The 121,896-nt window shown below is 53.8% G+C and overlaps 6 protein-coding genes and 1 non-coding gene across 23 annotated transcripts; 2 read left to right on the forward strand and 5 right to left on the reverse strand.

Annotated features, from left to right (window-relative positions):
* The first annotated feature begins 2,187 nt into the window (after positions 1–2,187).
* CCDC188 (coiled-coil domain containing 188) lies at positions 2,188–6,937 on the forward strand. 7 transcript variants are annotated; one of them, XM_059139763.1, is made up of 10 exons: positions 2,188–2,287; positions 2,742–2,845; positions 2,976–3,083; positions 3,228–3,332; positions 3,450–3,506; positions 3,597–3,656; positions 3,803–3,867; positions 4,056–4,113; positions 4,367–4,419; positions 4,509–4,817. In XM_059139763.1, the coding sequence occupies exons 2-10, from the start codon at positions 2,786–2,788 to the stop codon at positions 4,693–4,695; spliced, it is 753 nt and encodes a 250-aa protein (XP_058995746.1). In that variant the 5' UTR covers positions 2,188–2,287; positions 2,742–2,785; the 3' UTR covers positions 4,696–4,817. The 7 variants fall into 7 exon arrangements, 6 of the variants coding, with proteins under 6 accessions (XP_058995746.1, XP_058995747.1, XP_058995743.1 ...); XM_059139764.1 differs by having other exon boundaries at positions 2,190–2,287; positions 2,783–2,845; XR_009345888.1 differs by adding an exon at positions 6,830–6,901 and having other exon boundaries at positions 2,208–2,845; positions 4,696–5,413.
* Positions 5,409–21,009, reverse strand: ZDHHC8 (zinc finger DHHC-type palmitoyltransferase 8). 5 transcript variants are annotated; one of them, XM_059139756.1, is made up of 11 exons: positions 20,750–21,008; positions 13,951–14,072; positions 13,619–13,776; positions 13,360–13,532; positions 13,105–13,207; positions 12,555–12,646; positions 12,236–12,377; positions 11,938–12,025; positions 11,723–11,832; positions 9,384–10,384; positions 5,409–6,404 (listed from the first exon to the last, which is right to left on the reverse strand). In XM_059139756.1, exons 1-11 carry the CDS (start codon positions 20,851–20,853, stop codon positions 6,179–6,181), a joined length of 2,319 nt encoding a protein of 772 aa, XP_058995739.1. In that variant the 5' UTR covers positions 20,854–21,008; the 3' UTR covers positions 5,409–6,178. The 5 variants fall into 5 exon arrangements, with proteins under 5 accessions (XP_058995739.1, XP_058995738.1, XP_058995741.1 ...); XM_059139755.1 differs by having other exon boundaries at positions 11,905–12,025; positions 20,750–21,007; XM_059139757.1 differs by lacking the exon at positions 5,409–6,404 and adding an exon at positions 7,057–8,294 and having other exon boundaries at positions 11,905–12,025; positions 20,750–21,005.
* Positions 21,010–24,793: 3,784 nt separating this feature from the next.
* On the reverse strand, positions 24,794–32,604 carry RANBP1 (RAN binding protein 1). 2 transcript variants are annotated; one of them, XM_059138676.1, is made up of 6 exons: positions 32,309–32,604; positions 30,820–30,956; positions 28,518–28,675; positions 26,306–26,434; positions 25,596–25,661; positions 24,794–25,060 (listed from the first exon to the last, which is right to left on the reverse strand). In XM_059138676.1, the coding sequence occupies exons 1-6, from the start codon at positions 32,321–32,323 to the stop codon at positions 24,936–24,938; spliced, it is 630 nt and encodes a 209-aa protein (XP_058994659.1). In that variant the 5' UTR covers positions 32,324–32,604; the 3' UTR covers positions 24,794–24,935. The 2 variants fall into 2 exon arrangements, with proteins under 2 accessions (XP_058994659.1, XP_058994660.1); XM_059138677.1 differs by having other exon boundaries at positions 24,794–25,057; positions 32,309–32,601.
* LOC131811999 (small nucleolar RNA SNORA77) lies at positions 25,438–25,563 on the reverse strand. The gene has a single exon (XR_009346232.1). It is a non-coding gene; the product is annotated as a small nucleolar RNA SNORA77 (small nucleolar RNA).
* Positions 32,605–32,721: 117 nt separating the features above from the next.
* TRMT2A (tRNA methyltransferase 2 homolog A) lies at positions 32,722–37,439 on the forward strand. Of its 2 annotated transcripts, XM_059138674.1 has the most exons (12): positions 32,723–33,035; positions 33,297–33,859; positions 34,119–34,227; positions 34,416–34,597; positions 34,802–34,916; positions 35,009–35,124; positions 35,203–35,314; positions 35,885–36,007; positions 36,202–36,277; positions 36,589–36,705; positions 36,828–36,924; positions 37,016–37,438. In XM_059138674.1, the coding sequence occupies exons 1-12, from the start codon at positions 33,012–33,014 to the stop codon at positions 37,230–37,232; spliced, it is 1,851 nt and encodes a 616-aa protein (XP_058994657.1). In that variant the 5' UTR covers positions 32,723–33,011; the 3' UTR covers positions 37,233–37,438. The 2 variants fall into 2 exon arrangements, with proteins under 2 accessions (XP_058994658.1, XP_058994657.1); XM_059138675.1 differs by lacking the exons at positions 34,802–34,916; positions 35,009–35,124 and having other exon boundaries at positions 32,722–33,035; positions 37,016–37,439.
* Positions 37,440–37,916: 477 nt separating this feature from the next.
* Positions 37,917–74,940, reverse strand: DGCR8 (DGCR8 microprocessor complex subunit). Of its 2 annotated transcripts, XM_059138673.1 has the most exons (15): positions 74,781–74,940; positions 69,811–70,039; positions 69,039–69,712; positions 68,407–68,566; positions 65,478–65,620; positions 65,033–65,315; positions 62,775–62,972; positions 62,410–62,511; positions 61,555–61,653; positions 59,877–59,959; positions 44,129–44,229; positions 43,693–43,799; positions 42,367–42,494; positions 40,883–40,996; positions 37,917–39,864 (listed from the first exon to the last, which is right to left on the reverse strand). In XM_059138673.1, the coding sequence occupies exons 3-15, from the start codon at positions 69,699–69,701 to the stop codon at positions 39,781–39,783; spliced, it is 2,265 nt and encodes a 754-aa protein (XP_058994656.1). In that variant the 5' UTR covers positions 69,702–69,712; positions 69,811–70,039; positions 74,781–74,940; the 3' UTR covers positions 37,917–39,780. The 2 variants fall into 2 exon arrangements, with proteins under 2 accessions (XP_058994656.1, XP_058994655.1); XM_059138672.1 differs by having other exon boundaries at positions 69,039–70,039.
* A 5,154-nt stretch (positions 74,941–80,094) lies between these two features.
* Positions 80,095–121,361, reverse strand: TANGO2 (transport and golgi organization 2 homolog). Of its 4 annotated transcripts, XM_059139333.1 has the most exons (10): positions 121,022–121,284; positions 109,488–109,583; positions 99,764–99,852; positions 94,259–94,378; positions 93,579–93,693; positions 89,189–89,259; positions 84,297–84,450; positions 82,630–82,734; positions 81,007–81,136; positions 80,095–80,490 (listed from the first exon to the last, which is right to left on the reverse strand). In XM_059139333.1, exons 1-9 carry the CDS (start codon positions 121,186–121,188, stop codon positions 81,016–81,018), a joined length of 1,038 nt encoding a protein of 345 aa, XP_058995316.1. In that variant the 5' UTR covers positions 121,189–121,284; the 3' UTR covers positions 80,095–80,490; positions 81,007–81,015. The 4 variants fall into 4 exon arrangements, with proteins under 4 accessions (XP_058995316.1, XP_058995317.1, XP_058995315.1 ...); XM_059139334.1 differs by lacking the exon at positions 121,022–121,284 and adding an exon at positions 121,299–121,361 and having other exon boundaries at positions 80,095–81,136; XM_059139332.1 differs by having other exon boundaries at positions 80,095–81,136.
* Between the last annotated feature and the right edge of the window lie 535 nt (positions 121,362–121,896).

The following is a 121,896-nucleotide window of genomic DNA, read 5'->3' on the forward strand; positions in this document are numbered from 1 at the left end:
CCCACGGTGATATGGTCAATTGATCTTGGACAAAGCAGGCAAGAATATTCAATGGGCGGTCTCTTCAACAAACCATGTTGGGAAAACTGGACAGCCACAGGCAAAAGAATGAAACTAGACCACTTTCTTACTCAGATTCAACAATCTCAAAAAATAAACTCAAAATGGATTAAGGATTTAAATGTGAGACATGAAACCATAAAAATCCTAGAAGAGAGTACAGACAGTAATTTCTCTGACACTGGCCACAACAACGTTTTTCTAGATAGGTCTCCTGAGGCAAGGGAAACAAAAGCAAAAATAAAATATTGGGACTACTTCAAAGTAAAAATTTTCTCCACAGCAAAGGATATAGCCAACAAAGCTAAAAGATGACCCGCTGAATGGGAGAAGATATTTGCAGATGACATCTCCAATAAAGGCTTAGCATCCAAAATATGTAAAGAACTTCTAAAACTCAACACCTCAAAACAAAATAATCCAATTTAAAAACAGGTAGAAGACATGAGCAGACATTTCTCCAAAGAAGACAAGCAGGCGGCCAATGGACACGTGAAAAGATGCTCAACATCCCTCACCAGGGAAATACAAATCAAAACTACAAGATACCACCTCACACCTGTCAGAATGGCTAACCAACAACACAAGGAAAATCAGATGTTGGCAAGGTGTGGAGAAAAAGGAATCCTTCTGGGACGCCTGGGGGGCTTGGTCGGTTAAGCGTCTGCCTTCAGCTCGGGTCACGATCCTTGGGTTCTGGGATCGAGCCCCGCATCAGGCTCCCTGCTCAGCTGGGAGTCTGCTTCTCCCTCTGCCCTTGCTCCTGCTCCTTCTCTCTCTCTAATAAATAAATAAAATCTGGAAGGAAGAGAGGGAGGAAAGAAGGAAGGAAGGAAAAGGAACCCTCATGCACTGTTGGTGGGATTGCAAACTGGTACAGCCACTGTGGGAAACGGTATGCAGTTTCCTCAAAAACTTAAAAATAGATCTACGTTATGATCCAGTAATTCCACTCCTGTGTATTTACCCAAAGAATACAAAAACACCAATTCAAAGAGATACATGCCCCTTATGTTTATCCCGGCCTGATTTACAACAGCCAAGATATGGAAGCAGCCCAGTCGTCCATCGACAGATGAATGGATAGAGAAGACGAGGTATGTATAGTCCACGGAATATTACTCCAGCCATAAAAAAGAGTGAGATCTTGCCATTCGCTACAACACGGATGGAGCTAACGGGTACAATGCTAAGTGAAATAAGCCAGCCGGAGAAAGGCAAATACCATTGGATTTCAGCCATACATGGAATTTAAGAAACAAAACAAATGAACAAAGAAAACAAGAGAGAAACCAAACCAAACCAAAACAAAACAAAACAAAAAGCCACTCTTAACTACAGAAAACAAAGGGCTGGTCAGCAGAGAAGAGGTGGGTGGGGGGTGGGGGTGGGGGTACTAGGTGGAGGGGATTCAGAGTACACTTGTCATGATGAGCACAGAGTAACAGGTAGAATTGTTGAATCACCGTATTGTACACCTGAAACTAATAGAACATCATATGTGAACCACGCTGGAATTAAAAAAAAAAAAAAAAAAAACTTCTTAAACACTGAAGAACAATCTTACATCTGGTTCCATCACTTAACAGTGGAGTGACCTTGGGCAAGGGACCCAGTGTCTTCATGCCTCAGTGTCCCCACCTATAAAGAGGATGATAATCGTCCTTCTAGAACCATTAAAGTAAATGTTCAATAAATTATTATTTTTTTAAATCCCAAAGATCGGTTAGGTGCAAAAGCCAGGCTGTGGGATAAGCTCTTCTGTGTGAAGCGGGGGGGAGGGGGGCATGCCTCCCAGCTGGGCAGAATGTACAGCCGAACCCCAGAAGGATCTTAATGATCAGGCTTTTGGGGGTGGTGGGTGGTGGGAACTGGGGTGGGAGGACCACACTGGATAACACGTCTGGCGTTTGATTTTGTTTTAACTCTGCACCTGCATTATCTGTTACATTTTCAGAAAATGACTAATGCAGGTCGGGGAGCTGGGGTGGGGAAGATGCATGGCGGTGAGGGGAAGGAGCGGAGAAGGACACTTCAGGAACAGGCACCTGGGGGGAGGGGCCCCACTAGCCCTGACTCTGGCCACCACCCCAGCCCATTATGACCTCCCTGGCTGTGCCCAGGCCTTTGTGACAGGCACTCTTGAGGCGGACCTGTGAGCCATGACACCTAGAGGGCCCTCAATAAGAGGGTGGCAGGTCGGGCCAGGCTAGAGCCTGGACCTGGGGTAAGGAAGGGGTTACAGGGAGGTATGGAGGGGCCCAAAACCCTGGGCCCCTGTGGCCACTCCCACCCCCAGTGCCCCCAGCCGTCAGCTTCAAGCAGCCACGGAGGATGCCTGGATTCACCCTGCCAGGGCTTTGTAAGGTGGCCCTGCCTGGTGCCTCTCAGCTCCACTCACTCCATAGAGTCTGCCAGGCCTTTCCCACCTCCGGGGGCAGGGGGTGGGGGGCCCAGGGTCGGGGGTGAGGTACCTGGGAACTTTATGGCAAGCGAAGAGGGCGAGATGCAGCGACAGAGACCGAGAGACCCAGCGGGGGCAAGACAAGCACAAGTGGAGGCAAGGCTGGGGTGGGGATGGCCCCTGCACTCGGGGCGAGAGCAAGGGGCACCTAGGCAGGGGGGGTCCCCCAGCTCAGGGCCCAGACCTTGCCCTTGCCCACCCCTGCCAACGGGGTCAGGAACCCCGGCCTCGCCCAGGGCAGCCCCCTCCCCTCTCCAGAGCATGCCCCTGGATCCTGCAGAGCAGTCCTTCCTCCAGCTGGAGCAGGAAAACCAGAATCTGGTGAGTGAGGAGCCCCTGTGGAATCAGCCCAGGCTCAGAGCCCATCTGTGCAATGGGCTCGCAGCTGTTACAGCTACGACAAGCAGTCCCGTCTCTCTCTCTGCCCCGCCCACCCCCCCCAACCCCGCAGAAAAGACAGAACCAGGACCTGCGGGAGCAGCTGGGGGCCCTCCTGGGGCCAGGGCAGCAGTTCCTACCCCTGTGCACAGAGCACACGAGCTGCACAGCCCTGGCCTGGGTAAGTGCACGGCGGATGCCCAGCCATGGCAGGACGGAGGGCAGCTGTGACTCCATGCGCCACAGCCCCACCCCGGCTCTCAAGAAGTCCATGACCACAGGTGCTGCCCACGGCCTCGGGGCTGACCCCAGGGCTCTTCCACAGCCCCCCGAGCAGGCCAGTACCCGGCCCCTGGAGGACAGGGCACCCTTGCAGCTGCTTCGGCGCGAGCTGTGCCGGGGGGAGGAGTCCTTCGTGCAGCAGTCGCAGGTAGGTCCCTGGGAGCCAGGCCAGGGGAGGGCGCTCTCTGTGCAGCAGTCCTCAGTGGCCGGAGGAAGGAGCTGACACTGTTGGCCCTGCCTGTGCCCACACTGTGCCCCTCCCCAGAATGAGCTGCAGCAGATCCGACTATCCTTTGAGAGAAAGAAGATGGCCATTACCGAGGTGCCTGCCCGGTTGGGGTGGAAGGGCCTCTGGGGAACCCAGCTGGTGGGACACATCTTGGAAGTGACTCTGCCCCTCTTCTCCCTCCAGGTGTGGGACGGCGTGGCCGAGGTGCACATGGCTCTGAACAACCAGGCTACAGGGCTCCTGGTAGGTCCCCAGAGGGTGACCCCTGAGGCTGAGGGGAACAGGGAGTAGGAAGAGGGTGCTGGGGCGTGGGGGAGCATTAAGAAGCAGGGGAATACAGCAGAGGAGTTGGGGTGAGAGGACCTGTTCTACCTCCTCTGCCCCCCCAGAACCTCAAGAAGGACATCCGGGGAGTACTAGACCAGATGGAGGACATTCAGCTGGAGATTCTGGGGTGATGTGCAGGGTCAAGGGCCTGGGGGGCCTAGCTGAACTGGGCAAGGGGCAGCAGGTGTCCTGACCGGGATGGGATGGCTCAACCCCGGACCCTTCCCCAGTTCCACCGAACCAGACCCAGGGGGTGGGGCAGGCTGGGGTTGGGGGTACACGTGGCCCTGACGGTGCACCCCTCCCCCCATCCAGGGAGCGGGCCCAGTGCCGCACCCAGGCCAGGAAGGAGCAGCAGATGGCGTGCGTAGAGGTAAGCCCCACTGCCCACACTCCGGTCTCACCCTGGAGGCCCCTCTTATGGGAGGGGTTGTGGGCTTCAGTGAAGGCGGCCCCAGGGCGGGAGCCCCAGCAGAAGCCAGGTGACCAATTATCCCTGAGAGGTGGCTACAGGTCCCTGTCCTGAGTAAGAACTCCCAGCACAGGGAAACCGCCCTCCCCCGCCCCCAGCTCAGCCCCTGCTCCCCATCATGGGGTCAGGCTCTGACCCAGCCCCCCCTCTGCAGAAGGCAAGGCCGCAACAGCTGGGATGTTCGGAGGGCCTCAAAGGCCAGCTCTGGTAGGTGGCTTCGTGAGTGCACGGCCGAGCCCAGTCCCTGGGGACCATCCCCGAGGGCACCCCCGCCCCCTGACCGCCGCCGCCCGCAGGCTGCTGGCCCTGAGGCTGCTGCTGGGCGCCCTACTGGCCTGCACCGCTGCCTACGTGTACGTGGTGGACCCCGCGCCTTTCGAGGGGCTGGTGCCTCCCCTGCTGAGCCGCGCCGCTGTCTGGAAGCTCCGGGCCCTGCTGGGCCCATTCCTGCGCCTGGAGGTGGACGACTTCCTGCCCTTCTAGGCCGGAGGCCCGGCGGCCCCAGCGAGGAGGAGGCCAAGCGGCCGGCGTGGCCCCAGGTGCCCAGCGGCCGCGCTGGCCCCTGCCCACGGCACTGCCGCGCACCGTCCCCGCCAGGAGCTGCGGAGAAGGGTAGAGGCGGGGTCTGTCCTGAGGGCTGGGCCTGCTGCTGGACATATAGTCGTGACACACACGGTGCGTGTGAGCTTGTTTCCATGGAAACGGGGGGGTGGCGCAGGCAGGAGGTTTTGCCGCCTTCTGAGGCCAGTCTCACACCAAGGTTTCCTCAGGGAGGGGCCTCTCCCTTAGGGACCGTATGCCCCATCCGCCTGCTGGCCAGGCAGCCCCTCCGCGGGAAGCCCCCAGCCCACCCCAGGCCACCAGGGAGGCCTCTGAGCAGAGGGTGTCATAGGGCAGTCTCCACTGAAATTGAGGACCAGGGGTCCTCGGGCCTCATCCCTGGGGCCAGGCCCGATCAGCAGACCAGATCAGGTTCTCGGCCCTGAATCTGCTGACCCACCAACTTGGCAGCCCTTGCATAACCCTCCATCCCCATCTGGCCGACCACACCACCCCCTCCACACTCGACCGGCCACCAGTACCCCCCACCTCCCACTCCTGTCCCCTCCCCCAACCTAGGATCCCTGTCCAGTCCAGCCTCCTGGCATTGCCCCAAGGCTCGGAGGACAGGGGGACCACGTTGGTGGACAGAGCTGTGGAGGTAAACACCAAAAATTTTATTTAGGGCATTAAATTGGGGCGGGGGAAATACCTTTGAGAACAATAGAGAATAGCTCTGTGGCTCACTCATCCCCAAGTGGGAGAATTAGAGGCATCGCCCAGGCAGGAAAAGGGCCAGCCCAGAGTCCCGCCCTGCCCCCGGGGGCGTCCAGGCCTGGGCTGGCTGGCAGGGACTGCAGGGCATGGGGTAGCAGGGCCCTCTGAGCTCCCCCAGGTGCCGCATCTCGGAGTAAAAGAGTGAAGACAGCCGGGCAGGGCTGGGCAGAGCGGTCACCAGGAACACACTGGACTGGCAGGGTCTCCTCCCCGCCCTGACAGGGTCTCCTCCCCGCCCTGGCAGGACCCGGATGGCTCACCAGGCCGGCGGCTCCAAGAGGTTAAGGCATCTGTTCATGTGCTGGGTGTGGGGAGGAGGGAGTGCAGCGACCTGCAGGGGCAACCTGAGACCCCCACCCCAGCCCAACCCGCAGAGGCCTGGGCTCCCTGGGGAGGAAGTGGCGTCTAAAGTGCTCGGTCAGGCAGGGGAGGGCGGTGTGCTGGTCCCAGCAGCTCCGGGGCCCCTGCCTGGGGAGTGGAACCCCATGCAGCAGGTGGGGACTTCCTGAGGTGGGTGGGCACAGGGTCACAAGCCCCAGCAGACTGGGAGTCAGTCAAGGTGCGGCTGGTGGAGAGAGGACCCCCAGCCCCCGGCCCAGGGTCTGTGGCTGCCTGGCTTCCTGGGCTGTCCTCTCCGCCCCAGAACTGCCTACTTGGTGTCCCGCTCAGGCCCCGAGAGACTGGGGAAAAGGCTGGAGGCAGCTGAGTGCAGGCGGCACATAGTCCCTCGGGGGGGTACCCCAGCGGCCGGGCTCCAGGGGGCCCGCAGCGGTGGACGGTCCTCGGGGAGGCCAAGGTGGCATAGGTGCAGGCCGGGGGGCACCCTGGGCTGGCCACGCCGGCCCCATCCACGGCTGCAGGTGCCAATCCGCCCCCTGGGGGCCGCAGCGTCCCATGAGAGAGAAGCAGAAAGGTGGAGGTCAGCATGGGGCAGAACTGCCCAGGGCAGGGTCCGAGGCCCAGCTAGCCTCCTGCATTGGGCCAGTCCCCGCCCCAGATCCTCCCAGTCTTTGCCCTGGCTGTCTCAGCCCTAAAGAGCCATGGATTCCCAGTGCCCCCACCCCCAACATCTGGCAGCAGGGCATTGGGGGCGGGGGGTAGGGGAGGCTCAGGTGGCCAAGAGCGTGAGTTCCAGTGAGTGCAGCTGCAGGAGGTGGCAATGGCCCCCACAGGGCCCTCCGCCGATGGGTGGCCCCCTAGGCACCCCCTACTCCATCTCCCCCAAAAGCTCTTGGGTTCCCAGGGGGTCTTGAGGCGGCTGCAACCCCAACCTTTCTTCAAATGCGCTGTTAACCACCAGGGATGCCGCAGACCCACGGGAGCCTCATGCTTGTCAGCCAAAGACCCATCGGCCAGCCCCCACCTCCCAAGCTTCCAACTCCGCTTAAGTCAGTGAAAAAAAACCCACGAAGAATGCCCGTATGCCTGGCCAACGCCTCTCCCAGAGCCTGACCCACTCTGCTCCCCACCCCCGGAGCCCCTGCATTGCAGCAACAGCCCTGGCCTTGCTCAAGGAAAGGAGCGAAATGACTCTTTTTCTTTTTTTAATAAAATTATAGATATATAGATGTAGATATAAAAACATAAAACAGACACAACGCAAGCGGACGCTGCCGTGTGCTTACTCTCGGGTCCCTGGCGCCAGGCGGAACTCTGACCCACGCCCCCGTGGGCTTCCCACGAGGGCGCCGAGGCTCCCGCGGGGCCTGGACTTGGCATGTCTTGGGGTAGGGAATCTCCAGTTTGGCAGGGGAGAGGACTCCTGGTCTCATGGGCCCCCTGTGGCAGCGTCCAGCCTGTGCCTGCTCCCACCTGCCCCCCCAGTCGCCTCCCACAAGAGCATAAAGCAGAGGTTAAGGCTTCAATGAAAGCGAGTTTCCCGGCAGTGGGGGCAGCGGGGGCCCGAGCATTAACACATGGGACGTGGCATGGCAGCTCAGCGCACAGACAATGGGGACGCACCCACCAGCTGGGTGAGACAGGACACACGGAGCCAGGACCCCACCCACAGCTGGCTGTCTGTCTGTGCCTCATCCACCTGTCTCTCAGAACCCAGAGCCATCCCCGAGCTGGATGCCTGTAGGCTGGGGCTGGACTCCCCAAAGAGGAACTGGCCTGGCCAAGCTACAAGCTTCCAGTGGGTCCCTGAAAGGCAACGAGTTAGGAGCAGACGGGTGGTGGGGCCCCGGTCCAGGGCGGCCAGGGACCCAGGACTCTCTGTCCATCTCTGGGCCACGGTGACCCTTCTGTGAGGGGAGTAGGTGGGGACCAGCCTGGGGATAGCCTCAGGGGCACGAGGGCAGCAGGTGTAGATATAACCCACACCCCCTGGCCATCCCCGCCTGTGGGAGCCAGGGCACTGGCACACAGATCCCACGGCCTGGCGGCCCCCACTGAGCCCTGTCAAGCAGATGGGCAGATGGACAGGCGGAGGAAGAGGGGTAGGCTTGTTGGAGGCGTGTTCTCTTCCGCTGACGTGTCCACACCAGGCCTGGGCCTCCTGGTCTCCCGGAGCAGAGCAGTCGGGAGGGGAGGGCAGCCGCTGGGGGTCCTGGTCCCCGGGGCTCCACGGCGGATGGATGGCAGTCAGTCCTCACACTGAGATCTCGTACGTGGTCCCACCCACGCCGGACACCTTCTTAACGAGCGTGTGCCGGGCAGGGCTGGCGGAGGGCCCCGGGGGGCCAGCGGCAGGCCCCAGGCGGGCCAGGCCAGGGGACTGCCCGTTAAGCTTACTTGGGGGGGTCTTCAGCTGAGGGTGGTCCCTGCATCAAAACAAGCACATACACGCGCACACACAGTGAACACGGGACCACGGCATGACAGAGGCCAGCAGAGGCAACGGGACAGATGATGCAGACACAGACAAAGCCCGGGGTGGCCCCTGCCTCTGAGCTCAGGAGGGCCCACCCAGAGGGTGGGTGGGGGTATACAGCCTGCAGAGAGGGGACTATGTTGCCACAGGACAGACAGATGTCAGAATGGCCATCAGCCCCCTCCCAGGTCTCTCAATCCCTCCCATTGGCACCAATCCCAGAGCCCTGCACTGTCCCAGTGCCCCAAGCTGAGGAGCCCAGGGGTGACTCTGGCTCCTTCCCTGCTCCCTCTTAGGAAAACAAGAGGCTGTCTTCCTGCCCTCCAGCCTGCCCAGTACTGGCCAACAGCATTTCTGACATCGCTGCCCAAACACTCACGAGGATGGGCTGCCCTCCTGTGGCTGCCATCCCACCTCACTGTCCAGCTGCCACCCACTGGGCCGGTTCCAGCCGCAGCAGGGGCCTCCTCACTGAGTCCATGCTCAAGGTGGCAGAGGAGACGCCCTGATGACAGCCACACACCCCAGGTGCTCAGCTCATATACTTGGACCTGACCCTGTGAAGCAGCCATCCCTGCTTCCTATTACCCACCTGCCAGGAGCCTGGAACCAGCCTGCCCCTCTGTGCCTATTTCCCCATCTCTGAGCAAGGAAGCCCTTACTTCCTGCTCCCAGGCCATCATGTCCTGCTGCCGGATGATGTCCCCCAGACTCAGCCTCCTCGACCCACACTGTCTCCAGGGGAAGAAACCCCGGGGTCCCCCTGCCACTTGGTTGCACCAGCTGCAGGAGAATGTGCAGCCTTGGGGCTCAAGGTGCAAATCCTCCTCACCTGCTATCCTTGGATGTGTCAGGGCATCCTTGGAGCTGGGCAACCCTCACACAGTCTGGGCGGGAGCCTCTAAAGAGGATGAGCACCCCACTGCCCCCAGAGGCAACCACTGGCTTCCCAGATAGCCCCCGCATGCTCAGCTAAGATGTCCTACAGGCAGCCAGATACCTGGCCTGTGCCGGGAAGCCCCCCGCCCCCAGCACCCACCTCTGCACGGCCAGCGAGGGTGGTGACTCCGGGAGGTCCGTGTGGATGAAGGCGACAGCTTTGGGGCCTGCATAGGAGGGTGAGCGGGGAGTGCTGGGTGGGGAGGGCGGGCCCTGGCGCACCGGAGACCTGTGTGAGCCACTGCCAGGCCGAGGCCCGGGGGCATTGTTGTTGGCCAGGTCAGCCTGTAGGGAGGAGGAGGAGGTCCGCGGGGCCCGGCTCACGGCGCTGGACAGCGAGGACAGTGAAGTCTGCAGCGCAGGGTTGCGGGCACCACCGAAGCCGGGCCCCGCAACTAGGTCATCTCTGGAGCCGTAGCGCAGGGCCGGGCCACGGGGGCCCTCGGACAGCACGCTGGCCTGCTGCAGGCTGTAGGAGCTGGGCGCGTCATAGACGCCCGAGTCGCCGAAGAGCGAGTCTGCCTGGGAGCGCAGCAGCCGTTCCCGCTCTTCCCTGTCCTTGCGCTCCTGGATGGAGGCCATGATGGTCCGGGACAGGTTATCGTAGCGCACAGGTGAGGGCTCCCGCGGCCGGGGGCCCAGCACCGGGCTGAAGCTACGGGGCGGGGGCCGCGGTGGGTCACCCACCGCCCCTGGGTGCAAGTAGGGCGAGCGATAGCTGGCCACGCCGGCCGAGGGGTGGGCTGGGCATGTGTGGCCGCTGGGCGAGCCGGGGTTGAGCAGACTGTCGTAGGACAGGCTGCCGTTGCGGTTGGGCAGTGCGTGGGGGGCGAAGATGCTGCGGTGGGGTGTTGGGGGCCCGCCCTCAGAGCGCAGAGGCTGCAGGGCCACGTGGTCCCCAGCCCTCCGGCTGGCCGCCTTGAGGCTCAGGGAGCGCAGGGCACCCGAAAACGTGTCAGCAGCGCTGAGTGGCGGGGATGGGGGGTAGGTGGCGTGCAGGCCTCCGGACGTGTAGTCAGGAAGGTCCAGGCTGGGCTCTGACACAAAGTCCAGGCTGTGGATGCTGTCCTCTCCCAGCGTCAGGGAGTCGGGGCCAGTGACCTGTGGGGAGAGAGGGCACACATCTACTACGGCCCAGCCACCAGGTGCTCTGTGCCCCACCCCTAGAGGCTACAATCTCAGTGACCCGTGTAACCGACAAGCTGTTCCCGGAAGGTCTCCATCCCCTAACCACCTCTTCCTTGCCCACCACAGAAGGAAGTGGGGACAGGGGAGAAAAGAGCACCCAAACGCTGCCTCCCCAGGGAAGGCTAGGCACCCTTCTCCTGCTCCTACTTCTCCACAGAAGAGGAGGGGGCTGTGGGGACAGCCTCGGGAGCTGGGCCTTGAGGAGATAAAATAACCACACAGAGGCCCAGAGCCCTCTCCCAGGCACGTCACAGCTGAGAACTGCAGTCATGGCCACGTAAGACCAGAGCTGGGTACTGCATCTACCCAGGGCAGGCCCCTCAGAGCCCACATGGGGCAGGGCCTCCTGGGGGACAGCCATAGCAACAGCGAGGAGGGGCCTCTCTGAGTCTCTGTGAAGCAAAGCAAGTAGGCACAGGCTTGGGCTGGGGATGAGAGCCTGCAGAACTCAAAACCCAGAGGGGATTTTGACAAATGTGTCCTCAGGGTCCTCAGGCCAGAATCCTTGTGGGACCCAGGACAATCCCATCAAGATGAGGCAGGCAAGGGCACCTAAAGCCCCCCATTCCCAAGAAGGGCTGATGGACACCCCTCCTGGGACAGGACCATGGCATGCTGGCCGAGGAGGCCCAAATTCCCTGCCTAGCCCAGAGATGCTGATGCTGGCTTGAGCAGGGCATCAGTCCTGGGGGGAGGCGACCAACCAGTCCAGGCATACTGGCCCAGTCACAGGCTCGCCTCTTAGATGGCCACGAAAGAGGGTGGGCAGCCTGGGAATGTTTGGGGTTCTGGATCATTCCTCAGGCTGTCCAGGGTTGCCAACTGCTCTGCAGTGATCTCAGAGTACTTATACAACTCAGAAAAAATAAATGTGCTTTCTTAAACAATCTCAAATTCTTCTGAAGCCTTCCCGTGGGCCTTACAGAGTGACTAATAGTGGAATTCCAGGCATCCTGGCACACACTGTCCCTGGGGGCAGCCACCTACCAGGCCAGCGGGCAATGCCACCAGCCAAGGAGAAGGGGCCAGCCAGGACAGCCTGTGCCAGCCCTTCCTTCATGCCTAGCTGGAATTCCCACAGAGTGAGGTCCTGCTGGCGCCCACAAGGCTCTCTATGACCCTATGGCCCCAGGGACAGGGCCTCCTGGAGCAAGTCCTCCAGGAGTGGGACCTAGGGGCTAAGGCCTCTGGGGACAGGGTCTCTAGGAGGGGGAGAGTAGGACTTCCTGGGGTGGGGCCAGGCCTCCTCACCTGATCACCAGGCCCGCAGAAGGGCGCCTTGGGACCCGAGGGAAAGGCAGGCCGGAACTTGTACATGGCAGGTGTCGGGGGGCTGGTCCTCTGCGCTGACAGGGCGCTCTCTGGGGAGATGGACCACTGTCAGGCTGGGGTCAGTCCATGTCCCTCCCTCTGTCTGGCCACCACCACCTCACCAGCACTGCTTGGGCGTGGGGTCTGCAGGTCACCTCCGAACGTGCCGGCCTCCGCCTTGGGGGGCAGTGGCGGCCCCAGGTCCAGCGGCTTCTCATCCAGCCGGTCCAGACTGCCCTTGGACTGGGAGGGGGCGTGGTCAGTGTTGGGTAGGGTGTGGGCCAAGGGTGGGGCATAATTGGGGATTCCTCCCTGAGCCCTGGGCCCTAGTCCCTTCTCCAGAATCTACCCAATTCCTCCCCCTTCCACTCCAGGCCCCTTCCAACAAAGCTGCTTCCTGCCTCCAAGGGTCTGCCCTTTACCCCACCCCCTACCTGACCCCAGGGCCCCCACCTTGCTGCGGCCCAGGCCAGACTTCAGCCCGTTGTCACTAAGCTTGACCTTGAGTGGGGCAGCTCGCTCCAGGAGCTCAGGCCGAAGGAAGGGCGGTTTCAGGCGAGCAGCCAGCGGCAGCCGGGGGGGCTCCACCACGTACCTGCGCCGGGGGTGGGGGCAGAGGGGTCAATGGCCAGACCAGGGTGACCGGGCCTGAACGCTCACCAAAGGCAAGGCTGGCCGCACCTGCCAGAGGCAGAGGTCAACCGGGCTGAGGGTCCACACCTGCCCACCCCAAACCCGGCAGAGGCCCCTTGACACCCCATCCAGGCCTCACCGGGGTGCCAGAGGGCTGCACAGCACGTGCTCCACATTCCCATAGCAGCCTCGGGTGAAGGGGTTCACGCCCCCGCGGAACTTGCCCGTCACCTGTGGATGTGGGACCCCTCAGCCAGCCTGGCCACCCAAGGTCCAGGACAAGGCTGACAGGGACAGGCAGGGATGGCTGGGGTTCCTCAGCCAACTAGCAATGGTGACCCACCCTCTGGGGATTCCCTGTCCCTCAGAGGGCAGGTTGGGCAGGGTCGGCAGGGTGCCCCCCACCCATTGCCCCCCGATGTTTCCTGCAGGAAAGCTGTCAAATTTCTGGGCCCTGAGTTACTGAGGGCTGCAACGTCCAGAGGTGGGAGTGAGTGGGGGAGGGGCAGCACAGGTGCAGCCCCATACTCCATGCACCACCCTGGGTCTCCTCCCCCTATGGAAGCTGAGGGAGCCAGCAGCCCTTCCCTGACACCCCCCAACATGGGCCTGGTGCAGCCCTGGCCCTCTTGGCTTGTAGGGGATGCCCCCTATGCCCATCGCTGCAGGGGCCCTGCTCGGGTCAGCACCTGCTCATTGGTGGTACGCCCCCGAGTGACCAGCACCACATGGAAGCCAGTGAGGCCGATGACAGGGATGAAGAAGAGGCCAGCCACACACATGACGGCCATGCTGGCCCGTTAAGGCCAATGGCCATAGGCGAAAACACGGAGCCGGTGCCCATGAACAAACCACTCCCACTGCCACCCAACTAGCAATGGTGACCCACCCTCTGGGGATTCCCCGGCAGTCACCCCATCCCCCCGAGGGCCAGCCAAGGATACGTGATGGTGGTGTGGGCAGCTCCCAGCCCCTCAGCGTGGTTCAGCACATAGACCAGGCCAAAGGCGACGACACCCACCATGTGTGCGCTGAGTGACAGCAGGAACAGGAAGAAGTATCGGTAATTGCGGCGCCCAATGCAGTTGTTGACCCAGGGGCAGTGGTGGTCAAAATCCTGAGCAGGAGCAGTGAGTCAGGGCACAGGGTGGGTGGGAGGGGAGGGACATGGCAGGGGGGCAGACAGGGTGGCGGGACGGTCACCTCTACGCAGTTGTCGCAGACGCTGCAGTGGGAGCAGCGAGGTGGGCGGTAGAAGTGGCAGGTTGCGCACCACTTCATTCGGACCTGGATGCCCCGCACGTCCACATTCTTGTACAGCGGGGCCCGGAAGTCGTCCTCCTTATCCTCGTCCTCATCCGCTGTGAGCCAGGGCCAGAGGAGGGTGGCAGGAAAGTGACTTCCCTGCCAGGAGAGTCCTTCCCGCATCTCTGCCAGCCCACCCACCAGGACCCACCCCTGAAAGGCTCTCACATGTCAGCCACTCACATTGTAGTGAAAGTGAGCAAATCACATGCCCTGGCACAGGGCCCTACCTCGGGGGAAGACGCCAGGGTCCATGAAGGTGGCCATGCTGAAGTTGGCCAGGACAAAGAGGAAGATGATGCCATTGTAGACAGGAACAGCTGGGGACACAGCTCGAGTCAACCACGGGCACCTGCGTTGGACAGCAGGGCAGAGTTCGGTCTGGGGGTGCAGCAGATGGGCGGGGATGGGGCGTGGGGACAGATGAACTAGGTAGGCATGGCTACACATAGGCAGGCTGGGCCATCAAAGGCCACCATCAGTTCTCAACGTGGCAGTCGGGGAGGCCACTGCCACCAAATCACCGCTAGGAGACCTCTGCCCATCAGCCTGCTGCTTCTCTCCTCAACGATCGGGGCGGGGCCCCTTGTGGCCTGTACATGGGCTGCCCACATGTGGACAATGACTCCAGCAACCGTCCAGGTGCGTATTAAGAATTCAACTCGCAGTTGAAGACACTGAGGCTCAGAGAGGCCTGTGGGCCCGGGCTCCCACATTTAGGAGGGGTGGCAGACTGGAGGCAGGAGTCCAGGATGAAAAATGAGCCCAGTCCACCTGGCTGCTAGGACAGACAGAAGCAGCCCCGGTCCTCAGGCAGACCTGTCCCCAGCCCAGCAGGGCCTCCTTGCCAGGGAAAATCTGGGACGAGCGGAGCTCCAATTCTCAGTCAGGAAATGCATGGTGGGTGGCACCCCTGTTTTTTCCCTGAGGCGTGAAGTCTCAGGGTCTGGGCCACTGGGCATATCCGCATCAAGCCAGCCCCTTCTTTCTAGTTTGTCATCTTACTATCCATATGACAATGGGGAACACCCAGAGACTCTAGAAAAGCATGATACCCCCCCGCCATCTTTTACTACCCCCGCACCCATGGCTCAAGGCTGCGCCTTCTTCTAAGAAGCCTTCCCAGATTCCTGGCACCCTACAAGGATCTCACACACCTCCCCGATGGGTGCTCTGCCAGACGCTGTCCTCTTCTGCCCTCTAGGGACCAGACCAGAGCCCTCTCTGGAGATCTACCAGTCCTTGGGCACATAACCTGTGGCCCCATGTCCCAACCCTGCAGCGGGTCCCTGAGTCCAACCACTTGGCTCTCACAAAGTTCCTCTGGCCTCAGGCTCCTGATGGCTCCTGGCTGCTTTGACAAATGGGAGGCTCCTGGCGGGCTGTTTCCCTCCCCATACCTAGCCCCTCTGTGGAACTGGATGGCCAGGGAGATCCCCCGCAGTAGCCCTGACTGAGAGAACAGGGCATCGTGGCCTCCAGCAGGGTGAGTAGAACCCATGGCCCTGCCCACCGCCCCAGCGCACGCTGGCCACGCTGGTGTGCCCACGCCTGCCTTGGCCAGGAGCCAGCCCCGCCACCCCAGCAACCACCTCCATGGCAGCAGAACTTCGCTATTTTTAGTGGAAAGCAAGAGGCTATTTAAAGATTCCACTTCCCACGGCAGCAGGCGCAGCGGGCCGGGAGCCGCAAGTTACCCCTTCCTTTTCTCCAGGACCTGCTGTGGAGGTGGACGTGCTCCCTGAGGACATGGGTTCCCTCTGCAGGGAGGGCCTTCCTCCACTACCCCCTGCCCGGGCAGTCCTGAGTGCCCACTAGTCAATGCCCTCTACATTCCCCAGCCCCGCGAGCTAAAGCATGGCACACAGACGGCGCTCAATGTATGTCCTGGTCTCTGACCCAATCCCATTCAGCAAGGTGACAGCAGACCCTGGAGGCCTGGTCTGCCTGGCAAGGTGGGGTGGGGGACAGAAGCCAAAATGCCAGTGGGGACAGGCTCTCCAGGCAAGCAGGAGCTGTCAGCTCCGGAGAACCAGGAGGCCGGGAGAAGCGGGGGCCCCACTCAGGTGGGGCAAGCCAGCTCCCCATGGTGCCTTCTGGGAGGGGCTAGCTGTGCGATCTGCACAAAACGAAAATGCAGGCCTGGTGTTTAAAAAGTGTCAAGAATGCCAAGGCCAGGACAGCAGAGCACTAAAGGCAAGGGTCAGCTATCATGCACGTGCAGGGCCCGTGCCAGTGGGGCCAGCCCGCCTCTGAGGAGGAAGGGACAGGGAGGTCCTGAGGTGCTCTGGGGCTAGCAGACGTGCACACATGAGCTGCAGCAGGTGGGTGCTGCATGGCTGGCACAAGGACACGGTGCAGGCTTGGTGGGGGGCTGAGGGGGAGACATGGGGACAGTCAAAGGCTCCATCCCCACCATCCGGGTTTTGCCGGTGGATACCAGGAGCCTGTTGCCCAGCTGCCCAGTGCAGTGAACCACAGAATCCTCCCTTCCAGCTGTAGGGAATGGGTGCTTCCGCTTTCCTATTTTAGAGACAAGGAGTGGGTATGGGACAGTTTGTCACATACCTAGACCTCGGTGTGAGAATACGTCAGGGCTGGGATTCAAACTTTCATACAGGCAGGCGGGGGACTTGAACCCCACGGGCAGCCCCCACACCCGCACTGGCCAGAGTCTCCCCTGGCCCAGGTGGCCCATACTGCTTTGTCCTCCCTGAGCCTCAATGAACACCTACTCCCACCCTGGCTGGACAGGCTGGACAGCTGCCCCGAACAAGATGCCTAGGGTGACACCTGGAGAGCAACAGGGCCACATTTAGGAATCTGATACATGACAGGACAACATCTGCACTGAAGTGTAGGTGGCCTCTGTCCACTATGGGCGCCACCCCTCTGTGTGCCTGGGCCACACACAGGAGGGAGAGGGGGCTGGGGCCTTAGCTGATGCTAGGCAGGCTTGTGGCTGGGGGGGTGCAGGCCTCTGTCAGGGATCTGAGCCACTGCCCCATCCACCCCCATCACCAGGCCCCAGGCTCGACTCTGACCCAGGATCGGGACCTCCCGGGCATTCCTGACCCCTCATCCTCCCTCAGGAGGCCTCTACACCCAGGCCACGCCAGGAGGGTCCAGGTCTGGGTCAGGCCAAATGAGAACTGGCTCCCCGGCCAGAGCCAACAGGCACATGCACAGACATGTGTCCCCACAAGCAGGGAGGGACACATGCACATGCACATGTGCGATGCACACAAAGACACACAAATACACTCCCGGACACACATGTGTGAACACATGCCAGTGGATATACACATATACAGACACATGTGCACACACGACCACATCCAAAAGGCACGTGGACATGAGCTTACACCATGTGTTGACAAGCGAGACACATGTGCATAAATGTTTGTGAGAACAGACCTGCCCGACACACAAACACACGGCCGCAGAGACACACCTGTGCCCTCGTTCATGTACACACACACTCATATGCACATGCGAACACACACAGATGCAGAAATGCCATGCCCTTCCTCAAACCGACCCCCTGTCTACACGCTCTGTCTCCCTGCGGACCAGGCAAGCGGGAGGACGCGTGAGGACGTGCAAGCTCCGTGGGCAAGGCCTGGCAGGCAGAAGTGCTCAGGCCACCTTGAGTCTGTCCTAGGCTCCAAGAGGGGCCCCTCCGCCCACAGGGACAACATTCCACTCCCACCCAGGGGCTGGTGTGCTCCAGGCCAGGGCTGGCCACCCCTTGCTGGCTGCAGCCACCCTGTGGGGCCCTGGGGCGGGCCTGGTGGGGGGGGGGCTGGCCCAGCTCTGGGGCTAGAAGCCCTCCTCCCAATCCAGCCCCCGCCTTCTGAGTGTTAGGGCCACACACCACTGCCATGGGCCCCACCCAGATAGAGGCCCCAAGTCCGCCTAGCCCGGCGGGGAGACACCACCCAGTGGGGGTGGGGGGTTCCACAGGGCCAGTATGCGCGCCACAGCTAAATGTGGAATGGAAAATTTTAACTCAGACGTTTTCATTTAAATCGGGTTCTTCATTAATACTGTTTGTGTTTAAGAGTGATGCACATGCGCAGGGGCACCTGGGCCCAGAGGGTCTGTGGCCACTCTACCCTGGCCAGGCTAGGCAGGGGCCTCTGTCCTCCTGCACCCATCCAATTCCTGCAGGCACCTAAGAGATGAGGCAACTGAGGCTCAGGTGGCCAAAGATATGGTAGGCCACAGGCAGTGAGGCCTGGCAGGGGGCCCACGCCGAGTTTCCTTCCTTCCCGTGTGGCCCCTGCCAGGGGCTCTGTCCACCTGGGCCTGTCCCTCCACCATCCCATGCTGGGTGTTCCAGCCTGCCTGGGCCTCTGGGCATGGGGAGGGCTCAGGCCCATCCTGGGGAGAGACAGTGACATCCCAGAAGTCAGCCCCCTGGTCCTACACAGAGACAAGATGGCCCAGCCTGGCCCCCGGGATTGGTAACCCAAAAGCAGCCCTAGCTTTCTGATGTTTCCAGACTCCCTGTCATTCTCCAAAGTGGCTCTGGGAGGAGGAAGGGTCTAAGGCAGAGACCTGGCCTGGGGGCTCTTGGAAACCCACACAGCACCTGACCCAGCCTGGCACTGAGACACAGTATGAAGGGCTTCTGGGGCCCCAAAAGGAGCAACTCAGGTTTACTGAGCAGAGAAGGGACCTGGGGCCACGCAGCATCCAATCAAGTTCAAGGGGTAAAAGCAGAGAAGAGAGAAGCCAGTGGAAACCCCAAGGGCAAGGTGGAGAAAACACAGGAGTGGCCTGCTCTCTCCTCCCTACGTGTCTAAGTCTGCAGCAGGCCTGGACCCAGAGAAAGGGTAAAAGTGTGACTGCTAGGGTGACCAGAGACCTATCCCAAGGAGGCAACCACTGGGACCCCTGCTTGCCTGGAATTCGGCACACTGTGAGTGGTGTCAGTAGTCCTGGTTCGCCCCGCAGAACCCCTTTTCAGGAACCCAGTTGCTTTGGAGGACCCCGGTGGAGCTAGGGTTAGGGTAGGCCAGGGAACCCAGTGGCCTTTTGGCCCAGGGATTGTGGCCTCCGTGGCTGAGGGGAGCCCTGTCCTAATGATGACCAAGGCTCCATTGACTAGAGGATGCCTGCACCTGGCCCCCAGCTGGTGCCCCTGCACCCTCAGCTTGCTGCAGAGGCACATGCCACCATCTCTCAGGTACAGTGGGTCACACATAAGGCAGGACACAGGGAAAGGCCTGCAGCGCCCTGAGCCAACCCTGCCCCTCTCTTGGCTGGTGTCCCTGAACCCAGAACCCCCCAGCTCTGAGGAGGAAGAAAGAACTTGGCAGGGTGCAGGAGCATCAGTGCCCACATCTTGAGATGTTTCAAGTTCATAGGACAGCCATGTAAGGGCCTTGTGCAATCACAGCCAAGGGCTTATAACAAGCACACTACCTCGGGACTCAGGTGAGCCTAAGAGGAGAGGAGAGGAAACAGGCAGGCTCTCTGGAGCAGGGTTGGTTTCAGTTTCTTGAAAGATTTATTTCCCTGCATTTCACAAGTTTTTGAAAGAGAACACATATTACTTTTAATGTCAGGGAGGGAAACACTGAATTACACTTTGGAAGTGAGAAACAGGACCAGCAAGTGGAGGCCAGGCTACCAAGAAGCACACCTGAGGCCAGGTGTCGGGGACCCCAGGGCCAGGACTGGGCCAGGTCCCACCTCTCCAGAAGACCCTACACTCGCTGCCCACCTGCCTCTCTCCTCTCTGCCCCACAGCCAACAGCATCTGAGTAACAAGAACATGCCTACTTGCCAAAGCCAGAAATAAGCCCGTCCACACAGGCCTTTTTTAAACCCGCTTTTGGCAGCCTGTGCGCCCACCCAGCCCCGCCCTCCAGGTAGGGAGCTCTTGAGCCTCCATGGGTACCCAGTGCAGGCTCGCCGTCCTCATAACTGCTACCCTCACTCTCGCTAAGGCAAAGCAAGGGTGCCAAGCCAGCTCTTGCTCCCCTCGACCCCAGGCTCATTCACCCTCGGGCTGACCTGCCTCGGAACAGAGGCCCCCATGGACTACAGCCATTGGTGACACCTCAGTTTCCCGGGAAGGCTTGAGCAGTCCTTGCTGTAGTCACCTGGGCTGTTTCTCAGCATGGGACTCGGGGAAGCGGGTGGTCCCAGATCTGCATGTCTGGAGCCTGAAACTCCCACCCCTCCTTGTACTGAGGGAGCCCTTTTGGCGGTGGGTGGGGGGGGGGGGCTGCCCCACAGCCATGGTGTTGTCAGCAGGCTTATGTGTGAGCCAGCCTGTCTCAGATGAAGTTCTGAGGCCCTGCCTGCCTTCTGCCTCAAGGGTCCCAGTGCCCAATATGGCCGGTGTCCCTGGGTGTGGCCTGGCCTGGGCCCTGCAGCTGCGACCCCGAGCCTTCCTGAGAAGGTCAAGGGAGGGTGGAGGGCACTGCCAGGCCAGCATCAAGGGTGGCTTTCGGACAGGCACGTGGCAGCCTGGCCAAGCCACACCTACGCGGGAACAACTTGGCTCTGGCCCTGGACTGGACAACCAGGAGTGGACCCAAGAGCCACCCACAGCTCCTTGTTGGAGGGGCTGGTGGCTCTCAGCAGCCTATATCCCCCTCTCATGCAGCTTGTGGAAAGGGGAGGGCTGCAGCCACACCCTGGGCAGCCACTGCACACACTCCCCTGTTTGGGCCCAGCAACTGACACCCAGGGCCTGGCACAATCATGAGGTGCCAGCCAGGCACTCGTGTCCCCACACAGAACTCACCTGTCCCTGGTGCCCCTGTATAGGCACACTCACTGTTTCTGCCTCAGCCCAGGTCGGGGTGGGGAGCTCACATCACCCACAGCCCAGCCCTGGTGCCAGCCCTGTCTTGCCCAGCCCTCCTGGCCCCTGGCCCCCTGCCCTGCCCAGCCCGCGGGCCTTGTCCCCCCAGGCCTGCCAACTGCATCCCCCGCTGTACCGGCCCCTGCCCCTTTTGGCCCGTCTGCGGCCGCCTGTGCACCCCTCCGGTGACGCGGGGGACTCACGTGAACACGAAGAACAGGGTGCTGGAGCCGACCAGCAGCGCGGCGGCCGTAGCCACCGGGATGTACTTGGCGGGTTTGAGGCGCGTCCCGGGGCTGCGGGGCATCCTGGGCGCCGCGCCGCCGCATCCCTCCCCGGGGCCTGGCGGGCGGGGCCGGCCGGGGTCGGGCCGGGGTCGGGCGGGGCGGGCTGGACGCGGCGCAGGACCCGCGGCGACGACGGCGGCGGCGGCGGCGGCGGCGGCGGCGGCGGCGGCGGCGGCGGCGGCGGCGGCGGCGGCGGAGGAAATCCCACCCCACGGGTAGCGGCGGCGGCGGCGCGCTGATGTCAGCGCGCCCCTTAAGGTGGACCGAAAGGAGAGGCGGGGCAGGGGGGCGGGAGCGGGGAGGGGCGGGACGGAGCTGAGCGCTCGGTGGACGCGCCCCGCCCCGGCCCCGCCCCACACCCTCCTTCCCCGGCGCTGGGCGGCAAAGCCTCCCAGACTCCGGAGCTACCGAGCCCCCTGGGCCCCGCCGGCGCTGACGTCTGGCGCGGCGTTCAGGACCCGGGCGCGGCCGCTCCTCCGCTTTGGTGCCCTGGCCAGAGGAGTGCCCGCGGCTGTCGTCGCACACTTGCAGTCCTGGCCCACCGCGTGGACAACGCGGAGAACGCCAGGCCCCCTGATCCCGGCCCGCAGGCCCTGGCGCTGGGGCATGTTGGTCCCCTCCCGGGCCTCTTCGCAGGTCTTTCCCTTAACATCTCGGAGCCGGTCCTGGGGTCAGACTGATGTTCCTGTTTCATGCTATTCGCAAATAGGGCCAGACCTCTCTCATCCGGAGACCTCCTGGCATTTATGAGGGTGGGAAATTTGTGACCTTGTTTATTTCTTGCCCATCTCACACCGCTTGGTTATAAGGGTAAGGAGGACAGGGTGTGCAGGATTCTCGGGCTTCCTTGCCCAAACTGCAGGTTCGGGAGTGTGTGTAGGTGGGAGAGCTAGGGTCGGTTGAGCCCCTCAGCCTCCCAGAGGCAGGGTGGAGCGCCCCTTGGGAAGCCTGTGAAGCACTGGGCATCTTGCCCCGCCAGGGATAGGCCTGTGGGCAGGCCCACCTCCTGCAGGAAATCCCACCCGCCAGCTCCACTGGGGCTGCCTACTTAAGGTGGACCCATGCCTTTGCAGTGCCTGGCTGCAGTGTGGCCAAAACAGGCTGAGTGGCCAGGGAGAGCAGTGCAGAACCTCTGGGAGGCTGGGACCTGGGTGAAGCTCTGAAGCCTCCACAGTGAGGACCAGCAAGTCTCTGTTCCCTCTAACATAGCCTCAGGGCTCTCTGCTTGGAAACCAAGACCCATCAGCACCCTCCCAAGGTGGGAATCCACTGGGGCTCTGAAGGGGGGTCCTCACCCTCCTTGGCCCTGGGCACCTGCTCCTCTCTGGCCAGAATCCCTTGCTGCCCCAGGGACCGCTTTCTCAGGCCATGCTGCCACAGGCCCTGGGGCTCCTTGGCCTGGAAGCCCTTCCCTGCCTATACATGGGCCTTGTGAAGGCCCCAGCCTCAGTTTGGCAGGCTGCTGGCTGTGGGCCATTAAAAAGACCCTGGGCTGGGGGGCTGAAACTGGGGCATTAGTACAGCTCATTAAGAATAGAAATGGTCATGGGCCTTTTCCCATAACACTCCAGCTGTAGCCTCTGCGGAGTGGGGAGCCCACCACAGGGGGCCTAGCATAGGGTTGGGGGGCACCCTAGCACAGAGTGGCAGGCTCGGGACACAAAAGTGAGTGAAGAGAGGACACCTCCTTACCTCTGCCTATGGTGCCTCAGCACCTGGAAATGCAAGGTCCAGGGTCCTCACAAAGACTCTGGCCAAAAGATGCCCCACCCATGGCTTTGCCATTGCTCCTGCTCTTCTGCAACCCAGCAATGGGACCCCAGGCCCTGGAAGCCTCTGGATGCAGGCTCACCCATGGGGAGCCCCCCGCACAGGCTCCCAAATTGTGACTCAGGCCCAGGTCTGACTTTGGGTCTGTGTAGGGGTACCAGGACAGCTGAAAGTTGTGGAGTGAGCACCAAGTGCTGGTCATGGGGAGAAGGGGTGCTTGGTGCCTCCTTGGTGAGGTCCTTGCAGACTTCCTGGGCAGAGGGGAGTCCTGGGTGGGGGGAGGGGAGAAGAGCGGGTGAGACCCAGTGAGGCCTCCGGCCCAGGATTCCTCTCCAGCTAAGGAGTTAAGATCCCAGGGAAAAGGAAAGCAGAGCAGAAAGCTTGCCCAAGGGACTGACCTGGAACAGAAAGGTTTATCAACTCACTTCTCACTCCATCCCCAATACCATCAGCACCCCAATTATGGCCTACCGTTGCCTCTGCCACAGGGAGGAACTCACCTGAAAACACAGTTGCTGAGGGGCTTGAGAGAGGTCCCACTGGCATCCCTGCTCATCCCAGTGGGACCAGAGGTCAGGACTGCACGTCTCCCTTTCTGCAGCACTCTGCAGTGTCGGCAAGCCACCTGTAATGTAGCCTGATCATAGCACATCTCTGTTCCCCAGCCACTGTGAGGGGCCTACCCTGCTGTTGGGGTTGTCCCCACCCCTTGGAGACACAACTCTTTACCCAGGAGGGAAGAAGTCAGCCTGGGGTTTCACATCAAGTGGGATTCATCTTGTATTAGAGCCCAAAGCAAAAACAATGTTCAACAACCATTCTGTACTCAGTGAAAGGGGAGTCTGACTGCCCCTTCCTGAAGGATCAGGCCTGGGCCAACCTTTCATACATCAGTGCATCCTGCAGAGGCCCAGGGGGAAGCAACAGCTGCCTTACGTCAAAACTTGTTCAAGACAGGTAAGGTGCACAAGCTTCAATGTCCCTCCTTGGCCAGAAGGGCCTCTGTGCCAAGTGACTTCAAGAGCACCCAGACCTGTGCCTCTAGAGATTTAAGGATGCCAGGACACAACAGATGCACAGCATCCTTTGGAAGTGTTTCTCCGAGGTTTAGAACAAGATACGTCACGGGACACACACATATGGAGACATCGGATAGAACAGGGCCCCAGCCAGTAGACCATGGCCAAACTTAAAGCACCTCCAGAAGGTGTCAATGGCCAAATGCCAAGTGAGGGTTATCTATTCCAGGGCCAGGTACAAACTTGCTCCACAACCCCTCACCCGCATCGGAAGGCTGTATGGCCACAGTTGGATCCCCACTGGCCTCCCAGGACACACGTTACATGTGACCACATGCTTTGAAAAGTCTGCCGGTGCACCAAAAACCCTCTTCCCCCACCTAGGACACCATTCAGACGCCATTTGTTTTACCAGACAAGCCCCCAAATGGCACCCATTTACATTCTTGCAAACGGCCCTTTATTTAAAGCTATTGCAGATATCCACAGTTCCACCCAGACAGAGATGCCATGAGTGAGCAGGTAGGCCAATTTTCTCTGAGGACAGCAGCAGGGTATCCAAAGAGGACTGTGGGGCCGAGCTCCCCACCCACCCAACACACTGCACCAGACTGGACAAGTGTGCTATGGGACCGGCCTTTCCCTCCACCAGGGCCGAGGGCCAACCAAACGCAGCCTTGGCCAAGGTCTGGAAACCTACTTGGCTTTCCCATGTGAAAAGCCAGGGTGTACTCCAGTGCTCTCCCTTTCCCTCCCCCAGAGGCAAGAAACAGCAAGATCCAGCAGAAGCCCACCTACCCCTTGCCACAAGGCAGAAACACATGCCACAGCAAGCACCCCTGCCCCACCCTGGACACAGCGCGGCCCCAGAGGCCAGCAGCAGCCCCAAGCCCGAGGCGGAGCCAGGGGTGGCAAATGGGCCCCGCAGCGCCGCCCCAGCACCCCGGAGCCAGCGGGCACCCACACTGCTCCCAGGACAGGGCCGGCGCACACATGGTCCTGCCCTCTGTGCAGGTTTCGAATGTGTCGTTTATTCACTATTTTTGATGACTATAAATAAGTGTTTCCACTATGGAAAAGAAAGTGAACACAGTACATTTTCATGACTGGGGAATGGATTTTCTGAAGTCTTCTTCAATAGGGCAGAAACTTAGAAAAAAAACAACCTGAATGTTGGAATTCAGTTCTTTATATAAAGTCCCTTGTAAAAACAAAACAGAATAAAAACAAACTGAAAAGAAGGGGCAGGGCAAAATTTAAAAAAAGAAAAAAGAGGAAAAGAACGGAAGGAAGAGAAAACAAGGGGCGGTGGCTTATTGCTCCTCCTCCGCTGCAGCCTTGCTCTCGGTGTCTTCCGACTCCTTGCTCTCCTCCTTCACGGAGAGAGCTTCTAGCTTCTCAGTCACCTTCTCGGCATCATTGTTTTTGCCCGACCCTGCTAAGACATAGGGAAACACAGTAAGAAAACAAAAAACCACTGCTCTCTGCAGCCCACCCGCCTACCATGTATGTCCCTGGGTGAAGGCGTAAGAACATGCCATTTCACCATGTGCCGGCCAAGCCAGCCTCCAGGGGCACACAAACAAGTAGGAGCTCAGTGGGGGACGGGAGTCAGGGAGCTCAGTTATGTCAGGTCACTTGCTATGGCAGCCATCGTCAGGCCCCAAGCAAGCAGGTGATTGCAAGGACCTCCTGAGGCCCCCTTCACTATGGGCTCTAGCCAGATGTCACTGGATCCCCAGGCTGGGAGCTGTCAGGCCAGGCCAGGGAGCACATGTTTGGGACCCTGATGGCCAGCTCACTCCCCAGGAAGCAATCTGTGTCCCCAGATGGCTGTATCGCCCTTGACAGGTCGAGGTGGTCACAGCACCCCGGGATGTTTCTGTGGCAGACGGAAAAAGCACCCGCCTGGGGCTGCAGCCGGATGCAGAGTGAGTCTGCGAGGAAGTCCCCTACCCAAGACACCATGTCACCTTTCTTTTCTCTCTCCTCGATCTCTTTCCTGCATTCTTCAAACTTTGTTTTGAATTTCTGTGCATCTGTGGAAAGAAGAGAAGAGACCTTCTAAGATCCCTGAGCAGTGAAGGGGACACATGTGAAGGGTGTGAAGAGTCAAGATGCATCAACGGCTCATCCCATGGCCAATATGGACTTAAGGACACAGCCTTGGGCTCACTGCTACCCAGACCAGGCAGTAACTGTTTCTTGAGTCCCTCCTGAGACTGGTGACTATGTCGCGCTGTCTCCCTCCATCTGACTCTGTGACAACTTGGGCACAGCAATATATGGCACTGTGGCCATGCACAACCAAGGGAAGGAGTCTCCCTCCCACTCTGTTCTCCACTCACATCAAAGTTCCTGCTAGATGAGGCCCACTGGGCACTTCTGACAATCGGGGCTAGAAAGGGAAATGCCTGCCCCGGGCAGACTGAATGCCCAGTCCCCTTTGAGGTTAAAAGGGAGAAGACCCTGCTCGTCATCTCAAAGCCCAGATGAGGCCTCATCCGCACACGGCTCACAGTGCAAGGCTTGCATCCTGCCCCCAAGAGAGCACCAGACAGCAGGGTGGGACCAGTCCCTACCACACACTTCCCAGGCACTACCGATTCTCCCCGAAAAACTACATGGTCAGATGGGCGGCTGCAGTCAGGCGGTTCCCACGGCCCAGCACCCTGCTGCTTACTTTCAGCATTTAGGAAGCGGATGGCCAGCAGCTCTGGCTTGGGGCACTCGTCGGCAAAGTCAGCATGGGTGTTCCAGACCCAGGCACGGTCGCTGCCCGCGTTCGGCTTCAGTTCCATCATCGGTGTGACTGGGGAAGAGTAGCAATGTGAAAGTCTGGTCAACTGCGGCAAGGCCAACTGGCCCTAAAGGCCCTGGTTGCCAGCTCAAGGTCCTAAACAGAGGACCCCTAGTTGGGGTCCACCAACCAGGCCTAAACGAAGTCCTGTGGGATACGGATCTTAAACACATTTCTTTGCAAACACCTTGCATTCACTTAAAACCAAGACTGCTCTAAATGTGGAAACAGGGCAGCCTGCTCCCTGACCCCAGAATACCTCAGCAAGTTGTCTCCAGTTCCACTGGAACAAGGGCTCCAACACCAGCCGAGCCGCTCACACCTAGCCCTCCCTCCCTGTGGAGCACCCATCACATAGCTGTGTCCACGTTCAGTCATATCATCAGAGACCTGGCCCATTGGGATATGGGGGACAGAAACCGTATGTGGGGTGACCACCCTGGAAGGCATGGGGTCGGATCAGGGCAACCACTCTGACACTGTCCAGGGACTTGGGGGACGAGGCCACCACAAGAGGACACAGTGGGGCTTGTGACCTACATCATGGAAGACAAAGCCACGACCTGGAATAAGCACAGCTACCCTAGTGTCCTTGGGCTTTGCACAGCCCCAAGGCGGAAAAGGGAGACAGGTTGCACAAAGAACAAAAGCAGCCCCAATGCCACCCCCACCGGTGTGCCCCTGTACACCTGGCAAAGATCTCCAGGGATGTGGGTCGGCCCATGCCGAGCCCCAAACACACATGACCGTCTGAACCACGAACAGTCACACCATCTCAACACCAGGCAAGCCCTCGAGCTGTAGGGAGCACAGAGGTGCCACTGCCTCCTCCTGCCACCACCCACTGGCACATCAAGGGTCTGTGACATGTTCCAGGCTCAGAACCTGCCTACAACCTGGAAACAACCCAGTGACCTGACCAGGCTCTGGAAGAAGCACAGGGTGTCAGGAAGACCCCTGGGGAACAATTCAAACTGGAGTGGAGGCCAAGGGCCAGAGAAGACAGGTGGGGATGGTGGGGTTCACAAGAGGACACCCAAGCAGCCCTAAGGAAGGGCATGAAAGGGGTACCTGGGGGGCTCAATCAGTTAAGTGTCTGCCTTCGGCTCCGGTCATGAACTCGGGGTCCTGCGGGGATGGAGCCCTGTGTTACACTCCCTGCTCAGTGGGGCATCTGCTTCTCCCTCTCCCTCTGCCTCCCACTTGTGCTCACTAGCGCGCTTGCTCTCTCAAATAACTAAATAAAATCTTAAAAAAGGAAGGGCATAAACGCCCCTCTGCACCACCCCTCAGGGTCTCTGCAAACCCGTTTGCCCATCCTTCCACACCATCAAGAACTGTTCTGCTCAGGTTCTTGCTGGTCACCCTGTGTGCCCTGATGAGGGGTCCTACCCTGCAAGACATGCAGACATGTCCCTGGATCCAGAATGCAGCCCCAAGCATGTCTGCTTCCCAATACACACAGCACTGCAGAACAATCCAGAACCCAAGAGACTGATATGGTAGGGAACTTACTATCGCTCCTTCACAGACGAGGCCTGATGCGGCTTTTCCAGCCCCCAGCCCCACCCCCACCATACTGAACCCAAGGATGATGCATCCAAAGTCCTCAGCCTGTCACCACCCACTACCTGTTCAGTCTCACAGGCACAAGGATAAGGTAGCCACCTTCTCCCCCGACTCTTTTTCCCTTTTGTGTCCTTCTTAGGAGACACCCCACAGGGACAAAACACACCCAAGAATGGAAACGCTTCCTGCTGGGCACATCTAATACATACGGGAGAACACGTCCTGACAACACACAACCTCATAGTCCCAAGCCCACACTGGGGCTCTGTGTCTACCCTGTCAAGTCCTATCTGCCTGGACTCCACACCTCATATGTCAGAAACTTCTCTGAAAGTCTGCTCTGAGTTCAGAGCACGTGGAAACACCTCATTTCCCACTTTAAGTTCTGAACACACCACAAATATGCGCCCCATGTCCCACTGCACTCCTGGGCACCCAGTGCAGCACTGAAGGCAACCTGGCCAAAGACCTGAGGCATCCTCGTGTGGAACTCAGAGTAAAAACACACCCCCCAGAAGCCACCTACTGTAGTGGTTGGCGCATATCTTCAGGGTCTTGTCCCTCCTCATGAGGAGGCGGATGGTCCCTTTTTCCTTATGCTTCAGAAGCTTAACGTCACCAGTGCCTCGTTCCTTCCACTCTGGGAGATCGTTCTCTGAAGCGAATCGGAATAGCTTTGCCCGCCTTCAAGAAAAGCCATTGAGAGAGAATTTAGATGAGCAAAGAGGGAAATAAGTAGTGAAACACTGGCTTGGAAAGAACACTGGTTTTCTGTGCACTGAACAAATGGCTGTATCTGGCGCCTCCAGAGATGCCCTTTGCTTTCTCTGACCGTCTAGGACTATTGGTCAAAAAACTACCAAAAGAGCAAGACAATAACAAAGTTCAAGTTTTTACTTAGAATAATGAAAGGAGAAAGAAAAAACAATTTCCAACATAAAGACCCAACTTCTCAGCAAACATACCTCCGAGTACACCAAGCTAGCCTGTGGTCACAGTGCTGGGGAGCCCCTGGGGTCCCAGAGGGCCACAGGGATAACATAGAAGCAGGTGAGATCAAGGACCCCTGCCCTCCAAAGGACCAGCCCTTCCCTCTGCTGTGAGATGCCCCCTTTGCTTCCCTGGCCCCCCAACCCAGAGAGAGGGCTGCAGACCTCCGCTCAGGCTGCCAGGCTCTGACCAACACCCTGCCTTCCTGCGCAGAACAGCACCTCATACTGGGCCCAGCCAAGGCCCCCACCCAGCCAGGCACCGAAGCCCACATGATGAGCCCAGCAGTCCTGCCTTTAGGGCTTTAGGCTGAAGCCCTCCATTCCCTCTCCCCACTCAACCCAAGCAGTGTTGGTCCATTTCCTGCAGAACACTCTGTTCTCTCCCCGCAAGCTCAGTTCAGTGTCCTCACAAGGATGCCACCAGAGCTTTCACCTGGAGCTCAAGGCCCCAGACGAAAAGGCCTGAACTGCTGGCCTTGCTTCCCTCAGGAAGGTCCTGTGCCCAGGGCCGCCAGGAGCAATTCTTAGCCCTTTGTGGGCGCACATGTGTGTGACAGCAACAGCACCAGCAGCAGTCCCCAGTTCTGGGAGAAACCAGTCCCTGGCTATCGCACCATTTCTGGGCAAAGCAGTGATGTAAAGAACCAGTGTCTTCAGGGACACGCCCACCACTCTCTGAGACCAAAGGGGTGTATGTGACTCTCCCTCCCCAGACCTTTGGGGATGGTGGGAAGGGCTCGTCTCCCCAGTCGAGGGAGGGGTCCTCTCCTTAGAGGGAGGGGTCACTGTTCCTGCCCCCCACTCACACCCTCATCTGGCTTCTTCAATAGAATCTGAAGTGGGGGGGGGGCAGTGAGGGAACTCCACAGCTTAGACAGGAAAAACACTCCAGCCTATTTCCATTAGCCTGTAAGGGAGCCTAGTGTTTCCTGTGATTCTGAGTCTTGGCAGTGCTGATTTTGTTACAAACATCTCAACACATGGCTGGTTCCAGTGCTACTTAAAAATGTCCCTTGCCGGGGCGCCTGGGTGGCTCAGTGGGTTAAGCCGCTGCCTTCGGCTCAGGTCATGATCTCAGGGTCCTGGGATCGAGTCCCGCATCGGGCTCTCTGCTCAGCGAGGAGCCTGCTTCCTTCTCTCTCTCTCTGCCTGCCTCTCAATGTACTTGTAATTTCTCTCTGTCAAATAAATAAATAAAAAATCTTTAAAAAAAAAAAAAAAAAAAAAAAAAAATGTCCCTTGCCATTGGAGCTTCTCACTGAAGGTGCCAAAAAACATGTGGAGATTAATTTTTAGAAAGTCATTTTGGTAGGCCTAACACTATCCACTTTCACTTATAATTCCAGGTGTTACTCTGTGCGTTAAAAACACTGAACTGGGAGTTCCCAAACTTCAAGATGCCAGAATCTATCATGCAAAAGAAAAAAAAATAATAAAATTTGAAAAAAAAAAATAATAATAATAATGGCAAACTCCCCGTTCAACCAGAGGAAGGGTGCCAAGGGAGTCTTAGAAGTAACAAGCCTGGAAGGTGGCAAGGACAGGGGGCTGGTAAGATGCACCTTTGTGGACAGAGCAGCAAGGACAGGACACCAGGGAGCACCTGTGCTCACCACAGCACTGGCCACCAGAAGCAGGGGCACCCGGTGAAGAGTTATTCAACCAATGTATTCTAACAGCCGCCCTGATTTCCACATTAGCCATCATACAATTCCAAGCCCTTTCTTCAAGCCTCGGTCCAACTGAAAGTCAGACCAAGACCCTGACACCCATAAAAAACACAACTTCATTTCACACTAAAGATTCCTATGTCTGGAGCAACACGAGCTTACTTACATTTTAAAAAGCTCTTCTTCATCTTCTTCCAGCGTTTTAATTTCTTGCTCAGGAAGAGAAACTATAGGCTCAAACTGGGGGTCGTGGTTGGACTCGTCGGCATTCTCAGTGGAGGTATCATGGTCCTCATGGGTGTCCTGTGAAATGAGGTGCAGAGAAGTGACTCTGCTGGCCCTGGAGCCTGGCCCCCACACAGAGGTCAGCAGTACCCACAGTGGGCAATCTCTCCTAGTGATCTGCCTCATCCCAAAGCAAGAGATTATGCCCACAGTCTTTCACACAAAGAGAGGTTTGCACCCACATTGAAAGTGCAGTAAGATGCTGAACTTCGGCACCCTCCCCAGATGCATCAATCCCATGTGTGGACAGCGGGACTGAGGTCCCTAAAGTTGGGCCTCCTACTGGCCAAAGAGACACTGTCTCACCACTTTGCACCTCCATTTCCTCACCTAGAAAATGTGAATAATGACAGTGCTAAGATTAAAAGACACAATGACGGAGCAGAGCCTAAAGAAGAGTGCCACTCTTTAAGCAAATAGCAACCCTTTGAATGTCTACTGGTTGGAGGGAAAAAAATAAATCAGTGCTGTTGTTACTGAACAGGGCAAAAAAGTTACTACCCAACTGTTAGTATTTACATGGAATTCACAGTTCTGTCAGCAATTTTATCTTACATCAGAAAGTTGATGCCTCGACAGAAATCACACAAACGAGAGCAGTAAAATCCGGATCCAGTTTAGAAAACCACAGAGCACAAAGGATCATAATTTAGGTTCAAGTCTTACAAACACGTGGTTTGGTGATCTGTAGTCCAGAAAAAGCTGGGAGACTTTGCTACCAAACTCGAGCCAGAAAAGAACAAATATAAGGCTTCGTTGCTTTCCTTGGTTGAACAGCAACTGCGGCTCCGCCGAGGGCAGCTCGAGTAGATGCCCGCAGTCAACAAAGCCGCCCCCACCCTGGGTCGGTGAGGCCACGACCCGACCACCTGGCTGGAACGCGAGCTTTCGCGACAGAGGCCTGTGGCGGTTCAAGACGTGAGAACAGAATGAATGAAGTGCTGCGTAGGCGACGGCAGGAAGGGACGCACGGTTTTGGTGGGAAGCCTGCAAGTGGGCCGAGCCGGAGGAAACCGGCCATCGGCCCCTCATCTCAGTCGAGCAGCGAAGTACACTAGAGATCAAGAACCCGGGCGGCGGGCCTCCCCACGCCCCGATGGGGCTCCCGGCCCCACCTGGGACCGCCCCAAGGTCACGCGGCCGCCCCGCAGCCACCGAACACGCGCGCCCCAGGCATCGCGAGCCCTGGCCCCGAAGGCCCCAGGTCGCGCTCCCCAAAGCTCCAACCACGCGCCACTGAGGCCCGCAGGCACGGAGCCCTCAAGCCAGCGGGGGTTGGCGGCGGCGGCGGCGCGGGCCGCCCACGTGGCCGCCAATAGCGGCCTCGGCCTCCGGGCCCCCACCCAGTCCCCGTCCGGGCCCGGCCGCACCTTGGCGGCCGCCATGGGGGCGCGGCGGCGGCGGCGGCTCGGCTGGCTCGGTCGTCGCTGGCTCCGCGGCCTCTCGGCGGCTGGTTGTAGCTCCTTTCCTCCGCGTCTGGCGCCGGCGCCTCCCGCCCTCCCGCTCTTCCCTCCGCCCCGCGACCCGAACCCCGACCCCTGACCCCGGCGGCGGGAAACGCGACGCGATTCAAAACCAGTGCAGCTTTATTGGCTCACACTGCGGACACTCTCATTGTCCAGCCCGCCCCGCGCTTCCCGCCAAAACGCCCGCGGCGCATGCCCGGCCCGCCCGACAGCCAGAAGAGCGTGCACTCCCGGCGGCCCTAGCGCGCACTTCCGCCCCGCGGCGGCGCGCACCTCTGGAGCTCACTAAGGAGCAGGGGAAGCGAGGCTGGCGCGTGGCGATGACGTCACCGGAAGCCAGGATGATAGAGACGTGCGGCCACGGCTGCACGCGTTGGCTGACGGGAGAGTGGCCAGCAAGGCGAGCGGCCGGCGTACCCCATACCTGAGACCCGAACGTGAGCACCGAGGGTTTGAGTCCCACCCCCGCCCGGGGCGGAGCCGGCGAGGGGTCTCGCGGCGTTGCAGCCGCCGCTCTGAGCGCCCGCTTCCTTTGCTGGGCCCAGGACCGAGCAGCGGAGGCGGCCCTCGCGGGGAACCCCAGTCTGGGCAGCGGACCGACCGGACGATGAGTGACAAGCTCGACAACGAAGTAAAGTGAAGGGAGATGCTGATGGTAGACGGAGGAGGAGATGGAGGAGAACGGGGTGTGGGGGGAGATGGAGATGGAGGCGGGGTAGGAAACCGCTGGGAGAAAACGGGACAGGGGAATACGTTGGGAGAGGGGAAAACGGAACGCGGTAAAGCTGGGTGTAGATACAGTAGCGGAGGTCGGGGTGTGGGGCAAGGGGCCCTGGGGCGTTCAGGTTCTAGGGTCGAGCCTTCAGCCCAGTCCTTGCCTCTCTCCACACAGGGCCCTGTGCCTATGGAGGGCTGCGGCCAAGACGGCAGCAGTGCCCAGGGTAGCTCTGCAGCAATAGCCCCCCAGGAGGAAGACAAGGAGGAGGAAGGGGGTGCTGAGGCGGCTGCAGAGTCCGTGCCTCAGCCAGGGCTCTACAGCTACATCAGGGACGACCTGTTTACCTCTGAGATTTTCAAGCTGGAGCTGCAGAATGTGCCCCGCCACGCCAGCTTCAGTGATGTCCGACGCTTTCTGGGCCGCTTTGGCCTGCAGCCTCATAAGACCAAACTTTTTGGGCAACCTCCCTGCGCCTTTGTGACATTCCGCAGTGCTGCTGAGCGGGACAAGGCCTTGCGTGTGCTGCACGGTGCCCTCTGGAAGGGCCGCCCACTGAGCGTGCGCCTGGCCAGGCCCAAGGCTGATCCTATGGCCAGGAAGAGGCGGCGTGAGGATGAGGGTGAGCCAGCAGCCACATGTATCGCAGATGTAGTGACACCTCTTTGGACTGTGCCCTATGCTGAACAGCTGGAGCGGAAGCAGCTGGAGTGTGAGCAGGTGCTACAGAAGCTCGCCAAGTGAGTGTGGGTGCAGAGCAGCCCCTTGGCCCCAGAGCTCTGCTCGGCTCTGTGCTTGTTCGCCCATCCTGTGCCTTATACAGACATCCTCAGGGTCTGCATATCTCTTGGGTAGTTAGCTAGTAAAACCCATGTATAATCAGTGTGGATAGTTGGGTCATGAGGGAGGGGCCAGGTACATGGGCATTTAGAGAATGGCTGGGGATGGCTGCAGGGGGAAGCAGACTGAGTCCAACCTTGGCCCCACCTCATCCTGCAGGGAAATTGGGAGCACCAACCGCGCCCTGCTGCCCTGGCTACTCTCACAGAGGCACAAGCACAAGAAGGCCTGCTGCCCACTGGAGGGGGTTAGGCCATCACCCCAGCAGGTCAGGTCGTGCTGGTGTGGCCAGAAACTCATCTCATGTTCTTAAAGGATCTCTTCTCACTTATTTCTGCCATCCCTCTTCTGCTTTGCATTTGCTGTTGGTATTTATGGTGTGACTGTTACTTCTTGTCAGCCCCATCCCTTGGATGGCCAGGGTAAGGGCAGACATGTCTCTTTGCCTCCCTGCAGACCGAGTATCGTAATAAGTGTGAGTTTCTGGTCGGCGTTGGGGTGGACGGGGAAGACAACACAGTCGGCTGTCGGCTTGGCAAGTACAAGGGCGGGACGTGTGCTGTGGCCGCCCCCTTTGACACCGTGCACATCCCTGGGGCCACCAAGCAGGTGGTGAAGGCCTTCCAGGAGTTCATCCGGTGAGGGCTGATGGCTGGCCTGGGGGCCTCAAGAAGTTCCTAGGTGGTAACTCTCTGGGAGCAGAGAGTCTGCCTGGTGGTGGTGGGGGGGGGAGATTCTGGGATTGTGATTTGGCAGGTGTGGCTGGAAGAGAGAGCAGGGATGCTCACCCAGTCCTGGTTGGCAGATGTTGGGGGACTCAGGGCCATTCATGGCTCCCACAGGTCCACTCCATACTCAGCGTACAACCCAGAGACGTATTCAGGCCACTGGAAGCAGTTGACTGTGCGCACCAGCCGCCGTGGCCAAGCCATGGCCATTGTCTACTTCCACCCCCAGGTCTCAGGCGGGGTGGCCCTCCTGGGGGAGGATGTCTGGGCCACAGTGAGCTGTGACGCAGCCTTACAAGGCCTTTTCTGCTGCTTACCCAGAAACTGGGCCCTGAGGAACTGGCTGGGCTGAAGGCCTCCTTGGCGCAGCACTTCATGGCGGGGCCAGGCAAGGCCACTGGGGTGACCTGCCTCTACTTTGTAGAGGAGGGACAGCGGTGAGGAGCTTGGGTAGGGGTGGGGTGGGTCCCTGCAAGGGTTGGTGACACTGACAGATGTAACCCTACCACCCACAGAAAGACTCCCAGCCAGGAGGGCCTGCCCTTGGAGCATGTGGCTGGAGATCGGTGCATCCATGAGGACCTGCTTGGGTTGACTTTCAGGATCTCTCCTCACGCCTTCTTCCAGGTAGCCCTGAGTTTCTGGGCATAATGAGGATACATGGAGGGGGGCGCTTGACATGATGTCAGCATCTGATGGGGACAGTGGGCTAGGGCAGTGATAAGGGATTAGCCTGGGGAGAACATCCAGAAAGGAGAGCCACCAAGCGTTGTAAAAGGTAGGGAGATCATTTCCTATTAGATTCTCTGATCACCTTTTGGGAGGGTCATATGTAGAGGTAGGAACAGGAGTTGGGGTGACGCCAGGACTCTGGTGTGAGCTCTGGCACTTAGAAAAGAGGTGAAGGGGGGGTTATCACCATCAAGTTACTCTTTAAAGCCAGGAGATTGGGCGGAATTGCTAGGCATGATGGGACTGAGGGTCATTCTGAGGACCGGCCCTTTGGCACTCAGACGGCTAGATGGTGAGGGGCCAGGGATATCTGGAGACCTGCGAAGAGGGTGAGTGACCCAAGGATAGGGCCATGGAGGCCCCCAGGCAGGAAGAATGCCCAGGGAGTGCAAGTGCTTGGGGGTGAGGAGGGTTGTGCAGGAGAGAGGCCAGTGTGGGCAGTGAGACTGCTGGCCCATTCTCCAGGTGAACACTCTGGCAGCTGAGGTGCTCTACACAGTCATCCGAGACTGGGCCCAGCTGGACACAGAGAGCACAGTGCTGGACATATGCTGCGGCACAGGCACCATCGGCCTGGCTTTGGCCCCAGTGAGCTCTCCTTCCCCACTGAGAACACCCTCTTCCTACCCCACCCATGTTGTCACCTGCCTCATGACCACCCCCAGTGACCCCCCCCCAGCCTGGTCCAGATCCTCTTTCACTCCAACACCTCCTGCCATTTCTCTCCCTAAGGCAGTGGGGATGGGGTGGGGTGCCATGAGTCTGTCCTTTCCTGGCTTCAGAGAGTGAAGAGAGTCGTGGGGATTGAGCTGTGTCAGGAGGCTGTGGAAGATGCCCGCGTGAATGCCCAAGACAACGGTGAGAGCCGGCGCTCCGCGCAGTGGGTGAGCAGCAGATACTCCTGCTGCATACCTCAACACAGCACCAGGGACCCAGCCAGGCGTTGTTAGGGCCTGCAGTGGGGTGAGGGGCAGAGAGTACAGTAGGCCACCTACTGTTTGGACTGAACAGTGCGTCCAGGATGCCAGAGCTGGAGGAGGATGAGCTGGCTCCTTAGCCAGCAGGTCTTCCTGGGACACCTCTGACCAGGGACTTAAAGACATCATGCAGACTCTACAGGGAGAGAGTGTTCTGGGTCCCCTGTGACATGGCTGTGGTTTCATGTCCAGAGTTGAGCAATGTGGAGTTCCACTGTGGGAGAGCCGAGGACCTGGTGCCCACTTTGGTGAGCAGACTGGCCTCCCAGCAACTCGTTGCCATCCTGGACCCGCCCCGTGCTGGCCTGCGTAAGTGGCCTCCATCTGAGAGGGGTCATGGGGAAGCAGGGGGGGGGGGGCAGGGGTGTCTGGTTGGCATACCACATGGCACAGCTTCAAGCCTGATGCCCATCCTGTTTGAACCTCCTCAGATTCCAAAGTAATCCTGGCCATCCGAAGAGCTGAGAACCTCAAACGGCTCCTCTATGTCTCCTGCAACCCCCGGGCAGCCATGGGCAACTTTGTGGAGTGAGTGTGAAGTGGGGGGCCTGGGGTGGCCCCAGGACAGGGTGGACCAGGGACCCATGTGGCTGATCTTGACATCCCTTTCCTACCACAGCCTCTGCCGGGCTCCATCTAACCGGGTGAAGGGCACCCCCTTCCGGCCTGTCAAGGCTGTGGCTGTGGACCTGTTCCCGCAGACCCCACATTGTGAGATGCTCCTCCTATTTGAGAGGGTAGAGCACCCCAATGGCACAGGGGCCCTGGCACCCCAGCCCCCACCAGGGCCCCCAGTGGACACCGTACAAGAAACCAGGGCTGCTGCCTCTTGCTAGGTCCCTGGAGAACTAGAACCTTGTCCTTTCAGAACAGGTGGTTCCCCAAGTCCTTGCCTTAGGATGCTCAGGCAGCATCTTGAAGGCACAAGACTTGGCGTTCCATCTGTCTCCGTGGATCCTAGGCTCCCATAGCCTGTCCCCTACCACCCCTCCCCTTTCCGGGTTAGCTGGGATATAATGCTAGAATAAAGAGAAATCTCAACTACTGATGTTACTATGATTGATGAAAATTCCTTAGCCCACAGCGTTCCCTTTTGCCCACCCACTGTAGGTGCCGGGGGGCAAGGTCAACAGGGCACCCTGAGCAGCCAATCTGAGCCTCCATTCCTGCTAGCACTCTGCCAGCCCCTCTGCATGGTGGCAAGTCAGAGCAGTGTGCTGACAACATCAGGTTTTATGCTTTTTGCCAGGGAAGCAAACATCTCAAGGCCCAGAGCCAGCTGTACACATAAGGTAGAACACACAGCAAGGGGCAGCCTGTCTACACAGGTAGGCCCTGTGCCTTGTGAGGTGAGGTTCTGTCCCCAGCCTAGCCCTGAAGGGAAACCATAGGAGCTGGGGCTGGGATTGGACGCTGCCCAGCTGCTATAGGAACAGTGTGACCAGGCACAGATGAAAGGCTGTTTCTGGTGAGTTGAGGGTCCAAAGCCTCACGTGCTAATTAGAAAGAAACACCAGTCATTCCCTTTGGGACAGTTTTGCTTTATGCGTTCAGATAATCAAGGCTCACCCTTACAGCCATAGTTGAGCTGCTGCCTGGAAGGTACACGACGGCCAGTGGCCAAGTGGAGGTGGCATCAGCACAGACTCCCCCCTGCCCTCCATGGCTGTGTGCACACAACACTCACACCCACAGGGAGTGGGGGGAATACAAGAGGAAGGACATGGGGAGGCTGCAGCAAGGCTCACTGCCTCTAGTTAACACGTGTGCACAAAGCTTTGGTTCACAATGGCGCATCTGGCTGTTCCGGGGGCAAACAGTCATATAGTCAAAATGATGATTCACAGCTGCAGACAGGAGGCAAGACAGAAGCAAGTGTCTAATTACAGCAACTTGATCTGAAGGTTTTGTTTTATAAAGGTCAACAGAAAAGCCAACCTTGGTCACATAGGTGGTAAGGAAGAGATACACTGTGGGTGGCACGCAAGACCGACATTCTGTATTCCTGAAAACAAATGCCATCAACGCCTACCACGGGGAACAGGATGGAGAACAGGCATACCTGTGGAGAATGTAGCCCAGCAGTGGGCCCCTACAGCCAACAGTGCACCCCTGAACAGGCCCAAGGAACAGGGAGTGGATGGCCACCCCTACCTTGCACATGGGGACAACCCAGAGCCTCAAACACACCCACATCCCCTGGGGCTCAGGGTAGGGACCCACCTACCCGTTGCACCTGTCTGCAGGAGCCACCTGGAGAGCACGGACTGCTGATCAAAGGAACAGGTGGCCGTGAGGCCTGGCTGCACAGGGCAGGTGCCCTTAAAATCCAGTGCAGCCACTGTCACAGGCAAAACCGCCACCCTCCACATGCTTGTGCCAGCTCCAGGCAGGAGCGCCACTTTGTGAGCACAGATGGTCTACATGAACGGTCCTGGTTTCCTCTTCTAAAATCGTGCTAAAATGCTTAACTTGTTTATATCTGCTACGTGATTCCAAATCTATCTTCTACTCTTGCTGTAAAAGTTTCTTCCCAAATGCTAAAATACCATAAAAGCTTTAAAAATTGATGGGTGGACAGATGGACTTGACTGTGCAAAAATCTTTAGTAAAAAGTTGCCAGAGGCCAGTGAAGAGGGCCTCGGTGTCTAAGAAGGCGTGTTTTTAGGACATTAAGACTTACTCAGAGGAAATGAACCACACGCCAGCCCAGGGTAACAAGCCAGGCGGAGACCAGCAGACTGCATACTCCCACTGGCAACAGGCTTCAGGAGTGGGAAAGAATCACCTTGAGGGCTCGCCTGCAATCTCTGAAAAATAGCTGATTCTAAAATTGTGTTTATTTTAAGCCAAAAAGGTCTGAAATACTCCTTCCTATTATAACCTTTTCAGAGTAAAAGGGAAAACACAAGAGGCAGGAAAGGGGCGGGGGTGCCAGCACGCACCTTCTGACCAGACCCCTGCAGTGGCCTGCGAGAACCAGAGGAACAGAGTGCCACAGGACTTGGCCACCACTTTCTCAGTCTGTCATTTCTTGTCTGTGCACGTACTGACACTCATGAAAACCTTCATCAAACCAGTCTGCAGCAAGTCCCCAGAGGCAGAGGTCATTCACAGCTGTTGCCAAGCTCTTGGCTCTCACCCGGGTGGGTAAGCGGAGTCTATCCTTGAACACATCCACTCAGACCTGTGGGCGGCCCCCAAGGAAGAGCTGCGTGGCCCAGCTGTCCCTGTGCACCAGAGCCCCACCCCTCTGGTCCCGGCCTCAGATGCCTGGCCGCAGGGGAGGAACTCAAACCAGAGGCCCAAGGCTGCAGAGTGAGTGGCGGGTGGTCTCGCTGGCAGCAGAGCTGGCAGTCCCCGCGCCTGACCCTGCTGCCTCCCTCACACGTCTACAGTGCACAGGGGCTCGCCGCCAGGCTGGGCAGATGCCACAATAGACATCTTGGGCTTCTTCCGAGTCTCCTCCTGGAAGAAGAACGAAGGACAGGGATACCAATGATGTGGGAACATGTGGCCGAGCCCAAGCTCAAGCAAGAGGTGCCCAAGGTAGGGAGCAATGGGGGTGAGGATGGGGACGGTGAGCTCAGCACATTAGTGCCAGGTAGCCTCTAGTAGGAGGGCACCACTGCTCTGCCATATCAGGTGGAGGGAGGGGAGGCCTGAGAAGTAGGCCACATGGGAGGCTGGCTGGGTCTCCCTGGGTGCCGTCTCACAGCACTACGTGCTGGTTCTTCCCTGGGACTCAGAATACACCCACTTATGTATGTAGTGATAATTAATATTGGGCCAAGGAAGTTACAACCACCAGGGACAAGCCACATGGGTGGGTCTCTCTCCCTACTCCAACTTGAGGGCAGGGGTGAGGCATCTCCACCAGAAAGGCAAAACAGCAGATACCCCCTTCTCAGGGTTTTATACGGGCCCAGGCAAATACCACAGCTACAAAAGGTCCTAGCCTAGAAGCCTGTCGAGCGGGTGGCTTGAGGAAGTTGACCAGCATCAAGCATTGCCCAGGACCACCTGCTCTGTGAACCATGCTCCTCTCTTCCAGAAATGCCAAGGGCCTGAGGTATAGGTCCATGATAGCAGTCTGTCGCCCACTGGACCCTGAGTAAGCGAGGCCTGGCAGGTGCACTGTCCTTGCCTTCAAACAGCTGGTACTAAGTAGAAACACCCAGAAGCCAAGCCCTACACAGCTGCAGGCCAGGGCTGAGAACTCTATGATGTAACTAAAAAATGACATGATTTGATGCAAGTGCCGTGAATGCTGAAACAGAAAAGGAAAGGTACTCTGGAAGTGCTGCGGACTCACTGGAAAGAGGGAGCACTACACTGGCATCAGGAGCCAGGGACGGATTCCTGCAGGCTGACGTCACCCCCACAGCTGCCCGCGTGACCCTGACTCAGCCCTCCCCTCCTGAGTGCAAGGGGATGAGGGAGTCGAGGGGCCATGGCTGGGGTGCTGGCCAGGCCTCCTGCTCACCCTCTCCTCGGCCAGCCTCTTCATTTCCTCCTGCAGCTTGCTCAGGATGTGCAGGTTTGGCTTGTTCTTCTTGGCGTACTGCTGCAGCTCAATCACGCTCTTGTCCGAGGTCTCCTGGGGGAGCACCGCGCCTTGCTCTCAGGAGGGCCCTAGGCAGGCCTCAGCAACACATTGTGGCCAGCGGCCAGAGCTGCATGACCCCACCCCAGCGGCCCCACCCTCAACTGGCAGACTGACAAAGCCGCAGAGAACAAGACCAGTCCACGGCTGCCCCAGCTCACTTTCTGGCCTTGTCACCCCCACTTCCACCTCACCCTCAGCAGGAAGAAGCTATGGCCTCTTCCCTTTATAAGGCAAAAAGCACCCTGGCACACAGCTGCCTCCAACTCCTGCCGTCGGCGTCAAGAACTCACCCTGCCCTGACCCTCACAATGTAACAGCCAGAGCACGGCCTCAGCCAACAGCAACGGCATGCTGCCAGATGGGACACATCCTGGCACTGGGAGCCCACCAGCCCCAGACACAGGGCTCTCTGCATGCCCTATGACTTTCAGCATGGGACCAAGCTGTCCTGAGGCCCTTCCTGGGTGAAGTGGCCATCTCTAAGAACGCCTGCTGGGCCTAGGAGTGTCAGACTCCACCTGTCCTCCGAAAGATGTCAGCTGGGGCTGTGCCCAGACTGGACCCTCGCCCTCCAAGCTTGGAAGGGTTTCCATTCATGGGCCAAAACAGGCTTTCTCCCTCTCAATCTTAGTCCAACCAAGATGCTGCACAAAAGGAAGGGACATAAAGGCACAAGTCAGCTTCATCTGCATCTGAATTTTCTCAGCAATTCCTATCGAGGTTCCTCAAAGCACTCTAGGTGCCCAGTGTCACCTCCTTCACTCCATCTTGTCAAGTCCAAAATGAGGGCCTCTTCAGGGATACCACAATGACCATCCCTCCCCTTACTGGGGTGCCAATAACCCGAACTATTTCTGGGAACATTAGGGGAAAACTTAAAAACCACAAACACCTCCCCATATTTCCTTCCACCTCACAAAGCACACAAACCTAAGGGTATTGCTTTAAATCTCAGGAACACAGCAAAACAGCCTAAACTAACCAGATGACACATTCACGCTGTTGAGTTAAAGGTAAACCGATATTTATAGCCAGGAAAAACTGTCCTGCATCTCTTACTCTCTGTCAATCCAAGGACTTCCAGCCCTGTGCACAAGACAACAGGGCTTAGCTGAGAAGCTTCCTCTCCACTTGGGCTGGCAGCACCCACCACCTGCACCTCCTGTTGGGCAGCCCTTCCCATGTAGCCAGTGCCAGACCCAGGCTTCTCAGGGAGGGAGACACAGCAGAAATGACCTCCCATCCCAGACATGCCCAGTAGAGGGCCCAAGAGGCAGCACTAAACAAGAGCAGAGCTACCCAACTCTGCCCCTGGGACAGCGGGACCCCAAACACGTGCTCCACGGTGGGGGCCCAGTTACCTGTTTGACCATCTTGCTGCTCTCGCGGCCATACATGCGAAGTAAAGACCCCCAGTTCTTGACATGTGGGTGCAGCAGCTGAAGGATTTTCTGAGAGGCCAACTGTTTCCCAACTCTTTTGTTCTTACCTGCGAGGTAAGACGAAATGTGGAGAGGGAATCCCTAACACCCAGCTGTCAACATGGCCACCTCTCCTAAAAGGAGCATGCCTGCTGTGCCCCCAGCCCACCTGAGGGTATGTTCTAGAAGATGGGGTACAGATGTGTTCTAGCCCTGCACTGGGCACCAGGTCTCACAAAGATGAGGCCAGGAGCCATCCCACTCCACTTTGCAGAAGAGCCCCCTTGGGGGCTTCATGAACTCAGCACAGGCATAACTGACAGGGCCTCCTTCCCACCACCCCCACACTTCCAGAGCAACAGACAAGCAACAATGGGTGTTGGCAGGCAGAGGGGAGGGGAGACTCCGCCAGAAAGCCCAGAGAAGTTTCCAGAGGGTGCATGCACTTTGGAGGGGTTTCTATACAGAGGGAAGGCAGGGCCAAGGAGCAGAGTGATCTGGAGAACAGTGAGTGCCAGAAGCCTTCTATGGCCAGACAGAGCAAGGCTGGCTACGCTTCCCAGACGGCGGGGGGTTGGGGGGGGGGGTGTCAGCGGTGCCAGCATTCCTCCTCTGCCCCTCCTGCCTGCTCCGGAAGGTAGTTCCGTGAAGACAGGTGTCTGCTGGATCATGGGGACAGCTGGGTCTGTAAGTGATTCTGCAGTTTTCCCAGGGACAACTGGTATGTTATCTTCCAATCTAACCAGCACTGGTTTTGTGCATATGATAGTCATACTCAGATTTATGATAGTCATACTCAGATTCCTTTTAAAATAATGTTTTAAAAAAGTGGTTACTCCAAAAACCAAATTCGGTAAGGAGTGCAGGTGGTGCACACAGACACCAGAACACGGGGACACAGAGTACGGCAAGCCAGGGGCTCTGTGGCCATTCAGGAAACCCCTCCTCCTGCCACGGGGACCACACAGTCTAACCCAAATGACCAATCCAATCCCAGGAACCAGGAGGACAGAGAGGGTGTGGGCAGGACTCCCACAGCCCTGCCTTAGGGTGGCTGGCTTTCAGAGGCTGAGAGGAGAGGCCAGTGGACACAGCACAGGTGATCAGCACCCAAGGCAGAAGCTCAGGAAAGATGCCAGAGCAGTGGCCAGAGACCCAGCCACAGAGGCTCAGGGCTGCCAGAGAGGCCACATGGCAGGGTGCGCCCTCCCCAGCGGTCACAGGAAATTGTGACAGGGCAGCGCGAAGCAGGGGGGCAAGGCTTACACCAGCCGCGCACTGTGTGCTTGCCACACGCCATGACATATTCGCTCTTCTGGTTTTTACCAGGAACCACTTCAAATTTGATGGATGTGTCACCCATTCCATGGTTTCTTTAAGAAAAAACAGAGACAACAGGTGACATCAGCTGCGAAGGGAGGAAAGAACTTCAGAAAAGCCCCTGAAAGGCTCTTTGATGAAGACCATGCCAACCCTTTCCCCAAACCACTTCTCAGCAGAGGAAGACAGTCTTCATGCCAGATCTGATCTCATGGACTCTGACTGACCGCCAGGCACAAGGGGCCTCTGTGCACACACTGAAAACCTGTCAGCCCAGTCTTTCACAGCACCTCTTAAGCCAGGATAAATGGCTAATGAAGACACTGGGCACTAAAAGAGAAGCCCCCATGACCCCTCTCAGGAGGGGAAACACCCACCCTACCTTTTAAGGCACTCGTGGAGGATCTGATAGGGAGACAACAGTCCGGCCTTGCTGGTCAGCTCGTAGACCCGTGAGTCCTCAATACTGATGTGGTTAAAATACTACAAAACAAGGAAGCCACTCCTAAGTGCTGGACGCGCAGGGCTGCTCCCCATGCTGTCTGCTTTCCCCAGAAGTTCCCTGTCCTCTTTACTACCTCAAGGAGCAGGTCATAGCCCCACCACACTGTCCAGTTGCCCCCTGGGACGGGTTGAGCAGTGCTCTACTAGGGTGGGGAGAACATGCTGCAACAGAGCCTGGTGCTGCCTGGGAGCCCTTTCTGAATCTAAGTGCGATCAGACGCTTAGAAATCTAAAGACAGACAGACAACCTTAGGAGAAAAAATGTGGAGATCTTCATAAGATTATAGAAGAGACACACTAAGTCAGACAAAAGCAGTGTATTCTAAAAAAGGGCAAGCCTCCTGAAAGCTACAAAAGGCCTGGCTGGCTCCCGTTTCAAACAAAGTCACCCATCCTCACTAGTGAGACACCACATAACCCTTATGTTAGGAGGAAAAAGGGAAGTTCTGCACAACAGAGGCAGGCGGCAGCCAGGAAGTGGTTGTGACCCCATTAAGGCTTGGGCCTCTGCTGAGCCACCCCAGTGAAGGGAGGCCATGGCCTACCCTCTCAGCATAGCCCACCTCCCTGTTGGGGACTGCTGGACTTCGGGGCTGCCGAAACAAGGTACCACAAAGTGGGTGGCTTATTTTCTCACAATTCTGGAGGCCAAAAGTCCAAAACAAGTCAGTAGGCCACATTCCCTCTAAAAAATGAGTCAAGGAGATCCTCCTTGGCTTTCCTGGGTACTAAGAGCCCCACACTTTCCTTGGCTTGTGGCAGCACCGCTCCCATCTCCGCATGGCCCTTTCTCCACCTCCCTCCCTTTTCTTATAAGAACATTAACACTGCTTCTCTGGGCAGGGAGACAGGGGTTCCTCTCCCTCCACCAGCAGACTCAATGTGACAGAGTCAAAAAAAGCAAGGCACTATTTCTGAAGAGAACTCCTGATTCTGATAAGCTGAAAATCTCCCTGCTCCCATTTGTCTATTGTCTTCCAACAGGTCCCACAAGATACCTCCACTTTCAAGTGTCCATATCAGCGGGGATCGGTTTCCAGGGAAAGTTATTCACCAAGATATCAAGCCTAGGCCCCGTCCTCAGTGGTTGGCCAGGTAGCCAAACCATCAGTGGTGGCTGGCGCTCTCACTCAGCCTATGAGCACTAGTCTCTAACCAGCAGCCAGCACCTGGGCTATGGACCAGGCTGATCAGGTAGAAAACAACTGTGTGCTAAGGATCCTCCCTGAGAGAGCCAAGGCACACACACACACAGCTGGGGAACACCCACTCAGAAGCCCAAAGACACCCAAGAGCCGCTGGCAAAAGGCCCACGCCACAATTACCCGTACCAGGTGCCACAGCCACATGTGGCTGATGGTTAACCTGTGAGGGACATATAGGAAATGCAGCACAAAGGGCAAAAATGACCCACTGACAATGGTATGGAAGAAGCCTTGCACAGAAGCCTATGCCCAACAGACACTGAAGGACCATGAGGGAGCACCATGGACAGCCCAACACCCATAAATTCAACAATTCAGAGAAAATGGACTAATTCCTTGAAAAATGCAAACTACCCAAATTGCCCTTTTCAAGAAGCTGAATTCGTAGAACTTTCCTGCAGAGAAAACTCCACATGCAGATGGCTTGATTGGTGACAACTGCCAAACATGTAAGGGGCGGGGGACACAATTCTAGACAACGTTCCAAAAAAACCTCAAGAGAAGGAACAATTGCCAATTCATTTTATGATGTTAGTAGTACCCTGTTATTAATACCTGACAAAGAGAATCTGATATCCCTCAATGAACACACGTGTAAAAATCCTAAACAGAGCATTAACAATACACAACCAGTAACAAATATAAACAAATATATGCCATGCCCAAGGAGGACTTATCCCAGGAATGCAGTTTTTAAATAAATCAACCAAATTCACTCTATCAACCTATTAAAGAGGAAAAGGCCTATCATATCAATAGCTGCAGAAAGGGCCATCTGACAAACTGCCAACACCCTTTCATGATAAGAACACTCAACAAACCCAGAATAGAAGAACCTGTCCTGAACCAGATAGAGGGCACCAACAAAAAACTGACACCTAACATCACAATCTGTGGTCAGAGGCTGGATCACTGCCGCCTAAGATCGGAAACAAGACTAGGATGGCCACTCTCCCCACTGCTATGTAATGGAGCTTCTAGCCAGAGCAGCAAACCAAGAAAAAGAAACAAAAGGCACCCAGATTGGAAAGGAAGAAATTCAACCAACTTTTAATCAGTCAGCCTACCCTGTACACAGAATTCCAAATAAATCTACAGAAAAAGTACTAGAATAATACAGTTAGTGAAGATGCAAGATACAAAGTCAACATACAGACAGTAAATTCCATCTCTCTACAGTAGCAATCCAGAGTCAGGACTGAAACCAACAGTTCCCAAACACGTATGAAACACTTCTGTCTAAATCCAAGAAAATGAAAGCAAGATCTGAACACTGGAGATGACCCAGCAACAATAAAATGACATGGAAGAAAACCTCAATACATGGGGAGACACACTGGGCTTGTGAGCCGAAAGACTCCATACTGTTAGGAATACATTCTCCCCAAATTTATCTACAGATGTAACACAATTCCAATCAGAATCTCAACAGAACTTTCCATACTGACACACTACTTCTATATGTAAGGGCAAAGGAGCATGGTATGGAAGTCCTTTTGAAAAAGAACAAAGTCGGAGGGTTCACAATCTGATTTCAAGAATTCACGTCACTGGGGCGCCTGGATGGCGCAGTCAGTTACGCATCTGATTCTTGGTCTCAGCTCAGGTGGGGATCTCAAGGTCGTGAGATTGAGCCCTGCATTGGACTCCCCACTCAGTGAGAAATCTGCTTGGGATACTATACCCTCTGCCCTGTCACACTCGCTCTCTCTCAAATAAATCTATCTTTAAAAAAAAAAAAGAATTCATCTCATTAAGAAGGTGTGGCATTGAAGGGACAGACACACAGACCAAAGAGATAGAACCAAATGCAGAGACAGACCCACACACACATACATGCTGCTCCCACAGATAGGCAAAGGCATCCAGTTGAAAACACATCTACTGTACTGCCCAGGAGAGCCATCTTGGGTGTTTACTTAAATACGCTCGCAGGGAATCCTGACAGCCTCTTAGCAACACTAAACACCCAAAACTGGAAATGTGTTCAACACCCCTCAATCAAGGAAGAACACACCCAGCACTGCGCTACAGTAGGCAGTCAGCAGCAAAAACAACCATAGACACAGGCACCAACAGAGACGAATCCTACGTGCATCACTGAGCTGGAGCCTGGTTCTCAGTGGGACTCCACTGATAAGACATTTGGGAATTGGCTAACCTAGGAAGACAGCTCAATGCCTAGCAGGGTGAAAAGAGAGAATTCTGACTACAAAAGGACAGTTCAAGAGAATTGGGAGGGGGAGAAGATTTGAAAATGTTCTGTCTTGATTGTGCTGTGGGTTACATGATAAAATGAAAGGCATGGCTCAAAACTCACAAATGTCTACCCAAAAGTGCATTTAACTCCCTATAAATTAAGAAGTAAATTGGGGGGGGGGGGACCAAAAAGGCAAAAACAACAGGTCACTAATAACCTAAATTCTAGAACCATGAACCAACCAGAACCCACAACTATCTAAAAAGCAGTAATATACTGAGAAAAAAAAAAAAAAAAAAATCACCCCAGGTCTTACGAGTGGGTATAGTGCCATTTCTGGTCCTGTGTTTTCGCTTTTTTTTTTTTTTTTTTTAAAGATTTTATTTGTTTGACAGAGAGAGACGCAGCAAGAGAGGGAACACAAGCAGAGCGAGAGGGAGAATCAGGCTCTCCATGTAGAAGAGAGCCTGATGCGGAGCTCGATCACAGGATCCTGAGATCATGACCAGAGCCAAAGGCAGAAGCTTAAAGATTGAGCCACCCAAGCACTCTGTTTCAGCTTTTTATTTTTCTTTTTTCTTTTATTTCTTTTTGTTGGGGTGGGGGGGCATTTATTTTATTTTATTTTATTTTTATTTTTTATAAACATATATTTTTATCCCCAGGGGTATAGATCTGTGAATCGCCAGGTTTACACACTTCACAGCACTTTTTTTTTTTTTTAAGATTTTATTTATTTCTTTGAGAGAGAGAGAGAACATGAGAGGGAGAAGCAGACTCTCTGCCAAGCAGGAGCCCGATGTGCGACTGGATCCTGGGACTCCAGGATCATGACCTGAGCCGAAGGCAATTGCTTAACCAACTGAGCCACCCAGGCACCCCTGTTTTTGCCTTTTTAATCAACACCAAGCACATCCTGCCCACATGGCAGCTCTCACACTCTGGATGTTCTATACATCCATGCCACCACTGTGTGTTAACTTCCTCCACTGCACCTCAAGTACAGGAGGACACAGAACTCCCAAAGAACCAAGGCCCTCCAGACCACCTTGGCATCCTACCGTCCCCTCGCCCCCTGGAGTCCACATAAGAAGGGAATGCTGCCCCTACAGCCCCAGCTCTGGCACCAAACCTCCACAGAGGCATCATGGGAAAGAGGGGCCACCACCTACGAGATACTCACAAGGATATGACAGAAACACCGTCACAGTTTTTAGGAGCAAGACAGCAAAATCAGGGGCACCTGGGTGGCTCAGTGGGTTAAGCCTCTGCCTTCGGCTCAGGTCATGATCCCAGGGTCCTGGGATCGAGCCCCACATCGGGCTCTCTGCACTGCAGGGAGCCTGCTTCCTCCTCTCTCTCTGCCTGCCTCTCTGCCTACTTGTGATCTCTGTCAGATAAATAAAGAAAAAATCTTAAAAAAAAAAAAAAAGACAACAAAATCAGTCAGGATTGAGCTGCTCTAATACATCCAACCTGACAGAAAAGCTACTTTCTTCTCTGACAAATTTTAAAACAAGGGAAAAATACAAATGTGTATGTGTGCACACATATACAACTAAATTCTAAGTGTGAAAAAACTTCTCCAGAGAATGAGGACAATTTTGGTCACTGGACACATATTTGGATCCTTGTATCCAGTTCCTGGCATGGAGCTCCTAAAACCCTTAGTATTTCCTCAGAGATGTGTGTATCTTTTGTTCTTCAAATGAAACCCCTCTGGCCCTCACCTGAGTTTATGCTAATGAGGAGACTAAGGGGGCTAGGTGAGGACCCTAGATAGTTTCATGATGGGAACTTCATGATCGGACTGGTCACCAGAAAGATGAAACACAATTAAGGAACTGTTCGTTTGGCTGTCCATTTGTATCCTTTATAATAAACCAGTAAACAAAAAGTTTTTCCCTGAGTTCTGAGAACAGTCTAAAAAAGCTCAAATTCAGGGCACCTGAGTGGCTCAGTGGGTTAACCCTCCGTCTTTGGCTCAGATCACGATCTCAGGGTCCTGGAATCGAGCCCTGCATTGGGCTCTCTGCTCCGCAGGGAGCCTGCTTCTCCCTCTCTCTCTGCCTGCCTCTCCTCCTGCTTCTGATCTCTGTCTGTCAAATAAATAAATAAAATCTTAATAAATAAATAAATAAGCTCTAATTCAAGCAAATTAATGTACCTGAGGGAAGTCATGAGAACCCCTGAATCTGTAGTTGGCTGGACAATGTGGGTGGCCTGGGCACCCCACTGGTGGCCGGAGTGTGAAGTGTACAGTCTTCTGGTACTGAGCCAACTCCATGTAGACCGTGTGAGAACTGACAAGATAAAGCCCCTTGTGTGAATAAGGGAACTTTTACCTGGGATTTCCAAGCTGCCCATGTGGCCTCCTCCACCTAGGGAAACCTTTCTCAGGCTATTTTCTGATGTCACTTCTGGAAAGATCCCTCACCTTCCAGAAAAGCCCCAGAGTACAGGACCAGAACCTGAACCTTATTACAATCCACACAGCCCGAGGCACAAATTCCAGAAACCCACAACATCTTGCCTTGGGCAAATGCAAGGAAAAGGGTGCAGCCACAATGACCTTGCAGACTGAGGGCAGGAAGAAGGTGGAGGATCGAAGAACAGAGCACAAAGACTGCCAGCTGGTCAATGTCAAAGCCATGCACCTACAAAAAAGAAGAGGTAAGTAACCCCAGGCCTCTGATCTCCAGGTGTGAGGCAGTGACAGGGTTGATGGTACAGCTTAGGGAGAGCCTGCAGCCCTCCAGGTGCACATCCCACTGCATGGCCACTATGAGGAGGCCACAATGCAGGTGGTAGGCTGCAAAGGGCAGCTGGGCCATAGCAGGGAACTGGACACTGTGCAACACACATATCCTGCCAAGGCTCTAGGAGCCACGGAACACACCCTGGGTCCCTGTGCTGGCCAGACTGAAACCCGGAAGTCCCTGCTTAGGGAACTATAATGGTGCCAAACACGAAAGTGAACCATAGCCAGAGACACCAGAGACTTTCAGATTAAAAACTAGACTTAACTGCTTATTCATTCAACCACCAACCAAGCAAGATGGTGGTATCGTAAAGGCTACAACACGAAAGATAGATTGTCTTGGATGTTATCTTGAAACCAGCCATTCCTAACCCTTGCTCTACTAACCCTGGAGAATTTTCCATTATCGCAACAAGTCAAAAATTTCTGAAGTCAACTGTCATTTACTGAGTTACTTAAAAGTTTTACCACAATAATAGCCACAGACAAGTAGATGTGGGTCCTATAAGACCTCCCATTCCCCCACCGCCATCCACCTATCCCCTGCTCCCCACTGGGGTTCAACAGTGGAGCCAGCTCAGAGAAGCTGCTGAGACAAAGTAAAGTTCCATCCTCCAAAAAGGCTGCTGGAGCCACACATGCCCTGCCGGCCTAGGCCAGGCCGACTCCCGGCACCGGAAGGGCAATTACCCTTCCCATTTCTGCTACCCTGTATCAGAGTGCCGAGCAAGCTATATAGCCCAGGCATCATCAACTGCAACAACCAGTCCTAAGGGCCTTAGCGGGCTGTGGGCAGGGGCCCAAGTACCAGGCTCTCCAACATGCCCTGGAAGCCTCCCTGAACACCGCTGTCCCACAGCTGGGTTCTTCAGACCTAGACTTGAAGATGTGAGGCTTTTCTGGAGGACCTAGTCCTTTTGAGATTGTCTCTGGGGATTAGGGTCTGCGACCTCTCTGTGGTCCATCTATGACAATAAAGCAAAGAATATAGACGGCTGACTGCCACAGACACTGCCGTATTTTATAACAGTATCAGTCTAAAACAAAGAAAACAATCTAAGGAACATTTATTCAAGAATGGCAAGACAATGAGTTTTGTAGCATTTTAACTTGGCCCATTCCTGTCTCCTCTTCCCAGCTCTATAGTAGCCTTAGGAACCAGCAACCCCAGAGCCACTAAAGAAGGCAGGATGGTTCCCCAATACTCCGACCCCAGAGAACCATCACTATCTGGCCCAGGTGGCAGGGCTACAGAAAAGCCCAATTTTAAAACCTGCCATTGTGTGATCCAACTAAGAGCTCACTCCGTGAAAATACTCCAACTTCCCAGGAAATCTGTCAAAAATAATCAGTGACAACTATTTCCTACTGCAACTGTATGAGGCTGGAATACCAGCTGGCAAGCAAGAGGCAGGTCAGAAAACATAAAAGGGAATGTAGAGAATGAGACAGATGCCCATTAAGGGACTTTGAAAAGCTCTAACTTGCCTGGGGATCTAGGTGGCCACGCACATGCCCAGGAGACCCAAGAAAGCCCAAATTTCTCACCCAACTGATCTGGAAGCTCCATGCAAGTGGGAAGTAAAGGCTAATACACAGTTATCAACTACTAGAGCATTAAAGGTGACCCCAACATGCATAAAAAGTCCCCTGGCAAAGGAGACTTACTGGTTTACGTCAAGAAATATCTGATCTGGATTTCACAGAATAGACTGGAAAAGTCACTGTTATGGGCTGAAATATATCTTCCCACAAATTCATATATTCATAAATTCATATACTGAAATCCTAACTCTGAGTATGCCATTATGTGACCTTTTCTGCAGCCTTATAGATAATCAAGTTAAAATCAGATTATTAGGGTGGGCCCTAAATTCAATATAAAGAGGAGATTTGGAAACACACACACACACACACAGCCTCTTAGTTATCTCCAACAACTATCTCCAAATGAAGGAAAGAGGCCTGAAAGAGATCCTTCCCTCCCAGCACCCAGAAGGAACCAACCCTGCTGACACTTGCAGATGTCAATTGTGAGGCAAAAAATTTGTCTAAATCACCCAGGTTGTGATATGTTGTTATGCCAATGTTAGCAAACTAACAAAATCACTAATAAGTCAACAGCAGCAAAAACAACAAATCTTGAGAAGGGGTTGTAATCTGATATCTAGAGTTGCCACATTATTTTAAATGTCCCAGATTTCAACAAAAGAAATCATGAGACAGGAAATGAAACACAAATGTATATGCCCTACGAGATGCAGGAAAGCAGTCAATATAAACCATCCCTGAGGAAACCAGACTTTAAAATAGCTATAATAAATATGCTCAAAAAAAAAAAAGCATGTATAAAGAATTAGTGATTAGAAGAAACCACAAGAACAATATCTCACCAAACAGAGTATCAATAAAGACATAGAAATTATAGGGGCGCCTGGGTGGCTCAGTGGGTTAAAGCACTGCCTTCAGCTTGGGTCATGATCTCAGGGTCCTGGGATCAAGCCCCACATCGGGCTCTTTGCTCAGCAGGAAGCCTGCTTCCTCCTCTCTCTCTCTCTGCCTGCCTCTCTGCCTACTTGTGATCTCTGTCTGTCAAATAAATAAATAAAATCTTTTTAAAAAAAAAAAGACATAGAAATTATAAAAAATTCACCAGAGGGTTCAAAAGCAGATTCGGTCAGAAGAAAGATCAGTAAACTTAAGATAGGCAAACTGAAGGCATGTCTGGGTGGCTCAAACAGTTAAGCTTCTGACCCTCAAACTCAGGGTCATGAGTTCAAGCCCCCACACTGGTTGGGCTCCATGCTAGGTAGGCATGGAGCCTACTTGAAGGAAAAGGGGAAAAAAAAAAGGCAAATAAAAAATATCCAGTCTGAGGAACATTTAAAAAAAAAAAAAAAAAAAAAAAAAAGACCAGTGACTATGATGTCTGTGTGTCTAAGACTGGTGAGATACTGTGGGAGTGTACCAGCTTACCTATAATGGGAGTCCCAGAAAGAGAGGAGAAATAAAAGAGCAAAAAAATATATGTGAGGAAACAACGTCTCTAACTTCCCAAAGATGAAAAACATTACATATTCAAGAAGTTCAACAAATTCCAAAAATGAAAGCTAAAGAAATCGATACCTAGATATCACTGTCAAAGGCCAAAGAGAAAACCTTGGAAACAGTAAGAGAGAAACAATTCATCAATAATGTGACTCTAAGTAAGATGAACAGCTGACTTCTCATTGGTTGTAGAGGCCAGAAGGCAGTAGGATGACATAGTCCCACCATGAAGAAAAGAATGTCGGGACGCCTGGGTGGCTCAGTTGGTTGGGCAGCTGCTTTCGGCTCAGGTCATGATCCCAGCACCCTGGGATCGAGTCCCACATCGGGCTCCTTGCTCAGCAGGGAGCCTGCTTCTCCCTCTGCCTCTGCCTGCCTCTCTGTCTGCCTGTGCTCACTCGCTCTCTCTCCCTCTATCTCTGACAAGTAAATAAATAAAATCTTTAAAAAAAAAAAAAAGAAAAGAAAAGAAAAGAATGTCAACCAAGAATTCGGTAACAAAACTATGCTTTTAAAAAGGGAATCGTGGGCGCCTGGGTGGCTCAGTGGGTTAATAAGCCTCTGCCTTCGGCTCAGGTCATGATCTCAGGGTTCTGGGATCGAGCCCTGTGTCAGGCTCTCTGCACAGCAGGTAGCCTGCTTCCCCTCCCTCTCTGCCTATCGCTCTGCCTACTTGTGATCTCTGTCTGTCGAATAAATAAAAATCTTAAAAAAAAATTAAAATTTAAAAAAAAAAAGGGAACCGTTACAACAGTCTCAGATCAATAAAAAGTGAGAGAATCTACTGCTAGTAGAACTGTCCTCCAAGAAATACTAAAAGCCTTCCCTCTGAAATAAAAGGAACACTACAGACTGTTAACAAACTGAGGGCACTACAGAAAGTAAAGGTAACAGTAAATAAAAGACAGTGTAAACACATATTTTAACTCTTTGTTCTACCTTAATTAAAAGACAACTACATAGGGGCGCCTAGGTTGCTCAGTGGGTTAAGCCTCTGCCTTCAGCTCAGGTCATGATCCCAGGGTCCTGGGATCTAGCCCCGCATCGGGCTCTCTGCTCAGCAGGGAGCCTGCTTCCCCCACCCCTCTCTCTCTGCCTGCCTCTCTGCCTACTTGTGATCTCTCTCTCTCTCAAATAAATAAATAAAATCTTAAAAAAAAAGACAACTACATAAAGCAATAATTATAAATCCATGTTTAAGACACACAATATATGGGGAGATATCATTTGTGACAGTGAAAGCACAAATATGGGTGTCAACAGAGCTATAGAGGAGCAAAGTTTTTGTATATGATTGAAGGTGGCAATAGTCCAAACCAGATTGTTTTCAGTTTAAATGTGACTGAAATGTGGTTAGTTCAACCACTGAGAAAAGAACTGAAGTATTTAAGGCAAAGAAAGCAGTAATGGAGGAACTGAGGAACAAAAAGACATAGAACAGAAAGCAAACAATGTAATGGCATACATCAATTCTACCTTATCAGTAATTACATTTCAATGGACTAAGTACCCAACCCCACTGAAAAAACAAAAACAGAAACAAAAAAAAAAAGTCAATAAACTGAAATTAAAAGGGGTGCCTGGCTGGCTCACTCAGTGGTGCATAGGACTCTTGATCTCAGGTGATTTTTAGTTCAAGCCCCACGCTAGGTGCAGAGATTACTTTAAAAAAAAAAAAAAATCTTTTGGGGCGCCTGGGTGGCTCTGTCAGTTAAGCGTCCAACTCTTCATTTTGGGGCAGGTCATGGTCTCATGGGTGGTGGGATGGATGGAGCAGGGTAGCTCCACACTCAGTGAGAAGTCTGCATAGGGATTTTCTCTCCCTCTGATACTTCTCCCACTCTCATTCACACTCTCTCTCAAATAAATTAATTCTTTAAAAATAAAATAAAATGAGGGGTGCCTGGGTGGCTCAGTGGGTTAAAGCCTCTGCCTTCGGTTCAGGTCATGATCCCAGGGTCCTCGGATCAACCCCCGTGCCAGGCTCTCTGCTCAGTGGGGTACCTGTTTCCCTTCCTCTCTCCCTGCCTGCCTCTCTGTCTACTTGGAATCTATGTCAAATAAATAAAATCTTAAAAAAAAAAAAAAAGTAAAAGTAAATAAAATGAATCTTCCAAAAAAAAAATTGCTCTGGTAGGTCCTCTGATCAAAAGACAGAGACTGATAGAAGGATAAACACAAAACCCAATTATATGCTGTCTATAAGACATGTTTAGATTCAAAGTTACAAAGAGGCTTAAAAGGTATAAAGAGGGAAAACACATATCACGCAGAGTAATTTAGGGAGTAGGAGTGACTATCAGATAAAACTGACTCTAAGATAAAAACTGTTACTAGAAATGAAGGATACTTAAAAACAGCAAAGGGCCCGTTGATCAAGATGACATAACTATTATAAACATTAAACAGAACTGACTTCTAGTTTCAACACTTGTGACACCAAGTGAGTGGGCTTCCACACCGGGCAGCTCTACCACTAACTGCCAGGAGCTGCAGCAGACTCCACAGCTTAAGGGCTCAGACCCACAAGACTGTTGCCACCACTTGACTTCAAGTCCACGTTGTGCTTCTGACTGAGCAACTGCACAATGCCAGTTCCCAACCCTTCCTCAGCTTCAATAATTTCCCAGACAGCTCACAGAGAACTGGTTTATTACAAGAGGATAGGGCTCAGGAACACCCAATGGAAAAGATAAATACGGCAAAGTATATACGGCCATCTTTTTAGCACCTCAATGTGTTCACCAACCCAGAAGCTCTCTGAACCCCTCAGTTTTTTGTTTTTATTTTTGTTTTTTAAGGAAGGCTTTACTACACAGGCACAACTGATTACATCATTGGCCATTACTGATCAGCTCAACATCCACTGCCCCCTAAACACACACACACTACACACATACGGCGCAAGCGTGGAGGCTGAAAGTTCTAACCCTCCTGGTAGATTCCACAGGCAACCAGCTCCTATTCAAAGGGATGGTCCAAAAGTCACTTGATTAACATGAACTCAGGTGTGGTTGAAAGGGATGTGTTAGGGGAATCTGGCTGGCTCAGTTGGTGGAACATACAATTCTTGATATTAGGGTCTTGAGTTTGAGCCCCAGGTTGGGTATAGAGATTACTTAAATAAATACAAGTAATGGAAGCAAAGAAGGAAGGAAGAAAGGAAGGAAAGAAGAAAGGAAAAGGAAGGGGAGGGATGGGATAAATTGATATTAAATATAAGAAAATAAGAAAAGACATTCCATTCTCCTTTATCAACCTACAGCTTTTTAAAGAACTTGGGACAAAAAACAATGTATTGTAGAAGCTCTGCACCAGGAACCAAGAACAAAGACCAAACATACATTTCTTATTATATCGCAATACCACAAACATGTATGTATCTAACAACAGCCCCAAAATACATTAAGCAAAAATGGAGAGAACTGAAGGGACAAATAATTCAAGAATAACAGCTGGAGACTCCAATACCCATTCTCAACAACAGACAGAAGGAAGACAGTGCACCTGAGTGGCTCAGTCAGTTGGGCATCTGACTTGATTTTGGCTCAGGTTGAGGCCTCAGGGTCGTGAGACAGAGTCCTGAGCTGGACTCCAACTTCATGCTGGGCATGGAACTTGCTTAGGATTCTCTCTCCGTCTCCCTCCGCCCCATCCACTCACGTGCACACAGGGGCTCTCACTCTCTCTTAAGGGAAAAAAACCCAAAAAACAAAAACGGATAGAAGAACAAAGCAGAATACCAACAAAGATATAGAATAAACACCATTCGCCAACTGGACCTAACCGACACCTGCTTCACCCAGTAACACCAGGAAGCACACTCGCCTCCTGCACACACGTAAAACTCTCCAGGGCAGACCGTATGGTAGGTCCTAAGACAAGCCTCAGTGAACTTAAAAGGACTGGTCGAAACCATACAAACTATGTTTTCAAACAACACAGGAATTAAATAAAGACCAACAACTAAAGGAAATTTGGGGAAATTCACAAATATATGAAAAGTAAAATGACCAATTGTTCAAGGAAGAAATCACAAGGGAAATTAGCAAAATACTCAGAAATGAACGAAAACAAACACAACACAGTAAAGCTTATGTGCTGCAGTAGTACACAGAAGAAAATTTATGGCCATAAATTCCAGTATTTAAAAAGAACACCTCAAATACCCTAACCTGAAGACACTAGAAAAGAAGAACTAAACCTAAGGCTGGCCAAAGATAGGATATAAAGGCTAAAGCAGAAAAAAATGAAACAGAAAACAAAAAAGCCAATAGGAAAACAAACAAGTTGGGGCGCCTGGGTGGCTCAGTGGGTTACACCGCTGCCTTCGGCTCAGGTCATGATCTCAGGGTCCTGGGATCGAGTCCCGCATCGGGCTCTCTGCTCAGCAGGGAGCCTGCTTCCTCCTCTCTCTCTGCCTGCCTCTCTGCCTACTTGTCTCTCTCTGTCAAATAAATAAATAAAATCTTTAAAAAAAAAAAAAAAAGAAAAAGAAAAGAAAACAAACAAGCAAACAAAATCAGAAATTGGATCTTTGAAAGATCAACGACAGTGACAAACTTTAGACTGACCAAGAGAAAAAAGAAGACTGAAACTATGAACAGGAATGAACATAGGAGCAGCACAAACAACAAAATATAGCGAGTCACAAGGGAATACTATGAAAGAATGTATGCCAATAAAGGAGACAGTCTAGGTCAAAAGGAAAAATTCCTATGAAGACACAAAGTTCCCAAACCAGCTCAAAAAGGAGCAGCATATCTGAAGAGAAGTACACGAGGGGTGCTTGGGTGGCTCAGTCAGTTTAGCATTTCCCCTTGGCTCAGATCATGCTCTCACCGTCCTGGGATCGAGCCCTGCATCCGGCTCCTTGCTCAACAAGGAGCCTGCTTTCCGAACCTCTCTCTCTGCCTGCCGCTCCCCTTGTTTGTGCTCTCTCTCTGCCAAATAAAAAAGACCTTCTTAAAAAAAAAAAAAGAAAGAAAGAAAGAAAGAAAAAGAAGCACACATGAAAAGACTGAATCAGTAATTAAATAATCTCAAAGTCAAGTCTAGACTCAGATGATTTCACTGGTGAATTCTACCAAATGCTTAAAAATTAATACCAACCTTTCATAAACTATTCCACACAAGAGAGGAATACTTTCCACCTCATTCTGTAAAGACAGTATTTCCCCAACACCAACACCACAAGAAAATTACAGACCAGTATCCCTCATAAATACAGCTAAAGTCCTTAACAAAATACCAGCACTCTAAATCCAGCATACATAAAACCAAGTGGGATTTGTCCCAGAAATTCAAGGTTGCTTTACTATTCAAAAACCTATGCAATATACCACCACATGAGTAAAAAAGACAAAAACCACACAATCATCTCAATAGAAGCAGGAGAAACATTTGACAAAATCCAACCATTCCTGAAAAAAAACTCTCAGCAAAACAGAAGGAAGCTTCCTCAATCAGTTAAAACCCAGAACGAGGGGCGCCTGGGTGGCTCAGTGGGTTAAAGCCTCTGCCTTCGGCTCAGGTCATGATCCCAGGGTCATGGGATCGAGCCCCGCATCGGGCTCTCTGCTCAGCGGGTAGCCTGCTTCCTCATCTCTCTCTGCCTGCTTCTCTGCCTACTTGTGATCTCTGTCTGTCAAATAAATAAATAAAATCTTAAAAAAAAAAAAAAAAAAAACCCAGAACGAACACCTCGTGGCTTAAAAAGAAGCCAGTCAATAAAGAACCACATATGTCATTTGATTCCACTGATACGAAGTGACCAGGGCTGGCAAATCCATCAAAACAGAAAGAGGATTAGTGGTTGCCAAGGGTTGAGGGGCTGGGGGACAGGGAGAAATCAGGAGTGACTGCTAACAGGTATAGGATTTCCTTTTAGAGAGATGAAAATATTCTAAGATTCGACCACTGCGATGATTGTACAACTCTGAATATACAAAAATCCAATCAACAGTATAGTTTAAGGGAGCAAAATTTATGGTACATATAGATCAATAAAGCCATTATAAAAAAGAATGCCTTCTTCAGATTTTGAAAATCCCTCACTACACATAACCATAGAATCATATTTACCCAAAAAGGTTTACAAGTAGTTTTAAACAGTTCTTAATACAGAAAACGTAACTTACAGACTCTGTCTCAAAGACAGATTCCCACCATAGATCTACACTCGGGAGAGCTGACAGTGCGCATTCTTTACCCCCATTGCAAGACATGAAGGGCAAGCTTGCACAAAGACAAATAAGTTTCCCCTTTTATGAAAGATTAACAAATGAAAACCACCTGGAGCTGGGAGGACTAAATCCACAGCTCGCACTAGCCTGGGAGGTGGGGGTGGGTCAGTGGCGCAGGTGCTGCATTGGAGCCACAGCTCTAGACATAGCAGGACTAGGAAACTCACCTCAAGCTCTTCACTATCTTTGGGCTTCTCCTCAGAGGTCTGTTTGACAAAGTCAGGGATAAGGATCTCCAGCGTAGCCCGGGCTATGAAAAGAAAAACCCCAAGGGTGAGGGCTTGGGCCCAGCTTCCAGACTCCAGAGCAAGCCACATGCCAGCTCTTGTGCAGGGCCAAGCTTCCCAGGGCTCAGAGGGAAACGCTGGGCAACAGCAGCGTTTCAGAGGCAGGCATAGCCTCTCCTCCTGAGCAAAGGACGCAGTGGGGCAAGTGCGAGGCTGTGGGCAGCCTCAGAAGCCACAAAAGCTATATGTTCTCTTGCCCTGAGGCACTTGTAGCAGGCAAGGCAGGAGAGATGTTTCAGAGAAATCACGGTGGTGGCGTGCAGGGAAATGGCTCAGCAGGGCCCAGGCCAAGTAGTGAGGCCAGAGGACTGAGCAGGCTGCTGTTGAGTGTGGGAGGGAAAAGCAGTGAAACCGAACAGATGTTCTTGAGAAAGCACCTGCAGGACGGAGCAGAGGGATGGCTCAGTGCTGAGCAGAGACTTCTAAATGAGCAGGCTGCCACTCACCACTGGGGTGAGGAAGTGGGGATGCTGGGGAATGCGGAGGGGTAACCTGTCCCTATAGAGTTGGAGGTGCTGCAAGACATCCGAGTGAGTTATCTAGAGAGCAGCTGAGGTCTGAGCAGAGGAAGTGGATCCTCCCACATGGGGAGAGCACAGCCCTGCTGCCAGGACGCTTCCACTCCTACCGTGAGCCCAACTCTGTGAGCCCTCTGCCCCATGACCTTGGCAGCACTGGTTTGTTGAGCTGAAAAACCCTTTTGGCACAATCTCTCTAAAATGGACAGGAGGCCTTCCCAGAGGAGTGTAGTGTGTGAGCCCAGTACAGCCTCAGAGAGGGAAGGACAAAAAGTGACATATCTTCCCAACCATCCTCAGCATACACCACAAAAGAAAGCAACTCCAAGGTAAACTCTGAGTCCCACAAACAAAAGCACTTTTGCCACCCGAGATCTGGTAAGAACGTGATGAAGCCATCATACTTCATGTGGGCACAGGGCAGAGCTGCTTTGGAAGACACTACAGCAGAGGCAGAAACCTTAAGAATTGAACTGTGGGCACCAAGCCTGGTGCACACCGCCAACACCCACCCTAAAATGTGCTCCACATCCAAGAAGAGGCCATGTAACCCTGACGGTGAAGCAGAATGGCTTCCCTTAACTGGAAAAGGAAAACATAGGCCTTCCCAGGGATCTGACCACTTACTTTCGGTCCCAAATCTAGAGATTGGAGGACTTACTTAGAAAATCATCCTCACACATGTCAAAACCACTCAGGAAAATCCCTCTTTGTCATCTAACATGCCCACATTTTGCTCAGTTTACACACCAACCCATAGAATGTGTGCTCACCATGACCCAGTCGGCATTGTGAGCAGTGGGGACAAGGGTAGGAGATTCTAGCCCAGCTGCCACAGAGCAGAGAAGGTTTGAGTTCTCTAGTTTTATTTCTCACATTTTACTTCCTATTTGAGTCTTTGAGCACATACTTTTTAAAAAACCAAGTTAAAAGATTACATAAATCAAATGGCTTTTCCCCATGCCCAGCACTCCCTAGCCAAGGGGAGGGGCAGACACTGTGGGCAGCATGGGTCTCTGACATCTAAGTAGCCACATTACCAGCTTTGTTCTTCGCAAGTTTTTTGCTGCTTGCAGTTCCAGATCCATAGGTCACACCATCAATGGTCACCGAGGCACCAAAAGGTTCACTTGGGTTCTCTTAAAATTAAAATCATGGTTTTAAAAATGCTTACAAGACATTAAAAGCGTGCATATGTGCACACATACAATCTGCTAGCACCAACAGATAAGGCAGGGTTGGGGCTACTGCTGGAAGGGAGACATGGGCACTCCCTGAGGCACGGAAATAGGGCCAAGGACTAGGCAGCAGGCAGACAGCATGCCAGGAAAACTGGGAAACGGAGGACCAATAAGCTGGAAGGGAAACAGGAGGCCAGAGGCCAAGCCAACAGGCACAGGGAACAATGTCTGTGAAAGATGGACAGAAGACTGTGAAGAACAGAGATGTACAGACGCAGGAAGCCAAGCAACAACATGAAAACGATGAGTGACGCCTGGGTTCAGGGTTCCACGGGGAAGATAAACTGGTTTTCACAAAGGTGTGATGCAGATGACAACAGGAGACAGCTGGTGGGAAGTGCAAGCCTGAGGCCCCTTCACCCACCTGGGGGCAAGTGGAGACACAGTGAGAGAGCCTTCCTCAGAGCAGGGGATGAGAGGAAGGTGGGAGTGGGGGTAGTGGGAATGGTGAAAGGGGGAGGCGGGGGCATCTGCCCGCAGAAGGGGTACATGGCTGGGAAACCAACCCACCCCTCTGCAGCACCCTTCTCCCTGCCATGCCCTTTCACTTCTCTCCCAGCAGAGTGGGGTTAACGGTCAGTTCCCACCTCCCCAGCCATGGCCCCAGTGAGGTGTAGGATTCTTCAAGGCTGAGGTGAGGGAGGTCAAACTTACCACATTCAAAGAAATTATAAACAGGGCGGACCTTGAGGACTCGCTGCATGTACTCGTGCAGGATGCAGACCTCGGACTTCCCATTAGGGTTAATGACAAACTCTGTGACAAGAAGGTCTATCTCAGCAACAGCGTGAGGACCTGTGGCAAGCTAGCTCTCAGGGCCAGCTCTCACCATCCACATTAGTGCCTCACTGAATTAGGGGCTCACCAATGTGAACGCAGTGCACCTCTGCATTCATACGATCGACATAAGCTTAGAAACAAATGCAACTCACACACACAGCATACGTTCTAAGACCATCAAGTGAAAAACAACAGGATCACCCATTTGCCGAAGAGAAAATTTACACACCCCAACTCACCTTTCTTTGTGGGTGCATCCTGCACAGACAGGGTGATGAGCTTCTGATTGGCTGGCAGGATGGGCCTCTCAGACTCGGCCTGTTTCCGTTTCATTTCTCGGTTAAACTGCCGCCGCTCGGCCCAAGTCCTGAATTTCTTCACAGTGACTTGCTCAAAGTCAAAACGCTTTTCCAGGTAGTTCCGAAATTCCTCAAGATCTGTGTGGATTTACCACAGAACAAAACTGCTAACTTCTAACCCAAGAGTCATGATTCCTCCGTCCAGTGAGTAGGATGGTGCTAGGCTGCCCATCAAACAGGTCCTGCCATGCCATTCCCCATTCCCCTTTCCCTTTTCCTTCTGAAGGGCAAAGAAAGCAAAGAATCAGGTCCTTTTATGTTTTCTTTCTTTTAAGATTTTACTTATCTATTTGAGAGAGAGAGAGACTGCGCAAGTGAGAAGAGCACAAGTGTGGGAGAGGGGTAGAAGGAGAGGGAGGAGAGGAGAAATATGGGGCTCGATCCCAGCACCCTGCGATCATGACCTGAGCCTCAGGCAGACTCGTAACCAACGGAGCTACCCAGGCACCCCTGAATCAGGTCCTGTCACTCAAATTACTCAGGAAGGTCCCATATGGGCAAAGTTCTGAGATGCTCTTTTAGTCTATTTGGAACAAGAAGAAAAAAAGCTTTAAAAACAACAACAACAACAACAAACCAGCTGGCCTTCAAGACTTTTCTTCCCATATCAAAACAAGTACCACAGCAGCTGAAGCACTGCACACCTTGCACTCTCCCCTCCAGCCACCCTGGCTGCTCGCACACTCAGCAACACACCCAGGCAGCTGCGGCCCTGGCATGCCTCTCCCCACACAGGTCCTACTGGTCCTACTGATCACCACCCACCCCACTCAGTGACGTTCCCAGGGGCCCCCTGCTTTTACTGTTGTACCCACTACCTCTCTCTCTCTCTCTCTCTCTCAAGATATCCTAGAGGCTCACATCACCCTCACTGGTTTCTTACTCAAGTGTAAGCCCTGAGGCAGGGACTCTTGGGCCTCACACTCAGCCCTAAAGAACAATATACGTGCAGAAGCAGAGGGAGGAGTTCCACATGCAAGACAGAAATACATGGTTAAAGCGCTGGGCTGTGAAACAATATACCTGCACCCACTAGATTACACCCCTAAACCACGTATTTCTTTACACGTGAACACAAGGAAGGAAGTCTGGAAACAAGTCCAAGTGGTCACCTCTCCCACGGGACTAAAATCAGATGCGAAAACAGGTGTTTTCCGAAAAGAACAAATTCAGGTGTCGTGTGCGTAAAAAGATGGATTTGAAGAAAGAAACCATTATGTTGAGGTCTTAAAGCATAAGCTCCTGTCTAGCTGGGTCCTGAGAAAAGCCCTGATATAGACAGAAAACAGGGGAAGCTGACATGGTGGGGAGGAAGGCAAAAGGCACGCAGGTCAGTGCACAGGAGAAGCTGGGGGCCAGTGACACACCTTTCCCCAGATGCTTAAGGCTCCAACTGGCCCTCTCCACCAAGGCCACCCCTCCCTCAGCAGTGGTGCCTCCCCCCAGCCCCCACTCTGCCTTAGCTTTTCTAGGCTCCTCAAACCTAAGAGTTACAAGAAAGGCTGGGCAACAATACTCAGACAATATCTAAATAACAATAACCAAAAACCCTAAAAACACCAAGTCCTCTTTGAAAGAGATTTAGCAGGTGAGCTGAGACGTCTGCCACCATTGTAGAAACAGTTAAGACTTGCATGGGTAGGCCTAAGCTAAAAAACACAGAAGAAAGAAGAGAAACACTGACACAGAGCCAAAAGCCATCATGGGGTTGAAGAGGGGGAACATCCACAGAATAGTGGCTATCTGTCAGTACTAAATCTGTAGATTGAAGAAGTTCATTGTGAGTGTATCAGGAGAGATCAAAATGACACCATGTGAGCACGTGCTATTGAAAAATCAGGATTTCAGGAAAGGTCACCAGAGAAAAAGGACAGTCCATACTGACAGCAGCCATGTCCATGGCAGCACCCATGTGGGGTCCGCAGACCAAGATAGGTCCTAAATCATGGAGACAGGCATTTCCCACCATGTAAGAATGGAGAGAGGTCCCCAGAAGTCCCTTCCTCATAGGAAAAAGCAGTACAGGTGGCCTTCAGCAGGAGGAATGTGACCCTAAGGAAGGCGTGGAGTGCAGCCATATCCCTGCAGATGGATCCAAGCCAGCAAGGAAGGAAAGAAAGTTCACCCCAGAAACTTACCAACTGATTCGTCTTTGCACACCTCAACCTTGGCCTTCACCTGCCCCAGGGCCCCAGGAGCAGCCTCAGCCCCCAGTGTGTCCTTCTCATCTAGGGCCCCCGAGTCAGCTCCTATGGAGTCGGGCTCTTCCAGGGGGAACTCCAACTCTGCAGATCGGCTCAGGGGCTTGACAGGGGACACTTCCCCACTGGGGGCGAGCTCACTGTTTTGCTCTCTTTCCTCATTGTCCTTCATTTTCTTGTAATGCAGACATGGAATGCTGCTCAGAGGAGGATCATGTTTCTGTGGATAGTGAAATTGCAACACAGATTACAAGGATGACCCCCGAGTTCCGAACATCTGAAGACTTCCACTTGCCTCTTCCTGGCTACCATGCAAACACAGCATGTGCATATTCAGTCAGCAAACTTACAAGACTAAATTCATGACTGATGCATCCCCTACCCGTATGCTTCCCGTTCCCAGGAAGTACGGCCTGGACCAGGTGACCACCCGAGACTCTCTGTGTAGGTACACTGGGATTCCGGAGTTATGGAATGTCATGATCCACCCATCGGGCAATGGTTCTGTAGGAGGACGACCACGACCTGCACGGAAGACAAGAGAATTCCACATTCACTTCAAAAACACTTGGGAGTTATAGAGATGGCTTCAAAATTATGACCCAAGGCAGATAAAAATAGCAGAGTCAACTGAGGATAGAAAAGAACGTCTAAAGAACTAGGGGAGGGCGCCTGGGTGGCTCAGTGGGTTAAGCCGCTGCCTTCGGCTCAGGTCATGATCTCAGGGTCCTGGGATTGAGTCCCGCATCGGGCTCTCTGCTCGGTGGGGAGCCTGCTTCCTCCTCTCTCTGTCTGCCTCTCTGCCTATTTGTGATCTCTCTCTGTCAAATAAATAAATAAAATCTTTAAAAAAAAAAAAAAAAAAGAACTAGGGGAGTGGGGAGTACCCCACCCCCCCACCAGACAGAGCCTACCCAGCCCTGCCTGCCCACTCAGCACCACCCATGCATGAACTCTGTTCTCAATGCTGTGCTTGTTTATATGGCTCCAATCCAGAGAATCTAAGTCCCTCCTCAACCAGGAAGCTGTCTGCCTTGTTCACTGCTGTCCTCTTGGGCCTAGAACAGCACGTGGTACATGAAGGAGCCTGGGATGAGGTTCTGCAAGACGCAAGTCCTGGCCTCAGCTGCTGTCTGCAAGCTGTGGGAACCATGGTCCTCAATCCCTCATTGCCTGCCTTGGCTGTGGCCAGAGGCGCCCCAGGGGCTGAGTAAGCTTTGCTAATCTATTGCATGCCTGCTGACCACTGCTCCCATGACTCGAGAGCAAGTGTTCCTTGTACCTGAGCTGCACACTCTCACCGGCAAATGAAACACTACTTCCAATTCATTCATTTTTTTTAAATTAAATTTAATTTTTAAAAAAGATTTTATTTGGGCGCCTGGGTGGCTCAGTGGGTTAAGCCGCTGCCTTCGGCTCAGGTCATGATCTCAGGGTCCTGGGATCGAGTCCCGCATCGGGCTCTCTGCTCAGCAGGGAGCCTGCTTCCTCCTCTCTCTGCCTGCCTCTCTGCTTACTTGTAATTTCTCTCTGTCAAATAAATAAATAAAAAGATTTTATTTATTTATTTTACAGAGAGAGAAATCACAAGTAGGCAGAGAGGCACGCAGGGTGGGGGTGGGGGGGAGAGTGGGAATGCAGACACCCCGCTGAGCAGAGAGCCTGATGCAGGGCTCCATTTCAGGATCCTGAGATCATGACATGAGCCAAAGGCAGAGGCTTAACCCACTGAGCCAACCAGGTGCCCTCAATTCATACGTTTCTAAATCAGTTTTAAAAACACTACTCCCAATCCCTTCTTTGCTTTACAGACAGTCACAGAAAAAAGCTCAAGACATATCACACACTTGATATCTGCCACTGACAGGCCCAGTGACTAGGAAAAGTACAGACTTTACTGAAATTTATAGGAACTAGGAGCAAGTAATTTAGGAACAAAAGAAAAAAACAAATGAAAACTTAAAAACAGAGACATAATGAAATGGCATGAAGAACTCTCACGGACAAGGGAGTAGCCATCCCCGTGCCAGGTCCCCAGCCAGCAATGTTAAGCCCTGGCCTGATATCAGAACGTAACAATACTGGCTTGATAGCTAGCTGATACCAGGATGGCCCACAGGAGGGAGCACTACAGGTCAGAGGTGCAGAGACACTGTTAGGCACTCTCCCCTACCCAGGCTAGAGCCAAGGAGCTGCCTTACACCAGCTTTGGGCTGAGTCAGGACAAAGAGAGACAAACAAAATTCCAGCAAAGTACAATAAGGGACACAGATCCTACTCATTTGTGACAAGTAGCAGTGATAAAATTGGCCCAGTCATTTTAAGAGTTCACGTGCAGCTTACACACAGCCTGTGAGTGTGAGGCCCATGCTGCAGCTCCTGGAAGGCAGCACTGTTGGGCAGGCTGCCAGGCAGGTGAGGTGGAGCAGAAGGCTGCAGAGGGAAAGGCACAGCAGTGCCCCGTGCAGGCAGGTCCAGTGGCAGTCATGGCCAGCACTGTGAACCTAAACCAGACCGCTCATAACAGACAGGGCTTTGTGGCGCCCGGCACACCCAACCCATCCACTCTGCTGTGGAAGACTGCACCCCACCTACACCTCGTTTCCCTCCCATCACGCTTGGCCACCTTCTGCACCCCAGCCCTCAGCCTAAGGTCTCAACTGTGCTCCCGAGTCCCCATGCATCTTCTGTTCAGTCTCGTCGCAAGGCCCAATGCCCAAGCCCCCCAGGCAACTCCAGGCCGACTGCTCCCCCCAACCCCAAATCCAAGTGCACTTTTGGAACACCTTTACCCCTACCATAGGAGCTCCCACCCTGGCCACCTAAAGCACACACACCAGGCTGCAGCCATACGAGCTATGCTTTTAGACAAAAACTGTTTAACAACACCAGCCTGCTTCTAGAGGCTTCTCCTGACACTTGGCATTGAATCCAGAACCCACACTGCAACCATCACCTGCCACAGTGCTGCACCCACCTCTGGCCTTGGCCTCACATCCCCAGTTGTCCATCTTCTCATCTCCCAGCAACAACACCATCACCAACTCCTCACCCCATCAGAAGTGCCCCCCCATTCCCCTGCACAACACCAGCTACTCCGGTGTGCAACCACAGTGGACACCACAATCTGTAACCAGGTCATCGTGCATCTGGTGCACCCCCCCATGTCTTGTCTGTTTCCCCTCATCACACGTGCCTGTCCTCCCTCAAACATGTGCCCACTGCTCAGACCACTGCCTGGCACCCAAGGGCTCTCTAACCAGCACTTCTGCCACCCCACGAACACATGACTTTCTACCTGGCTGACTTACTTTTTAGCACAGTTTTAATCTTGGTCATCATTGGCTGCACACTTGTCTCTCCATCAGATGGATGGTCACTGTCTCCTCCGTACTTCTCCTCCATTCTTCTCTTTTTGGGAGCACAAAGACCCTCTTCCAGCAGAGCATCAACATCGTTGTCAAAATCATCCTGCAAAACATGCTGTTCAGACACCAGGGCCCCCAGAGCCTGTGTTCCTGTACCGTAGGCAAGCTCAACAGCATTAGTGAGAACAGACACAGAAACGAGGCACTCTCAAGTGGGGGCCTAGGTATGCCTTTATGTTGCGTGATTATCTGAAAAACAAACAGGAAAAAACTGAAAACTGCAACCAACACACTTGACACTTGGCATAGGTGCACACGCCACCAGGAAGTGCTCTTCAGCAGCACCTTCCAACTCAGGCTGCATAAAGGGTACAAAGTCGACTGCTCAGCCAGTTTTATATCCAAGTTTTAAAACTTGGATTTCTTACAGTTTTTTTCTTTTCCACATTAACATTATTCCACCTCATTTGGGTTTTTTTTTTCCTCTGTAACATCAGCTTTCAAAAGATGCTGCAGTTCCCAACACTTCTTTGGGTTTTGCTAAGAGTGCTCCAAAGGAGGGGTCGCCAACATACCTCATAGGAGAAGTTCAAGGCCTCTTCATCCACTCTGTCTCTCTGCACGATTGCTTTAGCCGTGAACCCGCCTGCTCCTTCTTCATCTAGCTCCAAATTGTCAGTAAAATCTTCTAACTCATCGAGCACTGCGTACTCCACTCTCTTTTCCTGATCCAGCTCATTCTCCTCATCCTTCTTATCAGCACTCTCACCCCCTATACCTACCCCATTCCCAACACTCCCGCCAAAGGGACAAGCATGCACGTCTCCACTGACAGGGCTAAGGGCCAGACCGCACTCTGCACGAGTGTCGCGCTCCACTCCTGTGTACAGCACCTTCCTGTCCTTACTCCTGCAGCTCTCGGTAAAGCTCACGCTAATCTTTACATCCTTAAGCAACTTAAGGTCAGGGGAGAACTTCCGGACCGCAGGTGCGTGCCGGGCGGTGCGCGGGCTGTGGCCACTACAGTTCGGGTCTATGAGGAGGCGGGCCTTAGAGAAGGATCCTTTGGAGAGAAGAGAAGCTCCGTAGAAGTTGAGCGGGTCCTCAGCAGGGGGTTCGGCCTGTCCATCACCACCAGAGCCAACGTCCATTACCTCTGCATCACTGGACGTTTGCAGGGGAGGTGGTGGAGACTGTTCACGGGGCAGCGCTTGGAGGGGGCAAGCTCGGTTCTCCATCACCGCTCCTCCTGCGGGCTCACGCGGGAGAGGAGAGGGACTCTCATATGTCTCCATAGTAAAAGTGGTTAAGACTATTTTAAAAGACCAGAGTTTTAAAAAACCTTACATAAATCTATACAGCTAACATGCACAAGTCCGTTGAGACCCGGGTGCCGTCCTGCCCGCGCTGCACACGCTGGCGCCTTAGTCAAGCTGGCCACATTGCTCTTTTCATTAATGTAGACAGCTTTTAGAACCACTGCCTCAATTATTGGAAATCACAATGCACTCAGCTTAAATGACTGACGACTAAGTGAGTCTGTCTTCATGCCAAAGTGGCACCTTTCTTCTTCCACCTGCAAAGAGATTTAAAAACATCGTCACAAAATGACAGAAACCTTCTGCTTCCCTGGTACTGAGAGTCAAGTGCTATTAACAGTGTAGTAAAGAATGTGAAATGCTATTGCCTAAGAGAACCTTCTAGGCTTTAAAACAACTGCTCTACATTCTTCCTTCAGAACCTAAATTATAATGTAAGTGCAAAATTAAATATCTTAATTGTCCACTGTAATTCCTACTTCAAAAGCAAAAAAAACAGTATTAATATTAAGGCTCAAAAAAAAATTTTTTTTTAAACTAGGTTAAGCTTCACCGCAGCATTCCCCTAACTCAGTTTAATAGGTAAGCAAGCTCGCGGTGCAAGGTTGCCCTTTCCAGAAACCACATAAGGTGTGTGGCCTCCCTCTGGCCATCAGAGCGATATGGATCCACTCACCTGCTAGGGCTGGGTCAGTCAGAGGGCGAGGGCGAGTGCGAGACCCTCAGCTCAACTCTGCGGCACTAGGGCCTCAGAGGTACGGCCAGGCGCTCTGCCACCCAGGGACCCCAGGGCTCTCCTGGGTCCACAAGGTGGCAGGTGGACCGAGACAGTGATGCAGCGTGCTGAGGTCGCCAGAGGTGGCATGGTTCTGTTCCCAGTAGAGGAGGGGGTGGTGGCTGTGGGGAAGGGAACCTGGCCAGGCTTGGTGGGGGGAGACTCAGGAGACAGCTGGAGCCAAGGCACAGGAAGCCCTGGGTGCCATCCGGAACCTGGCTCCCTCCTGGGGGACAATAAGGAGCCACCAAGGGTGAAGTGATTCTCATGCCACAATTCAGCCCCTATTTGAAAAGGGAAACTGACAGCTGTGCCAGGCCCAGTGCCTATGCCCAAGGCATAGAGGGCAGTCAGTCTTCCGGGCCAGTGCACAAAGGTATGAAAGAGGCTCTGTTAACGGGGCTGGAGCCCTCAAGAACAGTGAAGACACAGAACTGACCACACTGCTGACCGGGTAGAGGTGGAGAGCAGAGACAAGAGGGAACTGAAGGCGAATGAGACTTCTCCTCTGGAGGGACACACGTGTTCCAGCATTCAGGCAGGAGCCTGCAGAGGAGAATGGATGGAGCCTCCAAGCAGATCTGTCCATTAGGTGCTGAGGCCACAGCTCTGGAGCCGTGACTGACCCCGAAACAGAAGCCCAGAACGTATCAGCAAGGTGACAGTCACCAAAACCACAGGAGAGAGGCTGCCCAGAGAGGCAACACAGACCAAGAAGAGGGTTGAGGATGCAACTCTGGGAAGCTTCCCTTCAGAGAAAGGACTACAAAAGGGATGATGTGAAAAGGCAGGTCAGAGGAACAATCCAAAAACCCAGAGGTCTGCAGGGGGGCTGGGCATCAAATCAGGAGAAGCACGTGCAGATGCAAATGTGTATGCGCACACACTCCCACACCATGCAGACACACACACAGACACGAACATGCCATGCACACGGATGCAGATATGCACATGCATGCCCATGCCCACATAGGGCAGGCTTGACTGGCTGCATGGACAGAACAGAAGACAGCAGATATCACACACTTAAGTTTACAGTGAAGAAGTAGTGCATGATGGTTGTACTTTCAAGGAGACACAACATAAACACCAGAGGCTTACTCAGATTTAATTAATTCATTCTACCAATATTCATTCACTGGCTTTCTACATGTACCACCATGAACAAGAGACAAGGTTCCCACCACCTGGACACAGCTGGAAGGGCAATGACCACTAAGCTGTCACTCTATTTCCGAGATTCTAAAATGTCCTTACATTTCTGAATTCAGTGGGAATTTTACCACAATACTTCCCCCAAACGTATATCTGTCAAAGGTGCTAAAGATCAAGGGAATACAGCATACAGATAACAAGACTCAGAACTGAGGTAAACGCTAAGGAGGCTGCAGCTGAACAGGCATGAGGAGAACTGAGCAAAATAAGGCCAGTTTCCTGGCAACCAACAAATATCATTTCAGAGAAGGACAGACAGGTCAGCATGTACAGTGCTACAGAACACAGATAAAAATCAGGACCAAACCTCTCGGCTTCTGGTAGGTCTGTGGAGACACTACCAAGAGCCAATCTGTGATTCTGAGAGCTGAAAAGGAGGGGAGAACTGAAAACAAACAGTGGTACAGGATGGGGACACCTGCTACCATGTTAAAAAACCAAGCAGCTGCCATCACCAAAGCACAAAGCAAAGATGATAATGACAACAAAGCAGGGAGGCCTAGAAGAGGTGAGGGGGTGGGGTCAGGGAGCTGTAGAGAAAAAAAAAGTGTTCCTTCTCCCTGGGAGGTCAGGAAAGGCTGACCAGCCCCAGGCGGCAGCAACTCAAGGTTCAGAACTTCACAGTAAGGCAGTCCCGGACAAGTTCCCTACTTTCCCCTGTAAGCTTGCTCTCCTCATTCAACAAGTTTGCTGAACGCTTTCTATATGGCCCATGTGCCATTCTAGATGCTAAGGACACAAAACAGACAAAATCCCTACCTCAAAGAGCTCACTTTTTAGAAAGAGAGATGAAGAAACAACTAAGAAAAGCTAAGAAGTATCAAGAAAAAACAAAACAAGGAGTTGGGGGTGGGGGCACAACTTCAGAAAGGACAGACAGCAAAGACTACACAGTCAGAGACCACCTGAAAGCAGAAGAGAGTGAACTAGGTGGGTAAGAGGATATTTTCCAGATAACAGAAGAGGAAAGGACCTGGGGTAGAAGTGCAGTGCAGCAGGTGAAAGCAGCATGCTAAGGGCAACTGAGACCAGGCTCTTATCTTAAGAGATGGGCCACTGGACAGGAGGGTCTAAGCACTGAGGTTGCAGATCGAGGGACGCAGAGGCAACCAACCCCTTAGGCAGGCCCTGCTCTAAGAGGTGCGTTTTCACTCACCAGTTCTCAGGCACTAAGAGAAAGGTTAAGGACAGAAAGGTTAAGCAACTTGCTCAAAGTCACACTGCTAGAAAGCAGTGTGGTAAAGCCGCTTTACCACCAGGCAAACTGGCTCCCCTCCTAACTTCCTTGGTTTTACACTATCTTACAGTTCAAAAGAATCCTTCTGTGTCCAGAAAAACTTTCATGGGTGAGTGGGGGGGAGGGGCAGGGATGAGAGCAAAGAGAAGAATTAAAAGGCTCACCAGGCAGTTCAGAATAGCACATTAAGCTGGAGGTGGTAAGAAACGGTCCTGAGTGTTGTATGGAGGCCTAAGAGAAAAATCCAGGTGACTCTACGGTCATGAATGGAGCTGTTATGCATTGAGGTGGTGAAGGCAGCATGGGAAGTGTTGTGGAGTGGGTGAAAATAAGGATTTAGGTTTGGCCATGGTTACTTGGCATCAAAGTAACATATGGAGATCCTGAAGAGACAGCAGCTCAGAAGAGAGGTCAGGGCTAGAGAAGGCGATGGGAGATGTCATGTCAAACAGAGAGGGCATTAGAGCCGGGAAGCTAGCTAAGACCACCAAAGGGGGAAGGGCAGCTACTAAGAGGGACCAAGACCAGGCAATCCGGTAAGATTCATGTTTTCTACTACCAAGGTCATGGGCAGATTATAAAACTATCCCCAGGAAGTGCCCTACAGAGTGCCTGGCCATAAAGGGCTCAAAGAGTGACTCTTCTACCATCAGCCTCACTGCTGCTGCAGCTGATTGAACACATGGATGCAAACCTTGCTTGCCAAGTGAACCATAAGCCAGCAGCAGACTCGCAGCAGGCTCCCTGGATCCCTGGCACATGGGGTAAAACCAATAGGCTTGGACAGCGCCCTTCACAGAAGTCCACTTGCTGAGCTGGCATTGGGGCGCTGGCTGTCATGTCCAGTGCTGGGGCTGGTGCCTTTCCGTCAAGCCTCTCACACTGCAGCCTCCCGCCCAACCCAGCAGCAGTATGACCTCATCCATTCCTTTTGTCATCCTCTAACAGGCCTCACATCCTGTACTCACAGGCGCACTCCAGACTATCCATTCACTCCCTTTGGTGAGTGATAGCCTGCGGCAGAATTTGAGCCACTGTGCGTGAGGCCTCGGACTGGGAGTCCAGGCTTCGACCAGGAAACAGAGGGTCTCCGCCTGCTGGTTGGCCTCAGAGTCACCAGCCCTAGCCTGGACTGCCGTGCATCAGGTATCAAGGTACATGCAAGCATGCACAACAGCAAATCAAATTCCTACCATGAGCAACCCAAGTCCATCGAATGATACTTGACAGGTATCACTATCAACAGGTTGTCACCTTCCATTTATTTCTACCACGACCATTGTTACAACAAAACCACATTCCGCCTATCTAAGTGACACTCGGTCCACGAGCATTTGGAGAAGAAAAAGACTTAGGCGACTTCTCAGATTTCCCAAACTGTTACACCCGGCAGGATCCTGGGCGAGCACTAACCGGGTTCGTACCTTTCCCGCCTGAAAGCGACGCTACGACTTCGAGCCCCCAGAACGAGGAACCTCTTTACATTCGGGCTTTGCCCGGGCAGAAAGCGACCCGCGTCGGCGCCACCTGGGCCTGGGGCTCGCCCCCGCCCCACCCCCACCCCGCCACGGCGGGACCCCCGCCCCGCGTCCTCCGAGGCCCGCGGCCATGATGCTTCACAAAGGCCGGGTCTCCGCGTGGCTGCCCCGCCTCGCGCCCTCCCGCTCCGCCCCACCCCGCCGTTCGGCCCGGGAAGGAGGGAGGGGAAGGGCGCGCCCTCGCGCAGGCCGCAGCGCCCGCCCGCGGGGCGCCCCTCGCGCCCCGCACCTACCTCCGGCGCCCGCGGCGTGCCCGAGCTGCCCGCAGCTCGACCAAGGGAGGGAGACCCTCACGGCCTGACCGCCACGGCCGCCGCTGCCGCCATCTAGAAAGGCCTCCCAAGCTCTCTCTCCGGACCGCGGACCCGCCTGCCGCGCGGGGCGAGCGGAGGGCGGGCCTTGGAGACTCGTGGCCAATCCCAGCACGCGGGCGCCCCGCATTGGGGGAATCGCGGAGCGGGCTGCGGAGGCCGCCAATTGGCAGCGCGTGGCGCTCGCGGCCACGGCACGCCGCCCAATAGCGCGACCGCGTGGGCGGGACCAGGAGCTCGGGCCGCGGCCGCGCTAACGGTCGCCCCCGGGGCGGGGCCCGCCGCGCGGAGGGCGGCGGCCGCGAGGAGCGCCGGGAACGGGGAGCGCAGGGGATGCCGGGAACAGGAGAGCGCGGGAAGCGCAGGGAGCCGGCGGCGCGGGGAACGCCGGGAGCAGAGGGCGTGTGCGTGGTTTACGTGGTGCGGGCGGGACCGTAGGCACACAAGTCAGTACGTTTCCAATTAAAAGCATTAGCATAATCAATGGAAAAAAAGGACAAATACGCTAAACTGTCCGGCATTTTTCCACTTGCTAATGCCATTTCAGTAACCTCGGAAAAGGGAGGGTATGGGTAAACGGAGAAGAGAGAGCTCTTCCTTAGCCAGAACTCCAGTGAATAAATGTGGAAGGAAGAATGGAAGTAGGAAATCTCCGTTTTGGCAGCCAGCACAAACCTACTGTGGACAACAATAACGGATGCTAAAAAACAGGGGGCAGAAGTATGAGAACTGATAGCGGGTTTTTTTTATTGCTTTACAGAGTTGCAAAATTTCTCCCCAAGACACTAATGTCAAACCTAAAATAGTAACTAAAGTGGAGAAAAACCTAAGAGACAACCAGGTAACCAAGTGATCGAGGTCACCAACAAATGTACACACATCCAAACATCAAATTTATACCCTGAAGGTGTTCGTTGTATAGTAAACTACCGATACTGATGAAGTTCTAGAACCTAGGTGAGGTTTGGTGGGCTGAGGTCCAGAGCCGATGACCAAGAAAGACATCTTTGGTGCAAAATGGTGGTTTATTAAAGCACGGGGACAGGACCTGTGGGCAGGAAGAGCTGCTGCCCGGGGTTGTGAGGGGTGGCAGGTTATGTACCCTGCAGTTGGGGGAAGGTGAGGGGCAGGGAGGTTTCAGTGGAGTTTTCATATGCTAAAGAGGGCCTACAAGGTGCCAGGATGTCCCAAGCCTACCGGAGGCCTTGCCCTAGCGGCTGGATCAATGTTGTCTTTAGACCAGCCATTAACATTAAGATAGTTGGGAGACTTTTTGGTGGGGTGTCACAATCCTGCTATCAATCGCCTTTGTTAGTGAGATTTAGGACATTTGTAAACCAAGGGAGACTCCTGTCTAGCAGGATTGTGAGCTCTGCAAGTTAACTATTTGCTTATTGTTCATGGCAGTCACGGCTGCCTGAGGGATGCTACACTTATGACAGAGGGGGAGCGGATGGAGAGGGGGGGTGCAAGGCGCCAGCTTTTGCTTTGTCTTCAGCCAGCCTCATGCTCCCTCATCATTACCTCAATAAAAATGAAGACAAAAGTCAGCACCAGAAAAGGGACATACTGTGGCCCTCCTGAGAGGGACATGCATCACTTGTTGGTATTTCTAACCAAAAGGCAAAACCTGAAAGATTAGACGAACCCAAATGAGGGGCATTCGAACAAAAAACTGGCAGGTGCTTTTCAAGTGTCAAGATCATTCAAGTCAAAGATAAACTAAGGACCTGTCTTCAATTACAGGAGACACAAGTAAGTGTGAGGTGGGATCTGGACCCTGTATTGGAACCTGGCTCAGGAAAGAGAAGTAGGACAACTGGCAAAATTCATATCAGGTTTGTAAATTAGCTGGTAGTAGTATCAGTGCGAATTTCATGGTTGTAATCGTTTTACTGTTGTTAGATGTAGGGTAGGGTGTTAACATTTGGGGGAACTGGGTGACAAGTTTTTAGTAAGTTGAAATCATTTCAAAATGAAAATGAAAAGATTAAAAAAGGCGGGGAGAGAGAATGTTCCTACCTAGTTGAGGAAGGGAGAGGCCTATCCAGGCCCTTCCCTCCCTTTCTGCCCCTTTCTGTTCACCCAGTTACCCCAGTGGTCAGCACCAGGCAATTCACAATAAAAATATGACCAAGCCCCATGAGGTTCTAGTTCCTGGACTTGGCCAGGGGAGGCCAGTCTCCCAGTGGCTGGGCCAACTGCTTTCCTTGGTCAGAGCTCATGGGAACCCTTGGCATGCCACCATCCAGCCTTAGTGAACTCTCCACACTTTGTTGCTTGGTGAGTTGCCTCAGACTTGAGACCTCACACCAACACACTACAGCTGGCTTCCCACATGGCTTTCCCACACGACCTCCCTACAGTTCCCATCTGACTCCAGCCTTAGGTGGATGCCTAGAAGCTGGAGCTCTAGCCCAAACTGAGGGGAAAACTTTTCCCTCTGGTTCCTAGTTTTCCACTTGAGCCCAGCTCACCCATGAGCCAGGTCTCCGCTAAAGGGCCTGGATGATGCTAACTGCTGGAAGATGAGACCAAAAGATAAGGTGTTGGTGGTGGGGTGGGGTGGGGAGGGAGGTGTCTCTGCAGGCCAAAGGCAGGGATCTCAGGCCTGCCAAGACAAGCCTCAAGGCCAGGCTGCATTCCTGAGATGGTCTTGTTTACTCAGACTTGGCTTCCATATCAAGTCATTTCCACACCTCTTGCCTCCATGCCAACACGCTTCAACTGGCTGACTTAGAGCCAGAGAGCAGAAGCAGTTCATCTAGGAAGGGGCATCTGAAAAGGAGGTAAATTCCCCCTCCATCCGGGAAAAGAGGACCATGTTGGGGACTCACGGATCCAACACATCTGATGACTAGCTAAGCCATGCCAAGGTCAGATCCAGCCCTTCCTGTGTGGCATGTCAAAAGCACTTCTAGGGGCGCCTGGGTGGCTCAGTCCTTAAGCGTCTGCCTTTGGCTCAGGTCATGATCCCAGAGTTCTGGGATTGAGCCCCATATCAGGTTTCCTGCTTGGCAGAAAGCCTGCTTCTCCCTCTCCCACTCCTCCTGCTCGTCTTCCTGCTCTCTCTTCTCTCTCTTGCTGTCAAATAAATAAATAAAATCTCAAAAAAAAAAAAAAAGCACTTCTAGAACATGCAGCTTCCCAAGGTCCCTTCTAACCACACAAAGGTTCTCACTTCAAGGCCTAAATAAATGGGGGCTTGGGAAGTGCCAGCAGGGTCATTTTTGGTTCAAATGTCTACCTAGCCTGGGCATCAGGATGGCCTTGCTTTCCTAAAGCTCTTGTTCTGACAGGGAGACACACAAGAAACAATCAAGCAAAACACATAGCACATCACCACGCTAACTGCTATAGAAAATAGAGCAGGGACCAAGGCAGGGCTGACTGCAGCTTCAGATAGGATGCCTCCCCCAAGACTTTACCAAAGAGCTGCAGGATGTGAGGGAGAATGTGGTTTCAGTATTTGGGGGAAATAGTTCTTCAACCAGAAGGGACAGCAAGTGCCAAGGCCCTGGGGCAGAAGCTGTGCAGAAAGTACAACCAAGGGCAATGGCAGAGGCAAGATAAATGACATGATGGGGGCGGTGCAGGGCAGCAAGTGAAACCAACATAGGAGGACCATGAGTCTTCAAGGGGAAGAAACCCCAAGACAGGCCTTATCCTCATCCTGCTCTCCTGGCCCAAGGGCTCTGCCTCCCTATGTCCCCAGGGACTGAGACACTGTTATGGCAGCTCCTCAAGCCTCAATTTCCTCATCTGTAAAATGAAGGTCACAAATGTATTAGTTTGCTAGAGCTGCCATAACAGAGTACCACAAATGAGTGGCTTAAACCACAGAAATTTATTGTCTCACAGTTCTGGAGGCCAGAAGTTTGAGATCAAAGAGCCATCAAAAAGCCATGCTCCCTCTAAAGGCAAACAGAGAAGGATCTGTTCCCAGTCTCTCTCAGCTTCTGGTAGCTTCTTGGCATGGGAGAGCATAGCTCCAGTCCTTATAGGGCATTCCTGCCTGCCTGCATGTCTGTCCCCGTGTCCAAATTTTCCCTTTTTTATAAGGACATTAGTCATACTTGATTAGAGCCCACTCTAATGACTTCATTTTATCTTGATTACTTCTGTAAAGACCCTAAGGTAACATTTTGAGATACAGGGGCTAGGGCCAACAGATCTTTTGGGGGGCACACAACTTAACACATAATAGAATTACATCTTGGGCTGCCGCTTCTTCAGGGGGCTCAGGCACTTGGGAAGCCCAGGGTAGTTGAGGGTTGGGGTATCCCTATACAGGCCCTGTCCCTGGGGTAGAGAAAAACATCAGATGGCTTTGCACCTGCCTAGTGGTGCCCCATGAGGGCAGACATGCTGGCCAGGGTGGGTGCCCATGGGATACTGAGGCATCAGCAGTGCCCGGGCTGACAGCCTGGCTCCGTGTGGCTCAGCCAACAAGTGTTTGCCCCTGGGCCTGGGGGTGTGGGCTATGCCACCACTAAGGGGCCCATTCAAATCTGACCATGATCAAGCACTTTTCCTCTGAGTTCAAAGTGAGCCAAGGAGAGCATCAGGCCCCTGAGGGGTGCTCAGGGTGAAGAGAGGGAAGGGTTGAAAACGCAAGTGGGGCCAGGTACAGGTCCACACCCCACCCCAAGCTCTCATTGGCTCTACGAAGGCCAAGTTGGGGGGCCAGCTTCAAAGGCCGATGGAAGCCTGAGTCTCAGCACTGGACACACATGGAACCCCTTGATGCTCAGTCTGGGCTAGTGACAGGAACTCCTGGCTGCTTGCCACAAACCAGGGTCTTAAGGTTGAGACAGACTTCACTTGCCCCCTTGCCCCAAAACCCATCAATTCCTACCATCCCCTGGCCTCTAGAGTCTACCCCAAGTGTAGGCCTGACCACACCATTCCATGGGGTGGTCCCCAAGGGCTCCCAACTATACCCAGATGAGTCCCTGGCCCCTCAGCCCAGCTCAGGAGGCCCTGTAACTGCCACCCACCATGTCCCATGCATACAGGCTCTCTCCAACCCCAGCCTCTGCCCAAGGACAAACGGATAGACAGGCCAGTGGCCCCTCAGGTTTCCATCATGGTGCTCAGGGACCCATGAGCAAAAGAAGAAAGTGAGAAGAGGCTTGTTCTGGTGGGTGCGCCTTGGGAGTTCCTGTAGACCAAGAAAGCAGCCCTACTGAGCCTTTGCACGGTTGTCCCCCATCACACAAGGACCTGAAATGCATTGACTCACCACAGCCTCAGAATTTTATTATCACGGTCGCACGTTCAAGTACAGATTCCTATGAAGTCTGACTCCCCAAGAAGGGAAACAGCAAGGGTTGGCTGTGTCCCCTCATTGAGAGGGCCTTCCCAAGACCCATGACCCCCAGTGGGCAGGTAGGTGCCTGAGAGCCTACCAAGGTGCTCCAGCATACACAGGACCTCTGGTGCTTCAGGCAGGACCACCCTCCTCCCCCGACAGGACTACCCCATGCACACAGGAGACCACCCCCACCCAGGGCACAAAAGACCACCAACCAGCCTGTGCTTCTATGACAGTGGGTTTTTTCGTGGGGTTCTTGTCATCCTTCAGCCCCCTCTCCAAGAGCAAGTCTAACTGTCCAGAAGTAGACCACGCCTAGGAGAAAGGGAGCCACTTTTAAACACAAGTCTACACCCTGTTGTTTTGATCAAAGCAAAGACCCACTGGCCGGCAGTGCCTGCAGATGTGAGAGGCACATCTCTGTCTGTCTGGCATGCATATGTGTGTACGCTAGGATCGGTGTGTGTGTTTGAGCATGCGTGTGCCCATCTATTACCTGTACATGTGTGTACTGTGCCCATGCACCCGCAGGTGTGCATGGAAGCATGTGCCTGAGTTTGTGCCTCTATGCTTGGACAGGGTGCAGGCCCAGTTGCCTTCACACACACACAGCACAACTGGGCCTGCCCCAGGCCTGGCTGTGGGACTCTTGTCACTCCCACCGGCATAAGGGCAGACCCTAAGCTGGACACACGGACACGGACAGGTCACAGAAACACCAGAGGGCCCTGGTCCTGCCCAAGTCACAGGCAGTGTGTGTGGCTACAGGAGGCTCCTATCCATACTGGTCCTTGAGGCAGGGCCTTCCAGGAGCCCAATGGCCACACCCACAGAGAGGGGTTAGCTCTGCAGCTTGAACTCATGGGTGCTGGTCTCCCAGCAGGAGGGGTCCTTGTCCAGCATGCTACGCTCTGTGAAGGTCACGTGCCCATCTGCGTCCACAAGGATGATGGTGTTGGTTCTGAAAGAGAGCAGGGGGCCCATGTTCAGCCCTCTGCCTGCCTGGTAGAGCCCCAAATGAGGTCTCTGTCACCAGGAACCCTCTCCTGTCTTCCTCCCCCACTACCCATCCCAAATGCTCAGCACACCTTCTCTCTTCCTGCCAGCTGTCCCTAAGGACAGTCCTCACTTTGTTACCACCTGCCTCACCCTGAGAGAGGGCAGGTACCAGGTCCCCAAGCAGCCCCGGTACAGGCTGATACCCAGAGTAGGCACATGCATGCTGAAGACTGGGGGTCCCAGTCAGGATTGGACCCAGCAGCCACACACCTGGCCTGGGAGCAGACCTGGCATTCTGCCTTATGCACGTGGGTACACATGAGCATGTAATTTAGTCGAGAAAACAAGTCTGTGCTCGAGAAGCCTGAGAATGGATGCCCTGCCACCTGCCAAGGGAAAAGCCTGAGAATGGAAAGGCCACCATTCAAGCATACAACCCTTGGGCCCTGAGCATCAGTGCTGGGCCCTGACACCACCCTGGCCCTGCCTACCATCCCATCCCCCAGCTAGAGGGTTTGAAGCTGTCATCTGCTGGAGGATGGAAGACTCCGGCCAACCTGAACTCGAAAACCAAGCATTATGTGTTGACCTCACCATGTACCCACAGTACATGTGATATCATCGTGGCATCTCTAAGCACTTGTCACCACCCAAGCACCCCGTCCCTGAGTCCTTAGTGGCCACAGGCCCCCAAGAGCTTGGTCTATCCATCATAGTCCTCACCAGGCGGGCATAAGGCTGGTACCCACAGGGCCTGGTTCAAGCCGAATCCAGGAAGATGCTGCTTTGCCCAAGGCCACAGTCTGTCTCCAGGCCAGGTGGGCCAGGTGCACAACAGCACTCCTAGAGCATCCTGGCTGGTCCAGCAGACTACCCACCTCCAAGTACAGCAGGTAGGTTGCCCCAGACAGAATCACGGGGATGGGATAGGCCTCCCAGGCACACAGAGCCAATCTTCCTCTGCCCAGGAGGGAGAGAGGCACAGAAGGAACTTATTGGGGCAGTAGACACCCATGCTAACAGTTTCTCCTTCCCAGGCATTCCCTCCCCCATTGAGGCTGAGACCAGAAGTTGCCTCTTTCTTGGGTGATGTCCCCAAGCTGAAATGATCTAATTCTGCACTGGTCACACACACAATGTAACAGACCCAAGGACACAGGGCGAAGTGAGGGGAAGAGCCAGGCAGTGAGACCTCTGGGAGGGAGCCCACAGCCATCCCAGCCCCCTCATGGCTGCATAGGGAGCAGGAAGCAGCCCAGGAAACATTGCAGCGCCCCTGGAGGCCAGTGAGCATTTTGTCCATAGCTGTCACCTGTGATATCTGCTGGCCCCATAGCCCCACAAGCTGAAATGGCAGCTGCCTGTAGACAGGGCAGAGGCTCTGGGATCCAGAACATTCAGGGAGGCAGGGCTCCTCATGGGACAGGACTGAACGCACCCAGCCGCCCCTCATACCTGGTGCCATAGCCCGGGCAGCGTACACACACAGCCGCGTACTTGCTCAGGAAGGGCTGCACATACTCCCTGCCCTGGTCCTCAATGGCCGGGTCTGGCAGCTGCCTGGAAGGACAGAGGAGGGGTCACTAACACCCCCTCCCACCTACCCACAGCCCCACCTGCCATCCTCAAGGCCTGCAGTGCCCAAGGAGCCTACCAGCCTCACAAGGTGGTTTGGGAACCACAAGGGTTTTCTGGGCACTTTTCTGCTGAAGGCCTCAAGTCTCGGTCCAGTCTTTTATTTAGGGCTCTGTCACTGGGCCCAGACTGCCAGACAGGGACTGCCAGCCCAGCTCCCCCTACCAGGGCCCCCAGGAGCTTTCCCAGGACCCAGGGACAGGAGCACCTATGAACTCAGCACTGGGGAAGGCTCTGCTGAATCAGCAAATGCTTTGGGGAGAGGTGGTCCATCTGGTCAGACCTGTGCAGGCAACACCCCCCTCACCCCCTGCCCCCGGGGAAGGACAGATGTCATCTCTCAGAGCAAACTCACCTACCTGTCTTGGTGAGGTCTGAGCGGTTGGGGCGCTGTGGGGCAGGGGCCTGGCTGAGGGGTCCCCAGCCACACACACACACAGACACACACAGACACACACACACACACATACATACTGCCTGCCCCAAGAGGTACCCTATGGGCATCTCTCCACATGACAGGAGCCCACTCGAGCCCTGCAGCTTGCGTCACTGAAGCTGGCGCTGGGACCACAGCTGTCGAAGTGGCCAGGACCCCTTTTCAGGCCAGCGGGAGTGACAGATAAGAGACTGAGGGCCACATGACTTACATACAGTTGAGCATGGGATGCTGGACCAGTCCAATTAGGGCTTCCCTGAGGGGTGGCTATGCTGAGGCTAAAGGTCCCATGGTTCGTGGTTCCAAAAGGATCATGGTTCCAAAAGGAGATGGACACTAAGCAAGGGGCAGGGAAGGGTTCCAGTAGAGAGAAGCAGGAGGCAGGCCGTTGGGGCTCTCTGAGGGGCTATCAGGTCATCTAGGCAGGATAGGGGCCTGGCCTGAGTATGGGTGACACTGCAGCATGGGAGGAAGGTAGCACGGCCAGCACCTCTGACTCCCAGGTGGGATGACCATGACATGTGGCGGCGGGGGGGGGGGGGGGGGGGGGCGTCCCTGAGCCAGGTACTGTGTGCAGAGGCCATGGAGGTGCCTTAAGGAAGTTGGGTCAGGAGCTTCTTTCCCCCAGGCGATTCCTGGGACAGGTGTGTCTGTGTCACAGCACTGGTAAGACAGCATGTGGGAAGGACATTAACCCCCAGACATACTCCCAGGCTGGCTGCTTGCTTCTGTGGTTTGCTGAGCACCTGGAGCTTTCTAGAATCTCCCACCAGTTGTGTGCAGACATGGGGAATCTCCAGCTACTCTCTGCCCCACAGAAGCCCACACCGAGCCTCTGAGAGCATTGAGCTTCCAAGTATACTGACCCAGGAGGGGAGCAGTTAGGAGAGGAACAAAGAACAGTATGTCTATCGGGCACCCCCGGGCTGAGGAGCTGTTCTCAGTCACCTCCACAAGCCTCCCAGGGCAGCACAGCCTGCCTGCCTCTATGTCCCAGGACTAGAGAAGAAGTGGGACCCTCTGCTTGTCCCAGCAGGCTCCGCTCACTCACGCCTCATCATTGTTGAGCACATGCAGGAGCTGGGCAATGAGGACATCCTTGGGGAGTGCCTGGCTCCGCTCCACGGCCTCCAGGAAGAGCTGCTTCCCAAAGCACAGCTTCTTCCAGGGCGTCTCCAGCAGCGCATTGCTTAGTCCATACGTTCCTGCAGGGAAGGAGACAGCCCAGCCAGGGCAGAGGCCCCATTGTGGGAATTCAGGGTAAATGTCAGTAATTCAGAGATTACCCACCCACCCAGCACTGGGAAAGGGACTAGGAGGATGGGCAGGGACACAGAGCCCAGACCACCCCACACTTCAGCATCTTCTCCATGCACATTCCTAACCCATCTGTGTGGCGAAGGATGGAGAACTCAGCATAGCAGGGCACTCACAGGAGACCTAAGGCACAAGCGCCAAGCAGGCTTGATAGAGGAAATTGACGACCTGAATTCCAATGCGGCAAAAGAAAGGGGAACCTCAAGAAGGAACCACCTCCCGGGACATCTCACTCCCATCTCTAAGCTAGGAAAAAGCTGCAAGGTGTCAATCTCCCTGAGAAGGTCAAGAGTGGGAGAATAGCAACCTGAGGCCAGAGGGATACCTGCTGGATATCAGTCAGTGGTTAGGGAGTTGGCCAACATCAGAATAGGCCTCTGCTGCCACTCTGCCTGCCTGTGCTCTCTCTCTCTGGCAAATAAATAAATAAAATCTTAAAAAATATATAAAAAAATAAAATAAAATTTTAGGGGCACCTGGGTGTCTGCCCTTGGCTCAAATCATGATCCCAGTGTCCTGGGATCAAGCCTTGCATCAGGTTCCCTGCTCAGCAGGAAGTCTGCTTCTCCCTCTGCCCCTTTCCCCCACTCATGCTCTCTCTTAAATAAATAAAATCTTTTTCTTTTTGAGATGTTATTGATTTGACAGAGTAAGAGAGAGAGAGTATGAACAGGGGGAACAGCAAAGGGAGAGGGAGAAGCAGTACTCCCCCTCCTGCTGAGCAAGGGGCCCAATGCAGAACTTGATCCCAGAACTCTGGGATCATGACCTGAGCTGAAGGCAGATGCTTAACTGACTGAGCCACCCAGGCATCCTTAAGTAAATAAAATCTTAAAAAAATTAAAAAATAAAACCTCAAAAAAGAGAAAAAGAACTACAACTCAAAAATAAAAATACAAGCAACCCAATTTAAAAATAATCAAAGGGTCTGAACAGGCATTTCTTCAAAGAAAACATACAAATGACCCATAAGCACATGAAAAGATGCTCAACATCATTTGCCATCAGAGAAAGGCAAATCAAAATCACCAGGAGACACTACTTTACACCCACTAGAATGGCTGTAATCAAAAGGACAGACATGGGCACCTGGATGGCTCTGTCAGGGGAGCATGAGACCCTTGATCTCGGAGTCTTGAGTTTGAGGCCCACACTGGGAATAGAGATTATGGTGTTTTTTGTTTTTTGTTTTTAATTTTAACAATCTTTTAAAAAACAACAATAAGGGACGCCTGGGTGGCTCAGTTGGTTGGACGACTGCCTTCGGCTCAGGTCATGATCCTGGAGTCCTGGGATCGAGTCCCGCATCGGGCTCCCAGCTCCATGGGGAGTCTGCTTCTCTCTCTGACCTTCTCCTCGTTAATGCTCTCTCTCACTGTCTCTCTCTCTCAAGTAAATAAATAAAATCTTTAAAAAAAAAAAAAAAAAAAAAACAATAATAACTGCTGGTGAGGATGGGGAAAAATTGGAACCTCATATACTGCTGGTGGGAATGTATATGGTAGCGCTGCTTTGGAAAACAGTTTGGCAGTTCCCCAAAGGGGTTAAACAGTCACCTTACCATCCAGCACAGCCACTCCTAAGTATATGCATAAAAAAGAGGAAAACACAGGTCTGTGCAAAAACTTAGAACAAATGTCTACAGCAGCATGATCCACGATGGCCGAAAGCTGAAAACAACCCAAGGGTCCATCAGCCAGATGAACGGGAAAATGAAAAGTAGACTATCTAGGCAATGGAATATTATTCAGCTGTAAAAAGGAATAAAACCCTAATTTGTGCTACAACACAGAGAGACCTTGAAAACATGATGTTAAGAAAGAAGTCAGTCAAATACAAATCAAAGCCACAGTGAGATACCACCTCACACCAGTCAGAATGGCTAAAATTAATCAGTCAGGAAGTGACAGGTGTGGGCGAGGGTGCTGAGAAAGGGGAACCGTTCTACACTGTTGATGGGAATGCAAGCTGGTGTAGCCACTCTGGAGAACAGTATAGAGGTTCCTCAAAAAGTTGAAAATAGGGGCGCCTGGGTGGCTCAGTGGGTTAAGCCGCTGCCTTCGGCTCAGGTCATGATCTCGGGGTCCTGGGATTGAGTCCCGCATCGGGCTCTCTGCTCGGCAGGGAGCCTGCTTCTCTCTCTCTCTCTCTCTCTCTCTCTTTCTCTGCCAGCCTCTCTGCCTACCTGTGATCTCTCTCTGTCAAATAAATAAAATAAAATAAATCTAAAAAAAAAAAGAAGTTGAAAATAGAGCTACCCTATGACCCAGTAATTGCACTACTGGGTATTTACCCCAAAGATACGCATGTAGTGGTCCAAAGGGGTACCTGCACCACAATGTTTATAACAGCAATGTCCACAATAGCCAAACAATGGAAAGAGCCTAGATGTCCAACAACAGGTGGATGGATAAAGGAAATGTGGTATATATACACAATGGAATACTATGCAGCCATCAAAATCTTGCCATTTGGGGACGCCTGGGTGGCTCAGTTGGTTAAGCAGCTGCCTTCGGCTCAGGTCATGATCCCAGCGTCCTGGGATCAAGTCCCACATCGGGCTCCTTGCTCTGCAGGGAGCCTGCTTCTCCCTCTGACTCTGCCTTCCACTCTGTCTGCCTGTGCTCGCTCTCGTGCTCTCTCTCTCTCTGACAAATAAATAAATCAAATTAAAAAAAAAAAAAATCTTGCCATTTGCAATGACATGGATGGAACTAGAGGGTATTATGCTGAGCAAAATAAGTCAATCAGAGAAAGACAATTATCATATGATCTCACTGATTATCAGGAATTTGAGAAACAAGACAGAGGATCATAGGGGAAGGGAGCAAAAAATGAAACAAGATGAAACCAGAGAGGGAGAGAAACCATAAGAGACTCAATCTCGGGAAACAAACTGAGGGTTGCTGGAGAGGAGGGAGGTGAGAAGGATGGGTTGGCCAGGGGATGGACACTGGGGATGGTATGTGCTGTGGTGAGTGCTGTGAATTGTGTAAGACTGATGAATCACAGACCTGTATCCCTGAAACAAATAATACATAATATGTTAATTAAAAAGAAGAAAGGATGGAAGAAAGGAAAAAGAAATCACAAAAGGCCACATATTGGCTGATTACACTTGCATGAAATGTTCAGAATAAGCAAATGCACAGAGACAGAAAGTAGGTTAGTGGATGTCTGGGACTGAGGGGTGGAGGGAAGTGGGGGGTGACTGCTAATGGGAACAGGGGTTTCTTTTGGGGTGATGAAAATGTCACGGGATTCTGTATCAGTGATAGTTGCACACCTTCACAGATAGACTAAAACCTGCCAAATGATACAGTGTATGTGAGTACATTGTATTGTAAGGGCCTATTTAGCCAGAGCAGCTCCATCCTGGCCCTCCCCCTCCTCCTTCAGGGAACTTACTTAAAAACAAGTCCCCAAAACCAGTCCCAAGTAACAAAGCCCAAATACAAGGGTGATTCAGGCCAAGTGGAGGTATCCAGTCAGCGGGGGGTGCATACTGTCTCCTCGCTACCAAGGAGTATGGGCCCCACCCTTTGGGCGTCCATTCTGACCAAGGTTATAGGCTAGTTCAAATATCTACTATAGGTTAGGGACGCCTGGGTGGCTCAGTGGGTTAAGCAGCTGCCTTCAGCTCAGGTCATGATCTCAGCATTCCGGGATCGAGTCCCACATGGGGCTCCTTGCTTGGCAGGGAGCCTGCTTCTCCCTCTGCCTCTGCCTGACACTCTGCTTGTGCTCGCTCTTGCTCCTCTCTCTCTCACAAATAAATAAATAAAAATTTTTAAAAAAAATCTACTATAGGGTAAATTGTAATTCAATTGGTCACTTATGTGTGACCTAGCAGGGCTGTGCAGCTTTCTCTGCGTTAAAATCTCATTGGTCACCGTGGCCAGGCCCAACCACATGGCCTTTGCCCTTAAAAGCTAGTCTGTTAGGCAGAGGGTCGTCGCCTCTTTGCAAGAGACGGCCCTGGCCGGTCAGTTTGATTTCGATGCTTGGCACGAAATAAAGCTTTGATCTTAGCTTTGTATCATTCTTGCTCCTTTGACCATGGACCCAACAGTATGATATTTGAATTACATCTCATTAAAGCTGTTAATTTTTAAAAAGTGACATGCTCAGGCAGGGTCAAGCTCAGGGAAACAACCTGACATATTTGAAACAGGCTCACTCCCTCCCTTCCACCTTCCCCCTCTGTGTCCCTTACTTCCTCCCTTTAGCAGAAAAGAAGCATCTCCAGTCACAGGATCTCAAATACTGAGAACTGCGAGAGGGCATCATAGGGGCGGTTTCCAGATACTTCCACAGAGGCCTCTGGGCCAACACACAGAACTGGGGGTAGAAGAGACCTCTGTGTCCTTTTGTAAACACTGTCAGTTTTCAGTTCTCTCTGGGCAGTAACTGGCTTCGGGCTAGGGGAAGGTAGTCCTGCTGTGGGTACCCTGATATGTGGACCAAGTGTAGGCCATGGGCCACTATGGGGGCATAAGGCACACCAAAGGCCAAGGAGCATAATCCCTGGAGAGAAATGTGACCGGGCCTCCGGTTCTCAAAAGTACAGAAGTGTCCCCACAGAAGCAGCCCCAACCTTGTCACCGCCCGCCAGAGTAGGCTTACCTGGTGCCAGGACGACTGGCTCGGGCTCCCCCCGGTTTCCGTAGTAGCAAATGACATCTCCCTTCTCTGTGCTGTGGACAGGAGGACAGAGAAGGTCAGATGGGAATCACAGGGTGCTAAATCTCTCACTGCCTGGTGATCTCCATGGTCCCATTGATGAGGGAATAAAAGGCTGGCTAAGGACAAAGCAAAAGCTGACACCCTCCAACCTTCCCCACTCCTGGGTGGGACATGTGACATTCTTGAGGAATCTCCCACCTATCTTTTTTTTTTTTTTTTAATATTTTATTTATTTATTTGATAGACAGAGATCACAAGCAGGCAGAGAGGCAGGCAGAGAGAGAGGAGGAAGCAGGCTCCCCGCTGAGCAGAGAGCCCAATGCAGGGCTCGATCCCATGACCCTGGGACCATGACCCTGGGACCATGACCTGAGCTGAAAGCAGAGGCTTTAACCCACTGAGCCACCCAGGCGCCCCTCTCCCACCTATCTTAATGTTAATAACCTGCTAGAGGGAAAAATGACCTTGACAATGGCAAGGCCACAGGTCCCTGGTATCTTATAGGTCCTCTTTACCATATGAAAGTTCTATTAAGGGCGCCTGGGTGGCTCAGTGGGTTAAGCCGCTGCCTTCTGCTCAGGTCATGATCTCAGGGTCCTGGGATCGAGTCCCGCATCAGGCTCTCTGCTCAGCAGGGAGCCTGCTTCCTCCTCTCTCTCTCTCTCTGTCTGCCTCTCTGCCTACTTGTGATCTCTCTCTGTCAAATAAATAAATAAAATCTTAAAAAAAAAATACCTTTAAAAAAAAAAAAGTTCTATTGAAACCTCCCTTTTCCTTCCCCCGCCCTCATGGTACATAACCTGCCACCCTTCACAACCCCAGGACAGCAGCTCTTCCTACCCATGGGTCCTGTCCCGTGCTTTAATAAACCACCATTTTGCACCAAAGATGTCTCAAGAACTTTTTCTTGGTCATCAGCTCCGAACCTCAGCCCATCGAACCTCACTTATATTCTAAGACTTTATCACCATCCCCAGCACAGGGTCAGGACAGGAGTTAGTCAGGGCTCCAGCCTCCCAGGGGCCTCACAGCTAAGATCTGAGACCCTAGCAATGACCTCACTGTGCCTGCAGACACCACTCCCACCCCCAAAGCCCATCCCCATACACCTCCAGACACAGTGGGATGCCCCAGGGCAACAGAGGCTTCTGAACAAAGCACCAAAGATCCCATTTGCCTACTTTTAAGTGCTGAGTATGCATTTAAAAATACTTCAAATGGCTGGGAGCTGGAAATGTTCCCACTCGTAAATACCATAGTATATCTTCCTTGAAACTGCCTTCTCTGCAAACTAGAGAAGGTCTCTTCCTGGCCTGTGAGCCACCTTCCCGCCTGCAGGTGCAGAGAATGCCACATCGGGACCTAAGCCTCCAGACCTAAGCCTCCAAGCTGAACCGTTGCAAAGAGAGGGCTGGGAGGGGCAGCCAGGGAGTCCCTCCCACTGCTCCCAACCTGGCCACAGGTGGCTTCACATTCTGCTCCTGTTCTTCCTCCCCACAGACTCTGGCTCATTTCTTAAGCTATCTAGCTAAGAGTTAAAAAAAATTTTTTTTAATTTTATTTACTTATTTGACAGAGAGAGAGAGAGATCAGAGGTAGGCAGAGAGGCAGTCCGAGAGAGAGGGGGAAGCAGGCTCCCCACTGAACAAAGAGCCTGACTTGGGGCTTGATCTCAGGACCCTGAGATCATGACCTGAGCTGAAGGCAGAGGCTTAACCCACTGAGCCAACCAGATGCCCCAAGACTTCAGAAATTTTTATAGGCAAAAAAGGTAGAAAGCATGAAGACCCATGGATTAGACATCAACTCCTGCTGTGCTTGGTCAGAGACTGGCCATGACTGCGATGAGGAGCTCTTCTCCTTGACCCTGACTTCTTTCTGGCACCTACCACTGGGGTTGCTTGTTGATGGCCAACTTCCTCAGTTGCCCTGGCCACCACCTGTCCTTGAGGGATGTGTCTAGGGAGGCAGGCTCTGACCCTGTGGCCCCAGGAGGCAGGAGAGCTGTTCAGGCACCAAGGGGCCCAAGCCCACCTGTGGGAGCCGCCTGCCCATGCAGGTGTCCACTCAGAGCACAGGGCCCTCATCACCCAGCCACTTGACATGGTTGGTGAGCACTGAGTCCTGCTGGGCTACTGGTCTTCCAGACCAGGTCAGATGCAAGTAAGGTGTTCCCAGCATGGGGGGTGGCAAGAAAGGCATGGAAGTTCCCCTCTGGGAGCTGTCCATGGTGAGAATGAGAGGGCCAGGGCCAGCAAGTGCCCATGCCAGCACCCACCTCCTCCCATGGCCACTGCGGCCTCCACATCAGTGTGTCGATACATGCAGCAAGAGTGGGGCTGAGCGGGTCACATGCAATGGACACTCTAGGCACAGTTGGCCTGGGGCTCTTGAGGAAGGAGGTGGGCTCAGGCCACATGTCTGGTCATGGGCCCTCCGTGCCGTACTGACCACCTCCCAGGATGGAAGCTGACCACCTTCACTGACCTCTGGGCATCGGCAGTGGGGGTGCACAAGGGGAGGGCAGGAGGGCAGGACAATGGATGCTCACTTCACTAAAGGACAAAGTCACAAAACCCCTGAAGTTCCCAGGCCACATCTGTCAAGTGTGGGACGGAGCACAGACCACCCTGGCTGCCCTGCCCTATTCCCACCCAATGCCTGAATCCACCAGCCACTCTGTACACCCTGCTTGGTAAATGCACATGGGCCCTGGGGCATCCAAGGCGAGGACATCCTGCCAGGGCCTCTCCACCTTGGCCACCCTTTGCGGCTACAGCATTGCCACTCTCCCACCTGCCGTGATCTGCCTTATGCATCAAGACTGTCAACAGTGTCCCCAATCCAGTCCCAGCTTGATAGTGATGAGGGAACAGAAGGCTGGCTGAGGACAAAAGCAAAAGCTGACACCCTCCAACTTTCCCCCACCCCCACTCCTGGGTGGGGCATATGTGACATTCTTTGGGAATCTCCCACCAAACTTAATGTTCATACCTTGCTAGAGGACAAAATGACCTTGGCAATGGCAAGGCCTCTGGTATCAGGTATCTTGTAGGTCCTCTTTACCATATGAAAGTTCTATTGAAACCTTCCTTTTCCCTACCTGCCCCCAACTCCATGGTACACAACCTGCCCCGGGTGGGGGGGGTAGCCGCTCTTCCTGCCCATGGGTCCTGTCCCCGTGTTTTAATAAACCACCATTCTGCACCAAAGATGCCTCAAGAATTCTTTCTTGGTCATCAGCTCCAGACCTTACCCCACAGAACCTCACATATGTTCGAGAACTTCATCAGTAGATTGGGGCTACTGTCTCCAGGGGCTGCTGGACCCCAGCCCCATCGCATACCGGCAAGGTCTTAGCCACATCAGCAGTCCGTCCGTAGCTTGGCCGCAGCAGTTGCACATGGGGCAGCAGTAACTATGTGCCAGGTGCTGCACAGGAAGGGCCCAGCATCCACCCCCACATGGCCATGCAGCTTACTGCTTGCTACTACTGTACCCCTGTATGCCTCACGGGGCCTGGTAACGCCCCACCAGCCATAGGTCCCTACCAGGTTCCAGCCACCCTACTCCTGACTCTCAGCCAGCGCCAGCAACCCTGAGGCTCCAGGCCTCTTGGGGCCCCTTCCTCCTGCCTCTGCTCCTTGCCTATCCTCCCGACTCCAGGGAGGGGAAAACTTCCCCAAATGACTGTATAGCACAGCTTCCGTGTCCTCTGGCAACGGGGCCCATGGGCAGCTGGGACAGCTCTGTCGCCCCTTTGGACAACACCAGGGAGGCCCTGGGAGCTGCCCACTGAGCCCCTTGCAGAACATGAGATGAGCCACGCCACATGCTCAGACACACTGCTCTAAAGTAGCCCCAGAGCTCAGCAGCACCTGACTGCCAGCACTGCTGGGAAGCCAGTCTGCTAGGGACCTTCCTTCTCCAGCCTGGGGCCACTGTGCACACCAGAGAACAGGGCAAGTGAGGGGCAGCTCCAGAACAGGGCACTCCTGAGCCACGGGCCTGGGAGGAGACCTTAGGGGCAAGGGGCCGGTGTGGACCAGGGGTGACCCTGGGACCAGAGATGCCCGCTGCAGTCACGCCACAGCTCACGTGCAGGAGCTGGTGACCATCTCGCTGCCACCAGGAGCCCAGGTTCCACTTCCTGCATCCCCACAATAGTTAGCCAGCCCTGGGAAGCTTAACCATGCCCACCAGGTGCGATGTCCCTGGAGAGGCTGCCACAACCTGGGTGGCAGGGTGGGAACCCCACTTCCTGCCAAGCCCACAGCTCTGCTCCATGGCAGTGGCCAATGGGCTGCCATCTCCCTCCGAGCAGACCCACCTCAGGTCAGCTGCTATGAGATTAAAGCCGTTGTACAGGTGGCCCTCCGCAGAGACCTTCTTCAAGTAGGACAAGCTGTCCATGTCTGTAGTCAGAAAGTGGGTCACAAGTTCACCTGTGGGTAGGGGACAGACACACATGGCCGAGGTGGCAAAGTGGAGTCCCTCATCCTGGGGAGACTGATGTGGGGCCAGTACAGGCTAAACTTACCCCCCCACACCAGCCATACCTCACTGACCTGGCAACTAAGGAGGTCTGCATCCAGAACTCGGTTTTTGTTGGGGTTTATTTATTTATTTATTTATTTATTTTTCTGCCTTTATGACCAAAATGGAAGTACAGCATGAAAGGAAAAAACCTTCAATGGGGACAACGTGTGTCCGAAGAGCTGTTTTCCTAGGGGTACTGCTCTGCAAACATCTGACAGGTGGCGGGGGGGATGACAAGAGCCAGAAGTGACACTTTGGCCTGGGGCACAAATGTGGAGAGTGTTTCCTGAGAGGGGCTGACCATGTCTGTGCCAGCAGGGGCTCTGTGGGCCAGGCAGAGCGGGGATTCCCACAGTGATGCTAGCCAGTGGGACCCAGAGCCAGAAACACCCTGCTTCCCCTTCCTCCTGGACCACATGTGCCGGAGGAAAGCCCGCCCTCCCCACCCCCGGAACCAGGGTCCCACGGTACCTCGGCCCCGGGCATCCCGGTCCTGCCGTGGCTGCAGGTAGTTGGTGAGTGCAGCCAGCTTCCCCCGTGTGCTGATGCCCAGCCACGTGCCTCCTTCCTTGCCTTCTTCCATGTCAAGCCCTGCGACAGATGGTAGTGTCACCACCAGTAGCACCTACTGCCCCGTCCCTGTGTCCTGGGGAGACAGATGCTCAGCCCAGCAGCCTAGGCTAAGGAACAAGGCCTTGAACTACTCAGGGCAAGGCACATGCCACAGGGCATGTGAGAGAGGCCCTGCCCCCAAGATGACATCTGATGCCCATGGGAGTCCCTAAAAGCTTGCAGTGGAGCCTGGCATGTGTGGAATACATCCTGAAGCTTGGCTCAACATTGGATCAACACTGTGCTGGGAGCACAGTGGCAGCCACATCCTAGCAAAGGCACCAGGCCCAAGCCCACATCCTGGATCAGGTGTGGGGCTGCTGGCTGTCCTCCCCAAGCAGGACACAGCAGGACACATAGGCCCTAAGGTGGGTGCTTTGCTAGGAGGCCAGAGCACATCTAGGCCCACCTATTTGTCTCATTTCCACCCCATAGGCCTGGGCCATGATTAGTCCTCCATGGGGCCTCACCACTGGGTTGGTGAGGCCCTTAAAGCCACAGGAAAGTGTCTTCCTAGATTAGAGGATCATTTCAGTTGAAGACTGCGGCAAAAGCAGCAAAATCATTTTTATAATAATAATAATAAATTGTAACTATAAGAGAAATAAAAGATGGAAAGATCAGAAAGAAAGAAGTTAACTGTCTTTATTTGTAGACAGGATTACAGGTGAAGAAAATCCAAAAGGAATCTACCCCTCCAAAAAAAAATCTCATGGGGGGCCTGGACTGGCTCAGTCAGAAGAGCATAGAACTTCTGATCTCAAGCTCCTAAGTTTGAGCCCATGTTGGATACAGAAATTACTTTAAAAAATTAATTGATTTTATTTTTTTTTAAAGATTTTATTTATTTGACAGATAGAGAGCACAAGTGGGCAGAGTAGCAGGCAGAAGGAGAAGGAGAAGCAGACTCCCTGCAGAGCAGGGAACCCAATGTGTGGCTTGATCCCAGGACCCTGGGATCATGACCTGAGCCGAAGGCAGCCACTTAACTTACTAAGCCACCCAGACACTCCAAATATTAATTTTTAAAAAATCTCCTAGAACTGGTAAGTAAATAGAGGCAAGAATCAGAAAATGAAAATTTAAAAATACCATTTACAATAGTATTAAACAAAACAAAACATAAGACAACATTTAAGGAAAAACATGTAATGCCTGAAGACTGAAAACCACAGAGTAGCACTAAGAGAAGTCACGAAGCTATGATTAAAAAAGAGATAGATGGGCCCTGTTCCTTAACCAAAGAGTCAATATTGTTAAGATGACAGTCCTCCCCAAACGGCCAGAAGAGTCAACAATCCAAATCCAAATCCCAGGAAGCTTTCTGTTTTATAGAAATTCACAAGATGACTCTAAAATCGCTATGCACACACAAAAGAGCCAGGAGCCAAAGGAGTCCTGAAATAGAACAAAGCTGGAGGACTTAACACCACCTGATTTCAAAAACTTGTTGAAAAAAGCTGCAGTAATCCAGACAATGTGAGTTGGTATCAGCATTGATGAACAGATCGATGGGATACAAAGAAGTCCAAAATAGATCCACATACATGGGTTCAACTGATTTTCAACCAAGTTGCCATAACAATGCAATAGACAAAAGAGTATCTATTCAATAAATAAGGCCAGAAGAACTGGGATAGATGTGGGTGAGATATGAGCCTCAACCCCTACCTCACGCCAAGTACAAAAACATAAGATAAATCAGACCTAAACACAAAACCCCAAATCAAAAGGCTTCTAGAAGCAAAAAGAGGAAAATATCTTTAAGGCCTTAGGGAAGGCAAAGACACAAACGGAATAAACCATCAAAGAGTAAACCACACTTCACTAAAAGAAAATATTCTGCTTACCAGAAGATGTCATTAAGAAAATGAGTAGGCAATACATTTATCCAACATACCAATCCAGAATGCATAAAAAACTCCTACAAATCAAATGCTGAAAAGTAAATAAGAATTCCACATCCAGCTAATCAACAGGGACCAGATTTACTCTCCTACCTAAAACCACCAAAAAATAAAATACATGAAACAGTGGGTTTCAAGACACCAGACATCTAAAAACAAAGGACAGAGATCTCTGAGATAAGAAACACACGAGATGAACCCCAAGACTGGAGAGGGTCTCCAAGACACTGTATGGGGAAGAGGCCCAGGCAGAGTCCACTGGACTCCCTGGCAGAGGAGAAGGGCTGGGATCCTGGGGAGATTGAGGCAGCCAGAGTTCCTGGGACAGAGGACCAGAGAGGAGAGAGCTGCACAGAACCAGACAGCTGACTGGTACATGTGTGTGAGGAAACTACTGTGGCCAGGAAAGAACCATTCAGAAAGATTAGAGGAGACAGTGCTCACACAGGGCTGGGAAGAGTGCCTATTCCCAGAAGTCAGCCTGGAAAACCTCAAGATCCAGGGGGCACAGGCAGGGAAGATGGAAGGATCTGCCTGAGGAGTAGGGAATCATTAGCCTTAGACTGGACATGGCTTCAGAGCCACTTAACCAATCCCAAAAGCAAGACCTGAAAGGATCAAACTGTTTCTGAGCATCTCAGCTGTGTCTCAAAACAAAGCTCAGGAATATTTATAGATAAACAAAAATATTCAGTCCCCAACAAGATAAAATCCATAAACATTTGGCATCCAACCAAAAATTACCAAGCATGCAAAGAAGCAGAAAGCCACAGCCCTGCTTACTAAAAGTTCAATCAATCTATTAAAACTGAACTAGAACTGAAACAGACGTCAGATTTTGCAGGCATGGATATTCAGTTAATAAAACTATATTCTGCATGCTAAAACAGTTAAGAACTTAAATGTAAAAGAGAAAAATTGAATTTCTAGAGATAAAAACTACATTGTGAGATTAAAAAAAAAATACATGGTGGGCTTAAAAGCAGATTAGACACTGCAGAAAAAAAGATTAGTGAATATGAAGATATGGCAGTAAAAATGACCTAAAATGAAACAGAGAGAAAAGAAGGTTTTTAAAAATGAATTGAACAGGGGTGCCTGGGTGGCTCAGTGGGTTAAGGCCTCTGCCTTCTGCTCAGGTCATGATCCCAGGGTTCTGGGATCGAGCCCCACATCGGGATTTCTGCTCTGCAGGGAGCCTTCTTTCTCCTCTCTCTCTCTGCCTGCCTCTTTGACTGCTTGTGATCTCTGTCTGTCAAATAAATAAATAAAATCTTAAAAAAAAAAAATGAATTGAACATCATCAGGGGTGCCTGGCTGGCTCAGTCAGTTAAGTGTCTGACTCTTGATTTTGGCTCAGTTCATGAACTCAGGGTCGTGAGATTGAGCCCTAGATCGGGCTCTGCGCTCAGCCGTGTATCTGCTTGAGATTCTCTCTTCCTCTGCCCCTCCCCCCATTCATGCACACGCATGTGCATACTCTCTAAAAAACTGATAAATCGGAATGAATCTTGGAACACTGAAAAAAATAAAATAAAATTAAGTTAAAAAAATTGACAAATCAAATCTTTCATCAAAGTGTGGGACAACCTCAAGAAAACTAATACATGTGTGAAGAGGCAGAGAGAAAGAGATTGAGAAGAAAGAGCAGGACACAGGGAAAATATTTTTTAAAAATAACACCCCAATTTTTCCAAACTTCTAACAAGTTCCCAAGGAACTGCTGATGCTAGTAGCTCAGAGATCACATCTGGAGAACCACTGGCCTATAATTTTGCACACAATTTGGTAATGCTGGATAGTGGGAGGATATGGATCTTAGTGTCTTCCAGCCCCAACTGGTGCAGCGCCACTGGGCCCACCGAGCACTGTCGTGAAGCCGGGCCACCCTCCCACCAGGCAGGAGCCCCGTAGCAGCATGCCAGAGACCAACTCCAAATCACTACAAATTGGTCCTGATTTTGGGGTAGGGTGCAGGCCGGAGTGCCTAAGCAGGTGGCCAGGATGGCCAAAGGAGCCCAACAGGCTAACCCTTCATCTTTGTCCTCATCCACAAAAATACTCAGGAAGTGCCATCAGGCCCTCCCCCCACCCACCCTGACCAGTTCCCCCACCCCCAACGCCACTTCAGTCTCCCATTAATGCCCTGCAGCAGCGACACACACAGCCTGCCCCATGCCCATGACCCCCTTCCATTCTACTCTAGCTCAGGATGGTTGGCATCGTACTGGCCGGGCCCACAAGCTCCCTTCAGCCCTCCTCATGTAGCCCTGCAGGCCTGATCCTCAACCTCTGGGAGAGCCATGGCTAGTCCAGCCAAGGACCCCACATACACAGCCCCTCTGGGGTTACCATACTGAGGTACTTGAAGCTTACACAACAGGGGTCTCCTGCCCCCCATTTCTATCCTCATGTCTAGATATTTCCACAGTCTCCTGTGCAGCTTCTGAGGAGGCCAAGACATACCCAAGCGACCTAGCCTCTTGTTTCTCTTGCACTCACCAAGAGGGGTCTCACCTCATAGCCTCACAGCAGCTTTCCCTGCCAGACCTCCTGTCCACGACACTGCCCTGCCTCAGTGTCCCCACTCCTGTCCTCTTCCCACACGGCACCAGGATGATCCAGCCTGGGCAGTGTTTCCCTCACACCACGCCCAACCAGTCTATACAGGCCTTCTGTGGAAGTTCCTCAGTTCAGCTCTTAGATATTGCAGGCAAAGCTGGGCACACCTGGTGTCCCCAGGCCCTGAGGCTACCCACTCAGCCCACTGGGCCCCTGAGTACCCTTGTCAGCTCTGCCAGGCTCCCTCGTGCTTCCCTGATGCCCAGCTCACAGGCAAAGGGACCCTGGCCTGGCCAGCACCTGTCCACGTGCCTCCAAGTAGACCCCCATGGACAGAAACTGCTCTCTGTCCATGGGGCTAAGCTGGCAGGGGACACAGATGTCACCTCCACTTCTGCCTCTCTCTGTGGGAACTCCTCACGCAGCTCCCATCTGAGTGTGCTCCAACCAAGCCTCTCCTCCCCAAATGCAGACCAGCTCTGAAGCGAGGTGCACCGGCATGTAAACAGAAACATGTGCAGGTGTACACGCACACACGCGTGTACACACACACACACACCACACAATGACGCTTCACGGGGTGACTGAATGTGAACCTGCACCTCCTATGAACCTGACCACACCCCCACTGCGAAAAGGTGGAGCCAAATAAACCAACCGATTCTTTCCAGCTACTTCTCTGGGAGTCCACAACACACGAAAACAGGTGGCCGGTGCTGGGTACACACTTCGGGGCTGGTCACCTCAATGCTGGTCCCAGACCCCAACCTGGGAGCTTCCCCCATGAAACCAGTCAGTGTCTACTCATTTGTTTTGCACTTACAGTACCAGTTAAAGGCACTTGGGGCCTCCTACTTCCCGCCATGCTGTGGCTGCCCCCTGAGGAAAGACTTACCACTGAGGACTTCATTGTTGTTCCCCCAGAAGTCAGCGACCTTGGATGGTCTGTGGTAAAATTCATCCCTGTTGGCTGCCAAGATGAGCCTGAAAGAGAAAGCATGACTAAAGGTCTCTGGGGGAAAACAGAAAAGCTAATGTTTTCCTCCTGTTGACAAAGAAAATCTGCCTCCATAGCAACAAAGGCAAGTCCTAAAGAGGACACGAACTCTCAGGAAACAAAGGTCAGTGATGGCTCCAGGCAGGTGGGTTTCCTAGGGAGCCTTCGGCCAAGGCTGTGCCCTAGGACCCTGCCAAAGAAAAGAGGAGATGCTGGGCAAAGACGCATATCCCATCCTGCCCTGCATACCCCACTCACCCAAAAAGGGTGGTAGGACCTGCAGAGGGGAGGGCCCTTAGCAGCTGAGACCAAGCGTGTCCCAAGTGTCCTGGTGGCAGAGAGGTACCCTTCTGTCCATCTGTCCCTTCCCAAGGCCATCCACCGTGAGCCTGTGACTTCCTAGAAATGTGACCATCCCCACCAGAAGGGGCCAGGGTATGCATTGGAGCAGAGCACAGGCTCTCTGGGGGCTGCTCTCCTGAGTTTTGGGGTGTCTGAGGGAAGGAAGAGGGTAAGAACTTCTGTTTCTCTAGTGGTTTGCATTATGAATCCAACAAGTTTTTTGTTGGCAAGTAGAAAAGATGTCAACGTTTTCAAAAGAGCTTTAGTTTTAACATAAGAAAACATATTTTCTAGGTGGCTTTGCCATTTTAAATAAGAACACAGTGACTGAGTGGGACTGCATGTCCATGAGACCTCTCTGGGTCTAAGATGTGATGGCCAAAGGATCCTCCGAGCACCATGGGCAGGTACACAGAGAACACGGGACCAGGAGCTATGGCTTGGCCACCTGTGGTCACACTGGGTCTGAAACCAAGTCAGTCTAGTCAGTGGTCAGACCCCAAGGAGTCTTCCAAAATAATTTCTGTATTGACTCTTAGATGTGTAAGAACATTTAGGGGCACCTGGGTGGCTCAATCGGGTAAGTGTCTACCTTTAGCTCAGCTCATGATCTCAGCGTCCTGGGATCAAGCCCCACGTGGGGTTCTCTGCTCTTCAGAGAGTCCACTTGTCCCTCTCTGTCTGCCCCTCCCCCTGCTCATGCATGCACTCTCTTTTCTCTCTTAAATAAACAAAATATTTTTTTAAAAATGATTTTTATGAGCACTTGCTTTCAGTAAAATGTGAGTTAACAAACTTCATAAAACTGAACATGAAACTGGCACCCACACCCACTGCCAAGACCCACAAAAGTCTTTCATCCTGTGTGCAACAGCCCCCTAACTTTGTACCTCCCCACCTAGCCCCAGGCATCAGTAAGGCCAAGGACTGGGGGTACCTCCCCACAGCCCCAGCCCCAGGCATCAGTAAGGCCAAGTAAACCCTCCGGATCTGCCCTGGAAGTGTCACCAGCTTCGGGACACCCATCCAAACTGTGGCAGCTCTCAATTCCCCCGGACACAGCCTTCTGGGCTGCTCCAGGTCTTGGGGACAGGCACTCAGGGAGTTGTCGCTGTCCCTGATACAAACCCCCAGCCATTTCCGGAACAGTCCTCTGCAGCTCCACCTGTCGGACCCCAGCCCCAGGTTGAGGTAGGCAGCCTTAGGGAGGAGCCCCTGGGCCTTGACCCCTATCTTCCACCATATCTGCTTTGTACCTTTCTTCTGTGATCCAATTCTGGATCCACCCCCGCTGGCACAGAGGGTACTGTTCCATGGGCTGCCTGTATGGGCCGGGGACCCCACCAACCCCTGTGGGCAGAGGTCATTCCATGTGGTCAGCAAACAGTGCTCTCCTTCAGACACGCATTCCTGCTCCTCTGCTCACTTGAACGGGTGGGGGGGTGGGCCCAGGGAGGTCGGGGAGGTGCTTCCCAAATTGACACCGGTACTATTGGCTTCTGGTCCTGATTCTTATGTAAGTCTCCAGAAAAGGAAAAATTGGGGAGAGGGGAAAAAAAGCTGACTGAGCAGAACCTTCTGTCCTAAGATTTCCAACTCCCTACTATTTTTAAAACAGGGAGCAGCAACATGCATTTGTTAATAACTAGAAATATTAACTGCTGGGTTATTGCTGCCGCAAGAGTTGCTATTTAGGGGCGCCTGAATGACTCAGTCGGTTAAGCAGCTGCCTTCGGCTCAGGTGTGATCCTGGGGTCCTGGGGTCAAGCCCCACATCGGGCTCCCTGCTCAGTGGGGAGCCTGCTTCTTCCTCTCCCCCTGTCTGCCGCCCTGCCTACTTGTGCTCTGTCAAATAAAGAAATAAAAATCTTTAAAAAAAGAAAAAAAAAAGGAGTCACTATTTCGCTGAATTGCTAGTGGTTTGATGGGGATTCCATTACATATCTAATTGGGAAACATGTGGGCCTGAGTACTCAAATCAAGGCTCCAAGTAAGAGAAAGTACTCCCTCACTCACCACTTCTGGGTGCTGCAACCCCAAAAGGACATCTGTGCCACAGCACCCAGGGGCAGGGGCCATGCCCACAAGCCAGGGGCTCTGAGGACAGCAAGTCACCCAAAGCTTTGTTCTAATAACTGAAACCACCAACAACTCATCACTGATGCGGATTCCTCACCCTGCGACTGGGGGTGGGTCTGTGCATTGTCTCGAGGTACTGGGTGTATACCACCTGAGTGAGCCTGCGCAGCACCCGTGGGGAGGAGTTTGTGCACCACCTGTGGGGCAGGGTCTGCGTACCACGGCGGGCGGGGGGGGGGGTGTTGCCCACCACCTGCGGTGCACAGTCTGCGCAGCACCTGGGGAGTAGGAGTCTGCGCACAGTCAGGATGGTGGAGTCTATGCACCATCTCGGGGGTAAGCTGTGTGTTCTCTAGAAGGTGAGTCGGTGCACCATCTGGGATGGGCCTGAGCACCATCTGGGTGAGTAAATCTGTGACTATGGGGTGGGGGTGGGGGTCTCTGCACCATCTGAGGGGGCAAATCTGTGCACCCTCCATGGAGAGTTTAGCGCCAGGTAGCAGGTGCCCGGGGCCATGGCCCATGATGTCACCAGCAGTGAGGAGTCCCATGGAAGCCACCAGAAGGATGTGACAGCTCGCCCAGCAGCCCCTCCAGACTGGAGTCAACAAGGAGACTCAGCTCATGAGTCTAAACAGGCATTTTGGGGCACCTGGGTGGCTCAGTTGGTTAAGTGTCTGCCTTCGGCTCAGGTCATGATCCCAGGTTCCTGGGATTGAGCCCCACATCCAGCTCCATGCTCAGCAGGGAGCCTACTTCTCTCTGTCCTTCTGCCTGGTGCTCCCCCTGCTTGTGTGCTTTCTCTCTCTCTCTCTGTCAAATAAATAAATAAAAATCTTAAAAATAAATAAACAAACAGACAGACAGACATTTTGATAAAGATGGTGGTTCTACAACCACGATGGTGTTACCTGACAGGAAGTGTACTGGTTTTCTTTGGGGCCTCACAAATGGCCACACACATAGCATATGCATGCAGCAGCTCAGAGCGGGGCCTACTTCTCATCTGAGTCTGCGGTCAGGAACACGGGCCGGATGTGCCGTGTGCTCTGCTCAGCGGCCCCTAAGGTGCCAACTGGCAGGGTGTTGCTGAGGCTCAGCATCTTCCTCATGTTCCTGAGGTTGCTGCAAAATTCCCGTCCTCCGCCGGGGTCACTCTCAACGCCTGGAGGCCACCCCCAGTTCCTGGCCATGGGTCCCTCCAAGCACAGCAGCTTCTCTCTTCAGGAGGGGCCTGGCGGGGTGTCCCCTGATTACGTCAGACCAACACAGGACTGCTCCCATTTGACTACCTCTGAGGCAGCCAATTATGGACCTTCATCACACTGGCCAAATCCCTTCGCGTTTAGCCCCACAGTCCCACACACAACCAGGGGAATGGATGACACTGATGTGTACAGCGGGGGCAGGAATCTTGAGAGCCTACCACAGGGGTTACGGGAGCTCACATTTTACTTTGTTATGTCCTGTAGGGTATGACTTTTTTCCAAAAAGCGTGTATCCCTTTGCAAACAGGGGGAGAACTGGAATCCTGGAGAAAGACCGCTGCCTCTACAGAGGAAGGTCATTGGGACCCCGAAGCAAAGCTGCAGCCAGCAGGGAAAATTTCTAAGTCAGCACCTCCTAAGCTGCTCAAATAATTTCTCCTCTGCTCCACTCCTCACTGCAGTGCTGCAGGCATCAGTACCAAAACTGAAAACGAACAGAACCGACATTAGGCACCCAGACAGTACTCAACACTGGGTAACTGTCGCCAAAAATTGGAGGTTCCAAGTGCCAGGGCATGGGAGGCAGAAGCTGGGATCACCCAGGAGAATCCCACATCTGGGCAGGGGCAACCCCTATAGGGAGTGACACCCAAGGAGACCCCCTTACCAGGGCCAGTTCAGCACCAAGAAGATAGATGGGGAGGTCCGAGGGCATCTGGGGAGTCATACCAGGTCAGTGGGATGTGACATAGGGACGGCTGCCACACCTGGAGGGACAGGTATCCCCAACAGCGAGGGGCAGCGGGATGGTAACATGGGGGACAGGAGTTGTAGGCCATGGGATCCATGATACCAAGGCTGAGCTCAGCATCAGGCCTGGAGATGGTCTGCGGAAGTGGCCATGCTCATTTCACTCCCTGGGCAGGGGCTGAGCTGGCTCCCTCCCTCCCTGCCTGTGCTCAGGGAGTGTCACTCAATGATATACTAGGATTGCTAAATCTGGGCAAAACAGACCACAGGACGCGTGCTCTAGTGGGCTACGCTTTCTCTTGTGGGGAAACAGATGATATGATGATCAAATGAGGCCCAAGAGAAGGAGAGATGCTTTGGGAGCCATGCCTTTCACCAGCAGACCTGCAAAGTGGCAGGCCATAGACCAAGCGCTACCATCGCTGGGCCAGGCCCAGGCAGGGGATGACAGGGAGAGGCTCATCTTTCAGGACTCCTGGGAAGCCAGAAAATACACGCCTGTGAGATCAGCATCAGCCAAGGGTAGAGCCGGGGGTGACACTGCCCATGCCATCAAAGGTGAGGCTGTCTCATTCTTTTCTGTAGGGCAGAGATGTTTAAATTATTTACATATACAGTTATACAGTTGACCCCTGATCACAGGGGTTGGGGCACCAACCCCCCTTCTTGCACAGTCAAAAATCCATGTATAACTTTTTTTTTAAATTAAAGCTCTTATCTATTTATTTGGTAGGGGAGGCGGAGAGAGAGAGAGAGAGAGAGAGAGATGGAGCACAAGCAGGGGGAGCAGCAGAGGGAGAGGGAGAAGCAGGCTCCACACTAAGCAGAGCCCAATACGGGGCTCTATCCCAGGACCCTGGGATTAGGACCCGAGCCAAAGGCAGATGCTTAACCAACTAAGCCACCCAGGCACCCCAAAATCCATGTATAACTTTTGACTCCACTAAAACTTAACTGGTACTGGCCTACTGTTCATCTCAAACCTTATGAATAATGTAAACAATTAATTCATCTGTAATTTATATATTATGTGTATTACATGCCATATTTTTACAATAAAGTAAGCTAGAGAAAAATAAAATGTTATTAAGAAAATCACAAAAAGGGGGGCCTAGCTGGCTCAGTCGGTGGAACCCTCGACTCTTGATCTCAGGGTTGTAAGTTCGAGCCCCACATTGGGTGTAGAGATTACTCAGAAAAAATTAAAAATCTTAAAAAAGAATCATAAGGAAGAGAAAAATACATTTATAGTATCATACTTTAAAAAATCGGCATGGGGGCACCTGGGTGGCTCAGTGGGTTAAAGCCTCTGCCTTTGGCTTGGGTTGTGATCCCAAGATCCTAGGATCCATCCACCTGTCGGGCTCTCTGCTCAATGGGGAGCCTGCTTCCCTTCCTCTGTCTGCCTGCCTCTTTGTCTGCTTGTAATCTATCTGTCAAATAAATAAATAAAATCTTAAAAAGAAAATAAAAATTAAAAATAAATTTAAAAAAAAAAATCGGCACGTAAGTGGACTGGCACAGTGCAAATCCACGCTGTTCAGAGGCCAACTTTCTATGGCAAGGATGGCTACCATCCCGGCTACACAAGTCCCCTTCGCAACCATTGGTCCCGGGAGCAACGGTGACTGCAGGGATGAGCTTAACCCACAAACAAAACCAGGTGCTTCCCATTACCCCAAGTGTCAAGAGGCCACTGCATGTGTGATGAAATTAAGGGTGCCTAAGACAGTGCACGGAGCACAGGGTCTTTGATCAGTCCCAGCCACATTGATTGGCTTGGTGGGCAGCAGAGTCCAAGTGGATGGTGGCCCCAGGACTTGGCTTGTCCAGCCTGGTGGGAAGAAGTTGGTCTGTACAATGCACAATGATGATACACTATGAAGACATACTTCGCCACCAAACAGAGACATGGGCTGACATGGCCTGGGAAGCCTGTGGCATGGCCATCAAAAGACACTCGAGGGTATCAATTTGGCAGTTCCTCAGAAAGTCAAACACAGAATTGCCATATGATCCAGCAATTCTGCTTTGGGGTATCTGCCCCCAAGAGAAAGGAAAGTGGGACTCAAACGGACACTGTATGCAAATCTCCATAGTGGCATGAATCACAACAGCCAAAAAGAGGCAACAGTGCAGGTGTCTATCAAGAGATAGGCGGATAAAACTGTGGTCTTGCATATGGTGGGATGTTACTCAGCCTCAAGAAGGAAGGAGATTCAGACACCTGCTACACCATGACCTTGAGGACCCTATGCTCAGTAAAAGAAGCCAGTCACACAAAAATACTATGGTTCCACTTATATGAGGTCCCCAGAGCAGTCAAGGTCATAGAAACAGAAAGGAGACTGGTGGTTCCTAGGGGTGGGGGGAGGGGAATGGGGTGTCAGTGTTTGGTGGTGACAGAGCTTCAGTTGGGGACAATGAAGGGTTCTGGAGATAGACGGATGGATGGCACGGAAGATTGCACAACAATGTGAATGTACTAAATGCCACTGAACTGGACATTTGTCCATGGTTAGAATGGCACACATTCCTATTCCTGCCAGTTATTGGGGGGTGAGGTATGGGGAGAGGAAGACACAGCAGTGGATGCCAATGCAGGAGACAGAAGCTGGTGCACCCCAGGCCAGGACAGGGATGGCTAAAGCAAGAGGGGTGGTGGGGCAGGTCCTGCTGGCCCCATCCAGGGCCTCTTCCCTATCACACTGATGGCCCTGGAGCCTGGCCTGCTCCCCATCCCACTCCAGGCACCAGGAACCTCCTCTCTCTAACCTCAGATAGGCCTAGGCTTGGCCTCTCCTCACTGGATCTGCTGCAGTGTCCCTCCCGAGGCGTTCTCCCACTTGCTCCCCCATCCTTTCCTCCTATCATGCACATACAGAATCACGGACACCAAGGGCCTGCGGCCCACCCATTCTCACGGGCCAGAGAGCCCCACAGCTAGAGCAGGCACTGCAACCCGAAGCCCCTCTTGCCTTCCCACGCAAGAGGGTAAACAAGTGGATTCAGTCAGTCACCAGAGGTGGCAAATGTAGTTTCTGGCTCGGGGCTTTGGAATACACTGGAGAGAAATGCCAAGGCTGTCTCGAATCACAATCCATAAGGAGTCGTGGAGAGGTCATGGCAGTGACACACAGATCCTGAGCAAAAGCACGAGAGACCTCTTTTCCTCCTTCTTCCCGTGTTTATTTTACTGATAGAGACTGGCAGTAACTTCAGGAAACACCACATCCAGGGAGGCTGTGGCTAAATGTGGTTGTAAATACAGCCAGCAACAGACCCAGGAACTGTCAGACACCAGTCTCGTGTCCCCATGAGAGAAATCCTTCACTTCTCAGGTGAAAACGGAGTCATTTTGTTGGTATATAAGGGTTCACATGAGCACAGAAGGGCGCACATAAAACCGCAGTAGCCAAAGGGGTCGACCATGTCTGTGATCCAGTCCTTTTGACTCAGCCCAGAATTTGCCCCTCGTTGCCTCCTCACCATAAAGGAGCTGAACTTTGCGGCTGATACCTTATTAAGTTTTGTCAGTAGAGGGCGCCGGAGAGACACCCCGGAGGGAGAGGCTTCTTGGCCTGGCTACAAGGTGCTTCCTCAGGCTCCTTCTCCAGCTCCCCCAGGATGATTCCCAATACACATGGGGCTTCCCCCAAGCACCCAGTGGCCAGCACCTTTGCCCAGTATCCTCCCACGACAGTTGCCAGCACACTGGAGAGTAGACTCCTAGCAAGTTCTGCTGCTATGGCGCCTCAGCGATTTCTTTCCTAGTCAATGCACCACAGCTGAGCCTCTCCAGCAAAGTCTGGCTCTCAGCCTGAGGGTGGAAGATGGGGCTCTGCCCAGGGCATTCCAATCCTAGTATGGTTAATAATTCTGGATGTTACGCTTCCCCAGCTCAAATAAATCATTGCACCTGGATTCTGCCCACTGGCTGCACCCTGACTCAAAGAGCTCATTCTGCTGGGAGTCGTTCAGGGTCAGCTCCAGGATCCTGGCCTGGCCCTGCTGGCCACTCTTCTGAATGATGGGAACACTGGGGACTCTTCAGTCCCCAGCCCCTGGCCTGGAATGACTTTCATTCAGCACGAAATTAGGCAACATGGTGTCTGTGCAATTTTGCACAGTGACTCAAATCTAAGAAGCTAGTCAAGATGATTTAAATCATTTCTGGTATAAATTTTAAATGTATTTGTTTTTTAATTTTATTTACTTATTTGTCAGAGAGACAGCGAGCACAAGCAGGGGGAGAGGCAGGCAGAGGGAGAAGCAGGCTCCCCACCAAGCAAGGAGCCCCATGTAGGACTTGATCCCAGGACCCTGGGATCATGACCCAAGCCGAAGGCAGACACCCAACTGACTGAGCCACCCAGGCATCCCTTGGTATAGATTTTTAAATGATGAAAACTTTCCAAGCAATTGCACTAGTGATCAGTTTAAAATATCATTTCGGGGGCACCTGGGTGGCTGGGATCAAGCCCTGCATCGGGCTCCCTGCTCAGTGGGGAACCTGCTGCTGCCTGCCGCTTCCCCTACTTGTGCACTCACTCTCTCACTCTCTCTCGCTCTCAGTCTCTGTCAAATAAATAAATAAATAAATAAATAAATAAATAAATAAAATGCTTATTTGGTTTTTTAAATGTCATTTTAGGTTTTGGGTTACCTCTCAGTCTCATACTCATAGATGAATTCCCACTAGGTTGCCCCAGGGAACACAGGGACACATCCAGAGCCCAGGGTCATGGGGAGCGGGGGGGTTGCATTGGATCATGTCTTACCCCTTTCTGGCCTCAGTTTCCCACCTCCTCTGCTGGTCTCCCAGCTTCCCCACCCCTACCCTCATTCCCCAGTATAGGACCCACAGACCCTCTGTTGCCACCACCACCCAGATTTTCCACTGGCAACACAGACCAGCCAATCCAAACGGGGCTTTTGCTCATCAAACCAGTTCTGCCACCCCTGGTGCCCCTGTCGAGACCATAGGAGTGCACCCCTGGCTGGCCGCATGTGGCTCCTCTGTGCTGCCCACACAGCGACCTTAAGCAGCGAAGTCTCTTTATGTCAGTTCAGCGTTCCTGCCACCGAGCGGTACTCACTGCCACACCCCATACTGAGTAACCACCGTGGGACAGGGCAGGTCCAGCCTGTACAGCCTGTCCCCATCCCCACGTGGGCACTAGCAGGACAGTGGGGACCCTGAGGCCAAGCAGAGGAACGCAGACACAGAGCAAGGGGGTTACCTGTATGCATTTTTAGAGACAGGGCGAGGATCGAACTTAAAGAAGATGATGCACATGGGTCCCTGAGAATGGTTCTGTTCACAAAGGATCACCAGTCTGCGGGAAAAGGAAAAAAAATGCATTGAATAAATAGCAGACAACACAACACTGCCTTCCTGCACTTGCAGTGCTCCCTAGCCCAGAACGACCTGCCTCTGGGATGCCCCTCACCCTTACGGGGCATGGCAGAATATGCCAGACACCATGATGCTCATCAGCACCAGCCAACCAGCTCCCTAAGTGTGCACACACATCAGCATGGGCCAGACTGTCCTGTGCTGCCTGCAAGGCTCACTGGTCCTGGCCACACCACGTGAAGGCTGGCCACAGGAGCAAGAATGAGACCCACAGGCACAGCTGGGGCATCCGGTGGGCACCCTTCCCCACCACACCTGGGTGGCCCTGTGGTTTGTTCCATCCCCTCCACCTAACCCTAACTATCCCATCCCCTGGCAATGGCACCTATTCCAGGCCCCAGCCCCCAAGGAAGGGCTGCATCCCATCTGACCAGCCTGGGGACGCCAGCCCACGCCATTCACCCATGACAGCACAGATGCAGCCTGGGGACCCATGTAAGCAGGTGAGCCCAAGGGGCAAAACACAGGTGCTGGTGAAGTGGACAGGCAGCCAGGTCCCAAGGAGCGAGGACAAAGTGCCTACCCTTGTACATGCAGGCCCTGGGCCTGGCGGCCTCTAGGCCCACCAGATATTTACCCCAACCAAGCTGAGGATGGAGATGAGCTCCTGAGGCCATTGACCCTGGACAAAGTGGCTGTGAGGGGCTCTGGTCCTGTATGTGTGCCTAAGCCAGGGCATGGTGGTAGGGCAGAGCCAGAGGCCAGGGCCAGGGAATGGATGACACAGAGGCTGCGGAGGTATTGAAGGGAGCCAAAAAAGATACCCCAAGAAGAGCCTCATGAGCAAGGGAGGTGAGGGAGTGTTCAGCAGATGTGCGTGCATGTGAGGCATTGAGGTCTGCGCGCATGTGCGAGTGTACAGCCACGGTGGGTATCTGCGTGTGTGTGCTCCCGCCTATGCCTACATGCGGGCACGTGACTGTGTATGTGTGTGCATGTGCCTGAAGGAGGCCGGTGAGCTCCCAGTGAGCTAGCCTGGGGCCCCTGGGTCTGGGGAGGGTCCGTGTGGTACCCTGCCTATCCCACACCCCAAAAGAGTAAGCACATAGTGCCTAGTAGAGCAGGGTTTGGGGTCTGCATCTGTAAAGAGGGTCTGTGAATTGGGTCCCAGCTGGGAGAAGGTGGGATGTGATGCCCAGACCCTGCCCATCCTTGCTCCAGGTCTCAATATAAACCACAAAAACTGTGCCATTCCTAAAGCCATGGCAGGGTTGGGGGGGCCGAGGGGGTACCAGCCTGTTGTGAGGGCTGCTGGCACAGTGATCCCTGCAGGCATGGGAGGAGGAGTGGGCAAGAGGGGCTCTAATTCAGTGCCCCAAGACAGGGTCCTTACCACCCACACACATACAGTCCTGAGAGAGGCGGACCCCGGCCATGGAATGGGGCAGGGGAACAGAAGAGAGGTGAGGGCCCCCCTCTAGACCCGCACAACTGCTCCCAGTTCTTAGGTCTCTGAAGTGAAACATGTTCTGTTTGGGGACTCACAGAAGGAGGACATTCCCACCATGCCAACACTGCCCTCTAAGCTGTACCAGCACCCAAGTGTGGGCGGGTGGGTGGACAGGTGGTAGGGGATCTGGCCACAGAGCATGGAAAAGCCAAGGAGGGGCTGAAGACCGAGGCTGGCACTGTGGACACGACCACGGCTCGGGGCCACATGGAGGTCTTCCTGTGGCTGACACCACGCTGTCCCTGCCTCGCCACTCCTTTCTGCTCACTGATCTGGCTGGCCTGGGAAGTAGAGGGAGGGGGTCAGGGAGAAGGGATCAGCGCCACTACTGTCACCACTGGCTCCCACAGGCCCTAGAGGGATCCCCACGACTCAGTCCCATGTCCCCTCTGCCCTAGCCCCTGCAGGCACGAGCACAGTGATACCATCCCTGTCCTTGGTAGAACCCTCGGTTGTGCAGGTGACATCACCATGGTAACCAGTGCCACTGCAGAAATGCAGGGTGCCAGGAGATGGAGCTGAAAGCAGTGCCCGATGCAGAAGAGGTCCCCGAGGTGACAGCAGCACGCTGGGTTCCCACCCTTGGCTGCCAGGGTAGTGCCCACGAGGGCCAGCATCCTAGGCTTACCTGATGATATCAAGACTGGTGGGCAGGCTGCTGGAACTGACCCTTCTAGTAAAAACAACTCAAAATGCTTGAAAGAATATGAAAAGATCTTAAAAGCACCCAAGAACTAACAAGGTCATGCAGGATTTGGCCAGTATCTCAGAGAACGTGGAAACCCAGAGAAAAAAGAGAGCAGAGTACACTGGCTATTCCCTGGGGCACTGGCCTATGTGGGCAAACTGGGCTCTGGTGGGCGTGAAGGTGAGGGAGACTGAAGATAAGGCCCAGGGCTGCCCCAAGATGGGACTGTAGTAGGAAACCCTCCCCTGAGTGGAGCTGGGACCCTGAAAGGCACCACTCCTAGGGTGAGGGTGGGCTCTATCCTCAGCCACCCCCAGGTGCCACAGGGACAGCACACAAAGTGGGGAAGAAGCGCTGAGAAGTCACAAGAGCACAGCTGGAGCCACACTGGGGTTCCAGGGATCCTCATGCCAAGACTCGAATTGACAGTGCTCCTCAACACCTGGAGAACAGAAGTTCTCATCTTCATGCTAGACCTCTGAGAAATCCCACCAATCATTTCCAGGACAAAGAGCAGGACAATCAGAAAGAACGCCACATAACGAAACCCAGCGCCATAAGCAAGGAGCAGCGGAAAGTGATCCCCAACACATCTCACAAAACCACCAGGCTCTGACTGCAGAAAAATGAAGCTGGAGAACATCTGCAGGAAAAGGATCCAAGAAAGAAGAAACCAGGAGATCCGCAAAGCACCAGAAAGGACTTTTAGTACCAGAAGCTCTGGGATCCACAGATTAAAACTCAGCAGTGGATTTACGATGAGCAGATTAGACAATTAGACAGATGAGACCAGTCAAATTGTCCAGAACGTGGTCCAGGGAGGTAGAAAGCACATGGGGCCTCCTGGAGTCCTAAGTGCCCCAACCCACCAGGGGCAGCAGGTGGTCACCTGCCACTTGGCCATTGTCCACCACAGAAGACACAGGCCTTCTCACTCCCAGGGAGCTGGTTTCTCCCACAAAGGAGAACACTACAGGAGAGGTTAACTGCCACTGCCTATGGCAACCAGGCCAACCAGGGTCAGTGGGAGGAGCCCTGCCAAGCCACCACAGGCTTACTCCACCAGGGACATGCTGTCCCACCAGGAACATGCTGCTCTGGGTTATCAGAAGAGGCCATGATGTAGGCCTTGGCCTGCTGTGCACCTCTCTGGGCTGTGTGCCTAGCTGCTGGACAAGGCCATCCACTGGGAGCAGCTCTGGCTACTGATGATCACAAGCCAGAGGTAGAGCCCTCCAACTTGGCTGTAGGACCTCACCATCCTAGCCAGCCCATGTGGGTGGCAGCCCAGCCCTCCAGACAGTGGCAGCAGGGAGGGCTCTGTGGTTGGAGGGAAGGCCACTGATGGATCTCCAAGCAGCCTGGCGCCAGACGTGTGGGCACAAAGCCCAGGGCTGCGGCCTCGATGAAGACGTGGTCATTGGGAGGGAAGGACCAGAGGAAAGCCAGCCCCTGGGGAGGGGACCATCAGGAACTGCCTTTCTCTCCAATCCCTCACCCCCCCACTCAAGCCAGGCCCGCTGCCCACTGCCCCACCCCTTCTCAGCTCCATGTCCCATCACCCCCTGCAACCTCCTTCACCTAGGCAGGTCTCATGGGTGCAGAGCCCTTCTCCCAGCATGCCCCCACCCAGGCCCTGGTGAAATCCTCCCTGACATCCTACTTGTTGGGCCACCTTCTCCCTCCTGCTGACTTGCAGGGCTCCCCGAGTGAGCTCTGGATACAGCCACTGTGGTCCCAGGCACTGTCCCACAGGCTAGGCACAGGGCAGGCAAGAGGCTGGAACCACTAACAGGGGCAAACAGCGTTCTGCTCTTGCCATCGCACGCCTGCCTGCCTGGCCACTCGGGGCACTAAGACAACACTGTTCTCCACTACCCATGGTTCCGAGGCTGGCACAGTGGGAAAAAGATGGGGACAGGCCTCTGTAGGCCCCACCATGCCAGCTGGGGCAGGGGTTCATCCATATTTGGTGGTTTCTTTCCTCGTCATGGGGAACTCACCTTGGAAGGACACCGGAGCTGGTAAAATGTGTAAAGGAGGGTGGAGTCCCAGGCAAGAGTGTGCCTGGCTTTCTCAGTGACATCCCCGCCCCTCTGGTCCCCACCTCCACCAGGCATGTAAGCCTGGGCCCTCATGGAATGTCTGCATCCCCGTGGCAGCCTCCAGGCCAGGGGCAGCCCAAAGTTAGAGGAAGAGACGAGCAGGAAGATCCTGGGGAGGTCTGATCAAGAACCTCACCCATGGACCTTGGCAACCTCGGCAGGGGGGCACCTTGAGGCAGCAAAGCTTGGCAGCATCCAAGCAGTGAAGGAAGCCGCACCCAACCCTACCTGTTGCGCCCAGGATGCTGTGGGCCCCAGGAGGTGAAGGAGGCAACAACGGTGGTATGCACACCCACCCCCTGGCTTGCAGATGGCAGCTGAATGTCATACACCCATCCTTTTCACATGGGAAGGGTTCCCCTTCCCTTCATTTGGCCTCACAGCAACCAGGAGAGCAGCACAGGTAACCTCATGCATGCAAAGGAGTACCCCCATCAAAAAGGGGCAGGTGCCACAGAATCTGTTCCTCTGGGAGGGTGACACACAGACCCAGAGAAGGCCGGGCCCCCGGTGCCACAGAGCAGAGGACAGGACAGCCAGGGAAAACTTTCCCATGCCAGGTGCTTCACAGGGGTGATTCCCCTCTCCCCAAGAGCTCTGGCAGTGTGCCTAAGGTCACACAGGAGGCCTGTGGAGGCATCTGCCGGCGGCGCTCAGAGCAAAGGGGCAGGCACACGTGGGTTGTTGGCCTCCCAACCCTGCGTCTGCTCCCAGGCAGCCTCCCAGAAGGCCAGGACACCCCCAGCACCACACCTCAACACCACTCTGGCCCACCCACAAACCACCCCACCCAGTGCCTTCATGGAATCGCTAAGAAGCCAACATGCCCGCTGCAGTGTTCTCTTAGTGGTCAACCCTTGGAAAGCTGGTGATAGGTGACAAAAAGTTCTCACATCCACACATGGTCCCACTAGGGGTGCTGTCTCACAAAAGCCACAAACTCAAGGGTGCAGCCGGGCCTCGGAGCTGCCCACAGGGATGGAAGAGCCCAGACAGCAGCCCAGACCCATGTGAGCAATGGGGCTGGAAAATGGAGCCTATGAGGTGGCCAACCATCCTGACGGGGGCCCCAGAACCCCCGCAGGGCACAGAGGCTGAGGGTGCGGGGTCGCCTATCATTTCAGGCTGTGTGTACCCGAAGAGATGCTTCCTGGACTATTCCACAGAGAAAACAAGAGGGCTGGGCCCTACCGGTGAGGAGGCGGCCTCAGCAATCACTCGCTCAAGAGCATCAGCCCCATGGCTTCCCAGTGACACCACTTTCCAGAACTCACAGAGACTCTCATAGCTGCAAGCAGCTACCAGGCAATCTTCGTCACAAGCAAGATTTCACCTGAGAAGCCGACCTCTGTGACCCAGTGATGACTCTGTTGTAAAAAACTACCCAGGCCTTTCCTGGAACTGAATAGGGCCCGTGTGTGGGGAACAGAAAGGCCACAGCTCTAAAGTAAGTTCTCTCTCATGGCATCTGACAAAGGCCCCCAACCCAGGGACTGGGACTCAAGCTGAGCAGGTACATGAGGCCACACATACACGGACGAGAGCAGCACCCCCACACTACACCTCACACCTGCCCACAGCCTGGGACGCCAGCTGTGTCTTTGGCCTGCCTAGAAACACGCCGTGGAAAGGAAGCTCTGCGTCCCCTGGGGTGGCCTCCCCCAGCCCAAGTGTGCGCCTCTCCCAGGTGCCCCCCACCAGGAGCCCAGGGCCCACACTCCCTGTACACACCTACAGTCCCTGGGCATACCTGAGCTCCGGCAGGAAGGACCTACAAGGTGTGAGGCCAAAGCAGAAAGTTCACTTCAAACCAAAGCCATGGGCTGCCCCTTTCTTCTCTCTGAGAAAGCCAGAGGAAGTCCTCCCAGCTCCCCGCTCCTGCCTTCCCCTACTCTGAGCACTTGGTACGCAAAACTCGAAGAATGGGTCCTGAGTCTCCTATCAGTTCTTCTTAGCACTGGAAGCTTTCGCGTACTCCCAGCCCATCTGCTGATAAGGCTTTTGAGAGTTCTTAGCGTGCTCCACACTGCCTGCTACTCTTCCCCCTCCCCCACTGCTGCCTCTGAAAACTGCCCACTCCAGCTGGGGCCTTCCTCTTCCTCCCCTGCCTTCCAGAAGAACCAACAGAGCTGTCCTACCAGCCAAGGGCAGCCAGGTACATGCCGACATACAGCATAACCAGGCTTTTCATCTGACTCAAGCCCCAAGCCTCACTCCACACGGGGTCTAACAAGAGCACTACAAGGAAACGACTTGAGCTGGTGGGCAGACAGCCTGGCCAAACGTGGGTCAGGGCCACACGCCAAGACACACAGTGACAGCTGCTGTGGCTCAGGTGAGGGCCGTGTGGGGACAAGGCTTGGCACCTGGATGGACCGATGGTGAGGATCTCCTTCCCTGGCCCAGGAAGGCACGTCCACAACCCCACAGAGGCTCATCAGGAGAGAAGGCAAGTGGGGCCCAAGGGCCACAAGGACCACACCTTGCTCTTGCCGCTAGCCCAGATGAGGAAGGGTATGGCCAGGGGATGAGGAGACCTCAGCACTGCTGGGGGTGCTCACTGATCCCTGTGTCCCTCTTGTGCACTCCAGATGCTACCCAGATGCTCGCCCACCCAGCCTGGGGGTTCAGAGTCATCACACACCAACTGTGCCCGCCACCCACCCCACACCAACCAGCACCATCTCCTCCAGCATTTGCAACAAGGCTGGCCCCCTTCCCTTCCTCCCAGCACACCCATCCATCCTCCCACACCTGCGACCCACTCGTCCATCCCCAGCCCAAGGCTCCACACCGCCTGTGGCCACAAACAGCAGCTCCCGTGGGCCAGTGGAGTCTGTGGTTGTGGTTCCCACCATCAGGTTATCCAGGAGCACATATTCTCATCTGGAAAGTTTCCAAGTATACTCACTCTGCAAAAGCCCTGTATCTTGTCGGCAGTATGCCTCCAGATATTTCTCAGTGAAGTATGGGTGTATGCCATGGGGTTACACACACACAGGATCCCGCTGCCCTGTCCTCCTGCTGACTGGCTGTGCAGAGCTGTCCTCACCAAGGGGCAGCTGTCCCCCAAGCCTGCTAGCCGCTGCTTGGCTTCCCCGGAGGACATACCCCTTCACTTGGCCACTTGGCTCTGCTGGATGTTTCAGTCCCATCATGTTTCTAGCCCCTGCAGAGTGCCACAGAGGAGCCCCATGCCCAGGCCCTGCAAATGGGCTGCAGACCTTCCTAGAGCAGAGACGGAGGAGGCGGAATGGCTGGGTGGAGGAAGATGCTCTCAGGTGAGCAGACCTGGCCCAGCTCCCCCCAGACATCCAGTGCAGGTACCACCGGCTGGGTAGAGGTGGATCCCGCCAGCACCACAGCCTGCCGCTGCTGCCTTCCTCGGGGTGGCAGGAAACACTCACCACAGTTATACTGGCAACTCCCAGGGCCACGCACCTTACAGCCACCTGCCTGCCCGCATCCACGAATCACCAATTTGGGTATTACACCCTGGACTTCTGCCGCACTGATCTGCAGGGCGGTGCATGTGGTATAGGCAGGCTCACCGCCTATCTGTTCCACCGGTAGCCAATATTTCCTCCCCGTCCTGCCCCTGTCCTGCAGCCTTGCCCGTGCCACTGCCCATCGGAAAGAGTCTGTTTCTTTACCACACGTTTTCCCCATCACTACCGCAGAGCAGCCGCCTTCCCTGTCCCAAAGCAAAAGGTCCTTTCCCTTGCCTTCTTCATATGGTTGTATCTTGACTTAGTTCTCAGGTGAGCCTGTGTCCTGCTCCAGCGGGCAGTGTAAGGTATGGACCCCCCCCTTGCTTCTCAGGTGCCAGGCGTCAGGTCTGTCCCACCTCAGCCATACCCTGGACATGCAGTCACTGGGCTCCACAGGGTCCAGCATGTGAGGCAGGCCTCTTAGCTTCAGCACACACTCTGGCCAAGTCTCCCTCTTGGCTATTCAAAGAATCTTCAAAGAGCCTAATGAATGGTGCTGGGCCATGCCCCACCCCCACTCATGATTTCCGCCCCCAACACACACACTGGGCAGGAAGCACAGCAAGCTGGTAAGTCTTGAATGAGCCCTGAAGCCCTGGATCCCTGGATCCTTGGCTCCCTGGCTCCCCAGCAGCCCCATGGCAGCACAGAGAGCACACCGCCTTGGCACGGGTACCAAAGCCAGAAATAAGCCAACCTCATCCCTAAGGACACAAGTCAGGGAAGGGCCATCTGGTCTGGGGAAAAAAGGGGACAGCTGGGTGCTCGAATACCTTTTTAATATGGATGCTAGTGGTGTGGCTGGTGGGCTCCCTGTATAAGCCATGGGGCTGGAAGTTTAAAACACGTGCACTCTCGCTGCAGGTGTGTTTTATGTGTCCTCTCATGGGAAGGCTGGCATAGCGAGGAAAGCAAGGCCAAGAAAGAGCCTGTCCGTGGGAGACCCGGCCAAGAGCAAACGCAGCACTGGTGCAAAACCTTCAAAGCAGAACCCAGCACAGCAGGGCTGCTGTAGAATTCTGCACAATGACACCAGCCCCTGAGCAGAGAGCAAAACCACACCTGACAACAGGAGTGTCAAGGGAGGTGAGGGGACCTGCCACCTTGGTGGGAGCACTTTCCTTTATCAGCTGGATGGAGGAGAGACGGCCAAATCAGAATGCAGCCAAGAATGATGGGGATGCGCATGAATGAGTGGGGAGCTCTTGTGGCCTCCAAGGGCCTAGACTCCCAGAAAGGGAGGCTCCCCGTTCATATCACGTTCATCTCCCACTGGCTGGCTGCACACGTGAAGGCAGAATCTGCAGCTCCATTTCACTCGGGATGTATGTTCAAGGTTAGCCAGCCTGTCTATCTGGTCTTGAGGGGCCACGTAGAGGACAGGGCCTTTGAGCTTCATGTACCTGGGCTAAGGAGCCAGACAGCCCGGCCTCCCCCAGTGCAGACCAGGCTATCACTGTGGCAGTCCCCCGGGGCGGAGCTGGAAGGCGGGTACTGCTCTTTTCGCGTGACGCATCATGTCCTCCCGGTGGCTGCCAGCCGAGGACGTAAACACACATGGGAACACAGTGTCGCTGTGCTGTTTGGGAGCCTTGGCTGAGAAAGCCCTGACGTCTGTAAATATTCTGAGCAGCCGGCCCACTGCAACACCCCACCCTCCTCCCAGCTCGGCAACCGAGGATTCTACAGTCTGTGTTTTGTCATTTTGACTAAGTGGCGTTTTACTGCGACCAATTTTCCACAGGGTTACTCCCTTCTGAGATCTCCACAATGTTTGGGGAGCACTAACTCAGCTCCACGCCAAGTGTCACTGTCCCTGCTGTTCAAAGGAGCAATACAAATGAGAGGAAGAAGGAGCATTAGAGAAAGCTCTGGACACAGGGCAGCCCCTCTACCTTAGCCCCTTCTGACTTCCCCACAAGCCAGGGGCCAGCCCGGCCTCACAGTGACCTCTGCTGTCTCCATGCTTAATAAAGGACAACAGAGTATTCCCACCAAGATGTACTTCAAGTGACAGGAGCCACCGAGAGATGGTGGATGGCCTTTTTTAACTTTAAAGTGCGCACATGTCATTTTTGCAAATCTAAAAAAGAAAGTTAAGAAAGAAAAAAAAAAAGTTGCAATGAAAATCAAAATACAGCTTGGTGACCTGGGGTGACCTTGTTTTCACGGAGCCCATCACCCCACCTCACGGTCTGGACCAACAAATGCCAGATTCCACGGTGATGCCCTCACACACTGACATGTCGCCAAAGGATGGACCCAGTTCCTGCACATCTGGAGCGTCAATGACAAGTGCGGCACCACTTCTAAAAGCCCTTCCGGCTTCCTTGCCGTAGGCCTTTGATCTCCAGACATGCTCTGGAGGCCCCTCATTTCTCCACATAAGTCCTTAGAAGGAACAGGCACACTTCCTCTGTGGGAAGGCACCACACCGCCTCCCCCTCTGATGCAGAAGCCAGGCATGCGAAAGAGACCCCAAGATACCACACACAGTTACACCCATGGTGAAAAGTGATCAAAAAGCCCACAAAATGAGGTCACAAAAAAAGCATGAGGCAATAACAATAATTCAGGGGCTGGGTAGGCAGGGCAGAACTGACAGCCTGTTTCCTTCATTCAGGGAAAGCTGTTGTCACCATCACACATCAGAGCAGGCAGTCTGAGTGGACTGCAGTCTCTGGACATGCCAGTAACATGAAGGCATAGGACTGGGGCTGATAGTCAAAAACCAGATAAGGTGGGAGCACCAGGGCAGCCTAGCTACCACATGGGAGCACTAGGATCCTGGAGAGGAGAGCACAGAGCTGTGTCCTCCTGCCTCCACCTCACCAGACAGGTCACCAAAGCAGGCAGGATCCTGAGACAGTGGCCCAGGTGGAGCGGAGGCACTGGGACCTGGCCCTGGCTCTGAGTGACCTTGGGAACATCCCTCGCCCCTCAGTCCGAGTTTTCTTCACCGTGGACAGCAGCCAACCAATGAATATTTACCCAAAAAGGTTGCTCAGGGGATTAATAAGCAAGTCCGAGAAAGCATTTCCAAAGTGCTACCAGCTGTAGGCGCCCCTTATAGCTGCCATCAAATCCCATCTGCCTCGCTGAAGAAAGCTCTGAGTCCAGAAAGCAGCAGCAAAATAGCAGGCAGCAGGTGGGGGGAGCAGGTCGCCAGGCCAGGCTAGCATGTGATATCCCTGCTGGAGGAAAAGGCCTGAAGCTCAGGGACTGGTCCAAGGGCAAAAGGCTCACTCTACAGCTGTGGCCCAGGGGGGAGCCCATGAAGCACTTGACGTGCTGGGGCAGGGGAAGGGGTCTTAAAGCCCAACACCAGGGCCAGCCCTTGCCCTGGGTACAGTCCTGCCCAATCCCTACCCCTGAAGCCCCAGGGGTGGGGGGGATGGTCTGACTGACTGAGCCACCCCAGAAAAGGCATGTCCAAGAGCAGGCATGACCCAGCACTTGCTGCCTACTCAAACATCAGCTGTCACCCAGCTGCCCCGCAACAGGCCACAGGGAGGTGGCACCGTGACTCAGGGCTTCAGAACTGAGGCCCTAAGCCCACCCACCCTGCAGCGACCACGCAGCTCCCAGCCCCGCCAGTCTTTGCTTTCCCGCAGTGAGACCGACCGGCCTGCCAACGGACCGTGCCTCCCATTCTGGCGGGGATTACTGGAAACGCCTTCCAGTATCGCATGGGGCTCTTCGTCCGGGTCAGTTTGGTCTCTCCGGACCCAGCCGCAGGACTTCCATTCCACGCATTGGGAAAGGGAAACAGGCAGGGTGGGGAGGTGCATCCCTGCCCCTCCCCTCCCTACTCGCGCCCCCAGAGCCCCACGCCCGGGATCCCTCGCCGGCCCTTCGTCGAGAGAAGTCCGCCGGCCCGGGCCGCCAGCCGCACACTCACCGCCTCCGCCGCCGCTGACTTCCGGGTGCCGCGCCCGCGCGCCACCGCCGCCGCCCAGGCCCCGCCCCCACGCCCTCCGAGCGCTCGCCATTGGGCTGCTGCGCCAGGGGCGGGGAGGCACGCCGCGACCGCGAGCACCGTTGGCTGAGCGTGCTGTCGCTCGGGGGCTACAGCCCTCCCGGCGCCCCGCCCCCAGAGCTGCGCCAAGCTTCGGGTCTGCGCGGGCGTCTGGGGGTCTCGTGACCCCCGCCGCTTTCCCAGGCTTCTCGGCTCCCCACGCCAGAGGACGCCCATGGGAAGTCGCTGCAGCTTGCGGCCGCCCCAAGGGCATGCTTTCGTGGACCCATTAGGGCTGCGGTCTGAACTCCAGGGGCCATAGGTCACCAAACCACCTGGCGGCCTTCTCCGGGAGTGATAGAGGGATGCCCACTTCCGGACCCGCCCCTCAGGCTGGCTCCTGTTCCACACCTACAACTGGCTCCAGACCTGATCATCCCACCCTTTTCCTTATGGCTCTTAGTTACGTTCAGCCTCTACGCTCTGGCTTTTGCACCACCCCCCATTACCTCTATCCACCACCACCACCCCCCACCGCAGT

Source organism: Mustela lutreola, chromosome 11, assembly GCF_030435805.1.
Source record: "Mustela lutreola isolate mMusLut2 chromosome 11, mMusLut2.pri, whole genome shotgun sequence".
In the NCBI taxonomy this organism is placed as follows: Eukaryota; Metazoa; Chordata; class Mammalia; order Carnivora; family Mustelidae; genus Mustela; species Mustela lutreola.

What these genes read in the sequence shown, in the direction of transcription:
- CCDC188 (XM_059139760.1), top strand. Translation starts at nt 2,312, where the DNA reads ATGGAGGGGCCCAAAACCCTGGGCCCCTGTGGCCACTCCCACCCCCAG. An exon ending in ATTCAGCTGGAGATTCTGGG is followed by an intron (nt 3,868 to 4,055) that starts GTGATGTGCAGG and finishes CCCCCCATCCAG; the next exon opens with GGAGCGGGCCCAGTGCCGCA. An exon ending in GGCCTCAAAGGCCAGCTCTG is followed by an intron (nt 4,420 to 4,508) that starts GTAGGTGGCTTC and finishes CGCCGCCCGCAG; the next exon opens with GCTGCTGGCCCTGAGGCTGC.
- ZDHHC8 (XM_059139755.1), bottom strand. Translation starts at nt 20,853, where the DNA reads ATGCCCCGCAGCCCCGGGACGCGCCTCAAACCCGCCAAGTACATCCCG. An exon ending in TCTGCGACAACTGCGTAGAG is followed by an intron (nt 13,533 to 13,618) that starts GTGACCGTCCCG and finishes GCTCCTGCTCAG; the next exon opens with GATTTTGACCACCACTGCCC. An exon ending in TGCAGCCCTCTGGCACCCCG is followed by an intron (nt 12,378 to 12,554) that starts GTGAGGCCTGGA and finishes CCCCCGGCGCAG; the next exon opens with GTACGTGGTGGAGCCCCCCC.
- RANBP1 (XM_059138676.1), bottom strand. An exon ending in GAAGAAGAGCTTTTTAAAAT is followed by an intron (nt 28,676 to 30,819) that starts GTAAGTAAGCTC and finishes CTTTTCTTGAAG; the next exon opens with GCGGGCAAAGCTATTCCGAT. An exon ending in CCGCTTCCTAAATGCTGAAA is followed by an intron (nt 25,662 to 26,305) that starts GTAAGCAGCAGG and finishes TTCTTTCCACAG; the next exon opens with ATGCACAGAAATTCAAAACA.
- TRMT2A (XM_059138674.1), top strand. Translation starts at nt 33,012, where the DNA reads ATGAGTGACAAGCTCGACAACGAA. An exon ending in GCCTTCCAGGAGTTCATCCG is followed by an intron (nt 34,598 to 34,801) that starts GTGAGGGCTGAT and finishes TGGCTCCCACAG; the next exon opens with GTCCACTCCATACTCAGCGT. An exon ending in TCGGCCTGGCTTTGGCCCCA is followed by an intron (nt 36,008 to 36,201) that starts GTGAGCTCTCCT and finishes TCCTGGCTTCAG; the next exon opens with AGAGTGAAGAGAGTCGTGGG.
- DGCR8 (XM_059138672.1), bottom strand. Translation starts at nt 69,758, where the DNA reads ATGGAGACATATGAGAGTCCCTCTCCTCTCCCGCGTGAGCCCGCAGGA. An exon ending in GGATGCACCCACAAAGAAAG is followed by an intron (nt 62,512 to 62,774) that starts GTGAGTTGGGGT and finishes TTCTTGTCACAG; the next exon opens with AGTTTGTCATTAACCCTAAT. An exon ending in TTATAATTTCTTTGAATGTG is followed by an intron (nt 61,654 to 62,409) that starts GTAAGTTTGACC and finishes TTTAATTTTAAG; the next exon opens with AGAACCCAAGTGAACCTTTT.
- TANGO2 (XM_059139333.1), bottom strand. Translation starts at nt 121,188, where the DNA reads ATGCACCTCCCCACCCTGCCTGTTTCCCTTTCCCAATGCGTGGAATGG. An exon ending in GTCTCTAAAAATGCATACAG is followed by an intron (nt 99,853 to 109,487) that starts GTAACCCCCTTG and finishes TTTCTCTTTCAG; the next exon opens with GCTCATCTTGGCAGCCAACA. An exon ending in GCCAGTCGTCCTGGCACCAG is followed by an intron (nt 84,451 to 89,188) that starts GTAAGCCTACTC and finishes CCTTCCCTGCAG; the next exon opens with GAACGTATGGACTAAGCAAT.